Below are 144,179 nucleotides of genomic sequence, written 5' to 3'. Positions count from 1 at the left end.
AATTCGTCTTAAAATAACGAATGGCGTTGTGCACCATGGTTTTGGACACTTTTAGAGCAGATGCTATCTGTCTGCATGTCCCTCCATCACGATGCATTTGCACTATAATCTTCCTCGTACTGACGTCACAAGATTTATTTCTTCCCATTATTAACAATGATATTTTTATTCGGCAAACTGTGTAATAACTAAGCGTTAATAACTCTATTGATATTTAAAAATATAACCAACCTGGGGCCTAATTACGTGATTCGATTCGATCGAGTATTTGCTCGTGAAAAAGATTTCGACACGATAAAAAAGCGGCATGACGAGATTCGATCGAAATCGTTGATCGAATGTTTCGAGAGTAACCGGTAATCGAACTATGAAAACCTATGTGTACTATAGGGAATATGATGAAGGTAGATGTAAAAAAGGTGTTTTTTGAAAGCAAGAACCAAAAAAAAAACTAAATTATGAATGAAAAATGTAAATATTTGTGGAATTTGTTGAACAATACATTCAATAATAATTTCGGAATGAAGTTGTGCTATGGAAATAAGAAAATTATTAATTCTTGCAAAATCTTATTGACATTGTTGTAACGGATTGCTGATACATCTACCTTAATAATCCTCTCTCAAAATAAATGAGAGAGAGTTTGGTGGATGTTGTGCATTAGCCTCTCTGAGAGAATATTTCCTTTGGTAAACAACGGGGGATGAAATGTTTAAAATGTACTTCCCTTATACAATAAAGTCTATTAATATTAATTTTTTTTTCTTTTTTCCAGAAATGATTATTTTTTAACGACTGTAAAAGTAATTTTTGGTTAATGATTGCATGCATTTTAATTCTAAATTTATCACAATTTCTCAAAACGACTGCAAAGGACTTTTCCCAATTTCTCTTGTTATATTGTCTAAAAAATGCTGCCAATTATTTACTAACATCGTTTTTCTTCTATAAAACGACAACAAACAACAATTTTTACATTTTAAACAAAAAGACAATAAGGAAATCTTTCATTTTATTTGTTTACGATAGGTAATTTGGCCTCGAGAAATTACTCGCAAATTTATGCTCAATTTCTCGATAATTTTACTCGATAACGAATGTTGTCATCCCAACTTTGAGTACTCAGGTCGAAACAACTCGATATCGAATCACATAATTAGGCCCCTGATTAAATAATATAGCGAAATTATCGACTGTCCTTAATTTGGTGCACGATCAATTTTCTAAACAAAATGAAGAAGTACGTGACAATTGCAAAGTAACGGTACAATCAGTGTGACCAATGTGGAATGTTAAAGCTTAGGAGTAGAGCGATTAAAAACAGTGGAAACACTTTGCGTTTTTCCATAACAAAAACTAAAGAAACGTGAAATATTTTTTTCTGCCATGCTGTCCCTAATTATTTGCACGTAGCTGTAAGTGTTAACATGTTTAGCCAGCCTTGAAAACATTGGCTTTATTTACTAGTTTTGTGCTTATGTGGAATCTTGGGCTTACTAGGCGTTTACACCAGGCAATTTGTCTTCAAATACAACTCTGATTTACAGCCGTCCATAATTTTTCACAAACAGTCGGGTTAACAAATTTTTGACATTTTTGTAAAAATAATAATTGAAATGTAGTGAAAACAAAAGAACATGAACGAAAACAAAATATTTGAACGGAAAACAAAATGAAATCGACGATTTTCGTTCATAATTTTACAACTGTTTTTGCAGTTGTGTGGACGCCTACGTCACACAGGCAAGTTTTGGGTTTTTGACAATCAATACATCTACTCAACTGTCCTGTCATGTGCAAACGAAGGGTTAGCCCTTTATAAAGATAAAACGATTGTAATACCCAATTTGTACTTTTTTAGAATTTTCATTATTATATGTTTTTTCTTTAATAAAATATACAATTTAAACAAATGTGTAAGTTCATCGTCTTATTAAACTTACGATACAGCTTTTTAATCTATATATACACACTACCTCCAATGTCTCTATTGACTCAGTACTTCCAATGTCTCTACTGACTCACTACCTCCAATGTCTATACTGACTCACTACCTCCAATGTCAACAGCAACTACTGATTTCTACTGACATACTAGTTCCAACGTCACTACTGACTTTCGAATTACACGTTCATACAAAATGTCTATAGGAAATTACATGAGTTGTCTACAGTTTGTCAGTAGTACTGTTGACAATGTCAGTAGTAAGTCAGTATAGATTCACTATTGACATTTCCTACAGGGATGTAATAAACAGGTCCGTATCCACATACATACATATATGTATGTATATGAAAAATGTATTGATGTTATTATAAATATTAAATGCAATTTCTTCTTTGTCTCACAGCATATTTCCATTCACCTTTTTGGATTCAATTATAACATTTCCAATTATAATATGTATTGGGTTTTAATTTACTAAAAAGCACTATTACTTTAAGAAAACACAAAACACTGATTTATTTATTGACTTTACCGAATAGAGCGACCCACTCTGAAATATAGTCCAGAAAAAAACTGCAAAAATAAATCAAACTGCCTTTCTCGCAAAAACGACCAAACAGAACAACAAATAATAACCCATCACATATTTTCTTTTTCTCTTCGCTTTGGCTGTGAGTTACAAAAAAAACTGCTGAATAGTAAATACCAACAACAACACAGAACGAAACACTAGCGTTTGGCCGCATACACACCGCCAAAGCAAAAACAGGTTTTTCACCCTCTCGTCGTCGCTTCTGCGTCTTCTATTGCACCATACAAACAGCTCTTTATTATAATACAAGTGAGAGCCCTGTTGTTACGCTCTTTGACAAAAAAACCCTCTCTCCACCCATAAAACAATATGTTCTAACATAAAATATATGTTGGTACCCAAACAAATAAAATTGAGATATGTTATAAAATGTTGCAAACAAATATTTATTTGGATCCAAACAAATTATGTTTGGATCCAAGCATATGTTTGTTTTCAACCAGTCCCAAACAAATATTTGTTTGGATCCAAACATATTTCTAACATATATTTTTCTGCGTGTGTGGACTTACTCCGGAAAAAATCTGAGATGAGTCCTCACACTACACTTTTCCAAAAGTTTGTGCTCGTATGTGAGGTACACGAAGAACGGGACTGATTTAATCCGTATCCGAACCTGATACATGACTGGATGAAATGATACGATGTGCTAATTTTGGACCAATCAGAAACTCCCTGCGAGAGTTATATTGCGGATTTGCCATTTTAATTGGTGGTACCCATTTTAAAGGGGCCGCAAGGACAATCTGCTGAAAAACAAGTACGAAGGTATCAGTCAGCTGTGCCGCCTGAGATGTACCCTCAGCCTCGGACCTATAGAAAAGAGTCAAACACAATACTTCTCACATCTGTAGGGTTTTTTTTTACGTTTTTGGACCAATTTCTCAAGAAGTATGGATTTGTTCCCGAAAAAATTGTACCATCTTAACTCTTTCCAAACTTTGTGTGGGAGGTACCCGAAAAAGTGTGTCCTATGTAGTCAAGTTGGTGCCGGGAGGATTTTTTCGCAAGAGCGTTTTGCAAAAAAATTCAAAACAATCAGAAACGAGCTATCAAAGTGCACTTTTCCAAGGACAATCTGCTGAAAAAAATCAAAACGATCTGAGAGAAGTTCTTAAACTTTACTTAATTACTTAGTTGGCTCATTACAGAACATTTATTCCATAGACCGAACTAAGAAAAGATCTCCATTCACTCTTTGGTAGAATTTTCGGACTTCATTCTGGCTCCTGTACATCTCGATTTTTTCACACTCCCGCTTTTCCATTTCTCTCTTTTTCTTGCGGAAAAGACGTTTCTCTTCTCTCCTTTTCTCCCGATATCTCTCTCGTGCGCTACGTGTTGCTACTGATTGTAAAGTAGCTCTATATGCCGCATTTTTCTCTTCGGTAGCAGCACGACACTCCTGGTCTGTTGTGTTTGCAGCCTATCGATGTCCAACTTCCGCGTTGTGTATGTTCGTGCTTTATTTGCAACGTTTAGACGGGTACGTACTTTTGCTGCAACAAGGTAGTGGTCCGAATCAATGTTTGTGCCTCGGAACATGATCAATTTGATTACTTGTTCTTTGATCTGGAGACAGCCAAGTGCCCTTATGAAACTTTACTTATTCCAAATTTTGTATTGGAGGTACCCGAAGGAGTAATAGCCTTGGGTACTAATGTTTTTTGGATCGTAGATATCATATTTCTTATTAAACCTTCGGCGGTCATTTAGGGCGTCTTTTTGGTCTCCTTATTCAAAATCGTTTAGAAACTCCAGTGTTGACAGTCTTTGTTTGGGAATACCCTTAAAAGGCGCGAACTCCGCATTGCAGAGATATTCATTCCGTTTGTAACATTTCGAAGTATTCGTCTAAGTCGATATAACTATTTCTGTCCGTCCGTCTGTTGAAATTAAGATACAGAAGTTTCTATTAATTGTAGTATGTTTGGTATTGAAAATGGGCTACATACGTTTTGATATAGCCCCCACAGAACCTCCTGATTTCGGTATTTTTAAGGTTCTAGCCACATTATGTTACCACAATGACTGAAATTTGGTATTCTTTAGGGATACAAAACTTTCCCCAAAAAAGTTTTCAGTATAGGTCCACGTGTTGATATAGCTCCCATAGAACGGAACCCAGAAATTTATCAGCAAAAATTTACGTGTTAATATAGCCCCATAGAATGGCACCTCCCTCATTTCTTTGTTTTGAAGGTTTTACCCACATTATCTTACCACAATGACTGAAATTTGGTATTTGGTCTTCTTTAGGACTAGAACGGTATCTACAGATTTTCTGTATTTTGAAGATTTCAGCCCAAATTATCTTACCAAAATTCCTGAAATTTGGTATTTGGTCTTATTTTGGGATACACACTTTTCCCCAGAAATTTGTCAGTATAGGTCCACGTTGTCATATAGCTCTCCATCGAACTCTGCCCGATTTTCGGTATTTTCAAATTCGTCTTCGTTCATGATATACAACATTCTTGCGCAGAATTGTAGCAAAACAAACTTATCCTATGTTTTTCTGTTCAACTTTATAAAATACAGCCTTGTAATCGTCAAATCTTTATAAACATAGTGCCTGAGTGCCAATATTCGATTCCAAGATCAGATAACATCAAACTTTCCAGCGGTGGCAAAACCACCCTCAGCGTAATGTAGAGCTGAATTTTTCTAAGTATTTCAGTCATGTAAAACTAGGAAGTACTGTTGATTATGATTTAGTTTCAAACATCAATCGCTAATCGCGTTTTTTTTTATAGATGGATCCCTTTGTTATTTTCTATTTGCAAGTCAATAAGTTTAAATATACACACTTGTTCCTGACCTCTTCCGTTAACATTTAGTTCAAAGTTCAAAATCAGCTACTACGTCAAGTGACTGAGTGTGACTCATGTTCATTTATATGTGTGTAAGTATTTGTGTACATTGTATAATAGAAAACATAAAAATTATATAGCTTAACTCGTAAATTAAATAAATATATATTTATATGTGTCGTTAGGATGTGTGTGTGGATGTTACAAAATTAGCCCATAAAATATACCAAGGACATCTTGACAAAAAAGCAAAAAACAGAAAAAACGATGTGAAAAAATAATAGAATGGAAATTGTGCTGCTACCATAACTCAATTAAAGGAAATGTCCTTAAACAAATACTACATACATACATATGTTTGTATGTAAGTACATACAAACATACAACCAACTTAACGTCTATGTGTTTTTGTTTTTAAATAACGGCCAAAACAAACCATTGCTATTTTTGTAATGCAGTTGTCATTACCATAGAACAGAAGGATGTGCAAAGTTGCATGTGTGTATTTCTTTTTTGAAGCGTCAAACAAAAGTGGCGACTGACCATGAAAATGTTCGAACTTGTATTTTTTTCGTCTCTGTCGGACGGATTTGTTTTTTATTTTAAATATCAATATGAATGTCGTTAGCAGATTTTTGCACTTCTTTCGGCTTGAGAATTAAAAATAAAATCCCGAAAATTGTCGTTCTTAAATCTTAATCATTTTTATGTGGGTAAGTACATTGTAATATGTTATAATATGACAATTCACGAAACCCCCTCTACTAAATATTTTCCAAGTAGTCACAATGGACAACCCTAACATACACATTTATGTCTGTAAGTATGTATTGTCCACGTGTTACCAATAATTATTGCAGCAGAATTTTTATTTATAATTATAAACGTAGCTTTGCCAAATGTACGTACATCCACACATACATACATATGTATGTAACAACAAAGGAAGAAATTTCAATGAACACATGCCAGGTGGAAAGGAAAGACTAGTCCAGCAACAGGATGTATGTATATAAGTGTAAACTTAAAACTTATAATTTATATTTAAAATAATGTTCGACATCTGGTAGGGAAGAGAGTCGAACTTGGTTATTTAGCATTTATTGGTTCAATGAAGAGAAGAACCCAAGGAAGGGGTTCTATGCGATGACGTGATTTCATGTCAGATCCGATATTTGCATTAGCAATTGAACCCATGCAAAGGAAGCCGTGAAAGATCCGATCTTTTCATCAGCATTTGAACTCATTCCATCGATCCACTGTGGTTCCGCCCGTGGACAAAAATCCAAAAATTTAAGACTACAAATTTGATTACAATTGGAAGAAATATTCTCTAAACACATTAAATTTTTAATATCCAATATTATTTTTGCCAATTTACAGCGGTAATATTTCAAGTCCAAGAAGTTAAGACTTGTATGCGGTGCCTTAAAAACGAAAAATAGATCCGCAAAGCATTGGTAGCTTATGAGTGAAATTATAAAAAATTTAAGAGGTAAATTTACAACTTCCAAAATGAAACTTATAGTTGATGGCATTGACTATGTTTTTACGAAGAAACATATTGAAAATTCGTTTTCTAACTTCCTTAAAAATAAATTCTTTGTAAATGTCCATATTTTTTTTGAATACAGGGGAAAGTCTCTATTTTACGATAAAACATGATCCAGCTGCCCCCAGCTGCCACCCTGTAAGTTATTCCCCTTATACCAAAATTCCGAAAATCGGGAGGTACGTATATATGGGAGCTATACCTAAACGTCGACCTATATTGAACATTTTTTTCAAGGAGGTATGTTGTTCCCTCAGAGCTCAAAATACCGAATATAGGGAGGTACGTTTATATGGGAGCTATACCTGAACGTGGACCTATATTGAACATTTTTGCACGGAGGTATGGTGTTCCCTCCGAAGTCAAAATACAAAATTACAGCCAACTCGGTTAGTAAATTTGGCTAAAATTGTCAAAATACCGAATATCGGGAGGTACGTTTATATGGGACCTATATCTCAGAACACCTAATGCAAGATTATAGTCAAATCGATTGGAAGAATTCGCTTAAATCGTCAAAATATAAAATATCGGTCGGTACCTTTATATGGAGGCTACACCCAAATGTGGACCTACATTCATTAAAATTGTTTTTCTCTCTTTTGGTCTCGTTATAAAACTATGTTTAAAATTTCGAGGCCGTAGCTCGATTATAACTATTTTTGGCACTTCTTTCCATACGAGTGGGACCACTGTGCTATCCAATAAATATGATGTTTGTGTTCTTTATTTACACACCTTTATTTATTCTTTTCAATAGGCTTGATGTTGTCGGAGACTCAAAATCACGACCAAAGTTGTTAAAACTCTCGTCGTAACGACTTCTAAACAATTGGTGTTGTACCTACATAGCTCGAAACGTCGTTCAGACACTGCAATAAAAAGGAAGTCCCAATCATCGAGCTAAAAATAGAATCGGACTGCACTCTTTGGTATTATAAACGTTCCCTTGTCTGATCGAAATCTCACTTCTCGAAATTTGAACAAAAAGTCCGAAAAGAAAAGGAACAAGAATCTGAAAAGAAAGAAGTGACGTCTTTTGGAAGGAAAATGTTATAACTTAAAAATAAATTAATAACGCATAAATTATATTTTCCTGAAAAAGCCTCTTCTCTCCTTTTGTTACATTTGATTCTCTAGAGATTGCTAAAAAGCAAGTCGAATTGTAGATCCACACTTAGCGATATCATTTCTTCGCGAAATAAAAGGATATAAATTTTCAAAATTTTGTTATAAAATTGAAAATAATTCACTAACAAGAAATTCATGAAGGAGTGCAATTGGAGTCCATGTCGAAATCTGAACACATTTAAATACAGCAGTTTTTATTTTCCAAACAAGACATGAAAATTTCATGCCAAAGCATTGGTGAAAATGACATGTCAATGCATTGGTTAAAATGACATGTCAAAGCATTGTTGAAAATGACATGTCAATGCATTGGTTAAAACGGCACGCATAGGATCCAACATGAATGTCATCTTTGATAAAAAGATGACATGCCAGATCATTTGCACCCATGATTAAATGGCATTCTTGGCATCGAACATTTTGCTGGGAAACCACTATATAATGGTTTTGGTAATATAATACTAATAGAGACTTTAGGGTGCAGAAATAGGCCTACTAAAAACTCAATGATGCCGATAATCCTCAATGGTCCGAACGATAGACTGCTATAAGGATAATCGATTTTCACCCTTGATCGATCAACTTCTATTTATTTTATGAAGAATGCATTTTTTTTATAAGCCTTCGAAGAAGCATAATCGATTGTCAAGTAGATATATTGGATGACAGCCAATAAAATAGGCAGACGCCAGCAGCTCAGTGGATACAAGATCAACTTTATTTAAATATATAAAGGAGAGGTACCTGATATAACCCTCACCAACATGTATGACTCTGATATAAAACTTGGAAGGTATCTGAATGGCGTTCCATCTGGAATCACAGGATGATACTCTTACAGATCTCTGTACTTGGAAATCTCTGTAATAGGAAATCTCAACCGGTTAGCTTCGTAAAACAGCTATGAAATCGTATAATAAAACCAATAAAACGAATCTCATGGAGCAATGTGCCACTGGTGTACACAGAAAAAATACTTCAAGAACTTTAACATATTTTCGCTTGTGATGTAGCTTTTTATACCCTCCACCATAGTATGGAGGGTATATTAAGTTTGTTTTTTCCGTTTGTAACGCATTGAAATACTCATTTGCGACCCTATAAAGTATATATATTCTTGATCAGGGTAAAATTCTAAGTCGATCTGAGCACGTCCGTCCGTCCGTCCGTCCGTCCGTCTGTGGTAATCACTCTAGCATCCACAAAAATAGAGATAGGACGCTGAAATTTTGGGAAAATGCGTCTTTTGTTTGCAGGCAGGTCAAGTTCGATGATGGGCTATATCGGTCCACGTTTTGGTATAGCCCCCATATAACGGTACCCCCCGATTTACGGTATTTTGACGTTTTTAGCTACATTTTCAGACCGATTTGGCTATAATTTGACATTTAGGGTTCTTAAGTGTCAACAAACATACATAACAAAACTTGTGGACATAGGTCCACGTTTTGGTATAGCCCCCATATTGCGGTATTTTGACGTTTTTAGCTACATTATCAGACCGATGTAGCTATAATTTGACATTTAGGGTTCTTAAGTGTTAATAAACTTATAAATTAGAAGTTGTGGACAGAGGTCCACGTTTTGGTATAGCCCCCATATAACGGTACCCCCCGAATTGCGGTATTTTTAAGTTTTTAGCTACATTTTCAGACCGATGTAGTTATAATTTGACATTTGGGGTTCCTAAAAGTCAATAAAGTTATATAACAAAACTTGTGGACATAGGTCCACGTTTTGGTATAGCCCCCATATAACGGTACCCCCCGATTTACGGTATTTTGACGTTTTTAGCTACATTTTCAGACCGATATAGTTATAATTTGACATTTAGGGTTCTTAAGTGTAACTAAACTTATATAACAAAAGTTGTGGACCTAGGTCCAAGTTTTGGTATAGCCCCCATATAACGGTACCCCCGATTTACGGCATTTTGACGTTTTTATCTACATTTTCAGACCGATTTAGCTATCAATTGACATTTAGGGTTCTTAAATGTCAATAAACTTATATAACTAGTGGACATAGGTCCATGTTTTGGAATAGCCCCCATATAACGTTACCGCCCGATTTCACGTATTTTGAGAATTTTACCAACAAGTTTTAACCGAATTATCTGTAATTTGAAAATTTGACATTTGAAATTCTTAGTGGTCACCACAACTCTCCACCAAAAATAGTCAAGAAAGCCCCAATATAACGGTACCTCCCGATTTTCAGTAATTTGATGATTTTAGCTACAATATTAAACCGAACTAGCAGTAATTTGACATTTGAAGTTCTTAGTGGTCACAACATCTCTCCATCAAAAATTGTCAACATAGGTCCATGTTCGGATATAGCTCCCATGTAACGGTACCTCCCAATTTTCAGTAATTTGGCAATTTTAGCTACAATTTTTAACAGAACTAAGTGTAATTTGACATTTGAAGGTTGTAGTGGTCACCACACATCTGCATCAACAATTTTCAACATAGCCCCAATATAACGATACTTCCCTATTTTCGGTACTTGGAGGATTTTACTTAAAATGTTTAACCGAACGTAGGCCCATGTTTTTGTATAGCCCCAAAACAAACCTCCCGATTTTCCGTACCTTAGCTTTATTTTTTGGACGAACTTTCTGTAATTTGAAATTTAAAAGTCAACAAAAATTCTGCAACAAAAATTGTTCATTTAAGTTCATATTTTCGTATAGCCCAGATACCTCCGAACTAGCTGTTAATGACATTTGAAGTTCCCACGTTATGTACCGATTTTCGATATTTTGAGGATTCTAGCTAAATTTTTTAACCGAATTAGGAGTTATTTGACATTAAAGGCTCCCATCAAAAACTGTCAACATAGGCCCATGTTTTATTATAACCCCTATATAACAGTACCTCCCAATTTCTAGCCCACCAAAAATTGTCAACAGTTAGATATAGGCACCATAAAAAAGGGCCTCCCGAATGAAGCATTTTATGTACATTATCTGACATTTTAACGTACTCACTTAAAGTTGGGGACAGGAATGAATATTTTATGGTGGAGGGTATGAAAAGTTCGGCCCGGCCGAACTTAATGCTTTTTTACTTGTTCATACTGTACAGGTACCTCACATTAGATACATGTGAAGTTTCTTATATCCATCCGAAAGCCACTATTGTTTAAAAAAATCTGTAATATTTCATGTGATGCAAAATCACTTTCATATTTTTGCCTGTATTTCCTCTCTTATTTTGTAAATGATCTCAACTTAGTTCTCTTTTCTTTTGAATCAGCGTCCAGCAAAGAGGGGCACACGTGCCCGTGATAAGAATAACAAGAGAACAAACACCATTCAGTCTTCATTCAGAAGTCAATGTAGAAGGTTCTGCTGTCGCTTGTTTCAATGATTTTTAATTTTAGCAATGCATTAACGCACATGCTGTCCGTGGGGAGAGCGAGAGAGAGGCGTATGCGTGAGACCGCAAACAATGCGTGCCGATACCTGTTTTGAATGGTCTCATCGTCTCACTATCACATTGAGACTTTATCAACAAACCACACACACACAACTACAGCTGTCGCAACAATTGTTGTTAGTTAACTGACAAACCGACAAACCAAACAACTACAGTGCGTTTGGTGTCGAAAAAACAAAGTGATTGGCTGTACGATATAGTTCGCATCTACAATTTAGTAATTTCTCTAATATAAAGGCAACATTTGATATTTCAACCTAATGCTGATAGACTCAACATGTATGTACATATGGTTCATATTGTTCTGCTATGCTCACAAGACGATAGCAACTACAGTGAAAATCTTAAGATGAAATAGTAAATTACAAAATAATACGAAATAAAATCAATAATTAAAAAAGAAACAAAATTTGTCTCTGGTTTGGGGTTGGTGGTGTGTGGTGGTGTTTGTTAGTCAATAAAAACAAAACAACAACTCCCCAAAATTGTTTTTTAATCTCCTAGAAGAAACCAGTATTTTTTTGCTTTATGAAAGGCGTTCTTGAAATACAGAAATTTGAACCTTGGCAAGACTTTATGAACAATATTCCTAAAATACAGTATTTTTTTCTGTGCACCTTTGCCATGATAGATTTTTATATAGCATCAACAAAATCTGCTTTGGTGAAGGCGCACCAGTGGCGAACCTGTCCTATAACACCCTACTGATTGGGATGCCTGCAAGGATAATTTCAGTAAGTACAAGAGTGAAATAAAGAAAGCTTAGCGGAAGTCTTAATTCAGTTTTTGTGTGCCTATACAGAGAGGTAATGAAACGACCATGTTTTACAAGATACCATCTAAGGATCCCAAATCCATAATCCATTAATGACATGACGAAAAATAGGATTACACTGTGCAACATTTTTGAGGTGATCTTGTGCAAACACTTCGAACTGTGGATTTTTTGAAAGTACAGACCCAAACGACAAGACTCCCTATTTGGGTTTTGTTGTGTCAGATCCAGCTCGTATTTTATGGCCCCATCTAAATATGGTTAAATATTGAGTTTTTAAAGAAATTCGGGGCCATATCTCTGAAACCAATGCGAATCTTCTTCTGACATCTGAAGCAAATTTGTAGATAAAGACAAGAATAAAATATTTGGAGAACTAATAAACTCGAAAAACTACATTTATTGCCCCAAATTTCAAAATATATGCAAAAATTCCACAATTTTTATACATTTCGCACCGTATCTCCAAAACCGTTAATTTTTTCTGAATATTTTCTTTTGAAAAAATATTCCCTGGAATGTAGTACACAACTCTTCAGAACACGTCATTGTTCTAAAATGCCTCTATCCCGTTGTTTTCAGTACATTTTTCAACGACGATTTAATAAAAATGTCAATAATGTAGTGAAATCCGAAATGCGAGAATAAACTGTTGGTGTGAACTGTGTTTGAAATACGTGTTGTAAAAGATATGATGCAAAATACCGCTGAAACAACATGAAGTAAGCATTTTAGAGTTTCAGAATGTTCTAAAGAATTGTTGAGAACTTTATTTGGAAGATTTTTGCAAAAGGTTACTTGGTTCAACTCCCAATAGTTTAGCCGATACTGACCAGAATTTTAGCAATTATGTACAATTTTCTATATTTTATAGATTTTGATGCCCTAGATGGAGTTTTTCTTATGTGGTTTCTTCAAAAGATAAATTCAACTGGTTTAGGGCTACAATATTGCTAAAAACAGCAAGGCCAAATTCCTATTCGTTCCTGAGATAATGGCCTGATAAATGCAAAAAAGGGTAGATTTAGCCTGGTTTAGATGAGGCCATAAAATCCGAACTGGATCTGACAGGACAAAACCCAACTAGGGTTTTTGTAGTCTAAATATGTACTTTCAAAAAATTGATACTAGAAGTTGTTTGCATTTTTAGTGTTGCATAGTGTTATCAATTCGCGCTGATAACTAAAATTTTTGCGTGTTTCGACCAGCGGAAAAGTAAGGTGGTGACATATGCTGATGATGTTGTAGTGCTGATAAATGGCAAATTTGTTACCAACCCTGGGTTGGGCCCATGACAATGTTCTTGGAGTCAACGCGAAGAAGACGGCTTGGAAGAAGACGGAACTCTTAAAAAATATGATTGATCCAACAATATTCGAAGAACAAAATATGTATGTGAAGAACTTTTCCACATAACGGACTTCAGGCATTTTGAACTAAAAATTGTAGGCTTAGGTCCATGTTTTATTACAACCCCCATATAGGTATCCATTTATAGCTGGTATATACATCTCACGAACTTAACTGTAAATTGGCTTCGGGTTCTCTATGTATAGGAAACATCTGCATCAAAAGTTCTTGATATAGACAATACTTTGGTGCCGTCTCCAAACTTTGTGAGTTTCATGTTTCTTTAAACGTTTTCGGTTATGTAATCGTTATTCGTTCAGTCGATCTATATTATTATCGCAAATATCTGCTATGTTCATTTCTACAAAGCGTCTTATCCTGGATTATTCACAATAATCCCCCAGGACATATCTTACATTTTCTACTGATTCATTCCGAGTGTTGCGTGCCAGTTTGGCGTCAAATTGGCATATACACTCTATTTTCATCCATAGTTAAATGAAATATTACCAGTTTTACAACACTAAACCAACAACAAAAAACACGAAACACACGCGCACACATAGGAAAAGGAATCAAACAGTATCGCGTGATATATTAATCTACAGTTAAATTCAAACTCAAAACAATGCCGCTTATAAACGCCAAAAATAATATCGAAAACTGCCTGAATGCCACTTAACACAAAAGCAGATACATTTGTCAGCTAGGCATTACGCCGATACACATTACTCCTCTTTAAGCTATTTTTATAGTCGCCAGTAACAAGTAATGGTTGAAGTTTAAAATAGGTGAATAGTGAAAAACGTTTACCTTGAGAAATCATGATATTAAAGTAAGACAATAATTTTTTTTTAAGTTATGAGTACGTTTAGACTAGAGTTTAGAGTTTATTCTTGCGATAAGAACTTTATCTTTATCTCGAATTATTTGACAGATGTTTTAGTTGGAGTTGTGCCAAAGGAACTATATGGAACTACATAGTTCACTTCGCAGTTCCAATGGTCCACATTTTTTCTTTGAACAAACTGCGTATACTTAATATCACACGTTATATTTCATGATGATACTCATACGTTTTGGAACTAGTACAGGGAACTAGGAACTAGATAACCCAACTCTAGTTTTAATACTATTTACGTCAAACAATGCACCACTATACCATCTATAAGAGTTGTCTTCCGAAACGATGAACCTTTCAACTCGTAGTACCTAAATGTGTACGATTCAACGATTTCACTATGTTGCCAGCAGCAAAGACTCTGAGTCTTCAATCCCACGGCGGCGGGTTCTTCGACACCGGATTGACTCGTAACCACACTAAATCAACCTTCCGGCCATCGCTTGCTACCTCAGTGTACATATGCGTGTATTAGTATCGTTTTTCTATGCCGGGAGCAGCAAATCGCGAAATGCCTGCTCAGGATTCTTTTGGTCCATGCCGGGACGGAGGAAAACCCTGGACCAATGTGGATGTGCTCGTTTTCTCATATCCATCACATACAAACCAAGCTCAACTGCTGGTCGAATACGCGAAGTTATGCCAAATTTCCCAGCAGAGGCGGAGGGTCTAACAAATTACCGTGATGAGTTTCGTCAAGTCAATCCTAATGACCTCGGAGTTAGCTAGCCGACACTGGAAGTTAATAGATTGGTCGGTGAGCTGGATCATCTGAATAGTTGCAACTAGAGTTGGGTAATCTAGTTCCTAGTTCCTTATACTAGTTCCGAAACGTATGAGTAGCATCATAAATTGTAACGTGTGATATTAAGTATACGCAGTTTGTTCATAGTAAAAATGTCGGCCATTGGAACTGCGAAGATAACTAGATAGTTCCATATAGTTCCTTTGGCACAACTCTAGTTGCAACATTGCAAAATCTCCAACTCTGGAAAAAAGTAAAATAGGACCTCAGTCACGTTGGCGACGTTAGCTAACTGATCCTAAGAAGAAATGGGTAGGGTGTTCCCGTTACAGAAGCCAGGTAAGAAGAGGAATTGTGAATCGCACAGGCCGATTTCTTTTTTGTCGCCCGTAGCAAAGGCTCTTGAGGCTTTATTCCTCCCCAGCGTTAGAAATAACTATCCAGTTGCCGATGAGCATAGGTTCCAGAGCACAGCGCTGTCGAGAACTCAATCAGAACAAGCCGCACAGTAGGACAGTGTTGGTGGCGCTCAACTTATCGCAAGTCTTTGACACTGTCAGGCACTCCACGCTGTTTGAGGACATCAAGCAGACTCTGGCCACGTTTGAAACGTTGGATAATCAATTATATGTGTGGATGTGCAAATCTGGAACAAGTAGTCGAAGACCCGTGGTGTGAAGCAGGGAGTTCCCCAAGGTGGTGTGATATCTCCTGAACTGTTAAACCTCTATCTTTCCTGTATTCCACTCCCTCCAGACGAAGTTGCGATTGTTATATATGTGGATGAATGTTCGATATTGGGGTTGGGTACCGGGACGGATGTGATTAGTGAAAAGCTAAACTCCTATCCTACTACCATTTTCCGCGCAAAGAATATGCAAATATCCGCCACTAAGTCTAAGGCCACTCTGTTCAACACATGGACAGAGCGCTTTCGAGAACTCAATCGGAACAAGTCGTACGGTAGGACAGTGTTGGTTATCGCAAGTCTTTGATACCGTCAAGCACTCCACGCTGTTTGATAACATCGAGCAGACTCTGGCCAAGTTTGAAACTTTGGAAGTGCAATTCTGGAACAAGAAGTCGAAGCCCCGTGGTGTGAATCAGGGAGTTCCCCAAGGTGGGGTTATATCTCCTGAACTGTTTACCTCTATCTTTCCAGTATTCCACTTCCTCCAGACGACGTTGACATTGTTACGTATGCGGATGATTGTTCGATGTCATTTGTGAAAACCTAAACTCCTATCCTACCAGCTTTTTCCGTGCAAGTATTATGCAAATATTCGCTACTAAGTATACGACCACTCAGTTTACCACAAGATCAGCACAGAGTTGAACGTCCAAATTCCGACCAATAAATGCCAAGATCCTAGGGTTAACATTCGAAAGCTTGTTAAGGTCGACCACGTATGCCAAAGCTATCTGCAACAAGCTAAGATATAGGAACAATTTCCTCAAATATTGACCATTTATAACCCTATAGGTCGGTTTGTGATAAACTATGGAATAGTAATCATACCTGTCAGAACGCCGCACTGAAAACTTCAACAGGCTGCATCCTCATATCATCAGTGGATCATCTGCATGAGGAGTCGAAGATTCTTCCAGTACGGCAACACAATGGCATGATTTCGTTGCTGTTCTTGATTGAGTGTTATCGTAAGAGTCATCCCAATCATTGTATGTCGGACAGGACTATCCCATCCACGCATGTCAGCGGGTATCTTCATGATCTAGAAAGAGAGGTCCAATGAGAGAGAACCATATCAAGCATACATATGCAGCCGCTATATGATGCCATAACAACTATCACGTGAATGCGGAGTACATCCCCCATTTTTCGCAACCGTCTCAATTTCTATAGGGAAAGGATTGATTGCAAAACATCTGCCTGCCATGCAAGCCTTGCCAAACCTACCCAACTAACTCCAGTGGCTTTGTGCTTATTACCAATCTAAGCAGCCAAATTTCTAAACTTGGAGATAGAGGCAGAACCGGATTATAACAACAACCTGTGATCCGTTACCTGCCGTTCATTACCACAGTACAACCCCATCAATACATGTCACATTAACGCATTCCCACTGATGGCGTTTGACCTATCCAAAGCCTTTGATACCATCCACCACTCCACTCTATTTGAGGATGTCGATCTGACACGTTGTATAAACAATTACATGTGTGGCCGTGGAATTTAGAAATAAGACTTCAAAGATTCGTATAACTAAGCAGGGAGTTACCAGGCTCTGGTATGGCTATCTTTGAGTATTCGGATCGACGTCAGTTCCACTTGCTGAACACATTTTCTAAATGTTAAGCACCAATTTAGACGATTTTATAGTTGTCTTCCAACTTCGTTGATAATCTATGTCGATTATCCTTGATAACTATTCTCTGGGTAAGGATTGACAACATAGTGCAAAACATCTGCCATGCTGAACAACATTTCTTCTTCTCAATTGTAATCTACTCCACCCTTTTTGTTGATTTACTCGTATGTCGAACTTCAGATAGGTTAAGATTAAGTTTGTCTCACGCGGAGACCCAGGTCCGTTGTTTTCATTTTGAATAGATTTGAAGATTCCATTGTTATTGCTGGTTGAATTGAGGGTGAAGATGAAGAAATTACCGGCATATTGTTGCGTTGTTGCTCGACGGTTTATTATTATTTATTGCTTTTACGCCAAATCGTGGGCGCATAGTGCCAATACAAAATTATTCTCCGTCATCTCAAGCGCGATGGGGAGGTCCAGTAAGCGTAAAGATCCTGATAGCGATGCCGGCGGTAGCAAAGCTACTGGTAGGGCCACCCTTGCCGGTAAGGTTGAAGGTGAACGCTGAAGCTAAGAACAATCCACAACGTGAGAAGTCAACGGTGCAGTATGTAACATTAATATAGTTCAACTTCGGCGGATGAACAAACCACACTATTGTAAACCAGCGTCTGTCTCGAAGCGAGCGGCTTTACGAGAAATGCTGTGCCTTTTAAGCTAGATCCAAGATGGCAGCCCCATCAAAAAGGCTAAGAGCCTTGGGTTGACAACCTACTGCTCCTAAAACACAATTTGTCACTGAAACCAATAGAAAATTAAAAATGAATCGAAATTTGGCAACGACCCTCGAGGGTTTATAAAGGAATAGAAAGAAAGGAAAGAGTAGATGCTCAGCCCTCACTATATCTTCTGCATCTCCACATAATCTACAGGAATTGACGCCACTGTCATCTTACCTTGAAGTGGGTGATCTAACCCAACAGTGACCCGTAATAAGCCCCACAGTGATCTTCATCGCTCACTTATCGAGTTAGAGAAGAGAAATGGTTCTACGTTAAGAGATCGAAGGTCAGCTTATTTTGGATATACCCCATGCAGGTTCTATAAGTTATTTACAGTGTGCTTTCTCAAGGTAGATATGACAAAGTTTACAGATGTAGTAGTACACTGTTGAACTAATAGATTCATCAGTTTGTTAATCGATTGCCTTGTGGCCACCCCGAGCTAGTTCATCAGCTAATCTATTTCTCATTATAGTACTATGTTTTGGAACCAATCAACGTTTTCTGTAATCAATGATAGCTCGCGTGTTTATGGCCGATGTCTTTAGATCCTTAAAGGCCACCTAACTATCACGAATTCTGTGAGACTGGTTTCAAGTCCTCTAACCAACTCTGCTGCTTCCCTGGTAGAAATAATCTCTGCTTGAAAGACACTACATTTAACGTTAACTTTAAATGAGTGTTTGAATAATGAATTATAGCTATAGACACCGACGTTACTGCCTTTTTCCATCTTGGATCTGTGTATATTGCCAGACCTTACAAAGAGAGTTATATTCGGCCCATATGTCCCTGCTTGGAATTATTACTGAGGATGAGTCGAATTTGAAAGAGGTGGGCATAAAATCGCTTGTGGAACTACTATCGCCCGATTCAAGGTGGCTATTAATTAAGTTTAAGACTATCGCATATCCAGGCTATGAGATACGCCACTTTCCTGTCTCTCGTATAGTCACGTTCAAAGCAGTCTGAAGGATGTTTTTGATTGCTTTGGTGATCAGAATTGATGCAGTTCTTTGCTCAATTGATAGTTTAGACAGGAGTGTTTGCGACCTGACCAGTCCACCATAGGTTAAGATGGATGGGAACCATGGTAATATATAACCAGTGTGCGACATGTGGTCTGAGTCCCCAGCTATTTCCAATGGAGTCCGCAACTCGATATTCCTTTTCCATGTCAAGTGATGGTCTAGGGGAACACCGCCTATTCTGATCCTCTCCTAACCATTTTCCGGATGGATGGATTTAAGCTTTACATTATTGAAAGCCCCCTATATCGAGAAAGGTCGCCAAAGTAAAGTTTGATTTTTTGTATGTTCTTCTCGACGTGCCCAACTATCTCATGTAAATAGATTTCTATCGCATTACCCTGTATGTAAGCGCTCTAATGCTCTAATTTCAAGATCTAATACTCTTTCCATTGTCTTCAACAGAAAGGAAGAAAGACTAATTTGTCTATAGTTGATGAGATCGACTCCTAATCTCATCACAGAAAATGTGAACGAAACAAAGAAAGCGAGAATAAACAGGCCGCGGAGATGACATTAACGGTCCCACGACTGAATGGGAATTCATTTTATTTATAATAAAATAAAAATAGGTAAAAAAACTTTTTAAGTTAAACGGTTTTATGTTAAACATACATTGCAATGTTTAAGATAAATGTACTAAAAACCAAAAAATAATAAAATAGATACAGTCGTGGGAATTATAAACATATGCATAGACTAGACTAAAATAAAACCGTGGGGCACGTCAATTGTCTACAATCGTTGATTAAAATGTTTGTTTTGTAATGTTACACTATAATTAGGCAGTTGTTCAACCGACAACGATGGAAGTGTGATAAATAGGGCTAGAATGTGGAAACAAGCTAGAAAGCTCGATTATAAGCGAGTTTTAAGGTTTCATAGTGGTGAGCGAGTAGTACTTTGTCGATTAAAGACAGACTACGAGCAGTGAAACGCTTCCTCGCCAGGCAGCAGTGTGAATGTCCAACGATAAACTAGTTGAAACATCTCTTTTATTTACATGGAGTGTATAACTATTGGAATTTCCATGAGCAAGAAAATAGTAAGTAGTTTCCTCAGCTTCTGCGGGCCAACTGCCTAACGACGAATTAAACGATTCTTCTATCGCACATTAAGTCGATAGTTTGTAGACAATTGACGTGCCCCACGGTTTTATTTTAGTCTAGTCTATGCATATGTTTATAATTCCCACGACTGTATCTATTTTATTATTTTTTGGTTTTTAGTACATTTATCTTAAACATTGCAATGTATGTTTAACATAAAACCGTTTAACTTAAAAAGTTTTTTTACCTATTTTTATTTTCTAGTTTTTAGTTTTTATTTCGCATTCTGTTTAATTCATTTAGTGCTTCATTATTGCAAGGTTTCTTGCCCGTTAGTTTATTGCAGTCCAACTCCTCTATACGTAGTCCCTGCAAAGATCTTACTCTACTAAGAGCCACGTAGGCTTGACCTTCTTCAAACAGTTTCGCACCTAAGTATACGACTGCGTGATCCACAGTGCTGCCCTGCATTTTATGTATTGTAGAAGCCCATGATAGTATTAAAGGCAACATTCTTCTTTCAGCCGTCCCGTAATTGTACTTAGCTGGAAACTGTATGGCTTTCGGGTGTATAAGATGTACTGTATAGTGCACTGTATTCTTCTTGTCAAACCCTTTTATTTGATACCCATATTGGTGGGATTGATAAAAAATTGTTATCAGCCATTTGGTAGCGGCGGCCATCTTAGATTTCAATTTTGCATAGTAAATTGTATTCTACTTGTTGAGACCTTTCATTTGATACCCATTTTGAAGGGATTGATAAAACCTAAGTTATCCGCCATTTTGTAGAGGCCGCCTTCTTAGATTTTAATTTTATATAGTACATTGTATTCTACTGGTTGAGCACTTTCATTTGACACCCATATTGATGGGATTGATAAAACCTACGTTATCCGCCATTTTGTAGCGGCCGCCATCTTGGATTTCAATTTTTTATAGTATATTGTTGTTGAGCTTGTTGAGCCCTTTCATTTGATACCCATATTGATGGGATTGATAAAACCTACGTTATCCGCCATTTTGTAGCGGCCGCCATCTTGAATTTATAATGATAATGAATAAATATAATTGTATTGTCACCAAAATCCAAAGTGTATACAAAATTTCAGATTAATCGGTTGACAGGAAGAGGGTGAAATTTTAATTACTAAATTTGACCCAAGAATAAATAATAAAACAAACGGGGTGAGCTAAATAAAACCATTTAAAAACGTACAGTTTGTATACAAAACTGAATATACTCCCGGCCTTAAAAGATTCTAATCTTCTAAAAGTTAGGTAAGGTCGGTCAATGACGGATTTCTTGCTTCAATACATATCTATCTAACGCATTCTTTCAATTTCGCTCTGGACATGTAGGTCACCTTTGCTTACCTCTTTCCATAGAGAACAGGCATGTATGAAAAACACAGACGGGGCATACAATCTCCGTAAATGAGTCATGTCATCTAGTTCTTATGATATCAACATGACAATTTGATACAATATAAAGCAGTCAAAAAGGATAACTTAAAAATCATGTTTCTGCGTTAGGAATGTATTTATTTATTTTATTTATTATAGCTGCTTGACTTTGATCGCCTCAGCCAAGTCAACATTAAATTTTCCACAGAATAAATTTATTTCTTTATAAAGATATATTATATTATGTTTAACATCCCGTTTGCACCAGGCGATAAAAAGGACGACCCACTTAATTTAGTTGGACAAATTGATATGACAAAAGTATTCCCTTGCTCCTTGGGAAATGTTCATAATCTACGAATTTATGCCGGTGTAATTTTGTTTCAATATGACACATCCATATATACACAAATTTTATTTGTAATCACATAAGGCTTTGTATGACTCAACATCATTCATCTCAACAAATACAAAAAATATATAAAAAAAAATTTCATAAATTTAAAAGCAATTTTTTTTTGAAACTTAGTTTTCCTTAAATTAAAATCCTTTTAGTTCAAGTGTTGACCTTGAAAGTTTTAACAAACAATAACTACAACAAACGAACATGAATATTTTGCTGGTGCGTATGTGTGTGTGTTGTAATGTCTATATCCTTTGGCCCCATTTATGTGTCGCCGGTCTCCAAAAACAAAAGTTGAAAAATAATGAATGTTTGTCGGCTAGAATGTCTGTGCGTGCTTTTGTATAAATCTTTTTCGTGCAGTAAATGTTTCATTTTTTGGCAACCACTCTTCGCGTCAGGAAAGAAAAAAAAAATACGAAAAATGTTTCCATTAACAGGAAATACGCACACACATACACACACATCTAGAAAACAACTGCTTTACTAAACGTTAGTTTACCAATACCGTGGCTATGAGAACAAAAGTTGACAATTTTGACAGTTTTCTAGCGTGCTAGAGTGACTGCCTTACATGAAGATATATACCTTAATGCGAGAGTCATAATATTTATTTCGCATAGATCAAGTTCGAACTGATATAGTCCATAGGTGAACTCCTTTTGGTACATCGCCTAAAAACCTCAACAAATTTTTCCCCCTTTATTGTCGTGGTCGATAATGTGAAAAACAATTTAAAGCTTTGGATCAATCATGTCTTTTGGGCATTAAGATCACTTCAACAATACAAGATGTTCAAGAATGTGTATGGTCACATCAACATAAAATATAGTTAAGAGATCGTTTTTCGATATCATGGTGAACAAATAATTTTGGTGAGTTTTGTTTCTTTTGATTTTTCCATTGCCGTAGACCCACCTTTATATACGAGTATACTAAAAGTATTGACTCGACGAGCTGAGTTGTTGTAGGATATCATAAACCTGTTCTGCATCTATCTTCATTTCTAGGAATGGTGCTGCTTCGATGAACTGTAACCACAAAGCTACTGGAGTTAGTTGAGAAGATTTGGCAGGGCAGTTGAAAAGTTGCAATATGTCGTGCGGGCCTTTGCCGCGTGCTGGGCAATAGTTTTGTTCGGTATAATCAGTCCTTGCCCTATATGAATTTAGACCGCTGCACCATCCCTAGTGTAGTTAAGCATCACAAGCTCCTCAGCTGCGATAGATGGGGGAGTTACCCCGAGGACCGTGTTCCCACGATAACTGATTATGGCATCTGCGACTGCATCTGGGTGAATGCTATTCAAACTTGTTTGATAGGCTTGTCGATCTATGGATTCTCTCTTGTAACATTGGATTATGAAGATCCCTCGTCATATGACCATATAGTGATTAGGATGGTGACCCGGGCAAGTACTGCAACACGAGCTTGTCATTGTGTTGCTGTATTGGAAGAATCTTTGTCTCCTCATGTAGATGGGGAGACACCCTGTTGGAGTTCTCAGGGTGGTATTCTGACAGTTTTGAAAATGTCTATCGGCAACTGGATAGCTATTTCTGGGGAGGAGTAGAGCCACCAGAGTCTTTGCTTTGTCCCGCCCCATTTTACAGACTTCGGGAATGATGCGGGTGGTTAGCGACAGGTTGCGAACTTTAGTGAGATACTCAACTCTCGGCTCATCCTGTTGGTTTAGCATTGCCATGGAGATTCCACCAGTGCCCAAGGCTTTATGTGATTGTGGTGGGTGATCCTCGGCAGGAAGAGATCTAATGTGACGTAGTACTCTTCTCTTCGTACTGACACTGCCGATATGCTCGTAAAAATGTGGATTAAAATAACTTGCGCACCTCGTCTGATCAGTCAGCGTAATGTCGTCAAACGTGAATAAGGTCCTAGCTTCCTTCTTTCCAAAGTTCGAGAGTGTAATTGACCAGCAGGTGATTATGTCTCGGAACGTGTTCAGAGGTGATAATATCAGGCGGCTGCTGATGGAGAGTTCTGCTCTAGACGATTCGTCGGGGACACGATGTGTTCGGCGTCAGCTGTTGATGCTCGGGAACACGGTGAGTTCGGCTGTTGATGTTCGGGAACAGGTTATTCGGCTGTGGATGATCGCGAAACACGATAGATTCGGCGTTCGGCTGTTGATGCTCGGCAACACGATGTATTCGATCTTCGGGAACACGATAGGTTCGGCGTTCGGCTGTTAATGTTCGGGGAAACGATGGGTTCGGTTGTTGATGCTCATGGACACGATGGGATCGGGTGGTTTCTAACTGCGGAACTGCTGACCCGAAGGCCCTGTGGAAAGCTGTCTCGAAAGCCTTGTGTATGTATTAGCCACCACAACTCAAAAAGTATTCCCAACTATTATAGCGTTGGGGATACTTTTTGAGTTGAGGTGTAATTCGGCGGATTTAGTCTTTGGTTCCAACCTGTGTAGCTAACTCCCTGCATTTTCAACCATTTCTGAAATACTTCAGTGACCTGGAGTATGAAGTAAATGAGAATTATTAGTCGTAAGCACTGACGACGGTTGTTAAAAAGGTTATTGGATGGCTGGTTTGTATGGTAAAGGTAGTTGTTTAATGTACTTGATCCTTTTGTCAGCAATTCTACCTCGTCAATTCCACACCTGACTGCTACCCCCACACATTCCATGTACGGATCCTCAGTACGTTGTAGCCATCACAACGCTGTAAGCTGCAGCTGTTGTTGAGCTTGATTTCCTGCCCCGCCGTGATCATAATAATCTTCCGACTCATAAAATCCACTATTTCTTTAATCTTATCTCGGAGTCCATTGCAATTAAATTGCAAAAATGAAGAATTTTCAGGGATTGGAACAGCAACGGTCGGTGTTAAGTGCTGCGTGTCCGGCTGCTGTTGTAAGGTACTGCAGGGGAGTCTCGTGTTCTGACACCGACGACTCTCTGGGGCTGTGTTCACGCAGCATGGAAAATTTAATTTTCAAGATACATGTGTTATTTTACTAAGATCCATTGAAAAAATATTTTTAAAAACCTGAGTTAAGTCGTTTTTCCAAGGAGAAACTACAAATAAAACACAGTAAAAATACGCATATCCTCTCGCTTAAATTAACTTTGAAACACTGTAAGTTTAATCTCTAATTAAATAGGATGTATGAAAATATTTATGAATTTTCCACAACATTGCCAAAAATTGTGTGTGACGCATTTTCCAATTTTGTTTTTTTTTCTACTCCTTCAACATTTCTGTCTGTCTGTCTCCATTAAATGGGTTTTGTTTATTTGTTTGTTAGTTTGCTTTAATTATGCCTTCCAAGGGATTGGTTATTAGAAACGTTATTAGGGCAGAGACAGAATTATTTACGTGATATACATATGTATGTATGGGTGTTTGTATTACATGGACCTCCAACACCAACAACAGGTCAAGTAATAACTTCAAGATGCGTGTTATTCATAAATATGTATATTTTTCATTTGTTACTCATGGATTTCAAGGTAAGAATTATTATATGTATATACATACATATGTACATTTAGGGAGGAAATAGCTTGTAAAAACTTAGAGGCAATTATAAATAGTTATTAAAATGAATACTTACAGCTTGAAGTTTTTTCTTTAATGTTACCCAAAGATGGACTAAAATACGAAATTATTTAGTAATAGTCGACAATATAAAGTACATAAATACATTAGGGCGATCAGAATTTTTTTTTTCAATCTCCAACACCCTATTTTTTTCATTTTGATCCAAAACCTATATCTTTATAGATAAAAATCAAATGTCGTTCGTTGGTAATTGCATCAGTTGAGAACGGCTGGACCGATTCGGATATTTTTTTTTTGAAATGTTAGTCATAGACCAACTAAGATTTTTACAAAAAAAAAAAAAAAAAAAAATTACGAAGCCCACTTTTACGACCACTTTTTCAATTTCATTTTTTCTACAAATGTTATGACTTCTTATATTTGTCTCCAAAATACTCCATAAATTTGAATCATTTTTGGATAGTTATATAGCATACATTCTCGAACAATGTGTGATTTGTGCTTGGGGTCATTATCTTGATAAAATTGGAATGTTGTCCGAAGCACTCATACAACCCCCATAGAATAACAGATCCTCCTCCGTGTTTTACAGTTATAATTGTGTGTTTAGAGTCCAAGGCCGTATTTGCCCTACACCATACCATACTTGGTCCATCTGACTCAAACAGGTTAAATTTGCTTTAATCTGCAAATATTACAGTCTTCCAAAACTTAAATTTTTTTTCCTGTTCCTGAACGACCTTTTTATACGAAGATCATTTTTTAGTATTAACATTTTCATTGATTTACTCTTAGCAATCGCAGTTTTAATAAAACAAACTGAAGTGGATACTTTTAACTGTGACTCACTGTGTATGAAATTTTATGGCGATCTGTTAACATTAACCCGTGCCACCTGAGCGATCTTTGTTTCCATATCAATTTGTGTAGGGCCAAAGGTGCATTTTCACGAAAATTCTCTAAAGGCCATTCGAATATTTAAGAAAATGTAACTAAAAACATGAAAATACAAAAAATCTGGTGAAGAAGTTTTTGGCTACAAATTTGTTCTGAAATGTAGCTAAAACAACTTCAAAATACCTAAAATCGAGCTGATCCGGTATGTTTGGGCTATACGATAACGTGAACCGATATAATTCATTTTCGGACTTGATTTAAGTTCAGACCAAAGACAAAAATTCCGCGCTCTATCTCAATTCATTTGTTAATGGTACTAAATTTGATATTGAGTGTACAAATGGAGTTAGAATTCGTAAATTTGGTATTAGGATAACAATTAGTGTTAGGAGTGAAGATAAGGAACAGGTTTTGGAAATTCGTACTTACGTATACGAAAAGTACTAAATGGGGAACGGATATACATAGCTGGAAATGAAAATCGCTTTTAGGATATGGTGTGGATATAAGGATGTAATGTTTGGAACATATACCTACACGCAAAAAAAAAACTATTTTTCGCTATTGCTGGAACAACAATATCTATGTTTGTTCCAAAAATTCATTTGTTTTGTTCAAGCAATGCAATTGCAAATCCAAAAATACCATCGTTTGCTCCAAACATACAAAATAAAAACAACTTGCGAAATTCCTCAATATTGTAAAAATCATTGACAATACTTATGATAGGAACTATCATAATCTAGAATTTAAAAAAAAAAACTATTGTCACCCCAAAAACCTGTTACTGAAATTTTTTATTTGATCGTATATAATTCTCGTATACACTTTTCGCATACAGTATGCAAAGTTCATATTCGTACACCCCTAAAAAATGAATAAAACCGTTATTAATTCCATATTTTATGTGCAAATATGAAATAATTGATAGGAATTACCATAACGAAGAAAGATTTAGGAATATCAAAACAAATTTTTAATTTATTCCGTCATTTAGGTATAGATGGCGCCTGTGTGGGTGGCAAAATTCGTATTCGTACACCTATAAGCACTATATATTTGGAGTTTTTAAGGATTTTCAAAGCAAAATACCGCAAATTTTTGTTTTAGTCTTCTTTTTGAATGCCTCTACTAAAGAAATATTTAAAAATAACGGTAATTTTATTAAAAATTTCGCATGAATAAAAAGTCGGAGGAATATTTAAAATCCTTAAGAAAACTGTGCTAGATATGATTAGCTATTGCAATTTATTCCCGAATTTTTGACGAAAATAGGTAATAGCAGTCCTTCTGTAACAATATTCGAGGTTTAATATGAAAATAAATGTTGTCAGCGTTTGGAAATGCAAAGAAACATAATGCGGGCTTAGGTAAAGTAAACACATTTTTGGTTTTTACTTGGTAAAAATCGCAAGTTTCGTTTTATATTTGACATAAAATGTATTGAAGTTTTAGAATGCGGTTTCGAAAATCATTTTATGTCAAGAAATATCGGAAATTACGAAGAATAAAACAATTTAAGGAAGAAAATTTTCTCAGAAATAATGCATTTCTTCAAAAGGTTACCCCACGCTCTTTCCTGGACAATTTACTTCATTCTTTTGACATTTTTGTACTCATTTTAGATCCTTTGGTAAAAAAATATAATTTTCAAGAAGTAAAAAAACATTATTTTCGCAATTCGGCAGACATAACCCTCGCTCATTGTAAACGTAGAATTTTAGTCGTACGCAGACAGTATGAAAACTTGTACAGTTTCATTTTTCTTCATAATTTCTCACAGTTTTCGGCATAAAATGATTTACGAAACCGTATTCTAATACTTCAACACATTTTATGTCAAATATAAAACGAAACTTGCGATTTTTACCAAGTAAAAACCAAAAATAAGTTTAATTTACCTAAGCCCGCATTACGTTTCTTTGCATTTCCAAACGATGACAACATTTATTTTCATATTAGACCTCGAATATTGTCACAGAAGGACTGCTATTAGCTATTTTCGTGAAAAATTCGGGAATAAATTGCTATAGCTAATCATATCTAGCACATTTTTCTTAAGGATTTTAAATATAGCAGAGGCATTCAAATAGAAGACTAAAACAAAAATTTGCGGTATTTTGCTTTGAAAATCCTTAAAAACTCCAAATATATAGTGCTTATAGGTGTACGAATACGAATTTTGCTACCCACACAGGCGCCATATATACCTAAATGACGGAATAAATTAAAACTTTGTTTTGTTATTCCTAAATCTTTCTTCGTTATGGCAATTCCTTTCAAATATTTCATTATTTGCACATAAAATATGGAATTAATAACGATTTTATTCATTTTTTAGGGGTGTACGAATATGAACTTTGCATACTGTAACTTTGTTATAAATGTTACGTATAATATTATGAGCATTGACAAACACTACACATTACCAGGTTTTGTCAGGTCTAACTAAAAAGACAACAAATTGAATGAAGAGTCATAACTACTTCATTGCGCTCATCTTCCAAACACCTACACCAACATAAGGAATACAACAAATATGAAAAGGGACCACAAATTTCGACCAAAAACACTTCTCAGATTGTGGTGCAACTCAACTATCAAAACACATGATAGAAGAAACAAATGAGAAAGAAGAAACAAATAAAAACAAGAAGCTCATGGTGTACACACCCAAAAAAAACGAAGATAAAATAAAAAAACTCATAAAAACAAAATTCACCAAAAGTGTTTTTTTACCACGGCATCGAATACCGAGAGAAGAGAATTCAATTGTCGAAGAAAAGAGAATAATATTGTCCAGCAGATAAAAACTATTGTTGGATATGACAAAAACAATTGTAGTAATTAACAAAAACGATTGTTGGACTCACAATTCTACATGCGGAGTCTAACAATATCTGTACAATACATATTTTGCTCTTCGAATATTGTTGGATCAATCATATTTTTTCTCTGCGTGTATTTGTACGAAATCTACTAAATTTGGTACTGACTAAAAGGATAAAGCTGAAATTTCGAATTTTTGTATTATGGTCTGTGCCGGTGATAAGGTAAGGAGTTTTTTGAAAATTTGTATGGATTTGTTGTGGGCTGAGTTATTGAGGTGGTATTGGAATTTCCTACTATAAGGCTATGAAAAGTAATAAATGGTACTAACGCAACAACGTACAGGTTGTATTTATTAACCGAAATATGGGAAGATAATTTTTTAGATTTGGATATAGCTTCTATATATTTTTCGGTCTATATCATGTATTTGATGCACTAAACACGCTATGCAATGAAATTTGGAATGTGTGACGGAATTTGGTCTAAAACTAAATTTGCCAAACTATATTGAAATCTGTTCAGATTTGGAAATATGTTCACTCGATTTGAGGTATTTGATCTCACAAACACGCAAATCCATATATGGTAAAACCCAATAATGTTTTACTATCGATGAATCCGAGTTTCACCCATTCAGAATTCGCGAACTATTAACATATTCGAAATAGTATGACTGAAATTCTTTAAAATGAAGTGTTTTAAGAGGGATCCCATAATGTCGAACATTCAAATTAATTTTCGTGGAAGCTGTGTTGGCATCAATGTCGAAAAATGGGTAAAAATGGGTTGAAGCCAACATGTTTTTTTATATTCGCTTCCGAATTGTAGCTTAACGTTACATTATAAAGACCTATGTCCAAAGAAAGGCTCAAAGAATACTCCACTGGCAACATGGTATGATTTTTCGATATATCCACTGCATCCACCAAAAATTGATGCTGACAAGTTGAAGCCGGAATTTCGGGGTTTGTTCCGGACGTGCAACAAGATTATATTCAAAACTCATACTAGGATTATAGAACTCGTGATTTTACGTCGTTTAACGTGAGATAGTGTGCTACGTACAGCATCTTAGTAATTGAAGTTTAAAGGCCAAAATGTGATGCGTGAATTTTCTTAAAAAAAAAAACTATTTTTTGCGTGTAAAATTTACAAGTGTCATTCAGTTTCCTTTGACCCCGCTTGAATTTAGTTTTTTTGTACGCTACGGATCTAATGAGCCCTTCCGCGCTCGAGTCCATCCACTAAAACGGTGGATATAGATACCTCAAAAATAGGAAAATCTGCAAAAATATATTTTGACAAATCCGTGTACTAAACCGCTATTTATTTCAGAACAATTTTACATATATGGAATCCTTTATGCGCGATTATAATGTTTGCCAACAGGGTGTGTCATAAATTACAGAGATACGTGAGTAATATGCGTAGATTGAGATTGATTCGCTGTATCCAAAATCTAGAAATCTAATTTTCTAATCAATCCAAAAAATATATTTGGAACTATATTTCAACAATAAGTATTTTCTCTTTTGTTCTTGCTATAATATGCTATTTATATAACCAATCTCCAATTTGGTTTCATATATTTCTATGCATTGTCTAGATTCTGTAGATATTTTTAATTTATTTTTTAGAGGTTTGTACGGAATCTGGGGCAGTATAAATTGGATTTTTTAATATTTTTTGATTTTTCGCGAAAATAAAAATAAATTTAGTACGAATGGATATGGAATGCTGTTAGAGATTTATGCATACATTTTCTCATAAAAACAAATAAGACATTTTAAATAAAAGCTTTGTTCCAGAACTAAATTTTTTTACAATTTTTACCACTTTTACACATTTTACCCGAAAAAAATGTAAAATGTTCACTTCTCTTTAAACAAAATTGGCGCTAAATGACGCTCTCTTTAAACAATTTTTACACGACAAATTTGAGCGTGTAAAATATACTAACATGATTGCCGTCTTCTGATTGACTGGTAGACCGACTTTGACATTTGTTCCAGTTTTTTAACGATTTTTCCGTTTCCGTACTTTTTGAATAAAGTTGTATGTCGTCACCATAAATGCCGGAAGACGTAACCCACAAAAATAAAACTTTATAGGAGAAGAAAAAACGTTATAAAATGAAAACGGTGTTATAAAATATCGACAATTTTTAGTATCGTGTTTTAAGACAGAGAAGAAATATATTTTTGGAAAAAAAATAATTTTTTTCCAGAATGTTAGAAGTTGTGTGGGTTACGTCTTTTGGTATTGTATTTTTCTGAAATGCTAAAAGACGTAACCCAATTTATTGAGTATGCATGTAAATAAACTGTGGGTTTACGGATGGGGCTGTGCTAGGGGGGTGAACCGGACTGGGTCTTTATATAATGGAACCGGAAACGGAAATCTCCTTCCGTCTGCCGGATCATAACACGATCCTGCAGGCGGAACTCCGGGCGATAACAGAGTGTCTGCTTTGGTTTGATACTCACACAAGGCCTACCACTGTAAATATCCTTACGGATAGCAAAGCAGCCATTAGAGCTATATCAACCAAGACAGTGAAATCTAGAACTGTCTTGGAATGTATTAAATCTATAAATAATTACTACCAACACGGTAAGGTAAACATTATATGGGTACCAGGGCATACCGGGATTAAGGGTAATGAAATAGCAAACTCCTTGGCAAAACAAGCCAAGGAGCAACCCACGGTAAGTCTAGAAAACGCTAAGCCGTTTAAAGCTACGCGACTAGAACTAAAGACATGGGCAAAAAATGCACATATATCCCTCTGGAGTAGTGAAGAGAAGGGAAAAAACACAAAAATCCTATGGGGAAACCCAGACGAGGACAAAACAAAAGATTTACTTTTACTAACTAAAAAATATATTAGTAGACTGACAGAAATCCTTACAGGTCACCTAGGTCTAAAAGCGCACCTGCACAAAATAGGTTGTGCAGAAAACAGTGAATGCAGAGCATGCGGAGAGGATGACGAAACGTTGGAACATTACCTCTGCCATTGTCAAGCCTTCACAAATCTGAGAACCCAGTTACTAGGGAATGACATTATACCAGGACTCGACCAAATTAGGACAATCGAGTTCAAAAAGATCAGAGACTATGTAAATAGGACAGAGATCCTAGACTAAGTCAAAAAAGATAATCTTCCATAACCCAAAATAAGAGCGCACAACTGGCCTACTTATGGCTTAAGTGTATGTCCACATGGGCATGTGGTGATCTAGCATCACCCCTCTTATCAACCTAACCTAACCTACACGTTTTCGGGCGAACGTCTCATAAGACTTGTCACGTACATCAGTTTTTGTTGCCACTTGTCTTCAAAATAACCACTTACTTTTGTCCATTTACTTTATATTGTTTCACGTTTTTTGTTGTTCTTGGGAGGTTTATTCAAATCAGGGCACTTCAATCACTTTTTTATTAAAATTTTCGACATTTTACCAAACCTGGATTTTGGCTATGACATGCGTATAAGGGGAGATATCAAAAATTCCCATAAATCTGAATTTTGGTGCAAAGAGTTATACGGGTTACAAGAACCGCCTAAAGTAAAAGTTGTAGATTTAAAAATTAGCAACAAGAATGATCTTTATAATTTTTAAAACGGAATCACCATTCATGAGATATCGTCATCTGAGAGTCAAATTAAACATATGGAGAAATAAGCCGCATAAGAGAACCGGTTAAAATAACCTCTCCATGAGATAGGTATTTTTTTAAGCTTTCAAACGACACCCACTTTGTAGTAATAGGTTCAGTAGAACCGGGTCTAACACGGTTTATTAATCAGGACTTTCGGGTTAAATAACCGGATAACCGTATCCGCCCAAAGGAAATTATACGTTTCCGTAATCAGCTCAATATACCCTCCCTCTGGCATTATAATTGCTACAAAACTCAAGGACTAAGTTGTTTGTACTGCTGTATTATTTTCAAATAATGTGGGTTACGCCTTTTGTGTTTTATGAATATTACAGTATGCTGTTACATCTTTTGGCATTTCTTAAACAGGATCGTTATTCTTAAACGTAGACGCTTGAAATTTTGCCAGAACATGTATTTTAGCTTAATGTATCAGATTCCACCAAAAAACGAAATTCGATTTTCATGTCGGTTACGTCTTCCGGCATTTATGGTGACGATGTGTATCTCATTTTTAACAGTTTGCGCTTTTACTACTTTTACCATTAAAAAAGTACGGGAACACACATAATGTTTCTTTATGTGAAAATAAAAATCGCTCTATCTTTTGAGCGCATCGGCCGATTTTGTGAACGCGAACGAATTTGAAACCAAAGTTTTTTCCTTAACATCTATAGCAAAATTGCAGAAGAAATTTGGTTTTTACCAAGGCGAATTTAACAAGGTGATCCAAAAGGCGAATTCGGTCGAATTCAGGCCGTAGTCTTAATTTTCTGTCAAAACTTTTTGCGTGCAATATAAACAAAAGGGAGAAGAGAACGGTAAAATATGCATCGCGAAGTTAAAATAAAGTTAAGATAAAGAGAAGAAGTTAAGATTTTTGATTAAAAATATGTTTTGACATCAAATGAAGACATCAGTTGGTATGGGTAAAAACCATGGTGCAAGAAAGAAGGTGGTACAATAATAGCAACTGATATCTTCATTTGCTGTCAGAACATATTTTTAATCAAATATAAATAACAAATATTTCTCTTTTATAAAGATCATCTGTGTACAACATGTTTATTAAAGCTTCGCGAAGACTGTTTTAGCGCTTTCTTCTACCTTTCGTGGATATTTCACGCAAAAATTTTTGACAGCAAATGAAGACTACGACCTGAATTCGCCGTAATTCGGCTTTTGTATCACCTTATTAAATTCGCCTTGGTTTTTACTATATATTAAACATTCATCATTTTAATAAATTTGAAAAAAAATATGACGTAATTTGGCCTAGAAGAAATTTCGCCAGATTATATTGAAATCGTGGTGATGTAGGGTATCAACAGTCGTCCCCGCCCTGTTCGTATGATTGTTATTATATCTCTGTAATAAATAATAATCATAAGACTGGGGTTCCAATGTTAAGGTATTTCAAGTATTAAGCAAAAAACCACAAGTTAATACAGTAAGGACACGCGTGCTCAGTAGCGAGGGAATCTGTACTACAATGACTGGTGGGCTCAGTAACTATCCAAAGGAGTGATTCCCAATAAGAAATCAAGTTCCAACATTGGACTATGTCGGCCCATTCCTTCTCCACAGATGTCCAACACTTTTGCGCTTAAATCAAGTTTTCGGCCACTTCTCGATCGTGTTGAAATTTCAGTAGCGTGTGCTCTCAGTATATTTTTAGGGGAAACTAGAAGTTTCTGATATATGGGTCAGGGCCATTCCCTTATACACCTTCCACACAAAAGTGTAGTAAAGTTCATGTTTTTACTACAGGCAGGGATGGTCCGCTTGAGATTTTTTAGGGTTTCGATTGTCAAAAAGATGTAAACGCACCTTTATAAAACGTATAAAAAGTAGTAAAAGTCGTAAACTTTTAAAAAGTTCTGATATTCAAACACGATCGACTTGAAATGGCGGAAAATATATATTTAAATTCTAAGCTACCAAATTGGATTTGATTCCCTATAAAAATAAACAGAAGCTTTGTCAGAAATGGTCAGCGGCGGTTGTAACATGACATGAGCTGTTGATATCCAAACATCCCCACCGAGACTTTTCGTTGCGTTATTCTACAACTAACTATAAATTAGTTGAAAAGTCATCTAGAAATCCGCGTTGCTGGTCCGTGGTATTGAGTTTTAATTACAACTTATTATGGACTTTATGCTTAACAATTCAAAAATACAACGTTTCTTTGGGTTCAAATTTATCAACATATTTTGTCTGTAAACTTTCTTTTCTCTTACGGACATTGTTGGATTTTTCCGCCCATTGATGCTGTTTAGGTCTTACTATTGTCCATCTCCCTTATCTTTATCCTAAAGCGATCTAATAATAAAATTTAAAAAATGTAAACGTTGATAACTTGGAAACGAGTTGAGTTTTTTTTAACAATTCAAAAGACAATTTTGTAGGCTGAAAAGTTGTCTTTAAGATAGCATACAAAAATATCCCGTTTACCGTACCATTATACTAAAATTTTACTGGAAAACAAAAATGGAAATTTTAAAATGAGCATTGAAAATGATGCACCTCTATAATCGATTAATAATTTCCAAAATTTTCGCTTTTTATACCATTTTAGTAAGCAGAATGCTGGAATAATTGGTTCCCTATCGTTATCAGTAGAAATGTCATTGATACCGATAGAAAAAAATTATGTTCCTGACGTATGTTTGGCATGATTGTAATGAATGTCCCTTTGGAGGAAATTTGGCTAGAATTTTGTAGTTTTTGAAGTTATTTTCCAAAAAAATACTATGAAAAATCATTAAGGGTTATATCCAGAGTACGTACAAACAATCTAGTGATATGTGGAAAATCCGGTATTAGCCAGGCTTGCCCTATGTTATACTAGTCTTTAACGGCGTTGCCCTGATAGGGAACCAATTATTTCACCATTCTGATTACTAAAATGGCATAAAACGAAAATTTTGTAAATTATTAATCGATTATTGTGGTGCATCATTTTTAATGCTCATTTTAAAAATGCCCATTTTTATACCCTCAGCATTTATGGGTATATACACTTTCATACGGGCGAAATGTGCTGCATCGAAATAATGGTTTTACACCCCAAGTATGTTGGGACGAAATGTGTTTCAGACAATTTGGAGTTGATTAAGTAATATCCGTCCTTCCGTCTGTCTCTCTGTCTGGCTGGCTGGAGCGCACGATAACTCTCGAACGGATCAACCGATTCGGTCCAAAATTTGCCTTTCGTAATATTTTGCCCAAACTAAGTTTAAGTTCGAAGATGGGTTATATCGGTCCACTCTTTCCGGTACCTCCCCCACAAATGTTCGAAAATGTTCGGAAAATTTGTGCGCACGATAACTCTTGAAGGGAGTAATCGATTTGGCCCATACTATGTACATCGTGAAATTTCTACCAGACTAAGGTGAGGTTCCAATATGGACTGAATCGGTCCACTCCTTCGGGTACCTCCCACACAAAATTTCGGAAAAGTTCAGTTTAGGACCTGCTCTCGAATCGCTTTGATTTTTGTTGTTACAACTTGTATTCACCGTCCCCCATACGACGGTACAAGTTTCATCAGGGGCAAGAAAATAGCCTGAAAGGTCAAAATACCCTATGACACCGTATGTAGTGGTTGGAGCGCAAGATAAATCTCGGATCTGCCAATTCGGTCCAAAATTGGGCCTCCGTAATATTTTGTACAAACATAGTTTAAGTTCGAAGATAAACCATATCGGTCCACTCCTTCAGGTACCTCCCTCACAAAAGTTCAAAAACGTTCGGAAAAATTGTGCGCACGATAACTCTTGAAGGGAGTGACGGATGTAATCCATACTCTGCACATCCTAATATATCTATCAGATATATATCAGGTTCGAATATGGACTATATTTGTCTACTCATTTGGGTACCTCACACGCAAAATTTCGGATAAGTTCACTTTAAGACCTGCTCTCGAATCACTTTGATTTGCATTCGCTACTTCCATTACGACGGTAAAAGTTTTTTCAGAGACAAGTCCACATTTCTTGGGAAAACCCTATGTTGCCATATGTGGCGGCCTCGATAACTCTCGAACTGTTCTACCGATTTGGTCCAACATTTGGTGGTCATATTTTATCCAAACTTAGTTTCATGGGGCAATACCGGTCCACAACTTCCGATACTTCTCCCCAATATTTAAAAAATGTCACTAAAACGCTAGGACGATATCACTTGAATGGGGCAACCAATTTGGTCGAAACTTTGGATCTCCTAATATTTTGTCAAAATTTAGTTTAACTTCTAAAATGGCCCATATCGATTCTCCCTAAGGGTACCTCGCCCACAAAAGTTCAACATTTGTGTCTTAGTGCAGTTAATTCCTAATCCACATGTTTTTCGACAAGTTCAAATGTTCAAAAAGGGCCACAAAATTCTGAAGGGACCCTAAATACATTCGATCTGTCCGTATATGAAAGTTTCACTTCACATTGGCTGAGGGTATATCTGTGTCGGCAAAGCCGACTGACACTTTTTTACTTGTTTGTTTTCCGGTAAAATTTTAGTATAACGGCACTATAAACGGAATATTTTTGTATGCCACCTTAAAGACAACTTTTCAGTCTACAATTGCTGATAATCTCAACTCGTTACAAAGTTATAATTTTTTACATTTTTTATTTCAGGTTGCATAATTTTCACATTTTCTGAAAATTTCATAAAATTTTGCCCAGTAGTAGGCGTGGTCATCAGTTTTCAAAATATAACATATTTAAAAAAGCGAGTTGTATTTTGGCTCCAAATATGTATGTACCTAAGGTCGGAGACATAACCCCATTGTCTCCCAATATTAAAGCATGTAACGTTTAAAAGAAAGTCGTGGAAAGGTGCCCCACCTCATCTGAAATTCATAAAGTACACATTGCCATGGCAAACCTTAAGCATTTCCCGCAAATTTCATGGAAATCGGTTCAGTAATTTTGGTGATATAGCATACATATTTAAAAAAAGTAGCCTTTAGACCCAAAAGAAGTACCTAGATTCTAGATTGATTTGTAAATTTTCAAACCGATAAAAAGTGCACGTTTTCAAGTCTTTGGGGTCCAAATAAATACGTAAGGTCGGACACAAAACCACAATTTTCTCGCAAATTAATTTTCAAACCGGTACATTCGTAATTCATGTATTAATAACATTTTTAAAAAATTGGATAAAGGGGTGGTACCCCGCTCCTTCCGAAATTCAACTGGAAAAAATTGAATTTGAACATTTTAAAAAGTGGGATTGGTCAAATTCTCTTTGTATAAAAACCTAACTTGGGTTATGACAAACATTAAAACAAAAAGAATTATCCAAATCAGTCCAGCCGTTCTCAAGTGATGCCATTACTAGACTGCGGAATCCTATGCAAATGCATATATGGTTAGGATTGTCGTAGAGAAAATCTGATTAGACAGAAACTCGTTTTATTACAAAATAAAACGAATTAGGCCCAGAAAATTTTGCATATTTTGCATATTTTACATATCGTGCATATTTTGACATATTTTTACATATTTGCATAAACTGAGCATATGCAAAACCATATGCAAAAATATATTCAAGGATTTGTGGTCTAAATATCCCACCGAAATGGCTGAAATTTGGCATTAAGTCTTCGTTAGGGGTATGCTTTACAACTGATATCTGCCCGCATAGGTCCACGTCTTCATATAGTCCCCATAGAACGCTACCTACCGATATTCGGTATTTTGAAAATTGTATCCTCAATATCCCACCGAAATGACTGAAAATTGGTATTTAGTCTTCGTTGGGGGTATAAAATATTCCACCTGAAATTTGTCGGCATAGGTCTACGTCTTCATATAGCCCCCATAGAATGGTACCTCCCGATTTTCGGTATTTTGAAGGTTGTGGCCTCAATATCTCACCGAAATGACTGAAATTTGGCATTTTGTCTTCGTTGTGGGTATAAAACTTTCCACCTGAAATTTGTCGGTATAGGTCCACGTCTTCATATAGACCCCATAGAACGGTACCTCCCGATTTTCGGTATTTTGAAGGTTGTGGCCTCAATATCTCACCGAAATGACTGAAATTTGACATTTTGTCTTCGTTGTGGGTATAAAACTTTTCACCTGAAATTTGTTGGCATAGGTCCACGTCTTCATATAGCCCCCATAGAACGGTACCTCCGGATTTCTGGTATTTTGAAGGTTATGCCCTCAATATCCCTCCGAAATGGCTAAACTTTGGTATTAAGTCTTCGATGGGGGTATAAAACTTTCCACCTGAAATTTATCGGTATAGGTCCACGTCTTCATGTAGCCCCCATAGAATGGTACCTCCCGATTTTCGGTATTTTGAAGGTTGTGGCCTCAATATCTCACCGAAATGACTGAAATTTGGCATTTTGTCTTCGTTGTGGGTATAAAACTTTTCACCGGAAATTTGTTGGCATAGGTCCACGTCTTCATATAGCCCCCATAGAACGGTACCTCCGGATTTCTGGTATTTTGAAGGTTGTGCCCTCAATATCCCTCCGAAATGGCTGAAACTCGGTATTAAGTCTTCGTTGGGGGTATACAACTTTCCACCTGAAATTTATTGGTATAGGTCTACGTCTTCATATAGCCCCCATAGAATGGTACCGCCCGATTTTCGGTATTTTGAAGTTTGTGGCCTCAATATCCCACCGAAATGACTGAAATTTGGCATTTTGTCTTCGTTGTGGGTATAAAACTTTCCACCTAACATTTGTCGGTTTAGGTTCAGGCCTTCATATAGCCCCCACAGAACGATACCTCCCGATTTTCGGTATTCTGAAGGTGGTGGCTGTGGTTATACATTTCTCTATTTTATTGACTTGTCTGAAGAGAATTTTAAACAGAAAAATTGACACACAGACATTTTTGTACCTATTTTTGAAATATTTGTTGCATAAGAAAATATGTAAAATGCATAAATTTTACATATGCAAAAATTTATGCATTTTGCATAATTTTGCATATGTCATATGTTTCGATTGCAATGTAATCAGAAGCCAAAAATATGCCCAGACCCAAAATTTGACATGAATCGGACCAAAAATAGGGGTTGCATAAAATTCCGCTGTCTAGCCATTACCAATGAACGACATTTGATTTTTATTTATAAAGATATAGCGTTTTTAAAGAAATAAGGTAATGGGGGAGTACCCCGCCGAAATTCAACAAAATACGTAGCCTATTTTCACCGGGTGCCATTGCTGTACATTCCCTGACAATTTCAGGAAAATCAGTTCAGTAGTTTTTGTAGAAAAGATTAAAATTGAAAAAAGTGGGCGTAAAAGTAGGCGCGGTCAAATTTTCTTTGCATTAAAACCTACGGCTATGACGAACATTTCAAAAAAGAATTATCCAAATCGGTCCTGCGGTTCTCAACTGATGCCATTACCAACGAACGACATTTCATTTTTATTTATATAGATTATTGGTTGGTCTGATCCCTTTTATTTGTGTTTAAATTCCCGGCGCTTTGTTGTGAGAGCTAAACATTTGTCCCCGCTAAACCGAATACCGTAGTATTTTTTTTTTCAAAATATAGCGTAACATGTGTACAAACATACATATGTATGTATGTATGTACATATCTACATGGCTAATATACCCAACTACACCTGTTTACACTCGTTTGCATCCAAATGATGTATTCGAACATGAAATAAGTGTGTGGAAATACATACATATAGATATGCATACATACATAAGTAGGTGTAATACATATGTAAGTACATTTTGCGGATATTTTCATTTCAAAATCATGGATACAGAAAGAATTATGTTTTACAACACCAACAAGAATAATTGCAAAGAAAACAACAACGGATTATAGTCTCGCAGTACGAAGAATAAAAAACAACAACATGAATTTATCAGCAAACTGTTGTTATTGTTACTGTTGTTATGGTTGTCAAGTCTTTTGAAATGAAAGTCGAAAACACGTGTAGTGCAAATTTGTTATTGCTTTTTTATAGCAAATAACTTCAACTTCAGTACTCGAAAGAATTTCTCTCAGAGAGCACGTGCATGTCCCACGGTTGTATCTCATCGGTTTCCACAAAAACAACCCCCAAGAAAATTATTGAATTGGCTACGCATTCTCGAAAAGGAGAGGATGATTCGCCAACACAAGCTATGACTTTTCGAATAAAAACATAAAGCATTCACTGCAACCGATATCCGCCAACATAATTTCACACATATCTTTTACAGTCAAACATTGGGGTCATAACTGACATAATCAGTTGAAAAAGCTGCAATCAAATAAAGTACGGGAACAGGTCACTTATTTAAATTTCCTATCCACAATAACTTCTACTGTTCTAGAAATGTTAAATGCCTTGTTCAGGAAAACTGACTCTTCGAACGGTTCTACTTTCGTTTTCCTAGATAATATATGTATATAATTCCGTCTTTTCCGGGTTATCGTTTAGACCTCAAGGAGTGGTCATTTATGAGCTATGTTAAGAGCCGGGCCTTTCTACAAAGGAAATTTGGATTCTTCCCCTTCGAAGCATTATAACGTTTGTATAGAGAAAGCGGCCAAAAATATTTAGTGTGTAAAAATCAAGCCAATGCGCCGGTTACAGCTTTGTGCTGCTGCGAAGAGTGTTTTAAGAAACCACGAGCGTGACATTCTCTCCCCCTTTCCCCTCTGGGAGGGGGTATACGGTAAGAATTGTTTTATGCTGTTAATACAAGATGACATAAACAAAGGTCCCGATTATCTTATGATGCAAATATAGGCATGGGAAACAAAACAATCTCCAAAACAACAAAAAATCCAACCAATTTAGCGGATTAAAAAATTAAAAATTTTTGTCTGAAAATTGGTAAAAATTTTTTATATAGATCTTATAGCGTTCTTCCTGGAAGGCACGTACCGCCAACGTAAGACTAATTTGGAAGAATATTTCTTCATCTCGCCATTGATGCCAATTATGCTAATGTACGTGGTCAGAAAACAGAGTTATACGCTAATATATCCATAGAAACCCTATTCTAGGGCAGCTTTAGTCTGCGACCCAGCATTTATAGTCTGGCTCTATATGACAGCTGATTTTAATACTGAATAATCTTAAACCCATGACCTAATTTGGAAAATGATTCCCGAGGTGGGCATTGGTGGGCATCATGACTAAAACCTTAGGTCAAATTTAAGTATATGATCGAATTGGCATTACAAAATACACTAAGAAAATATGCAGCTAACTAGAATTCCACAACACGCTAAAACACTATTTTTTAATGAAAATTAAGCTATTACCTACTCCTTCAAAATCTACTATAATATTTTGCGATATTATTTTGCTAAAAAATATTAGTCAAATGTTCCGACTTTTAAAGCTATTCATAAGAAGATCGCGTGCGAATGAAACAAAAACTAAAATATTTTTAAAAAGGTCCATGTCATAGCTGTCACAGTTGCCAGATATTGTACCAAAATTTTGACATTCATTTTTTTTATTTTGGCCAATGGGTGGATTTACTGTGCGTCGTCTGCATAACAGACCTATTCAAGTCCTTCGTCGGTTTGTGTCCTTTATAAACTATTTATGGTAGTAACCCACTCTAAAGGTCTCTTATTTTTACGTCGTGTAGAGCTTAGCTCAATCATCTTTTTCTTTACATTATCCAGTTCCTTAGGGTTACGTCAACCTGAAACTTGTCTAAGAATTAGATCAGCGTATACATTTTCTTTACGAAGGTTCTCTCTATGTGCTATACTTCCTCAGGTAATGCGGTTGTTTGCATTTGAGCATTTCGTTTGGAATTGTCGCTCTTTTTCATGGTGTCGACCGTCTGTTCTATTGTCTTGAATATAAATGTGGTTAAACTTATCGGGCAATAAATTTTTGGTATTGCATAACTTGCCGTGTTTGGGAATAAAGACTACCCTTGCCTCTTGCTATGAGGGTATATGCAAATTTCAAGCAAGCATTGGACGAAATATAGTTCACTTCCCTTTGAAGTAGGGCCGGGAAAAACTGTTCAGGTCCCGCTGCTTTGTATTGTGAGGAACTCATGATGGCTAGTTTGACCATCGATTTTTGGTGCTTCTTCTGATGCGTAAACAGTATCTGCCGATGATAAGGGCTCGATACATACGGTCCATTGTGAGTCGCGTCACTTGTTAAAAACAACAATCACATGAAAAATGTGTAAGTGATGTCAAGTTTGGGTGCCACCGTGGTGCAATGGTATGCACGTCCGCCTTGCACGCAGAAAGTCGGGGGTTCGATTCCCCGGCCATGCAACATCAAACATTTTTCAACGGTGGCAAAATACCCCTCAGTAATGTTGGCGACATTTCCTGAGTATTTCAGCCTTGAAAAACTTCTCCATTAGTGGTGCCTTAAGACACGCCGCACAGTGGAAAAAAATACCGATCTAGCGCGCCAAAAGTCAAAAAAATCACATACGCAAATTTAAAAACTATTATTGCAGTATTAATCTAAGATGTCCACAGAATGCAACGGCTTTTAAAATAATTTATTTTGCATCAGTCTAAGCGGAATAACGGTCCATTTTGGGTTGACATTTTTTGAACTAGTTTTCATAATATAGTTTAGTAGTAAATTTATGATCGTCGCATGTACTCTTCCTACAAAGTAATTTTAAAGCTTTACTGAATTTAACATTTCGTGAAGCAGGTGATTTAAAAAATGTTGAATATAAGATGTTATTTATTGCAACTCGGATTTTACAGTTAAAACATGTGACATCCGATTTTTTTCCAAATTGTGCACTTTGTTCAAGCTATTACTAAGGAGTGTCGAGGGATGGCGCGTAGATTTTTTATTTTATTTTTAGTACACATAGTTCTTAACCAATTTGTAAAACTTTAGCTGCAACAAACTGCAACATTTTATTTTATTACTATTTTTATTAATAGTATTTTTTATGTAAAGACGCTGAAATTAGGGCGGTAACTTTCTATGGGGGCCATATCAATGCGTGTACCTGTGACGAAAATTCTCCGTCGGAATATTTTATACCACCAACGAAGACTAAATGTTAACGTTCAGCTATTTCGGTTGGATAATGTGGCTAAAACCTCAAAAATTAATGAAATCGGTGGTACCGGTCTATGGGGGCTAAATGAAAATGTGGACCTATACCGAAAATGTTTATAGGAGTGTATGCATAACCCCCACGGAGACTAAATACCAAATCCTAGCCGTTTCGGTTGGATAATGTGGTAGAAATCTTTAAAATATCGAAAATCGATGGGTATTATTCTATGGTAAAAATACAAATTTACCAAATATATTAATAAATGAAGTAAAATTGTCAATTTATAGTTGTTCATATCGAATTTATGGGCAAACATGCAATAAAACATAGATTTGTACTTTTGGCGTGCTAAATCGGTACTTTTTTCCACTGTGCGCCGTTCGGACTCGGCGATAAACAGTAGGTCCCATATCATTGAGCTAAATATGAATCGGGGTGTACTCATTGATATGAGAGGAGTCTCCCTTGTCCCGTATGGGATGTTGTGGAACAATGTTTTTTTTTTGTGATGTCAAGTTTGTTCCTGATGTTTCATGTGGTAGTTGTAACGGCGTACTCAACGGACCATATGTGCCGAGGCCTATACTGTGTAAGCCGTAGTGCTCGACGGGGAAGTGCGTTTTCGTCAGAAGGCTTAAAGGTTTTGCACATACCGTACATTGAGTGCCGCGGTACAACAACCACATGAAAACATCAAGAACGAGATGTGTGTGAGTTAGCATTGCTACAAACGAGCTTCTTGGGAGTCGCTGATTTTATTTGCACTCGCTAATGTGTGGCTCGCTAATGAGCTCCTGGCTGTTCTTTTAGACATCTTCTACCCCACCGATCCTTGCCCTTCTAATTTTGAGAGTAAAGGATTTCGTCCTGCTTCACTAACTTCAATTTTCACTTTTTCACGGAGTTGCTATGCTGCTGACTACCTCCCTGAGAGCTACAGTGTTCGCATGCGGGCCCAATTGGTACATTAGGAGAACCCCTTGGAGCTCAGAGTTGATTATTTTTAGTGGTCCTCGCCCTTGAAGGATGTGGTTCAACAATTTGCCGTTCACTATCTTCTCGATGGCTTGCTTGTGATCTTTGTGTAGCCTACCAGACCTTATACTGGTGTCGATTACCGCATAACACTGTAGCTGTAGCCCTGTAGTGTTTTTTGGCTACTTTGGCATAAACAGATGGCGGTTCCGGTCCTGTCTCCGCGTCAACTTTCTCTTCTAAAGCTCCTTTGCGTTTTGTCGAAGTTTCTTAGGACATTTGAAGGTGGAAAATCCTTTTTCTTCTTGAAATGTTTAGCAGTGTTCTATTTTTCAGGAGATCTTATCCTCTTTGCCACTTTTGAAGAAGTGAATGAAGTATTACTCCTTACTCCTGTCATTCTTTACGTAATCGCACCTGGATCTTCTTTAACTTTCATCGTTGAGCCCCTGACCACAGCACATTTTTCGTTGTTTGATCTACCATCATCTGGACATCGTATGGTGTTTATTTTTATTTTTTATTTTCCTAGTCTCTGATGGTTGGTTTAACCATCTCTAAGCTTCCTTGTCTCTGTGTGATTGTACCTTGGACCACAGATGCTAAGGCACCTACATCTGTGGAAATGTTTGCTCACGATCGATTGATGTGACGAGGTGTGACCCGGCAGAACACCCACCATAGTATGGAGGGTATATTAAGATTGTTTTTCTGTTTGTAACACATCGAACTAGGCATTTGCGACCATATAAAGTATATATATTCTAGATCAGGATAAAATTCTAGGACGATCTGGTCTTGTCCGTCTGACTGTATTTTTTCCATAGGCAAGTTTCAAGTTCGAAAAATGCGCTATATAGGTGCACGTTTTGTTTTAGCCCCCATATAGCGGTACTACCCGATTTAAGGTAGTTTGTGGATTATGGCTATATTTTTTGACCAAACTAGCTGAAATTTGACATTTGATATTTCCAATGGCAAAGAAATTTCTCCACTAAAAATTGTCAAGATAGGTCCACGTTTTGATATAGCCCCCTTATAACGGTAATAATAATAATAATTGTTCCACAAACATCCCATATTGGACAAGGGAGACTTCTCTCATATCAATGAGTGCACCCCGATTCATATTAGCTCAATAATATGGGACCTACTGTTTATTGCCGAGTCCGAACGGCGTGTCCTAAGACGCCACTTGTAGAGAAGTTTTACAAGGCTGAAATACTCAGGAAATGTCGCCAACATCACTGATATTGCCTGGCCTGGAAATCGAACCCACGACGGCGGGTATGCATACCATTGCACCACGGTGGCACCCTTATAACGGTACCTGTCGATTTAGGGTATTTTGAGGCTTTTGGCTACATTTTCTGACAGAATTAGCTGAAATTTGACATTTGATGTTCTCAATGACCAAACAGCTTCTTAACTAAAAATTACCTAGAATGGTCCACGTTTTGGTATATCCCCCTATAACGGTACCTCCCGATTTCAGGTATTTAGGGGATTTTAGCTAAATTGTTTGACAAAACTAGCTGTAATTTGACATTTAAGGTTGTCAGAAACTTATCCATCAAAAATCGTTAACGTAGGTCCATGTTTTAATATAGCCCCCATATAACGGTACCTCCAATTTTCGGTATATTGAGGATTCCAGCTACAATGGTATATCCTCCCTATAAAGGTACCAACAGAATAAAGAATTTTTTACATAAATTTGTTACCTAATTTAGGCATTTGTGGTATCCATGGTCGAACAATTTTTGCATCTAACAGGAAGCTAATTACTCGATTTTAGTTCAGAATATTTTATGGTGGAGGGTATAAAAAGTTCGGCTCGACCGAACTTAATGTTTTTATCTTGTTCTTTTTAGTCTTCTGCCAGAAATAATGTAAGCGAGGAAGTCAGGCGCTTATGTGCGGAAGCATTTAATATTTTAATTTCAATAGGCCTGTTCGATAACTTCGCAAGTAAAAAGAACTTGTAAGTTCTTGCAACTACTTGCAAGTACTTCTCATTTCTCTTTAACTGAAGTGGTTTGTTGTCGAACATAATTTTGTAAAAGTTTGTACAAACTTTGGAGTTATCGAACAGACCTAATGTACGTGTAGGTAGAGTAGGTAGATCGAAATATGGAAAAGAAGCAAATCCTTAAAGTCCCGCCACTGGATAGCTCATCGGATGTAGATTGTAGCTTATGGTCCTTCGCATGATCAAATAATAAAATGGCGTAAAACGCCAGCGTCTTGGTTTCAATCTGTCAAATTCGTTGTTATTGTGAATTAATTGTATGAAACAGCTTAAACATTGTTTCTTGATGTTGTTGTCTTGTTGTACTACTTATGTGACCTGTTAAATAGATCTTAGTCCTTCTTATTGATTGGAAATGCTGTTATTTTGGCATATGTATGCGGACACCGCATTTAAACGGTTAATAGGGGGCCTGCTGACGTGCAATGCAAATTCTCTCGCTCTCTTGCAAAACCCCCAAAAATACCGGCTATATTCACAATATTCATTCGAATAAGACACGTGTACACAGCAACGGGAAGGAAAACAAAACAACAATGACAACACATGAGTGTTGTAATTTAAGGGTGCAAATGTTTGCTCTCATTTAAATGCTTAAGTTCTCTTTTGCAACAGGGGGAGAATCTGGAAGAGATTAGAAAAGAAACTTTGCTATAATTTCAAAATCAAAAAGGGAAGACGGCTGATTTGAGTTTTTATGGTATCAAAGAACAAACACACACACACACACCGATACGAGCAATTTGCACTGACAGGCAAAGAGCAAAATAAAAAGCCGCCCCATTATTGTTCAGCGTGTAAAAGTATGAAAACAGCCGCAATGGGCAATTGCAACAACAAAAAGTCACGAGACAGAACAGGAAAACAACTTTGAGAACAACAGAGAAAGCAAAGCCCTTACTCGCCGCATACATGCTCAACCTGAAACGCATGCAGAAACCTAAAAAAGCAGAAAAAGAGTCGTAGTGCAACATCTGCTCCTTGGCCAAACATCAGTACAACGCCAGTCAGTATCCGAAGAAGAACAACGAACCAGAAGAAGAATAACAAAAAATAGTTGCAGACGTTCAAAACGTGAAACAACCAAAAAGGCAAAAATCTCTATTTTTTGTTAAAAAAAAGGAACAGAATTTTGAATAAAGTATACAGAGAAAAAATATCAAAACATCCAAAAGAAAACTTCAATTCGACAACGTCCTTCCTAAATTTTAACTAAACTCCTCATACAACTCAGCTATAAGAAATCCGTAGGAAAAACTAAACGCATATTGGATAAAAATTTCAAATCAAGTATCTAATTGAAAATAAAATTCGAATCAAATCGTAATGCAATTTTCAGCGTAGAACGCAGTGAACTTGAAAAAATAAAAAACTAAAAAAAATAAATTTTTAGTATATATCTGTTGCAAAAAAAAAACATACAACAAAAAAAGAAAAACCATATGTGTGACATCGGCATCTGTAATCTAAACTGAACGCACTGAATCCCCCTATAGTTTGTTGGGATACCCCACACATTTTCATTTGTCTCGTTTCGTTAGCCTGCCACGGACAGCAAATTTTCAAAAACCCATAAGACATTTGGCTCCATTCAAGTTAAGGGTGTGAGTCTGCTCGCACGCCCGCTCGCCCGCCCTCTCTACCGTCTGTCTATCTGTTTGTATATGTGTGTTTGCGTGTATGTTTCTTTTGGTTTTATGTGAAAATGGTGCTGAAATAAAATTATTATACTCATCATACAGCTAAGCCAAGTTATCTTCAAAAAATATATATTACCTTAAATCAAGGACATACTCGTGAAAATCATCATACGCTCCCAAGTAGAGTTGTCGATGGTAAACCTAAAAGCTAACCAAGAAACAACACCACTTAACAACAACAACAACAACTGCAAAAACAACTAATCTAAAGCAAAGCTGAGTCACGCAGTGTTCAGCAACAAAAACAACAATAGCAAAAGTGAAAACTGTTCAGAAAAAAAGCCTCATAAACCATTAAGGCAACCAACCAACCAACACATTCAATACCGAAACACGCGACTTTAAACATCACATTACTCGACTCGCTCGCTCGATAGCTCACTTGTCGTCCTAAAGCCGAAGAAGAACTACAGTTGTGTTTTGTGAAAACAATATAATAATAAAAAAGGAAAACTAATCCAAAAGACCAGAAGAAAGAAGCAGCAACCAACAATCAATCTTTTTTTGGGTCAGGCCAATTGGAGGTGCTCCGGGGGGAGTTGAAGCACACACTGCAATTTTCCTTGTCATAACTTCGACTTCGAATACAACGAAAGGAACAAACAAACAAAAACAGCAACAACAAATACTTAAAGTAGGCAACATTACAGCCTCCCGTCATCTCCAAACATTGTAACGGCCGCCCTTTCAAACAACAAAAACATCAACAGAGTATTTGGATTTTTGTTTTCAAAAATTAATTTCTTATAAGCAAAACCAAACCAATTTGTTTTTAAACAAACCGAAAAAAGAAAATCTGTGATTAAAAAAAAAACAAACAAACAAAATAAAATATATTTTTTAATACTGCACCCTTTACCCAAATTTTCGCCATACATTTTGTGCACTTTTTTGATAACAACAACAAAACTACTACAACTACTTAATTAAAAAAAAAAAAACAAATCGTAAAAAATAATTTAAATTAATTATTAAACAAAAACCATTCAAATAAATAAAAAACCAACAACTGCTATCGCAAAAACAACAACTGCAAGAAGGAGGAGAACAACTACACATTGACATCAGCATCACAACTGACAACAGCAACCAAAGACATCCCAATTTTTTTCCTCTCACTCGTGGCATTCTCAGCCAAAAGTTTATTTGTAAGTATTGTTGTCTTTGTAATCTTTGAGCAGCGCTCGTCCATCGTTCTTCCTTTTATTCCTCATCAACTCACCTGTGTATTTAGAAGATTTGCTTTTTTTTATTTCTGTTGTTATTTGCCATTGTAAAAATTCCTTCGGATTTCATTTCAAAGGCAACCCAGCAAAATAAAGTGAATGTTTGGTGTTAATATTTTTTTGCTACGATTTTAGATGTTTACTATTTCTAAAACAAGTGTTTTCGATAAAATACGTGTATTATACTGCGCGACGCTAAAAAATACAAGGTAATAACAATATTAGATACGTGTATCGGCGTTTTTATAGTATACATCAAAATATTTGAGTTAATACACCAAATCTGTAAATCTTATCTAAACGCCAAGAATTTCTAAAAGTTAAAAACAAGTAAGTTTATGCAAAATTTTCCCACAAAACATAATTTTTGGAGGGATGGCTTCACAATAAATGTCATCAAGCAGGAGTTACTCCAACATTGTTTAGTTTATTTGGACCACGCCAAATCGTGCATATGAGGACCCATATCGTCGGTGTCATGCTTAAGTGTTCCATATGCCATTTGCCTGATTCGAGAAAAATTGAAGTTAATGTTTGAGTCTATACAGTCTAAAAGTGGTGCAAACATTCAATACTTTAAGAGCACAATTCCAATTAACTAAACTCAAAGAATATATCAGAAGTTGATTTTAGTCAGATATCTGTTATAGTCTAGAAGTTATGGCCAATTTATATAATTGCAAAAAGTTGCTGATTATACCCTCAGCATTTATGCTAACAAGGGTATATACAATTTCATACGGGCAAAATGTGCCTCATCGAAATAATGGTTTTAGACCCCAAGTATGTTTGGACAAAATGTGTTTCAGACAATTTGGAGTCGTCTGTCTGGCTGGTGCGCACGATAACTCTCGAACGGATGAACCGATTTGGTTCAAAATTTGGCTTTCGTAATATTTTGTCCAAACTTAGTTCACGTTTGAAGATCGGGTATATCGGCCCACTCCTTTCGGGACCTCCCCCACAAAAGTTCGGAAATGTTCGGAAAATTTGTGCGCACTATAACTCTGGAAGGGAATAACCGATTGGGTCCATACTTTGCACATCGTGATATTTCTCCCAGACTTAGATGAGGTTCTAGTGTGGACTCAATCGGTCCACTCCCTCGGGTACCTCCCACACAAAATTTCGAAAAAGTTCAGTTTAGGGCCTGTTCTCGAATCTCTTTGATTTTGTTATAGCAACTTGTATTCACTGCTCCGCTTACAACGGAACATGTCTCATAAGGGGCAAGTCCATACTTCCTGAGAAAATAGCCTGAAAGATTTAAAAAACAAGTAAAAAAGTATCAGTCGGCTTTGCCGACAGAGATATACCCTCAGCCTGTGTATATTGAAAAATTTTTTTTCCCAAAATACGTATGTTTGAACCGACAAAAATGTTGATTAGGATTAAAGATCAATAGTTTTGCGGAGGAGATACTAAAAGGAATGGATCGACATTGACCGTTATGGAAGTGGCTTTCCTGCCACAACATATGCTCAAGAAGTATGGACTTGCCCCTAAAAACTTTTACCATCGTAATTGAGACAGCGAATGCAAGTTGCTTCAACAAAAGTCAAAGTGATTCGATATCAGGTCTTAAAGTGAACTTATCCGAAATTTTGTGTGGGAGGTACCGGATGGAGTGGACAAATATAGTCCATATTTCAATCTGATCTATATCTGGTAGATATATTAGGATGTGTAAAGTATAGACCAATTCGGCCACTCCTTCAAGAGTTACCGTACGAACAATTTTTCCGAACATTTTTGAACTTTTGTGGGGAGGTACCTGAAGGCGTGGACCGACATGGCTTATCTTCAAACTTAAACTATGTTTGGACAAAATGTTACTAAGGCCAAATTTTGGACCGAATCGGCAGATCCGCTCGAGAGTTATCTTGCGCTCTAACCACTACACACGGTGTCGTAGGGGTTTTTTGCACATTTCAGGCTATTTTCTCAGGAAGTATGGACTTGCCCCTGGTGAAACTTGTACCGTCGTATGTGGGGCAGTGAATATAAGTTGCTACAACAAAAATCAAAGCGATTCGAGAGCAGGCCCTAAACTGAACTTTTCCGAAATTTTGTGTGGGAGGTACCCGAAGGAGTGGACCGATTGAGTCCATGTTGAAACTTTATCTAAGTCTGGTACACATTTCACGATGTGAAAGTATGGACCAAATCGGTTACTCCCTTCAAGAGTTATCGTGCGCACAAATTTTCCGAACATTTTCGAACTTTTGTGGGGGAGGTACCCGAAGGAGTAGACCGATATGTCCCATCTTCGAACTTAAACTAAGTTTGGACAAAATATTACGGTAGCCAAATTTTGGATCAAATCGGCTCATCCGTTTGAGAGTTATCGTGCGCACCAGCCAGCCAGACAGACGGATAGACAGACAGACGGACGGACATTGCTAAATCGACTCCAAATTGTCTGAAACACATTTCGTCCAAACATACTTGGGGTCTAAAACCATTATTTCGATGAGGCACAGTTTGCCCGTATGAAAGTGTATATACCCTTTCTAGCCTAAAGGCTGAGGGTATAAAAACGGAAAAAAACGGAGTGACCGATTTGGTCCATACTTTACACATCCTAATATATCTACCAGATATAGATCGAATATGGACTATGTTTGTCCACTCCTTTGGGTACCTATCACACAAAATTACGGATAAGTTCACTTTAAGACCAGTCTCGAATCACTTAAATTTTTTTGAGCAACTTGCATTCGCTGCGTCAATTACGACGGTAAAAGTTTTTAGGGGCAAGTCCATACTTTTTGAGAAAACTGCCCGAAAGATGTAAAAAAACCCCTATGGTACCATATGTAGTGGCTGGAGAGCACGATAACTCTCGAACTAACCGATTTGGTCCAAAATTTGGCCTTCCTGATATTTTGTCATACTTTCAGTTCAAAGATAGGCAATACCGGTCCACAACATCCGGTAGTTTCCCCGAATATTTAAAAAATGTTATTTAAATGGTATGCACGATATCTATTGAACAAATTTGGTCCAAAATTGGGATCTCCTAATATTTCGTCCAAATTTAGTTTAACTTCTAAAATTTAGGTACCTTAGGGTACCTTCTTCACAAAAGTTCAACAGTTTAAGGTCTGTTCGAAGATCCCTTGGAAATGTATTATGTTTTCCGTGGACAATTCCATGCTTCCTGGCATACTGGTCCATTAGTTATACGATGACCCACTGAAATGACTGGCGGGCGCGATATCTATCGAAAAGATAAGATTCACTTCCATAATGGACTATGTCGGTCCATTCCTCTGCAACACTTTTGAACTTTAATCCTCATCCATATTTTCGTCGGCATGTTCAAAGGTCCAAAAAAGGCCACAAAATAATGAAAATATCATAAATACATTTGATCTGACCGTAGATGAAAGTTTCAATTCACTTAGGCTGAGGTTATATCTCTGTCGGCAAAGCCGACTGATACTTTTTTACTTGTTTGATCCATGGGTTCTTTTTTTTTTTGTTTTTGGCAGATTGCTTCGCATGGAACACGTTATGTCACATTTTACCAAGCCAACTTTTTGTCAATTATGTACCACCTCCCTTACGTAAAGTTCTACTGCGAACCGGAAATTCAGGGGGTTAATGAAACATATATTTGAAAAAGAAATTCATTAGATACCATTTTTACAGTGTTTTATTTAACTTGCTTTGTTGTCCGTTTAGTTCAAATCTAGTAACTCATTTTAATACAGTTGCAACTGACCAACCGAACTGATTTGGATGACAATACATGAATATGAAACCAAAACCAATATGGGTCCATTTTTTCCTATAGCTCTTATATAGCGGTTCCGCCCGCTTTCAAGTGTTTTGAGGATTTTGTCTTCATTTTTTGTCCAATTGGCTGTAACTCGGAATTGAGAGTTACCAATTGTACAGAAACTCTCTGAACCAAAAATTATGGACATGGGCCAGATTTTTGTACAGTCCCCATATAACAGTACCACTAGATTTCAGGCAATTTGAAGTTTTTATCTACATTTTCGGCCTAAATTGACTGTAATTTGGTTATGATTAAAAATAAAAAATAATGAAAAAAATTAGGTTTCAGTGTTTTATTTATAAATGCAATCTAGAAAATAATTTGTCGCTTAGCAAAAATAAGTTTATTCTTCCTCATGATGGAATCTCTCAAATAAAACGCTTGCCTTTTAATTTTGCCACCATTTTTAATTTAAATGCAAGCGTTTTATTTGAGAGATTCCATCATGAGGAAGAACCCCCAAAACATGGTTTTTGAACAGCATCTTCAGACAACAAAAATCGTTGACTACGCCTTTTTTCATGATGTGCTGGAATCAAATGAAGTCATTGGATCCCCAGTCAGGGCTGTACGACGGATGAACCAGCAATTATACGTTTTGTCCTATCAACCAGGCGCTGGTTCGATGTGTGAGAGCCCTCATTGTCATGATGCGGAATGATTTGCCTTCTCTAGTTCGTTTTTCGAACTTCTCAGGAGACCTCATGCAAACAAATTATTGTGTACTACTCAGAATTAACCGTCATATAATTGTCAGGCCGTATAGTCGCCACACGGTCAGTTTTTCTGAAGAAACAGGCAACCTTTTGCTTCGAAGTGTTTCTTACATGAACAACTTTCGTTTGATTTGGCTCGAATTCGAAGACCCAAACGGCCGATTCCTGCTTTATTTCAAGCTCCTAAACATAGATCCTAGATTCGTCTGTGACGATCTTATAAACGTCGTTTGAAGCACCGCGATCGATTTTATGCTCAATTTCTTTGAACCGATTAACAGGATCCTTTTTTTGAATATTGAATTTAAATATTGTGAGCTGTATCTTGATTTCAGCTGAAGGATATCGCTATATTGATTTATTTGTACGTTGATCAAGAATATTTCAAAGTTACAAATGGAATCAAGTTATGGAATAATTCAAATTACAAATGGAATAATTCGAATTACAATTGAAATATTTCGAATTGCAAATGCATCTTAAACAGCATCTGAAAAAGGCGTAGATAGATAAAAAATATGTATGTATGTAAATCGGTTATTAATGCTTACACGAAATACCAGCCACGGGCCAGCAACCGGGTCAACTAATTTTTTTTTATAAAATTTAATCTTGTTTTACTTTCTCAGTTCATGAACAAAAAGGACATGAAAAGAACTGAGCTAGAAGGACAAGTTATTAGACTATTTAAATGAAAACATGTCATCTCAAAATTATGAGCCAATATTTCCAAACAGAGGTATAAAGTTATTTTGTCAATCATTGTTGGGTGTCAATCAAAAAATTCATCATGACCTAACTCAGATATTTCAGCTATGTAATCCTTTGGGGTTCTTAATATTGTCAATATGGGCTTTCATTCGGAAAGAGAATTTTCCACCCCAGACATTCCTTGACTTCCATTTTGTGGCACAGGGTATTCAGTACGATTTCGAATAGAGACCAAAATGTATTTAATAAAATACAAGGATGACTTTTCATACAAACAATATTAGAAGTCCAGTGGACCTTTTGTTTGCAACAATTTAAAGTGTCAATCGGATGAACAAAACAGGGATGAATAGAGTAGACTTCAGAGGATAATAAATATCCTGTGAATTGTCCTATAACATAGTATAATAATACCGTTAGTATGTATGTTTTCTTCTAGCATTCTTTTAAAATAAATAATGACTTTTGAAAACAATATTGGTGTGCCGAATTTAATGTTATATTTCTATAACGTAGGAAAAAAATTGCCCGGAGTCGAGATATTTTTTTCGACTCAGACTCCGACTCCAGCAAAATTGCTCGGCTCCGACTCCCAAACCCTGGAAATGACTCGCCTTGTCGATTCACTGATCCTGCTCATTCTGACAGTTATCATTTACTCATGATCCTCTTCCATCCATACTCTGAGTAAATGACATCACACTACGGAATGACATTTCATTGAACTACGTCAATATTGGTAACAACAATAAAGAAGAAAATCAGAACATTTTTAAATGGTTATTCACATCCATTTAAGTGTGATATTTCAATTTAATCGAACTAAACCCAAACTATGATCAAAGATAACGAACTACATGTCGAAGGATATCGATATGATATCCATATACATACCTAAACTATAAGTTACCTATGAAGAATTTGCAAATCAGTACATCACCACTTGCATACTATACTGGGAAATTTGGCTTATTTTTTATAATACCATAAAGATAACAAACACACTGAAGGGGGAGAAAGTGGCGGAATAATGCAGCCAACACATGTTCATGTCAATAATAATGCAGAGCGAGTGTAAATGATGGCATTGTTTTTGTTTTCCTAGAGTAGACTTGTTATTGGGATTTATTATAATTGTGTGCACTTGATAGCCATGGTACAACTGTTGTGGATAAGTGCAGATGCCTCTCTTTGTGGGATACATGTGCATATAATCTCTTGTTGACCATCAAAATGCGGATTCGAAGAATCCTATTTCTTACAAAAGAGATTAACGGAGATCAGTTTATTACATGTGCCTTTAGAAAACTGGTAAATTAGTCGCTTTACAAATTTATATAACTAGAAGTTGGAGAATAATTAAACGAAAACATTTCTTTGAAACACAATGAGATTTAAATTTAGAATTTATATCATTTTAAATGAATGATGCTTATTGAGGCGTTATCTGGAGAATAGCGAATTTTTAAAAAAATTCTTAAAATATTAAACTTTTTTGAAATTAACTAGAATTGTAATTATAGCTGGTATAGAATTTATTTCATTGCGTTAATGTTGCCAAAACCTGTTTGGAAATCCTAAGGGGGTTAGACGTTAAAAAGACAGGTGTGATTGTTATCGCTTCGTTGGCACAATACTTTCCCAAAATATTCTCTTTTCATGGTCAAATATTGTTTTAGTGTATAATGTAATGTTTTCAATGTAGCATTACATTTTCCTTATCCACTAAGATTTGCGAATTAAAAACATTGTTTATTTGATAGAAAACAGCAACAATTATACATTTGAAAAGCCAAAAAAAGAACATCTGCAAAATTTGAATATGTAGATGCGTCCCGCGACGTCCCGCATTCTTCGCAGGAGAAAGTATTGACATTTGGTGGATCGACATCTTTATGTACTCTAATACAATAAGACGTAGCTATTAAAAATGCCAGCGCTTCAAAGAATGGACAAAATGTGAATAATGGTTTTAGACCCCAATTATGTTTGGACGAAATCCGTTTCAGACAAGTTGGGGTTGATTTAGCCATGTCCGCCCGTCTGTCTGGTTGGAGCGCAGGATAACTCTCGAACCGATCAACCGATTCGGTCCAAAATTTGGCTTTCGTAATATTCTGTCCATACTTAGTTTAAGTTCGAAGATGGGTTATATTGGTCCACTCCTTCCCTTACCTCCCCCACATAAGTTCGAAAATGTTCGGAAAATTTGTGCACACGATAACTCTAGAAGGGAGTAACCTATTTGGTCCATACTTTGCACATTGGGAAATTTCTAGCAGACTTAGATGAGGTTCCAATATGGTTTCAAGCGGTCCACTCCTTCTGGTACTTCCCCCACATAAGTTCGAAAGTGTTCGGAAAATTTGTGTGCACGATAACTCTAGAAGGGAGTAACCTATTTGGTCCATACTTTGCACATTGGGAAATTTCAGTCCACTCCTTCGGTTACCTCCCACACAAAATTTCGGAAAAGTTCTGTTTAGGACCTGCTCTCGAATCGCTTTGATTTTTGCTGTAAGAACTTATATTCACTGGTCCCCATACGACGGTACAAGTTTCATCAGGGACAAGCCCATACTTCTTGAGAAAATAGCCTGAAAGGTGCAAAAACTGCCTGACACCATGTGTAATGGTTGGAGCGCAAGATAACTCTCGAACAGATCAGCCGATTCGGTACAAAATTTGGCTTTCGTAATATTTTGTCCAAACATAGTTTAAGTTCGAGGATAAGCCATATCGGCCCACTCCTTCAGATACCTCCCGCACAAAAGTTAAAAAATGTTCGGAAAATTTGTGCGCACCATAACTCTCGAAGGGACTGACCGATTTGGTCCATACTTTACACATCCAAAAATATCTACCAGACATAGATCAGTTTCGAATATGGACTTTATTTATCCACTGTTTCGGGCACCTATCACACAAAATTTCAGATAAGTTCACTTTAAGGCCGAATCACTATGATTTTTCCGAATCACTATGATTTTTGTTGAAGCAACTTGCATTCGCTGCCTCAATTACGACGGTAGAGCAAGTCTATATTTATTGAGAAAACCTCCCGAAAGTGGTAAAAAACGCCTATGGCACCATATTTAGTAACTGGAGAGCACAATAACTCTCGAACTGATCAACCGGTTTGGTCCAAAATTTGGATTTAGTCATATTTTGTCCAAACTTAGTTTCAGTTCGAATATGTGCAATACCGGTCCACATTTTTTTGCATCAACTTGTAGTCGCTGCTACCATTACGATGGTTCATGTTTTTTTAGAGGCAAGTCCATACTTCCTGAGAAAATGGCCCGAAAGCTCTATAAAAACCTGCTGGCACCAACTAAAATAGCTAATGAGTACGATAACTTACACACATCGTAAAATTTCCTCCAAATGTACATCATGTTTCCAGAAGATCGGATAACACTTTCCGGTACTGCCCTCACAGAAGTTAAACGTTTTCACTTAAATACAGTTTTAGAGCTGTTCCAAGATTTTTGGGAAACTTTTATCAAAGGTAATCCTTGTGATTCTGATTACAACAATATTATTTTTTGTTAGAAAACATACTGAAACTAAGGAAACCAAAAAATCAGATCCACATATTGGAAGGTGTGGGCGTAAAGATCAAAGACATAAATACAACAAGATAAGACATTTCTTTTGCTATCATTCTTCAGTGAATGGCTTTTGAATTTAACATAATGTTATGTTACGATATGGTGATATAACATTTTTTTCTTTTATACATTTTTACGTATTTAACCGAATTTACCGATCCAATTGACATGGAATTATTCTTGAATAGATCCTTGAATATATAAATTTCGTTTCTGATACCATTACATGAAATGTTCCTCCTTGGTTGCGATTTTGAATTAACTGCAACCTGTTAAGGTTAATGTTTCTATACATAGTTTCTAATTGTTCCACAAACATCCCATACGGGACAAGGGAGACTTCTCTCATATCATTGAGTTCACCCCGATTCATATTAGCTCAATGATATGGGACCTACTGCTTATCGCCGAGTCCGAACGGCGTGTCTACGACACCACTTGTAGAGAAGTTTTACAAGGCTGAAATACTCAGAAAATGTCGCCAACATTACTGAGGGGTATTTTGCCACCGTTGAAAAATGTTTTGATGTTGCCTGGCCGAAACTATACATAGTTTCGTAAACATTTTTTTGTTGCATGCATTTTGTCAGGTCTTTATTACTTTATGTCTTTGTAAAGATATCTTTAAGAAATGTTTTATAAATTTACCGTAGTACACAAAGTAAGCTATTTTATTTTCCTCGGGTACAAAATTTTAGTCAAATTTCGAGTTTAGTGGACTAGAATTTTTAAGGAACAACACGGAACAATGTTCTGTTTTCACGGAAAGATGCCTGATAATGCCCTCTTTTAGCCCATATATACTTTTTACTTCCATTTAACACATTATTAATTTATTGATATTTCACAGTTAAAAATGCGTGGTTTTATCCATACCGTTTCCCATATTATATATATTTTTAAATTAATGAGTTTTAATATGAGTTTTATGAAAACCTATTTCCCGAATTTGACCTACATATTTTAATTCACCGGAAAGCTTCACCGAAAAGTTACAGCATTTTGGGCAGGAAAAAACGTTTCTCTTGTATTAAGAGAAACGACACCCCAAATCCAAGTTGAAGATCAAGAGCTCTAGATAGAGTCAGGGTTTAAAATGCTAACGCCATATTAGCAGAAGCACCGAATATTTGCAGCTTTGTCTGCTAAAATTTCTTCGAAATATGTTTAGCATCAATGAACAACGGCAGCATGTAGCAACAAATTTCACAAAAATATTGCTTGCGATGCTGATGCTATTTGATATTGTTGCTGTAATAAAGAAGCATCGGACACACATACTCATATTTTGCAGCACACATGATCAACACATCAGAAAAGTGAATAAGCAACAAAGTTTCAACGGCTTAGCCATGTTTTCAGCAAACAATTGTTTTGAGATCAGGGTTACCAGTGTAATGCATTAAAAATCACGATATAATTAATTCCACTTTTTCGTTCAAAAGACATGTGAATTTTTGGTGAAGTCGTTCAAAATTTTTTTATTTTTAAACAATAATAATTAGTATTCTTTAGGTTCTACCATATAATGGGGGCATTTTGACATTAAATAACACCTTTTTTATTACTGCGTTGGCAACCCTAGTCACTAGAGTTGTGCCAAAGGAACTATATGGAACTATCTCGTTCACTTCGCAGTTCCAATGGCCCACCTTTTTTCTTTGAACAAACTGCGTATACTTACTATCACACGTTATATTTAATGATGTTACTCATACGCTTTGGAACTAGTACCAGGAACTAGGAACTAGATGGCCCAACTCTACTAGTCACTAAACACGCTCGGCTGCTAATTCTCTGCGACGATTGGTCAGCCGACTGCTATATATGGTAACATGGGGCGCCTTCGCCACTGGGGCGGCTACGCCAGTGCCGATTTTCTCGCAAACTACAAGTGCTAGAAAAAGACCGTTAAGGGCAAAATTGTGAGTTTAATGAAGATCTATCATCTCCCAAAAGTTGGCAGTTGAGTCATAGGTATGATAGCGGAGGCACGCTGTTTTGTGTTTTCAGGGTATTGAGAAAAATAATTATGGCAGGTATGTTTTGCGATATCTTCTTTACCTTTTGTGATATCAAAAACATATTTTGTACCGTTAGAAGGCAACTACTGAAGAATATAAATCCCAATAATTCGCATGAAAAAAGCAATTACAAATGCCAATATATTAATATTATGAAGTATGTAAGGGGTGGGGCGCCTACGCCATGATAGGGCTATGGTGGATTAATGTTAGAAATTTGTAATGTTTAACTTAAATTTTTATGTTATAGATATACCACACTGTAGTGTGAAGTTAAAATCAAATATTATCCTAAACATATCTTGTTTTAGTAGTATTATGATTTTTGTACCTATATTCAATGTAACTAGTTCAAATAAGCAATAGAATCTGGTTCTTTTTGTAAATTTTATAATCATTTTTGATTATTCAATAGAAAACATGTTCCTTTTTTGCATAATGTTGATATTTAAGAAAGAAGTATGGTAAATTACAGTTTTGGAGTTCGTTGGAAAATGTTCAATGTCGATGGCGAATCTGCCCCATGGGTGGGGAGGCTTCGCCACTTTTTAGACATTTAGTAAATTCTCAAAAATAATATTTTAAAAACAAAATTATAAACATTTATATATCAATGCTGATAGTCAAGATATGCTTATATTTTTACCAAAAATAATATTTGGAAAAACTTTAACGGTGTCGATATGAGAACATTTTGAACAAAAACGTGGCGAAGGCGCCCCATCTTACCATATGTAGCGTGGTTGTCGATTATGCCTAACGAAAAAAAGATTAGGCGTAAAAAACGAAATAAGCAACAATGTACGAAAATAAATATGCGTTCGGTTGCTTATTTAGCCGTGTGTGAATATTGTGTAGCAGTTGAAGTGTTCAGCTAATGCTAATGTTTTTAGATGCTGACTTTTAAACCCTGGATAGAGTACTTCTTTGTGCAGGATTTAATGGATAATTATGCTAACTGAAAGCAGACTACACCAATTTTAAAACTCTTCAGTCACTTTACTGCGAGGAGTGAAATCCCTTTTCTAAAGTTTAAGCATATCCCAAACATCTGCAATACACGCTGGAACTCTCGTGCCATACTACCTCTTCTAGTGTTTATTATGATGCCTAAAACCTGGATCAGGTTGCTTAAAATCTGTTCATTCATATCTTACTCATGGGTTGATCATTGGTTGAGTAGTCAATTGTTCCGCTCTGAAGATTTTGAAGAACTCTCCATCTGTGACTAACTAGCCAAAAGTACTCAAATGCTTGAGGATCCACTGGAAAAATTATGAATCTCCAATCAGCATTGTTCAAAGAAACAAGCACTATTCATTTTAAAGATAGCTTCACATAGTTCTGCTCTTTTTGAATGAACTAGTTCGTTTATGCACCGAAACGCTAATCCACTCTTTAGACGAGTTTCAGATAGACCGGCCCTTGAGGCACTGGATAAACCACATGCTAAGGAATAGATGGATAAGCTGTGGGCTACATAACGTAATAAAAAGGGACAATGTTGATTAGGGGACGCCACAGGGGGAGGGGGATATTATTACCTCTTCTCTGGGTCACTACCATAAATAGTCTATTAAGGACCTTAACCGACGAAAGATTTGAAGCCGTCTGGTATGCAGAGGACGTTATAATACTTCTTAGGGGAAATAATCAAAATCTACTACAACTGGACTAGACCGAGAGGTCTAAATGTTAACCCGAAAAAATATCTATGTATTTTCACTAGGAAAACGAAAGTAGAAGCTTTCGAAGAACCCGTTGTCCTATTAAAGGCAATATACATTTCTCCAACAGTTAAGTACCTGGAAGTGATCTTGGATAGGAAACTGAAGTGGAAAGAAAAGGACTAATAAAGCCCACAGATGTTTGTCGACCTGTAGGAAAATGGGGGTTCAATCTTAGGATGATACATTGTGTATACAGAAGCGTAATTAGATCAATTCTAACATGCGCATCTGTGATACGGTGGACAGCTACGGACAAGAAATGTAATGTGTAAATATTACAAAAAGTCCAAAGAATGTGCTGCTTAAGTATTAGTGGGGCAATAAAGACTACATAAACTAGGGCTTTAGAGACAATTTGACAATTTTGCTTTTACACCCAATAGAAATTCAGGTAAGGTATGATGCAGTCATCGCAACTATAAGACGTAAGTCGATGAGCGAGTGGATCGGAAGAGACCACCAAACATACCACCAAAACATATTACGGGTTACAACGGGTGAGTAAATAGATGATATTGCTTCAGGTATACGGACGGTCTGATCCTCCAGGCCGAAATGCGAGCGATTACAGAGTATTTGAACTGGTTTAAATGGTGACCCCCATTTGTAATGCCCAATTAAAGCCATTTTTCATGATTTTTTTCCAAGAAAACTATGAAACTTTTTTATTAGATGTTGGTTTCATCTGAAAGAACACATCTTTATCTCCTTTTTGAATTTTTCTGGTTGAAAGATATTACGTAGTTTTGTGGCAATTGGACGTCTACCAAACCCTGTTTTTATTAAAGCGTTTTGCGGTGCCAACTCTAGCTCGAAAACTAATGAACCGATCGTCATATATTTTTGTATGTTTATTAAGAACATAAAGATCTAGTCCTTCATCGATCGATTTTTTAAAAAATATTAGGTTTAAAATATTACGTTTTGGTAGAACTAACAAGTAAAAAAGTATATATGGTAACATGGGGTGCCTTCGCCACGTTTTTGTTCAAAATGTTCTCATACCGACACCGTTAAAGTTTTTTCAAATATTATTTTTGGTACAAATATTAGCGTATCTTGACTATAAGTTTTGATATATAAGTGGTTATAATTTTGTTTTCAAAATATTATTTTTGAGAATTTACAAAATGTTCAAAAAGTGGCGAAGCCTCCCCACCCAAGGGGCAGCTTCGCCATCAATATTGAACATTTTCCAACGGACTCTAAAACTGTAATTTACCACACTTTTTCCTTAAATATCAAAATTATACGAAAAAGGAACATGTTTTCTATTGAATAATCAAAAATGATTCTAAAATTCACAAATAGTAACCGATTCTAGCGGTTAATTGAAAAAGGTTCATTCAATTTAGGTAAAAAATCACAATATAACCAAAACAAGAAACGTTTATGATACAATTTGATTTTAACTTCACATTATAGTGTGGTATATCTATGGCATAAAGAATTGAAGTTAAACATGACAAATTTCTGACATTAACCCACCACACCCCTATCATGGCGTAGGCGCCCCACCCCCAACATATCTCATAATATGAATATATTGACATTTGCTATTGTTTTTTTCATGCAAATTATTGGGATTTCTATTCTTCAGTAGTTATCTTCTAACGGTATGAAATATGTTTTTGATATCACAAAAGATAAAGAAGATATCACAAAATATATCAAAACACAAAACCGCGTGCGTCCGCTATCATACTTATGACACAACTGCCAACTTTTGAGAGATGATAGATCTTCATTAAACTCACAATTTTGCCTTTAACGGATTTTTTCTAGCACTTGTATTTTGCGAGAAAATCGGCGATGGCATGTTACCATATTGAATCTTTCATCTACGGAGAGATCGAATGTATTTAGGGTCTCTTCAGAATTTAGTGGCCCTTTTCGGACATTTGAACTTGCCGACAAAAATGTGGATTAGGATTGAAGTATAAAAGTGTTGCGGAAGAGGTACTTGAAGGAATGGACCGACATAGTATATTATAGAAGTGAATCTTATTTTGGGGGTCATATCTTTTCGATAGATATTGCGCCCACTAGTCATTTCAGTGGCTCATCGTATAATTTTTGGACCAGTATGCCAGCAGGCATGGACTTGTCCACGGAAAACATAATATCGCTGTTAACAGGACCACAACGAATAATATCGGTACACATTTCCAAAGGATCTTCGAAAAGATCCTAAACTGCACTTAGACACAAATTTTGAACTTTTGTGGAGGAGGTGCCCTAAGAGAAGACCGATTTTAGAATTAAACTAAATTTAGATAAAATATTAGGAGATCCAAAGTTTGGACCAAATTGGTTGCCCCCTTCAAGGGATATCGTGCATACCATTTTAATGACATTTTTTAACTATTGGGGGGAAGTACCGGAAGTTGTGCACCAGTATTGGCCATCTTGGAATTGAAACTAAGTTTGGACAAAATATGACTAAGGCCAAATTTTGGACCAAATTGGTTGATCAGTTCGAAAATTATCGTGCTCTCCAGCCACTACATATATTTTTATAGGGAGTTTTTACACCTTTCGTGCTGTTGTCTCAAGAAGTATGGACTTGCCCCTGAAAAAAACTTTTAACGTCATAATTGAGGCATCGAATGCAAGTTGCTTCAACAAAAATCAAACTGATTCGAGAGCAGGTCTTAAAGTGAAATTTTGTGTGGGAGGTACCCAAAGGAGTGGACAAATATAGTCCATATTCAAATATCTGGTCCATATATTAGGATGTGTAAAGTATGGACCAAATCGGTCACTCCCTTCAAGAGTTATCGTGCGCACAATGTTTTCGAACATTTTTGAACTTTTGTGGAGTAGGTACATAAACGAGTGGACCGAAATGGCTTCTCTTCGAACTTAAACTATGTTTGGACAAAATATTACGAAAGCCAAATTGTGGACCGAATCGGCAGATCCGTTCGAGAGTTATCTTGAGCTCCAACCACTACATACGGTGACATAGGGTTTTTTTGCAACTTTCAGGCTATTTTCTCAGGTAGTATGGACTTGCCTCTGATGAAACTTGTACCGTAGTATGGGGGGCAGTGAATACAAGTTGCTTATTTCCCTTATAAGTGCATATAAATGATGTGTTTTTTTAGAACCGCCACATCTCAAGAATGGTTCCTTGTAGAGAATTTTCTGTCTACAATATTTGCTCTACTCACTTTTTGATTAGACCCACCGTTTCCGAGAAAAAATACGAAAACCTAAAAAAGCCTAAATTTTGATCTTTGACCCCGAAAAACTGTTTTTGCACACATGGGATTGATGGGGACTTTTAGGTCATTGCTTTTAATATCAAACCGTAGCCCACCACAAATTTTGACTGGTCTAATGAATGTAAGCAAATTGATTTCAAAGAATATTTCGATATCGAAAGCGGTAGTTGGGCCCCTGTTTATATCATCGGTTCCTTGGCGGAGGTGAGTGAGACAGATATCAACGTACATCGAATTATGCTTTGTTATTGTGATGACAAATGAGATGTTTTTTGTCACCCAATCGGAAAGACACAGAAACAATTGAATAACATTAAGTTTGAAAGCAACCAAGTTACATTTATAGAGAATCCTGTCTTAGGTGAAATCCAAAACCTCGAACAAGAAATACATACTGTCCCACTCCTTTCGAATGATTCGATGTCCAAGTCATTGATTAATAAAAATTCCCCTTGTTCCAATTAATGTATTTTGATAATTATGTAAATAATTGGATACTTTCCCATCCAATTAATTCTTGCCCGGAAATAGTTTTATGAGGCAATATTCCTCTTTTTTTGCACATTGTTGCTTATCTACATTGAATGAGGCATTTTGATGTTATCCGGAATTTGCCCAAACCGAAAACATGATCAAACCATTTAGATTAGCCAACCATCAACCTACTGATGTAATGTTATGTCAACTAACACCGAGCACATTTTAGTCCACTTGTTTGTGGGTGGGTGGTTTTTGCCAGCAGCAGTGAAACTTTAGAAATGTCAATTTGTGTTTTAATCAAACTACCCCTCCCAGCTCGCCACCTCCCCATGCAAGCTATGTATGTGCATGTCATTAAATAGGAAAATAATTAATTTGAGTAATGCCACTGAGAAATGGTTAACAAGCATTCGTTCACATTGACATTGACCATGCCTGTTTTTGGTTTTTTGTTTTCTATAATTAATATTGGAAATTCTGAATTGTTCAATCTCTATTGATTGAATCTATCACAAGTTTAGTAAGGGTCTTTTAAGGTCTTCCCATGATCTGTGATATACAATTAATGTTTAACATTGAGGACAAGGCAATGATATATGGACATACATATGTTTGTATGTACATTGTACATACATACATATGTAAATAAATGTATATACATGTCATCTGATTTAACACAACTAGGACAGTTCACTAACCATATGGTAAACTATACCATACTAATAGAAATGAATCACCACCACAGCAAATATGAGGTAGTAGTGGAAAATCTTCATGCAAAAATACAAAGAAATAAATAACGTAAATTAATTACAATTACTTTTTTACGACTTTTCAACGCATTTTTTAACACGTCTGCGCCTGTGTCAACGTACTTTCTTATGTGGCTTCTACAGGACATATGTTCCTAAAACCGATTGCACAGTTGACTTGACATCGCCTTGGTTCTCACTACTCCACCTGCCACGTTCCTTAGCTCTCCATTTACGTTTTTGGCTTTTTTAGATCCCTCTTGTGTGTTTAACCCCCGGTTGTTTTGTTTGGTAATATCCTCCTCACCGATTCCTGCTCTTCGAATTTTGTTGTAGACTGTATTGAAAATGTAGTACGTCCTGCCCTTTGTCACCGGCTAATAGAGATCGTCTCACCACAAGGAGAGTGTCGTCCTCTTTCTCTTCCTTCCCATCTCATCTCTTCTCACAAAGCCTAGTTTTTTTTGGTTTAGTTTAGAGACTTTGTTCTTTAAGGCCCAAGTTTCTTGGATTAATCCGATATGTATATTACCTTTATTGATTTTCTATTTTGCTTTTCAAAATAGTCAGGCTTAATCCCATAGTCGTTATTTTAATATTTTATTAAAACAACTTTAATTTATTACATTTATTAAAACAATTTTAATTGTAGTACCAAAATGTTCTCCATCAGGGTTTCTGTTGCCGTTTAACTCCGATGCCAAGTGATTCAGAATAATTTTTTCCTGGTGAAAACTCTGTAACTTTTGAAAGCATAGTGATATTTTCATAATTTTTTGTTCGACAGATAACACAGGTGTACATGCATCATAAACGACCAAGTTCGGTCTACATCATTTTCAATTGTAATTCAGAAAATAGCATTTGTAATTCAGAAATTCAATTTGAAATTCAGATATTTTATTTTAAATTCAGAAATTACATTTATATTTCAGAAATTCTATTTGAAATTCAGATATTTTATTTGAAATTCAGATATTCCATTTGAAATTCAGATATTCCATGTCAAATTCCGAATATATCATTTGAATTTCAGAATTTCTATTTGAAATTTAGAAATTTCATTTGAAATTCAGACATTTCATTTGAAATTCAGAATATTTCAATTGAAATTCAGAAAATTGTATTCAGCACTTCGCATTATTTTACCTATGTTAGGGCCACTCTTCGAGCCTAGCTTACAAAAATAGGAAACATTTGTGCTATTATCAATAAAAAGACAACTTACCACTGCAAACTATAACAAAAGTAACTGAAAGTAGGATAAAAAGAATGAGTGTCCGGATTATTGAGGGAAGAAAATTGCCGTGTGTCCGGATTACAGAGTCAACAGTGTACATATTTTAAGTGTCCGGATTACCGCGTTGTCGGGATTAACGAGTGTCCGGATTATCGAGACTGGAAGAGGACACTCTCGAGCATCTTTCTGTGAATGCCAAACCTTGTTCCATATTTTTCCCTAAAAGTTCTACTCCACTAAATTTGGGATGTCACTAAAATTTAGTACCTGAGGAAAAATAAAATAGCTCATTATGGGTAAACGCAGCGATAATTTAGTGAAACGCAACAATCCTACCTACCTAACAACAAAAATACAATGTTGTTCGCGGAAAACTAAAGGTTTGTAGTGGTAGGTGATCATATTACTCTAATCCATAAGAGCAGCGTAGTATAACCATCCACCTCCCCCTATCTGCCAGTGGGGACAGTGGAACCCTCAGGAACAGGTATTAAAACTCAAGTTTCCTTAGTCTATATTTACATTAGGCGATTTTCCTTGCGGCAATTGTGAGTTTGTAGGTGAGAGAGGGTGCTGAGAGGCAAAGGGTTACCATATGCCTCATCCCTCTCTCCATCTAACTGACAATTGCCGCAAGGAAAATTGCATAATATAAATATGGACTTACTTTTGACTTGTAAATACATAGACAAAAAAATAATGTATTTTAGGAATAGTGTTCATAAAGGTTTGCCAAGGTTGAAATTTCTGCATTTCATGAAAGCCTTTAGTACTTTACATATAAATACGACCTCCTCCTAATATTTCAAAATTCCCTTTACACAATAACAAATTGTACCAAATCCTGTACCATATAGTACAATTCGTATATTTATGGTACATATTTCCTACATCTGACGTTATTACCAAATAACAATAGTAATCTTAATTCTAAATCTCACGAATCCAGGTCTATTCGTTAGTCCAATTCAAAATTGCACCATGCATTGAACCATCTTCGTACCCCTAAGACTACCAAATTTGGTACCATTTAGTACTTTTCGCACCCATAACCAAAACTTTTCAAAATTACCTCAATCCTACAATTCAACAGGTATTTTAATTCCAAATTTGAGGATTGCCGCTGCATCAGGTCACAGAAATACAAATTGTACCAAATTTAGTACTTTTCGTACCCATAAGTACAAATTTTCAAAACTACCTCAGTGCTAAGTGTAAACAATAAGCTTAATTCCGAATTTCAGGATTCCAGATATATCTTCAGATTTGGTACCATTTCGTACCCATAAGTACAAATTTTCAAAACTTCCTCAGTGCTATGTTCAAACAATAAGCATAATTCCGAATTTCAGGATTCCAGATATATCCGATCACTCAAATCCAAATTTGGTACCATTTAGTACTATTCGTATTCAAAGTACGAATTTCTAAACCTACCTCTATCAACACTCCAACAGCACTTTTAATTCCGAATTTCACGATTCCTAATGTATCCTATCACTGACCAAAAACTGCCAAAAATTGTTGAACAGTGTGGTCCCGTTGTGTGGGGTCTAAACCAAAACATTGACCTATGTTAACAATTTTTGGTACGAATGATTCATATCTTCCAAGAGGTCGAAATACCAAATTTCAGCCAAAGTACGAATTTCTAAACCTACCTCTATCAACACTCCAACAGCACTTTTAATTCCGAATTTCACGATTCCTAATGTATCCTATCACTGAAATCCAAATTGTACCAAATTTAGTACCAATTAATATTTTTCTTACCCATAACTAAAAATTTCCAAAACTTTATCAATCCAAACTCCAATAGTAATCTTAATTCCATATTTCAATATTCCAGCTCTATCCGATCACTTAAATTCGTATTGTACCAAATTTGTTACCATTTAGTACTTTTCGTACCCAAAAGTACGAATTTCCAAAATACCTCTATCCTACACTCCGACAGTAATCCTAATTCTAAATTTCAGGATTCCACCTCCATCCGTTCACCCAAATCCAAATTGTACCTTATTTGGTACTATTTAGTACCTTTCATACCCATAAGTACGAATTTTGAAAACTACCTCCATATCTCAAACCTACACTCCAACAGTAATAGTAATTTCAAATTTCAGAATTCCAACTTTATTGGTTCGCCCAAATTCAAAATGTACCAAGTTTAGTACCATTTAGTACTATTCGTAAACCACCTCCTTATATCAACTCATCTTCCAAACCTTGATTTTCATTCCAAATTTCAAGATTTTAGTTCTATCCGTTCACGTAATACCAAATGGTACTAAATTTAGTAATTTTTAGTAGTTTTCGTACACTTATAGTTCGAATTTCCAAAAACCCTTTGGTACACCTTTCTAACTCTCCATCAGTGAACCTCATTCCAAATTTCAGAATTCTAGCTCTTCGCGTTTGCCTAATACAAAGGGTACCATATTTAGTACCTTTTAGTACTTTTCGTACCGTTCTAGTTCGAATTTTCAAAAATCCAGCCTTATCTGACACCTTCGGACCAAGAGTGACCCTCACCCAAAATTTCAAGATTCTAGCTTTAGCCGTTTAGTCTGGGAGTTGATTATCAGTCAGCCAGTCATCATTACTCAACCCTTTCTAAGTATAGATTATTGTAATTTACCGTTTCTTCTAATGATTTTCACTGTAGTTGTTATCGTCTTGTTAGCATAGCAGAACAATATGAACCATATGTACATACATGTTGAGTCTATCAGCACTAGGTTGAGATTTTAGATGTTGCCTTTATATTAAAGAAATTAAAAAAAATGTAGATGCGAACTATATCGTACAGGCAATCACTTTGTTTTTTTCGACATCAAACGCACTGTAGTTGTTTGGTTTGTCAGTTAACTAACAACAATTGTTGCGACAGTGGTAGTTTAGCGTAAAGCGTGTGTTGTTGTGGTTTGTTGATATAGTATCAATGTGATAGTGATACGATGAGACCATTCAAAAGAAAACGAGAACAAAATTGAGAGCATTTAGCAAAAAAGAGAGGAAATATGAGAGCAAATAATGGGAATGTAGGGAAAAATAGGAAAGTGATTTTGCATCTCTTGAAAATCTTACATATTTTTGAAAAAGTTATGGCTTTCGGATGGATATAATATCCCGGTTACACTTCACCCGATTAACCCAATGGATTTGGGTTTCAAATGTCAATTCCATAGCGCAAACGTCAAATAAATCCTCATGAAGTGGGTTAACCCGGCAAACAACTCTAATGTAACCGTACTCACAGTGCATTAATACTACCCGGGTTTTTAAACCAAGCTAGCTGTTTGAGCTATAAGCCGACTGAGTAGTCTATAAAATCGTGTACTTATTTTAGATGAGTAGTAGTTTGGTCCATCAGTTTTTCCTTTCATAGATTTCATTGGGTGCCACCGTGGTGCAATGGTATGCACACCCGCCTTGCACGCTGAAGGTCGTGGGTTCGATTCCCCGGCCAGTCAACATCAAAATTTTCAACGGTGCACAATGGTCCCAAATCCAAATTTTCTGGCCAAAACTATTTCAAGGTCCATTTGTTATTGAAATTAATAATTATTTTTAATAAATGTGTACAAACAGCAATTCTTACGTTTTATCGACCAAAATGACCAAAAACTGCCAAAAATTGTTGAACAGTGTGGTCCCGTTGTGTGGGGTCTAAACCAAAACATTGACCTATGTTAACAATTTTTGGTACGAATGATTCATATCTTCCAAGAGGTCGAAATACCAAATTTCAGCCGAATCGGTCATAAAGTGTCGCTAAAATACACAAAATATCTAAAATCGGACGGTACTTTTATGTGGGGGCTATGACAAAAAATGGACCTATTTTCAAAAAACTTACACATACTTGTTTTCTACACTCTGAAACCCTTAAATACGAATTTTAAGAAAAATCGGTTGATAGATGTGGGTATTAGAGTTGGGTAATCTAGTTCCTAGTTCCTTGTACTAGTTCCAAAACGTATGATTAACAGCATGAAATGTAACGTGCGATGTTAAGTATACGCAGTTTGTTCAAAGAAAAAATGTGGGCCATTGGAACTGCGAAGTGAACGAGATAGTTCCATATAGTTCCTTTGGCACAACTCTAGTGGGTATTACCGTTCTATTTCAATTGGATACTACGTACAGTCACAACAGGTATTTACAAAAAATTCTCCCATCTTAAAATAGAAAAATCCACTTTATTTTAACTGTGGCAAATTTGAGCAAGAATTTATTTCTCAATTTATTAGTTCAGACCCCCAGCTATCTTCCAAAATCAATTTGGAGGTGGACAAACTTGGACATTTTTTTTTTAAGTTTAAATATATTTTAAAAATATTTGTAAACAAGTAAGAACAGACTATAGTCGGACGGGGCCGACCATGTGATACCCTATACCACTAAACGCGTCTTCTTGGGATAAAGTTATAAGATGTGCATTAGAAATTTTACCAATTTTCACACAAAAGTTTTGATCAATTTAACCCGCTAAATATTATCCGATCATACCGTTGACTTGCACGCTACTTCTTCATCTCAAACCAAAACTACGTTTAAAATTTCGCGCCGATCGGACTATTATTGCGACCTACAGAGCGGCTACAAAATCGAGCAAAAATTTTGTTTTTGGTCCATTTCATCCCTTTAACATTTCACGATCATCGCCAAAAACTAATCAGTTCTATTCTGGTCCAAACCCGACCTCCATACTAAATTTCGTGACAATCGGTCCATAATTGCGGCCTCTAGCTTGATTACAATTTTTAATGGACGGACAGACGGACGGACGGACGGACGGACACACATCGCTAAATCGCTTTATCTCGTCGAGATATGAAGTTTGGTATACCACATGAGGGGTCTACGACGAATATTTCGCGGCGTTACATGAATTTTTGGGAAAACAAACTTATTATACCCTTTTCCACATTGTGGTATAGGGTATAAAAATAATTTTTAATATATATATATAAAAATTGATTTTTTACGCTAATTTTACAAATTTCATCGCCCTTTTTGTAAATATTATGAAAGTACTCATTAACAGCTTCCCGATTCATAATAACTTTGGTCTCACTTCTGTATATTTATGCAGGACGCAATACAACAAAAATTGTATATTTTACGCTACAAAGTCCGTTTTATTTTTACATAAAAAAGTGTCAACTTTGGTACTGCGCCAATCAACGAATACTAACGTTATTTACAAAAACTAATTATTTTCAGATGACTTGAGGTGTTTTTTATTATTCTGTGCAAAAAAAGTTCAAATTTCGAAACTTCAAAAATAGGGTTTTGGCCAAAAATTTCCTGATTGAAACCTATGTGCGGTGACAAAATACCCCTCAGTAATGTTGGCGGCATTTCCTGAGTATTTCAGCCATGTAAAACTTCTCTACAAAGTGGTGTCTTAAGACACGCCGTTCGGACTCGGCGATAAACAGTAGGTCCCATATCATTGAGCTAATATGAATCGGGGTGCACTCATTGATATGAGAGAAGTCTCCCTTGTCCCGTATGGGATGTTTGTGGAACAATTATATTATATATATATATATAGATTTCATACATTTTGGGTTTGATGATCTAATTGTGTTTTAATTGTCATTGTTAATAGCTACTTCACAATCTCGCATTTAAGACATGTGTCATTCAGCACATGTATTCTACACTAAAAGTTTTATTTTTTATTTATTTTTGCCAAAAGAAAAGTCATTGTACCTAAACTCAGAAAGTTGCAACATTTAGAAAGCCATTAAAGTATTTAGGAGGACGCCAGACGGGCGAACGTAGTCCTGATTTTAATGATCTACCATCTTCACAACGCATCTTCGTAATCCTCCCCCGTTCTATTGTTTCAATGTTTTTTTTTTTTTGCTTTTTTTTGGATATGGAAGTAAATTGCCCAATTGGTTTTATTGATGTTGTTAGGTTACTATGACGTTACTTAGTAATACCCCCCAACTAATGCTGCTGGCATGTCAACCCCAAGTTCCAGTGGCAAAGAAGTAAACAAAAAAGTTCAAATGTTTGGTGTCGGTAAAACGAATATCTATGTCAAATTCTCTTTGAAAGACAAAAAAACCAAACCAACAAAATTAGAAGGACAGAACAATGTGAAAAAGAACTCAAATGAAAATAGAAAGAAACAACCGCAATGTAATCACACAATAAAATGTGTCAATAGTATCCAATTTGCAGGAAACCTTTCGTTTACATACATTTGTGCACCACATACATACATACTTTTTTAGTGGTTTATCACCAACATATAAAATAAAAGCAGGACCGTAGATAAGAGGGAAACTTTTGGTAAGAAATTTGTAAAATTCTTCTGGGCAGATGTTGTTGTTTCTTAACGACTTTGGCACATTGCCTACGCCAATGCCTTGACGTGTTTGGTTGGAATTTCAACTTGAAATTTTCATTTTATGTTCTATTCTACTTCAGATTTGTTTTAACAAAATTCTACTGGTGAATAATAGGATTTTCTTTAATTGATATTATGTTCGGATTATGGAGAGAAATGTATAATATTCGAGGGCTATTTCGCCATCGATGAGACAAACTCTCCTTTTGAATATTTATAAGGACTAATATTTATTTCCCCTTGTCCCTTCTGGGATGTTTCTGGAACAATTATAATACTCTACTTTGTGTTTATAGTGTCCAAGCCCGCTTTTCATATTTTTCGTAATGCTTTTCATTGATATCGGACGAAGATACATTTTTCCTTCAGTTAAGGCATAAAATTGTTACGTATGTAACTGGTGGATTTAAGTTAATTTAGATGGTTTTCCTTTAATTTGTTTAATTTAACTTGCAGCTTAAATTGTAATTAAGCAATTACTATATTTAAATCAGTTTTACAACAACAACTACTGTATCCAATTTTCTACAGTAATACAGATATCGTTTAGTCAATATTTCCCATGTTTATTTTTGCAATTGTTTTTGTCGTCTTCTTTACCATATTTGTTTGGATCATTCAGTTTTAGCTTATTCTTCTACATTGTGACGTCCCTCTTTATTATCCATTCTGCTCTCTCGTATTTGATGCCTCCATTCAATTTGTTGCTTACATTCATCCGTCTGTCTGTATGTACCTGTACGTGCATCCTCGATTGAGGATTCTATAATAGTTTATGCTTCAGCGAGCAAGTATAAATGCGGGAGAATAGCAGATGGGTGAGTGAGTTGTAAATCATAACGCGAACTCATACCTAGCGGCTATACTCGCAACCAGATAGATCACATATGCGTGAGTAGAAGATGGAGCAGCTCTCTGCCAGTCGTCAGAAACAAAAGAGGTGCTGTTACCAATAAGACCACACCTGGGGGACATCACATCAACATATCACCAGGTTGCGGAATAAACTTTGGGCGTAGTGCAAAAACATAGAAAAATTTGGATATCAGACAACATTTCAGATTCAGTTGAACAACAACAAACAAAATCACAATCAATCCCACGGCGACGGGTTCTTCGATGCCGGATTGACCTGGAGCCAAACAACATCCGTGTTCCGGCCAGCGGCTGCCACCTCAGTGTGCACATATTAGTATTTGTATCGTTTTTCTGTGGTGGAAGCAGCATATGCTGGATTTTTTTTTTGCTGCTTGCCGGGACGGTGGAAAATTAGGAATCAATATATTTATGCTCGTTTTGTTACATCCGCATCTTCACCAAAACCAAACATTGGTGAGAAGCAATAGATATCGGGAGTGGGTGCATCTATGGGTTTGTTCTGAACTTGTCTATGCGAGGTACTACGACAGGGGCTATGTTGCTGCATGCAGCGTGATCACAGCACCCGTGATTCGTCGTCAGATTACACGACTCCCCCGCAGTCCCCACAACAGCATCCCCACACGCAGCATTTAATACCAGTCGTTGCTGTTCCAATCCCTAAAAACGCACCCTTTTTGTAATTTAATTGTAATGGTCACCTAGGTAAGAGCTATAAAATAGTGGATTTTATGAGTCGGAAGAATATCATGATCGCTACAGTGCAGGAAACCAAGCTCAATAAAACTGCAGCTTACACTGTTGTCATGGTTACAACGTACTGAGTAAGGATCATATCAAAAGTGGAAGTGGGGAACTAACTTTCCGATTGCACCAGTCTTTTCAATAAAGAACTATCTCGCTTGAGCCTGGTCCTAGTGAGCCGTTATATGGAACGTATGGGGTGCCGTGACATAACTCCCAACGGACATAACTCGCAAAACGATTTTGGGAGCTATGTCCGACCCACTCAGCGGACATAAGTCCCAATGGCAGTTATGTCCGTTTATAAAATTTAAGTGATTTTTATTTAAATACAATTTTTATTTCAAATGTATAAGAAAAAAAAATTAAAAATTAACTTTAAGTTCATATGCATTTTTTATTTCATAAAATAATTTATAATTGATTTAAAATTTTTAAGAAAATTAAATACAAAATAAGTAGTAGCCATCTCAAATCAACCTATATTCAAAATTTGCCTTCAAACCTAAACGAAAAATGCTGCCTACAGGAAAATAAAAAGTTTTTGTTAAAATTCGCAGATACTTTCTGAAAAAAGATAAGCGATAAAGGCGAAAATATTTTTCAAAAAATAGCGCGATTTTTTACAAAAATATTTTAACAATTTAAGAAAATAAAAAGTTTTTGTAAAAATATTCAAATACTTTCAGAAAAACGAAAAGCGCCGCAGGCAAAAATATTAAAAAAATCGCCCGATTTTTTACAAAAATATTTTCTTAATTTAGGAAGATAAAAAGTTTTTGTAAAAATATTCGTATTCAAAAATATTTTCAAAATTTAAGGAGATAAAAAGTGTTTGTACAAATATTCAAATACTTTCTGAAAAACGAAAATATTTTTGAATAAATAGCGCGTTTTTCTTAACAAATATTTTTACAATTTAAAACTTCTCCTAACTGCTACTTACATAATTTCGGACATAATTTCGTATTTAACTAATTTTATGAAATCAGGAGGATTTTGTGGATACTTCGGTATTGGTATAATTCCGCTTACATTCTAACTTATACTCTAAAATTTAAAAAAATGTATAACTATAAATTTCAAAATTAAGCAAAGAAATAATTTATAAATTAAGAAAAATCGTTGGGTGTTATGTCCGCTTTTGCTTCACGGACATAAATCCCAACGAATTTTGGGATTTATGTCCGCAAAGCGCAGCGGACATAACGCCCAAAATCATTTTGGGAGTTATGTCCGTGGGAGTTATGTCCGGGCACCAACGTATGGGTGTATCAGACCGGTGTGGAACTGCCGAGGTAGAGTGTACACGTATATACGTATACATCTTTCCGATACAAAGCTGTGCTAATCATCATTGCTGCAGCCGCTCGCTATATATCTGCTCGTCGAATACCCGAAATGAGACCAAATTCCCCAGCAAACACGCCGGGGTTAGCAAATGGGCGTGATGACTTTCGTCGAGTCAACCCCAGTGACCCCAGAGTCAAGGAGCTGGCACTGCAAGCTAACAGGTTGGTCGGTAAGAATAAGAGGAACAAGCGGCTATATAAACTGAACAGTTACAACTTTGGAGCCGGAATAAGTGAATTGTGGGCAACGGATGTTGTTGCGAATACCATCAGGAATGCTAAATCAGCCAAAGGCGTGGGCCCTTTTGGGATCTCCAAGGTAATGCTGAAGCAGATGGAAGTGGCGGGAGTGGAGTATCTCACTAAAGTTCTCAACATGTCGCTTGCCACCCTCATTGTTCCCGAAGTCTGGAAAATGGGCAGGGTGGTCCCGCTACTGAAGCAAGGATGCCAGCAAAAGTAAATCGAACACGACGATTTCGCTTTTGTCGGCCTTAACAAAGACCCTTGAGGCCTTAGTCTCCCCAGCGTCAGTAATAGCTATCCAGCTGCCGATCATCAGCATGGATTCCCTAAGCCACACAGCACGACAACAGCACTGCACGCCATTTCCGCATATATTTATCAAGGACTCAATCAGAGACCGCCGTGTGATAGAACAGTGATGGTGGAGCTTGACTTATCAAAAGCCTTTGATTCTGTCAGGCATGCCACACTGTTTGAGGACATTGAGCAGACAACTCTCCGGCCAAACTTGAAACGTTGGATAATCAATTATATGTGTGGACGCCAGTCGAACGTGGAATTCAGGAACAAAAACTCCAAACCCCGTAGAGTGATACAGGTGGTTCCCCAAAGTAGGGTGATATGTCCGAAACTGTTAAACCTCCATCTCTGCTTTGTTCCATTCCCTCTAAGCGGCATTGAAATTGTACCGTATGCTGGTAATTGTTAGATCATTGGCATCAGGTACCATCGCTGATGACAATTGTGAAAGGCTGAGTTCCTTTTTTACTGGTCTTACCAAATTTTTTCCACACGATGAATATACAAATTTCCGCCACTATATACACGGCCACTCTGTTCACCACATGGACTGGAGATGTGAGTACTAGGTTTATGACTTTTTTACAACCTCATATCCCTGTATCATAGCGTGATGAGTTTTGACATAAGATTACATAAAATCTTAATTATAAGGTGATTCTGTGAAAAAACCTCACGCACAAAATGATTTTAAAATTTGAATTTATAAAAATTATGGACAACTTTTTGAAGTCACTGAAAACAGATATATAATTGAAAAAAAACTTTGGAGCCACATGAGATAATTAAAATGACATAAAATTTATTTCTCACTATTTTTCTTCAATTCTGAGAATCGTAAAAATGTCGTAAACGCTTTTATTCAAAAATATAATTTTTTAACAAAAAACAAAAAAATTAAAATTTTTTCAAAGTGACTTTTTTCGCGACTTTTTTAATATTTGAATGAAATAAACGTTATTATAGTTACTAGTAGGCTTATATTTATTCATTTGTGCACCAAAAAATAATTTTTTGAAAAAAAAAATTTAATTTCATATATTTTTTCAAAAAATTGATTTTTTAAAATCGATTTGTGCGTGAACTTTTTTTATATTTCAATGGAATAAACGATAGCATAGTGATTAATAGGCAAAAGTTCATTCATCCCTGCTACAGGAAATCATTTTTGAGGAAAAATTTCAAAAAGTCATAACCCTAATGAGCTTAGGACCTCTAGAGGTTTCTGAAACACTGTCTGAACATGAAGTTCTCCCTCCCAGACACGTGGAGCTTGCCGCATTTGAGGGAGGATTTGGCAGGTATATGTGATCTCCTGGGAGAATTAAATTTCTTTCGGTTCATTCTTTTTTTTTTTTTTTTTTTGGTGCCAAATTTGTCAGGAATTCTTCTTTGCTTGCGAGCAAAAGGAAGAGCTTAGAGAGCCTGGCACTCAACAACGTCTAAGCACGAGCGTAAACTTCTTGGAAGACTGTGAGCGCCACCGTTGACATATGTATATGGGCTCATCCGCTGCCATCCCTACTGCCTTGTCCGCCATAACAACGCAGATATCTGTAGACTCTAATCCTCAAGTACTTGGAGTTGGCTCTTACAGTTATTTTGGTATTGCTACAGGTCTATTTCAGTCATCTCATAATCTCGTCTATCTGTGGCCATGATTTTATAAAATCAAAAAGAGAAATTCAGGCGTACTTCGTATCACACCGATACATTATATTTGTGGCTTTTATCGTTCGCGATTAGAGAAAATACACGCTCATATTTGTAATCATCCCTGTGCTGAGACGATTTCAAATTAATAGATGGTTCTCTAATCAAACTTGCTATAAATGTTTAAAGTAATTCTGTGGAATAGAAAATTTCGAAACCTAATTTAATAATAGCCTCCCAATGTAATGCCATTAGACCACATTCTTAATGGATCAAGCTGAGCGCATCTCACCATCTATCCATTCGTTAAGTTAACGAAATCATGTTCTATCAATTTCTTAGTATGGAAAATAAAATTCTGTCTAAAGTTAAAATTCAATGAAAGACGGTAATGCAGTTTTGATGTAAATTTGATTAGGTTTTCATTAACATTGACACCAGCCACACTATTAGACTGTCTGTCAGCCTCGTGACTCGTCTTGGCAAAAAGCCTAACAACGCACATTAACAAGGATCAGGAGGGAGGGAGAAAGGCATACTAACGAAATACATTAACAGAACCAGCCTGTTGCTTTTAATTTACAAATTTTATACTTACATACATACACATATACATACATAAATGTAGACATTGGGTACGACAAATCGTTGTTGTCACAGACCGAAAAGTTATCTGTGAATATTGAACGCCCTTTAACACCCATTCAGTACGCCTACACACAAACACCCACACTAAGAGACACACCAATAAAAGATGCGTAAAATATTCGTTGGGTGAGTCAAAAGTTAGGCTAGTGAAGAGAAGAGAACGTTTCATATTTTAACAAACATTTTCAATAACGGTTTGTTAAAGTTTCAATGTCCAGGTGACGCACGCAATATTTTTGTATGTGTTGCATGTTCACTGAACGTTACAGTTGCAATTACATGCCATTGTAAAGGACATAAGGGCATTCGTAGAGTTGTAGTTGTAATTATTCGGATTGTGTGGTTGTGGGCCGGAAGTGTAAATAACAATTCAACCATGTCATTGATATTATTAAAATAATTAATTGAGAAGCAATTTACATTTTAAGTCAACATACTAAATATTAAAAAAAAAATAACGGAAATCAATCCAATCTATCCATTGACGAAACTTAAAAAGAACCCTGGGAGGTGCACAGTGGTTCAGATTCGTTTTTCCTGGTCAAAACTCTGTAGATTTTGAACGGATAGAGATATTTTCATAATTCTAAAAATTTGTTCGACACATTAAAAGCCACCTGCTCTCCGAAGCATTAAAGACACCATATTCGGTCTAGCGGTTGCAGAGGAATTCAAGGTCAAAGTTAAAAATTTATTTTTTTCATATTTTGCATCAAAATATGAGTGTTTTTGAGTTTTTTATATGTTCTAACTGGTTAAAAAGGTCAAACCCCAATAGACAAACCATAAAAAAAAATTTTAATTTTTTTGGTGTTTTCATAAAACTCTTATATAAACTCATACAAAAAAATCTATTTGTGTGAAAAAGCTATAATTTATATGAGAAACGGTATGAAAACAAGTAAAAAAGTATCAGTCAGCTTTGCCGACAGATATATACCCTCAGCCTGTGCAAATTGAAACACTTTTTTCACAAAAAACGTATGTATTTAGGGGGATTCAAAATTGAACCGACAGAAATTTTGATTAGGATTAAAGTTCAAAAATTTTGAGGAAAAGGTACTTAAAGGAATGGACCAACATAGACCATGGGGGTGCCGTAGGGGGTTTTTGCACCCTTCGGGCTGTTTTCTCAAGAAGTATGGACTTGCCCCTGAAACAACTTTTACCATCGTAATTGAGGCAGTGAATGTAAATTGCTTCAACAAAAATCAAAGTGATTCAATAGCAGGTCTTAAAGTGAACTTATCCAAAACTTTGTGTGGGAGGTACGGGATGGAGTGGACAAGTATAGTCCAAATTCGAACCTGATCTATATCTGGTAGATATTATGAGAATGTGTATAGTATGGACCAAACCGGTCACTCCCATCAAGAGTTATCGTGCGCACAATTTTTTCGAATATTTTTGAACTTTTGTGGGGTAGGTACCTGAAGGAGTGGACCGATATGGCTTATCTACGAACTTAAAGTAAGTTTGGAAACAATACTCGTATTACGAAGGCCATATTTTGGCCGGAATCGGCATTTCCGTTCGAGAATTATCTTGCGCTTCCACCCACAAACATGGTGTCATAGGGTTTGTTTTTCAACTTTCAGGCTATTTTTTCAGGAAGTATGGACTTGCCCCTGAATACACGATGTTACAACAAAAACCAAGGCGATTCGAGAGCAGGTCCTAAACTGAACTTTTCCGAAATTTTGTGTGGGAGGTACTCGAAGGATTTTACCGATTGAGTCCATATTGGAACCTCATCTAAGTCTGGTAGAAATTTCATAATGCGCAAAGTATGGACCAAATCGGTTACTCCCTTCAAGAGTTATCGTACGCACAAATGTTCCGAACATTTTCGAACTTTTGTGGGGGAGGTACCGGAAGGAGTGGACCGATATAATCCATCTTTGGACTTGAATTAAGTTTGGACAAAATATTACGAAAGCCAAATTTTGGACTGAATCGGCAGATCCGTTCGAGAGTTATCTTGCGCTCCAACCCCTACAAGAGTTATCGTGCGCACAAGTTTTGCGACCATTTTTGAACATTTGTGGGGGGGAGGAGGTACCTGAGGGAGTGGACCTATATGGCCCATCTTCGAACTTAAATCGAATATGGACAAAATATTTCGATACCCAAAATTTGAACCGAATCGATTGATCCGTTCGAGAGTTATCGTGCGCACCAGCCTGCCAGACAGACAGACGGACGGACATTGCTAGATCGACTCAAAATTGTCTGAAACGGATATCGTACAAACATACTTGGGGTCTAAAACCATTTTTTCGATGAGGCACATTTTTGGTCGTATCAAAGTGTAAATACCCTCTTTAGCCTAAAGGCTGAAGGTATAAAAACACACATTTTTACCCGTGTAATTTAAAAAAGTGTTAAAAGGACGGAACTGGACTGGTAAAAAAAGTATATATGGGCTGAAAGAGGACACTCTAGGGCATCATTCTGTGAAAATGGAACTGTTTCCTAAAAGTTTTAATCCTAGGAAAAATAAAATAGCTCACTTCATGTAAACGCTACGGTAATTTACTAAAACGATTCTTAAAGACAATAATCCTACCTGCCTAACAAAAAACCAATGAACAGATTATCTGTTATAGTTTCTGAGAAATAGCTGTTTCTTTCTCCATAAATTTGCAAAAATTACGTATTTTCCATAATTGGGAAACATTTTTCGTTTTAGCAGCACGTCACGCTCACACATTCCAATATTTTGATCTAATTTTTTGCTTTCCTTAGTTTCAATATGTTTGCTATCGAATCCAATATAGAAATTAACAATCGGTGACAACAAAAAATGGAAGTTTTGGCCAGGAAAATCGATAATTCTGAACCACTGTGCGCAGCCACTTCTTGTGTAGATAAAGAAATTTAGAATTTGGATCCTGGTCTACGGGTGCTTCAGAGACATTCTGAAGTATATCCTTCATAATCCAAAGTTAATCGAATTCTTAGGTATTCTTTCCCAGTATGATCGGTGGCAAACTTTATGACAAGTCCGTCGTTCTTTGGAAAGGAATTTAGAATTCTACAACCCTCCATTCGAAGATGGAGACTCTGCTTTCAGAATCCAGTCCAGCTGCATAAAAGGTTGAGGTATATTTACTGAAGTTTCCATCCCACACGAGATCGCAGCAACAGAATTTAGATTGTTTGGGACCATCAGTCACACAGAATTGGTATCATTTTTCGGTTAAGACGAGCAAGGTTGTTGCGAAGAACTGGGCTTAACACTAACATAGCTTGCCTTCGCAGATGTTCAAGCTTACTGCGAAGATCCACAGACTGAAGGGATTTTAGTCTCTTTAGTGGTGTTCTTCTAACTATCTTTCATCGTCACCGAGGTACACAAAACAGAGCGATTGTGACATTGTCGACTTCTTTAATGTGGGCTGTTTTTTCTCGGAAGACCTCATCCTCTTCTTGGGCACCGATTGTTGTTGTAGCAGCATAGAAACCGGCCAGTGTCTGACAACCCAGCATCAAACCTATGCTGATGCTGGGTTGTCAGACACTGGCCGAAACTCTATGGTTTCGGGTCAATCCGGTACTAAAGAAGTCGCTGTCGTGGGATTGCCCTCACTGGACTAATGACCACTGGTCGTGTTTTCGCTTCATTCGGCTTCTTCACTGTCTTTTGCGACCATTGAAGTTGTCAATGCTGTCACAGACTCCTTATTGTTCTTTCGCGATCACACCTTTGTGTCTCGCACTGTCTCACCTACATCACCCTGGCATGGAGTTTGGAAAGTGGGACAGTTGTTGAGCTAAGTCAAACCGTCTCAGAGCTTTTTGTGCGCAGCCTTCGCTTTTTTCGGCTTCTTCACTGCATTTTTGGAAGACTGTTATTTAGTCACATTGCGTTGATAGGTGGTCTGATGATCCCAATCTCCAAAGGAGCGAGAGCGTCACATTCAGATACCTTTTTGAGGTGGAGGGTTAACCAATGGTCTTAACACCTTCTCCACTTCCCAGGTTGCGGTTGTGACATAACCTTCGTAACCGTCCTGCCTCTAGAATAGCAGATTCCCACAGTCGCCACCTCGATAGGGGTCTCAACAGTGGTCACTCCTACACTTAATGTGAGAATATCGCTGATAGGAAGTTCTTTTGTAGTAAGATGCGAATAGTTCCATTCGAACTTCCTCACCACCTTCTTATCAGCTGAAATTCGCATTCAGTGATGTATTTGGACCCTTTTTGATGAATGTATAACAGCCCTTCTATATGATTTGTTGTATATTGCATCTTTTGCTTTGACATCTTTGGAGGTCGGGGTACCATCAAACCATCCTTCTAACTTACCAACTTCCTCCTCCAATGATTTCTACCTAAGACGCAAGGAGAATTTCTCCTCGATGATGTTGAGGGGAACCCTGGTCTATATGCTTATACTGTCATTTATGTCCTCGTGCTGTATTTATAATTAGTTTTTGCGGTATACAGGAGCTTGAACTGCAGCCAATAGTAGTTTTCGTAATAGTCGTTCTTGTTGTAGCAACGCACATATGTTCGTTTGTGCATTATTTCAGTTATCAGGTTATGGTTCTTCTGTATCCAGACTCAAGAATTTTGCAACCTGAACTGGTTGCGTCCATAAAGAAACCGGGGAGTAGGGTTAGCTGTGCAGCTAAACAAATGCAATGTGTCGTGTGGTCCCAATCCACATGCCGGGCACTCGTGTTTGCCTTGACAGCTGGTGTTCTTCTGCTGCGATGGAAGGGGGGTGATCCTTAAGTACGGCATTCACAATGTATCTCTGTACTGCCTGTGCAGCCATGTCAGTGTGAATACTATCCAAGCCTGCCTGATAGGCTCGTTGGTCGTTTCATGAAGATCTCCCCTGACTTGTCTGGGTTGGGGAGTATGTCCATTACATCGTGACAGGGATGCTCACTGCGATAACACCCAAGCATGTATTGCATCGACAACATAATGTTGTGCTGACGCACCGGTAAAACCTTCGTCAACTCATGAAGATGATCCACTGGTATCATGAAGAAGCACCCTGTTGCAGGGCGGTATTCTGGCAGGTTTGAATATTCTTCCACAGCGTAGCACTAACATTTTCATACCACGCTGAAGCCACATGGCTTACCACAGACCGGCCTATCGCATTCTAAGAGGCCAGCGACTTGAGGACCTTGTTCCTACTTCTGATCGTATCGCAAGTAGCTGTGGCTTGCGCGGACGACTTAAACATGCTATCGAACGTTACACCCAATATTTTGGGGTAGTTAGTGGTCTGAATCAGTACACCATCGACCAATATGTTCAGTGGAAGTCACATTTCAGCCGTCCAAGTGGTGAACAGTGTGGCAGTGGATTTAGCGGCGGATATTTTGATATTCCTCAGATGGAAGAACTGCACTAGGTCAGCTATGTACACATTTACTCTACGACACATGTCATTGACGATAGGACCTGACGCCAAGATCGTACAATCATCTGCATACATTACGATCTCTATGCCGTTTGGAGGGTGTGGAATTTCAGAGAGGTAGGAGTTAAACAGTTCCGGAGATATCACCCCTCATCTTTGAACACCCTGTTAAACTCTACGGGGTTTGGACTTGTTGTCTCTGAATTCCACAAACGACTTTCGTCCGCACCTATAGTTGATCACCCAACGTTTCAAACACGGTTGAAGAGTAGTTTTCTCTATATTCTTAAACAGCTTGACATGGTTGCCAGTATCGAAGGCCTTCGATAGGTCAAGAGCCACCATGTCTGTTCGGTCGCACGGACTGTTCTTGTTCAGTCCTCTACTGATATGTGTGGATGTGGCTTCTAATGCTGTTGTAGTACTATGCATTTTCCGAAATCCATGTTGATGTTGGGGCAACTGGAAAACAGCTTCTCATTGTGGTGAGGAGTAGTGCCTCTAGAATCTTTGCTACTGGCGACAGATGTGAAATTGGCCTGTACGATTCGCCTCTGCTGGCATCCTTGCCAGGTTTCAGTTGCGGGACCACCTTGCCAACTTTCCAGACTTCTGGGATAGGTTGAGGACACTTCTTAAATACTCAACTCCGGATTCATCCAGTTGCTTAAGCATAACCATCGATATTCGGTGTGGGCCCAACGCCTCGGACGATTTCACGTTTCGGATGGAATCTGCAACATCGCCCATCGTTAATTATGGTGGTACCTCCTCGGTTGGGAGGGCTCTTCTTATACGGCGTAGCACACTCCTCTTCGCCCTATCACTCTCGGGGTGCTCTATGAACTGACCGTTAAAATAACACACACTCCTTTTTGGGTCAATTACTATCACGACGTTCTGTCATCCTTCTTTTCCGGATTCGAGAGTGATTTGACCGTTGCCCACAATTTACTTAATCCAATACCAATGTAGCATTGCTTCAGATGGTCTAGCCACTTTTTTCCGCTTCTGATCGCCTACTAACCTGTTGACTTCAAGAGTTAGCTCTTTAACTCTGGGATCTTCAGGATTCGTACGATGAAACTCATCATGCCCATTTGCTAGCCCCGTCGCCTCTGCTGGGAAATTTGGTCTTCTTTCGTGTATTCGATCAGCAGGTATGTAGCAAGCGGCTGCTGCAGTGATGATATCCCGGAAATTTCTCTCAGCTACCCGAGGGTTTGGGGGAATGGGCAGCTCTCAGAAGCGGTGATTTGTAAAATCTCTGAACGCATGCCAATCAGCTTTGCCATGGTTCAGGAGGTTATGAAATCGGGTGGTCTATTTACGGGGACGATGATATGGAGGATACGTCATTTATCAGACCTGGTGCCACAGTGGTGATATCTGGCGAGCTCTGGCAATCTCCTCTTATCCTCGTGGGAGCGTCTTCATTCACCTTGCAAAACATGGAACCATCAATTTGCTCGGCCAGCGCTGTGCCCCTCTGGTCATTATCTAGATCGGAATGCCAAAGCTCATGATGGGCGGTTATTGCCCTCTAAAAGCGAACTCATACCGGGCATATAACGCCGGAAACAGCTATTCATCGGCGGTATGTACACATTAGGCAGCTCTACCTCGGCAGTACCATACTTTACTGCTGCCCCCATACATTCCATGCATGGGTCACTAGAGTCAAGGTCAAGCGAGATAGGTCTGTACTGGATAGACTGTTGTATAAGGAAGGCAAGTGCTCCTCCGCTTATTGTGCGATCCTTCCTCAGCAATCACAACGTTTCAAGCTACAGGTGATGATGTGTTTCCGACTCATAAAGTCCACAATTGCGCTGACTTTATTGCGGAGACCGTTGCTATTGAATCGCACGAATGATGCATTTCCGGCCCGTTGAACAACAACTTGTGGTGTTAGATGCTGCGTTTGTTGTTGATGGGGAGACTGCGAGGGCGTCTAGTATTCCGTATTAGTAAACGGAACAGTTCTTTTCTGGCCCAGGATGACTCTATCCCGGTAGGGACCAAAAGATCTCGGAGCAGGCATTCCGGGATAAATTGCCACTCCTATAGTGAAAAAATGCATGAACACAAACACATAAACGGATAAATCGATTCGGTTCAAATTTTGGCTTTCGTAATATTTTGCCCAAACTTAGTTTAAGTTCGAAGATGGGATATATCGGTCCACTCCTTCCGGTACCTCTCCCACAAAAGTTCGAAAATTTTCGGAAAATTTGTGCGCACAATAACTAATGAGGGAGTAACGGATTTGGTCCATACTTTGCCCATCATAAAATGTGTACCAGACTTAAATAAGGTTTCAATATGGTCTCAATCGGTAGACGCCATCGGGTACCTCCCACACAAAATTTCGGAAAAGTTCAGTTTAGGGCCATCTCTCGAATCGCCTTGATTTTTGTTTTAGCAACTTTTATTCACTGTCCCCCATACGAAGGTACAAGTTTCATCAGGGGCAAGTCCATACTTCCTGAGAAAATAGCGTGAAAGTTGCAAAAAACCCCCTATGACACCGTGAGAGGTGGTTGGAGCGCAAGATAACTCTCGAAGGGATCTGCCGATTCAGTTCAAAATTTGGCCTTAGTAATATTTTGTCCAAACATAGTTTAAGTTCGAAGATAAGCCAAATCGGTCCACTCCTTCAGGTACCTCCCCCACAAAAGTTCAAAAATGCTCGGAAAATTTGTTCGTACGGTAACTCTTGAAGACAGTGGCCGAATTGGTCCATACTTTACACATCCTAATATATTTACTAGATATAGACCAGGTTCAAATATGGACTATATTTGTTCACTCCATCCGGTACCTCCCACACAAAATTTCGGATAAGTTCACTTTAAGATCTGCTATCGAATCACTTTGATTTTTGTTGAAGCAACTTGCATTCGCTGCCTCAATTACGATGGTAAAAGTATTTTCAGGGGCAAGTCCATACTTCTTGAGCAAACAGCCCGAAGGTTGGAAACCCCCTATGGCACCATATGTAGTGGCTGGAGATCCACTTCCATAATGGTCAATGTAGATCCATTCCATTTAGTATCTCCTCCACAAAACTTTTGATCTTTAATCCTAATCATCGTTTTTGTCAGTTCAAACGCCCAAAATTTTTAAAAACCCCTAAATACATACGTTTTTTTGGGAAAAATTTTTTATACCCTCAGCCTTTAGGCTAGAAAGGGTATATACACTTTCATACGGGCAAAATGTGCCTCATCGAAATAATGGTTTTAGACCCCAAGTATGTTTGGACGAAATGTGTTTCAGACAATTTGGAGTTGATTTAGCAATGTCCGTCCGTCTGTCTGTCCGTCTGTCTGGCTGGCTGGTGCGCACGATAACTCTCGGACGGATGAACCGATTCGGTTCAAATTTTGGCTTTCGTAATATTTTGCCCAAACTTAGTTTAAGTTCGAAGATGGGCTATATCGGTCCACTCCTTTCGGTACCTCCCCCACAAAAGTTCCAAAATCTTCGGAAAATTTGTGGGCACGATAACTTTTGAAGGGAGCAACCGATTTGGTCCATACTTTGCACATCGTGAAATTTCTACCAGACTTAGATAAGGTTCCAATATGGACTCAATCGGCCCACTCCTTCGGGTACCTCCCACACAAAATTTCGGACAAGTTCAGTTTAGGACCTGCTCTCGAATCGCTTTGATTTTTGTTGCAACAACTTGTATTCACTTCCCCCCATACTATGGTACAAGTTTCATCAGGGGCAAGTCCATACTTCCAGAGAAAATGGCCGGAAAGGTGCAAAAAGCCCCTATGACACCTTGTGTAGTGGTTGGATCACAAGATAACTCTCGAACGGATCTGTAGATTCGGTCCAAAATTTGGCCTTCGTAATATTTTATCCAAACATAGTTTAAATTCGAAGATGGGCTATATCGGTCCACTCCTTCAGCTACCTCCCCCACAAAACTTCAGAAATGTTCGGAAAAATTTTGTGCACGATAACTCTTGAAGGGAGTGACCGATGTAATCCATACTTTGCACATCCTAATATATCTACCAGATATAGATCAGGTTCGAATATGGACTAAATTTGTCTACTCCTTCTGGTACATCTCACACAAAATTTCGGATAAGTTCACTTAAAGACCTGCTCTCGAATCACTTTGATTTTTGTTGAAGCGATTTGCATTCGCTACCTCCATTACGACGGTAAAAGTTTTTTCAGGGGCAAGTCCATATTTCTTGCAAAAACAGCCCGAAAAGTGTAAAAACCCCCTATGTCACCATATGTGGCGGTCGGAGAACACGATAACTCTCGAACTGTTCAACCGATTTGGTCCAACATTTGGCCTTCGCCATATTATATCCAAACTTAGTCACATGGGCAATGCCGGTCCACAACTTTCGGTACTTCTCCCCAATATTTAAAAAATATCACTTTGGATCTCCTAATATTTTATCAACATTTAGTTTAACTTCTAAAATGGCCCATATCGGTCCTTCCTAAGAGTACCTGCCCTACAAAAGTTCAACATTTGTGTCTTAGTGCAGTTAGTTCCTATTCCACATTGTTGTCGGCAAGTTCAAATGTCCAAAAAGGGCCAAATTCTGAAGAGACCTGAAATACATTCGATCTGTCCGGAGGTAAAAGATTCGCTTCACATTGGCTGAGGGTATATATCTGTCGGCAAAGCCGACTGACACTTTTTTACTTGTTTCAATATACACAGGCTGAGGATATATCTCTGTCGGCAAAGCCGACTGATACCGTTTTACTTGTTTTAATAAAAGTTCGTATATCCATGCTTTTGTGGAGGGACTAAGTTCGACAGTGGCGTAGCCTCTTTACCAAAGCAGGGACTTGGCAACTAAAGGCGGAGATACATAAACGGATGACTTTTTTCCGAATTCATTCCTGATAGAAGAATAAAAGGCAAAGAACAACCTAGTTTGCCACGTAAGTTCTTTATTCTTTTACCAGAAATGGCCTTAGTAAGAAAGCAGGCAGATTACTTATGTATGTCCGTCTTATGTTTTTAACTTATTGAGGCGCCCAGGTATATAGCCCCTTCAAATACAATTGGTACCCCACTGCAAATCTTGTAAAACACCGATAGGCACATGTTTATTTACACACCGACGTTAGGTGATCTCAAGTAACTTTTAATAGGCATACAATTGGTTTCAACCGCATTGCGGCTTACAATCTCCGACCCTTCTTGCAACTGTATACAGAACCATATTAAGATACATAATTAATTAGCACACAACAACACTGCCTAATATGTTGCGGGTGTGGACAGCAATTATTGTTTATCCATTCGTACTACTAAACATATATTGATTGAAAAATTTCACAAAAAATGTGGTTGGACTTCTTCTCAAATTACTCTTATTATTATATTTTTTATTATGGCGAGTTTTATATAATAACTATAATCAACGTGGCTCACACTCGCTTCGTATTATTTATTTTGTTTTGTTTTCATTTATTCTAAGATTCTGTGCCATTTAATTATAATTTCATCAAATTACCAAAACTCTTAATAAGGCAACGCCTTAAAATTCTGGCCCTGAGCCAAAGGTCAAATACATGCAAACAAACAGTATACAATGCAAAGTGGGGGGACAAAGAGAGTGAAAATACGAGAGCGCGCGTTTCAACTATTTCAACTAAATTTAGTTATTGCATCATTGTGCTGTGGTTGCTGCCGACCGACTTCTTATTTGCACAAATTAAAGTTTTCCACTTCCAGCAGCAGTCAAGTCGTTAAGATGGACTAACATACATATGTATGTGCGTTACTTCACCACCATCACCGCTCTCCATTTTGAAAACAAAAGAAACAAAAACGCTTAAATATTTTGCATGTTTTCCCAGCTTATCTGCATATTTTTGTTGCCATCACTATTACTCAGTCAGTGGTCGGCCAAAGTCGTCATCTCCAATGTCCAATAGCTAAAAAGCTATCTCCTTCTCATGGATAGTGAGGAGGTATCGTTAACGCCAACAATGATTTGTTGTCGTAGATGTGCCATCATTGTAACGACGAATATTATGGAAGACATTCAAGGCCACCACCGTTGTGATTGTGAAACGCAGTGATTTCATTTTTAGATGGAAAGAAAGATTGAAATGTAACGTCGTTACAGTCAGTTTTCCAGCAGCAAGTCAGTCAGCCAAACAACCAGCCAGCCAACACAACGACTACCACAACAAACAAATTGGAAAGTAATAATATTGTATATATTCTATACATTTATATAATCTATGTATACTTAGCAAAAGTACATATGTCCAGCATCACGTCCAACTGTAGAGACCTATCATTTGCATTGATTTTCCACACAAATGTTTCATTTCCATAAGTATTTGTTATTTTATTTATATTCTGATCTTCTGTCTTTTACTTTTATGCTTCTATAATGCATCTCAATTTCATTTCAATGACCTTGAAAGGTCCTTTCTTATTGAGCAATGAAATAAATGGAGGAAACGTAAATGGTGCACCGTAGAGGATGATGAAAATCTTTTTAATTTAGAAAATATCCTTTCTAAACGCAGACGATTTTAATAAAAACAGCTTGGCAAACACAATTGCGGAGGAACAAAGTAAAGTACAGCGGCTTAATGAGGCTTTAAATTGGCGAAAGCTGTTTAAGATTTTAAATGGTGGCTCAAGTGCACAACAACAGTAATGTGATTAACAATGTATTGGCAGTGGACAACAGTTGAGGGTGTCAGAGGCGGTTAAATTTATTGTTTAAAATTTATATTTTTAGAAAAAGGCCTAAACCAAATAGACCAATGATTCAAACTGATAAGGGGTAGTTTACACTATATGTAAATGTCATATGACATGAAATTTTCCATCATTATATAGTCGCTAATATGTGCAATATTGGGAATTTTCCTTACTCCATTTACTTTGTGCGTCCACACCAGCAAAAATGTAATAAAATTACCTCTCCACATTGCCTGCGTGGGTAGAGATGGGGCTGGATTCTTGTTCTATGAAAATTTGAAATGAAAAATATTTCCTTTATAATTTGTTTCATTTAACAGTTTTCTCCTTTATAAAAGTTTTCATTTCACATTTTCATAGAAACAGAATTGAGCCCATGGAATGTTTTTTTTTTTTCGTGTCATATGACATTTACATATAGTGTAAACTACCCCTAAGTTTGCTGTCAACATTTTTTATTCTGATTTGAAATTCAAAGAAACTCAACTGAAAATAGTGTAAAAGTTACTAAGATTATTGCCAGAAATAGACTTATTGTCCGACCTGGTTGAGAATGATCTATACATAATCAACCATTATGAAGTCACTTGTAAGTTCAGGGTGTGGGTGCATGACATAAACGGGTTTCGAATAAATAGTTGGTATTTTGAATCGAATGTATCACTTTGGGAAAACGTTGACGATTATTTTATGAATATCACAATTGAAGAGAATTAGTGAATAAGCCCTTTTTATGATTGAGATGGGAAAGTAATAAACACAGCCTACGCCTACCAGTAGGCATTAAGTAGCCGTACAGATAGTCCTTGAAAGGACCAAAAAGCAAAAGGAAGGATAAGCCAACACACATTACAAGACGCTGCTTATTTTTATAAGCTCAAGTTGTCGTCCTGCAAAGCAGCAAAGGTGTGCCAGCAGCTTTCCGCTGAAGGCATTGAAATCCCAATCGGCCAGGAATCCATAATAGCTCATTTATAAATTGAATTCGTCTCAAAAACATACGGCAAATTACAAATTTATTGTTTAATACTGAAAATGTTAGCACATTATGCTACCAATGCCAATTAATGAGCAAATAAATAGACATCGTAAATATTAGTCTTGGTTGATTAAAATAAACTTTTTATACCCTACACCACTATGTGGGGAGGGTATTATAAGATGGTTTTGGCCAAAAAGTTTGTAACGCATCGAAATAATGGTCGTAGACCCATCTTCTATTATATAAAACTCAAATGACGTTCGTACGTGAATCAAAAACTCGATCAATTTACCACCGATTTGCTTCGCTTCGTTTGTCTTAAAATGTTCGTATTTATCCAAGGAAGGATCTGACGTATTTTATTTTTGAGATCTCGCGAAAAATACGCGAATATTTCCAAAAATATATTTTGAAGAAAGATTGTCAGAGAAAATTGTCTCAAAATGTTCCTATCTATCCAAGGAAGGATCTAACGTATTTTATTTGTGAGATATAGCGAAATATCCGCGAAAATTTGCAAAAATATTTTTTGAAGAAAGATTGTCAGAGAAAATTGTCTCAAAATGTTTGTATATCCAAGGAAGGAACTGACGTATTTTATTTTTGGAATATCGCGAAAAATACGCGAAAATTTGCAAAAATATATTTTGAAGAAAGATTATTAGGGAATATTGCCTCAAAATGTTCGCATTTATCCAAGGAAGGATCTGACGTATTTTATTTTTGAGATAGGGCGAAAAAACCGCGAAAATTTGCAAACATATATTTTGAAGAAATATTGTCAGAGAATATTGTCTCAAAAATTTCGTACTTATCCAAAGAAGGATCTGACGTATTTTATTTTTGAGATGTCGCGAAAAATCCGGGAAGATTTACAAAAATATATTTTGAGGAAAGATTGTCAGAGAATATTGTCTCAAAACGTTCGTATTTATCCAAGGAAGGATCTGACTTATTTTATTTTTGAGATATTTGATGTATGTCCACGCTATGTATGTCCAATTTCATTGAAGTTTGGAATGTGGTTTAGAAATATATTTGCCAAATTATATTAAATCAGTTGAGATTTGAATAAAGCTCCCACATATGTGGCGCTAAGCGCCAAAACGGACTAACCCACATGACAAACAAAAAATCAAACAGGCTATAAAGATCTAACCCGAACCTATTGGAATAACTACTAAAAAATTCCATATTGCATTGAATAACGCTAGATTTTACTTCCTTCTAAAATAAGACAATATGGTTTTTTTTTTTAATGTATTGCAAAAGGTTCCAGTTACATCTTTATAGACAGTTTGATTTTTTTTTGGGCATGTGGGTTAGGTCGTTTTCGCGATGAGCGCCTCACATATTTTCGATATTGAAATCGGTTAATATTTGGATATAGCTCACGAACATATTTTCGCCAGATTTCACGTATTTGATGCAATAAACGCGATATGTATGTCCAATTTCATTGAAATTTGGATTGTGTGACGGAATTTGGTGTAGAAATAAGTATACCAAATTATATTGAAATCGGTTTAGATTTGAATATAGCTCCCATATATGTATATTAACATGCTATATAAATATGCCCAATTTCTTTGAAATTTGGACCGTGTGACGGAGTTTGATCTACAAATAAATTTGCTAAATTTTGTTAAACTCGGTTAAGACATTGCTCTCTTATATATTATCAGCCGATTTTATATATTTGAGGCACCAAACACGCTATACAAATTTATTAGGCAATATATAATGAAATCCAGTCAGATTTAGTTATAGCTCCCCAACATATTTTCGTCCGATGTCATGCATTTGATGTATCAAACACGCTATGTATGTCCAATTATGATTGAAAAATTAGATTGAAATCTGTCAAGATTTGTAAAATATGTGCAGAACTATTGTGAAATCAGTTCAGATTTCAGTTTGTTCTTTTATTAAAAAATATCACACGTGTATACATAAGGAATAATAATAAAATATTGAATTTCTGATTCGTTATTTAAGAGGCGATTTTGATGTCAGTAAAAGTCTTCATTATAGATCGCGTGTACTTATAGTCAGAAAGAAATTAACTGAGGCTACATTTACTAAATACCACATACTAAATGCCACATACCACATAAGAGTATAATTTGTAAATGTGACCTACGTAAGAGTACCTATTTTAAGAGGAGCGTTACCTCCTACACCATACAAAAGTACCATGTTATGCTCCATACATAGCACTGAACGGGTAGGAAATGTCTCCATCCTACATTTATGCATTGTAACATTAAAAAAAGGAAAGTTACCATTTCTTTATAATGTACCTTATTCGGGGTAGCGAAGCGCACCGGGTTCAGCTAGTACTTATATATATCAAAATGAATGTCTCGGCTATGTGTGTCCGTCCGTCCGTCTGTCCGTCTGTCCATCTAAATCTTGTAATCACGCTACAGGTCGCAATTTTGATCGGATCGTCACGTAATTTTGGGTGTTGATGGGGGTCCCGGAGGGGAAGAAGCATATTGATTTTGGTGATGGTCGGATAATATTTAGGGGTCGGAATGGGCAAAAACTTATGTGGATAAAAAGACAACGTTTTTTTCCAAAGCGAATATCTCAGCTTCTATATGGGGTATACCAAAAGCAAAACCTGACAATGAAAGTAGAAAATGTCACCTTTCTACCGATGTAAAGTAGGTTCTCGTGGGTGATATCACAATAGTCGCAAATTAAACCAAAATTTTCATTTTTGAGATTTTAATAATAATGACGGATATCACACCTTTGGTTGGGGACCTTCTAAAAGCAAAGACTGACTAAGAAAGTAGAAAATCACATCTTTGAAATTATGCAAAGTAGGTTGGCGTAGGTAGTCAAATAATAGAGATATCGCAATAGTCGTTAATGCATCCCTTTTTTCCACTTTTTCTTCAATCACACTACACGTCGGAATTTTGACCGGATCATCACGAAATTTTCTCACAGAGATAGAAGCCTATTGATGTTGGTGATGTCGACAGTAGTGAAATATAAAATTAAATATTAATTATTTTGGTTCAGTTCGCCTTAAGTCATTTGGTATTAAAGGCAGATAGGTGAAAATTTTCGTATCTCCATAAAAGAAATGTTTTCGAGTGAAAAGATTATTCACAGAATTAGTGGTGTAGGGTATCACATAGTCGTCCCCGTACCGGCTATAGCCTTTTCTCACTTGTTATATCATAGAAAATTTAACTTCTTCGCCTTTTTTACAAATTTTGAAATTTTAAATTATTTTTGTTGTAGAAATTCACCGATGCATCTACCTTGTTTCTTGTGCCAGCTTGGAAATTTTTGTATTTTCTAGCAACATGTTGCAAAAAACAGAGTTGTATACAAAGATTTATGCCGGATTTAAAACAAATCCACTCAATACGAGGATTTACTTTGTATGGTAAATCTCGTAGATTATCGGCGGATTTATCCTGATAATGCGCTAAATCGGGCAAATGAGGTCATATCTAAATGGCCTATTAAGCTATCAACAAGAAAACTGCTAGGGCGAAGGAGTCTTGAAAATCAGGCCTTGGTCTTCAGGAATGAGTCAATAGAAATTAAGTTGGCTGCGATCAAATAGGAAAATGAAAAAGTCCAAACAATCGCAGACGGTCTGCAAAATGTGTTAGATGAGTTCAAGCTAGGGGATCAATTGTGTAGATTGTTGTCCATAGAACGAATGTGGATACCGGCAAATAGACTGCAGCAAATGTTCTATTCTCACACCGAAGTTCAGCATTTTGTGCACTAAGAGGAGTGAGAACACTTTTATAATGTTAAATTAGATCTCAAACATATGCTGAGGACGCTGGAACCCTCGAACCATTCTAGCTCTTCTTGCGTTTATTCTAATGCCTGAAACCGGGAACAGGTTGCGTAAAATCTGTTCATTCATTTCTTACTCATGAACTGATCACTGGTTCAGTAGACAATTGTTACGTTTTAAAGAAGTATCTGTAGTTCTGAATGAATATCTAAACGCTCTCAAATGCTTGAATATCCAATCAGCATTGCCCGAGGCAACCAGTGTCATGAGCGTTCGACCGAGTTTTTCAAAACCTATACAACATCAGATCTCTTCTTGCCGAGGTCCAACCACCACAATTTACAATGGATGATGTTGCGAATGTTAGGCAGCAGGAGCAGATGGCCTACCAGCCGAGCTGTTTAAAACCGGAGGCGACACGCTGATAAGGTGTATGCATCAGCTAGTTAGCTCCATCTGGCAGGAAGAACGCGTACCCGACGATTGGAGCCTGAGCATACCGTGTCCAGCCTTCGACAGCCCGCTACGTTCAAAGGTATTCCAAGCCATGTCTGAATTTGGTATCCCCGCAAAGCTCATTCGGCTTTGTAAAATAACTCTTACTGACACAAGATCTTCAGTTAAAATAGGAAAGAACCTCTCCGAAGAGTTTTGTACCAAAAGAGGTTTCAGGCAATGAGATAGCCTTTCGTGTGATCTTTTCAGCATTCTGCTAGAAAATGTTATACGAGAGGCAAACGTCAAAAGAAGTGGCACAATCTACACCAATAGCCACATGTTACTTGCTTATGCTGACGATATATACATAACGGGACGATCAGTAAAAGAAGTCACAGATACCTTTATGAAGGTCGAAGGAGAATCTGCTAAAGTTGGTCTGGCGGTAAACGGCGAGAAGACCAAGCTGATGTTGTCGACGCGCAATGCGTCCATTGAGATCGGACCAACTGTTGAAGTTGGTTCCTATAATTTGGAGGTAGTAAAAGACTTCGTATACCTCGGCACCGCCGTAAACACAACAAGCGGCATCAGTTGTGAAATAACAAGTAAAAAAGTGTCAGTCGGCTTTGCCGACAGATATATACCCTCAGCCAATGTGAAGTTAAATTTTCACCTATGGACAGATCGAATGTATTTAAGGTCTCTTCAGAATTGTGTGGCCCTTTTTGGACATTTGAACTTGCCGACAAAAATTTGGATTAGGAACTAACTGCACTAAGACACAAATGTTGAACTTTTGTAGGGCAGGTACCTTTAGGGAGGAACGATATGGGGCATTTTAGAAGTTAAACTAAATTGTGATAAAATATTAGGAGATTCAAAGTTTGGACCAAATTGGTTGCCCCATTCAAGTGATATCATCCTAGCATTTTAGTAAAATTTTTTAAATATTGGGGAGAAGTACCGGAAGTTGTGGACCGGTATTGCTCATGAAACTAAGTTTGGATATAATATGACGAAGACCAAATGTTGGACCAAATCGGTTGAACAGTTCGAGAGTTATCGTGCTCTCCGACCGCGACATATGGTGACATAGGGGTTTTTTCCACCTTTCCGGCTGTTTTCCCAAGAAATATGGACTTGCCCCTGAAAAAACGTTTATTGTCGTAATGGAGGTAGCGAATGCAAATCGCTTCAACAAAAATCAAAGTGATTCGAGAGCAGGTCTTAAAGTGAACTTATCCGAAATTTTGTGTGAGAGGTACCAGAAGGAGTAGACAAATATAGTCCATATTCGAACCTGATCTATATCTGGTAGATATATTAGGATTACATCGGTCACACCCTTCAAGAGTTACCGTACGAACAATTTTTCCGAACATTTTTCAACTTTTGTGGGGGAGGTTCCTGAAGCAGTGGACCGATATGGCTTATCTTCGAACTTAAACTATGTTTGGCAAAATATTACTAAGACCAAATTTTGGACCCAATCGGCAGATCCGTTCGAGACTTATCTTGCGCTCCAACCACCTCACACGGAGTCGTAGGGGTTTTGTGCAACTTTTAGGCTATTTTCTCAGGAAGTATGGACTTGCCCCTGATGAAACTTGTACCGTCATATGGGGGGCAGTGAATACAAGTTGCTAAAACAGAGCAGGTCCTGAACTGAACTTATCCGAAATTTTGTGTGGGAGGTACCCAAAGGCGTGGACCAACTGAGTCCATATTGGAAACTCATCTATGTTTGGTAGAAATTTCACGATGCGCAAAGTATGGACCAAATCGGTCACTCCCTTCAAGAGTTATCGTGCGCACAAACTTTCCGAACATTTTCGAACTTTTGTGGGGGAGGTACCGGAAGGAGTGGACCGATGTAGCTCATCTTCGAACTTAAACTAAGTTTGGGCAAACTATTACGAAAGCCAAAATTTTAACCGAATCGGTTCATCCGTTCGAGAGTTATCGTGCGCTCCAGCCAGCAGGACAGACAGACAGACAGACGGACGGACATGGCTAGATCGACTCCAAATTGTCTGAAACACATTTCGTCCAAACATACTTGGGGTCTAAAACCATTATTTCGATGAGGCACATTTTCATCGTATCAAAGTGTATATACCCTCCTTAGCCTAAAGGCTGAGGGTATAAAAAGAAGAATTGTTTTGGCCAACAGATGCTACTTTGGCTTAAGTAAGCACTTTAAAAACAAAGCCACAACTCGTCAAACAAAAATAACGCTTTACAAAACACTGATACTACCCGTGTTGATGTATGGTTCCGAAGCCTGGGTACTTGCGCAAGCAGATAGGGTAGTGCTTGGCGTGTTTGAAAGAAAAATTCTCCGAAAGATCTACTGACAAATCTGCGTTAAGGGTGAATATTGACGTCGCATGAATCAAGAGATGTATCAGCTGTACAACGACATCAGTATATATAAACGTATCGAGATGCAGCGATTGCGTTGGCTAGGCCATATCACAAGAATTGACAGGCCAAAGAATAGATGGTGCAAACAAGTGGATGAAGAGATGCGCGGTATTCCAGAAAGCGAAGCGCTAATTGGAGATCTTTTCTTAGTTCGGTCTATGGAACAAATGTTCTGTAATGGGCCAGCTAAGTAAGTACTCGTAAGTAAGATGTTGCGAATGGAATCAGGAATTCTAAATCATTCAAAGCGTTTGGACTTGATGGTATCTCCATGGTAATGCTGAAACATCTGGATGTGCCGGGAGTGAAGTATCCCACTGAAGTTCTCAAACTATAGCTAGCTACCCACATCGATCCTGAAGTCTGGAAAAAGGACAGGGTGGTCCCGCTGCTTCGGGCAGGCAAGAATGCCAGCAAAGGTGAATCGTACAGACCGATTTCGCTTGTGTTGCCCGTAGAAAAGACCCAACTTCAGAAATAGCAATCCACTTGCCGATCATCAACATGGTTTCCGTAAGCAGGACAGCAGTGCTATTATTAGTCGACGGCAGTGGTGAGCAGATGGTAGCAGAATTTTGGCCAGAAACTATCCCAAAATTCTAGGGGTCACATTCGACAGCATGTTCATGTTGTCCGCGCATGTCACAGCTATCTGTGACAAGCTGAGATGTAAGAACAAGGTCCTCAAGTCACTAGCCTGCAGCACTTGGGGTGCAGATAAAGAAACCTTGTTGACCACATATAACGCGATAGGCCAGTCTGTAGTAAGCTACGCCAGTATGGTCCGCGAATATAAGTGCAGAGCGATGAACAAATATGCAAACCTGTCAGAATGTCGCAACGACTGCAACTCATGCCTTCAGTGGGCCATCTACTTGAGGAGACAAAGATTCTTCCAGTAAAGCAACACAATGGCTTATTTTCGTTGCGGTACTTGCTCGGGTGTTACCGTTAGAGCCATTCTAATCACAATATACTGGATACGCCAGGAGAGATCTTCATGATCTAGAAAGAGATGTCCAACGTTGAAAGTAAGCCTATCAAGCAGGTTTAAATAGCATTCACACGGATGCAATCGCAGATACCATAAATAACTATCGTGTGAATGTGGTCCTCTGAGAACATCCCCCATCTATCGAAGCTGAGGAACGTTAGCAGCCACGTCAAACCAGAATATTTTTAACTCAACTACGCTCGGGAAACTGACAATCCAAACTGGCTGATATGACCAAGATATATAACTGACATTTGTATCAACCTAAAAAAATGCCAAAATCGAACATACGTAGCTCACGAAATGTGAAAAAAACGGGTTTTATCAGACCTCGTATGTGGTTCTGAAGCTTGTACTGAATCATATACAAATCTATTCACCGTAATTAAAAAAATAGATAAAAAAAAACAATAAACATGTAACATTTTGTGCGCTGGGATTTTTTATCGTAATCTTATAGGTAAGATTTTATCTCATCTTAAATAAAAACTCATTAAAATATGATGCATATATATGAGATTTTTTTTAAATTTATCACCCTTATAAGGACCAATCCAATTGATAATATAAAAGAAAGTGTTTACAAAATGAAATTGATTAGCTACGGACGGATTTTTTTAAATGTTTGAATACAACAAATTATGGACTGATATAAACCCATAAAAATGTAAAATTCTGCAGTCCAACAATGAAACGCCAACAACATTAAATAATAGTAATAAATATGGAAATCAGTTTAATAATTATTACTTCATCTTTTTTTATATAATTTGGTATTCGTAAAGTAATTCAGCTTAAATCTCTAATTGTGTTCTTCTTCTTTCATTTTCAGAAATGGAAATCATTCCTGAAGGCAGACACTTCCGTTTGGTGCAAGAATCAGAGCTTCCCGAAATATTGGAGTATTTAGAACGCTTTCTGCCGGAATCACTAAAGGTAATTTTTTGTTTGTTTTCTTTTGTTCGTTTTTTGTTTTCATTTAGTCGAAGTTTTTAATGTGTCCAAATGGCGATATGGAAACAGTTTTACCAAGTGAAAATAAAGTTGGTAACTACTTTCATTGTTGCCACACACATCGTTTATATAAAACTAGCTACCAAAACAGTGTAATTAACATTAACCCTAATGTTAACAAAATTCGTTTTTTTTTTTAATAAAATTATCATTAACTTTATTTATGAAAATATCGCTGGTGTATGCAATGCACGAACTATTTATTAACAAGGCTATAGAATTGATATTCGAAATTGGAAGCACAACTAGCAAAAGATCGATATTTCGAAAATTGCTTTCACATCCAAATTTGTTTAAAAAGTATACGAACGGTAAAATTATGGATACGTCTTAAACACTGACTGAATCAAAGTATCAGACAATAAGATCCCAGCATATATGCTAATATGTTGTATTTTGCTCGATCAAATTTATCGTTTGCTAGTTTATTTTCTCCTTTTTTCTTAAAGTTACAAAAAATTGCAGATTCTTGCTGACGTGGAATATTTCTGAATTACTTGCCTATATCAGTTACGTTTTTGTATGGATTTAAATTCCCTCGCGCTAATAATAAACTTTGTACTCTCTATAACCTCCTTAATATAATTTGTTTCTTCATATAACAAACATACATACAAACATACATATTTATATAGTTATGCTTGTGTGTACTTGTTGAAGTCTGGGAATGTAAATATTTTTCAATCATGCAATGAAAACGCAATGTGCGGAAGAATATGATTAATTCGAATACTTTTTGGCTTTTGATATTTGCCAAAAAAGTTCTATAATTATTCTTTTATTTTGTTTGAGTTTTTTTCTTCCATTGTGGATTTGTGCGTGAACACATTGAAAGAATGAAAGGTGTAAAGAAAAGTCAAGCCCGCCCAAAATAGAACTCAAACCAAATGTCGAAAATTAATAACGACACACAACAAATGGTCTTATGATATTTTTCTCATACTTGAACTTGAATATACGAGTACATACATATTAAATATACACACCTATAGAATTTTATGCAGGGTTGTTGCTCTTAATGGGAATAATTTAATAGTGTATTTTAAACCTTAACGGCTATTAAAAATTTTGCTACATGATGTTACATAAAGTAGCAAAAATTGTAAAAGTTGTGAACTGCTCTCTCTGCTACCATCGACCATGACATTCAACTCTGTTCTCACCTTTGCTGTCAATGTGGTTGCCGTAGATTTAGGGGCGGATATTTGCATATTCCTCGCATGAAAAAAATGTGATAAGATCAGTACAGCTTTTCACATATGGCATAAGGGAAGGTACCCAACGCCAAGATCGTACAATCATCCGCATTCGTTAAGATCTCAATGTCGTCTGGAGGGGGCGGAATATAAGAGAGGTAGAGGTTAAATAGTTCCGGAGATATCACCCCACCTTGGGAGAGTTCCTGTTGCCCTCAACGCGGCTTGGACTTCTTGTTCCTGATTTCCACGTACGACTGGCGTCCACACATTTAATTGATTATCTAACATTTCAAACTTGGCCGGAGTGGTTTGTAAGCCTCTAGAGGCAACGTGGATTTTTAAAGAATTTTTGTAAGCGTCTAGAGGCAACGTGAATTTTTAAAGAATTTTTGTAAGCCTTTAGAGGCAACGTGGATTTTCAAAAGAATTTTTGTAACCTCTAGAGGCAAAGTGGATTTTTTAAAGAATTTTGGAAGCCTATAAAGGCAACGTGTTTTTTAAAAAATTTTTGTAAGCCTCTAGAAGCCTGTGGAGGCAACGTGGAGTTTTTAAAGAATTTTCGTAAGCATCTAGTGGCAACGTCGATTTTCTAAAGAATTTTTGTAAGCCTCTAGAAGCCTCTGGGGCACAGTGGATTTTTTAAAGAGGCTTATAGAGGCAACGTTGATTTTCTAAAGATTTTTGCTAAGATTCTAGAAGCCCCTTTAGGCAAAGTGGATTTTCTAAATAATGTATGTAAACCTCTAGAATGCTTTAGAGGCAACGTTAATTTTTTTAAGAATTTTTCTAAGCTTCTAGAAGCCTCTGGAGGCAAAGTGGATTTTCTAAAGAATTTTTCTAAGCTTCTAGAAACGTCTGGAGGCAAAGTGGATATTCTAAAGAATTTTTGTAAGCTTCTAGAAACGTCCGGAGGCAAAGTGGATATTCTAAAGAACTTTTGTAAGTCTCTAGAAGGCCGCAATGTGGATTTTTTAAAGAATTTTTTAAGTTTTTAGAGGCGTCTTGAGGCAAAGTGGATTTTCTAAAGAATTTTTCCTGGAGATTTTTTAAGAATTTTTAAAGAATTTTTGAAAGCCTCTAGAGGCACGTCGATTTTCTAAAGAATTTTTTTAAGCTTCTAGAAGCCTCTGGGGCAAATTGGATTTTTAAAGAATTTTTATAAACCTCTGACACAACGTAGATTTTTTAAAGATTTTTTTGTAAGCCTCTAGAGGCAGCGTCGATTTTCTAAAGAATTTTTTAAGCTTCTAGAAGCCTCTGGAGCAAAGTGGATTTTCTAAAGAATTTTTGTAAGCCTTTAGAAACCTCTAGAGGCAACGTGGATTTTTTAAACAATTTTTGTAAGCCTCTAGGAGCAACGTGTATTTTCAAAGAATTTTTGTAAGCCTCTAGAGGCAACGTCGATTTTCTAACGAATTTTTCTAAGCTTCTAGAAGCCTCTGGAGGCAAAGTGGGTTTTCTAAAGAATTTGTGTGAGCCTCTAGAGGCAACGTCGATTTTCTAAAGAATTCTTGTAAACCTCTAGAGGTAACGTCGATTTTCTAAAGAATTGTTTAAGCTTCTAGAAGCCTCTGGAGGCAAAGTGGATTTTCTAAAGAATTTTTGTAAGCCTCTGGAAGCCTCTAGAGGCAACATGGATTTTTAAAGAATTTTTAAAGCCTATAGAGGCCTCTGGAATCAACGTTGATTTTTTAAAGATTTTTTGTAAGCTTCTAGAAGCCTTTGGAGTCAACGTGGATTTTGTAAAGAATTCTTGTAAGCCTCTAGAGGCCTCTGGATTCAAAGTGGATTTTTAAAAGAATTAATGTAAGCATCTAGAAGGCCGCAACGATGATTAATATTAAAGAATTTTTGTAAGCCTCTAGTGGCAACGTCGATTTTCTAAAGTATTTTTCTAAGTTTCTAGAAGACTCTGGAGGCAAAGTGGGTTTTCTAAAGAATTTTTGTAAGCCTCTTGAGGCAACGTGGATTTTTATAGAATTTGTGTAAGCCTCTAGAGTCCTCTGGAATCAACGTTGATTTTTTAAAGATTTTTTGTAAGCTTCTAGAAGCCTTTGGAGGCAACGTGGATTTTGTAAATAATTCTTGTAAGCCTTTAGAGGCCTCTGGATTCAAAGTGGATTTTTTAAAGAAATAATGTAAGCATCTAGAAGGCCGCAACGTGGATTTTTTTAAAGAATTTTTGTAAGCCTCTAGTGGCAACGTCGATTTTCTAAAGAAATTTTCTAAGCTTCTAGAAGCCTCTGGAGGCAACGTCGATTTTCTAAAGAATTTTTCTAAGCTTCTAGAAGCCTCTGGAGGCAAAGTGGATTTTCTAAAGAATTTTTGTAAGCCTCCAAAATTTCTGGAGGCAACGTGGATTTCTTAAAGAATTTTTCTAAGCCTCAGGAGGCAACGTCGATTTTCTAAAGAATTTTTCTAAACTTCTAGAAGCCTCTGGAGGCAACGTGGATTTTTTAGGAATTTTTGTAAGCCCCTAGAAGCCTTTGGAGGCAACGTGTATTTTTTAAGTACTTTTTGTAAGCCTCTACAGGCAATGACGATTTTCTAAAGAATTTTCCTAAGTCTCTTGAAGCTGGGTGGATTTTTAAAATTGTTCTATGCCTCTCGAGGCAACGTGGATTTTTTTAAAGAATTTTTCTAAGCCTCTGCAGGCAACGTCGATTTTCTAAAGAATTTTTCTAAGCTTCTAGAAACCTCAGGAGGCAACGTCGATTTTCTAAAGAATTTTTCTTAGCTTCTAGAAGCCTCTGAAGGCAACGTGGATTTGTTTGTTACAATTTTTGTATGTCTCTAGAGGCAACGTGGATTTTTTAAAGATTTTTCGCCTCCGAAAACAACGTGTATTTTTAAAGAAGTTTTGTAAGCTTCCACAATACTCTGGAGACGATGTGTATATCTTAGGCAGCAAAGTGGATTTTTAAGCCTCTACTAGATCCTGCAAGGGATGTGGATATTTTAAAGATATTTTGTAAACCTGTAGAGGCTTCTATATTCTATAAGCAATATATGTCTTTAAGAATTTTTCTAAGTCTCTACAAGTTTTTGCAGGGGATGTGGATATTTTATAGATTTTTTAGTAAACTTTAAGCATCCAGAACCTCTGAAAGATACGTTGAATGTTATAAACTTTTTCTAAGTCACTACGACCTCTGGAGGGTATATTTTAAAATTTTTTTGTAAACCTGTGGAAGCAACTTGAGACAACGTCGATTTTTTAAGAATTTCCGCCAGAATAGTCAGTAATAACTCTGCCACATTCTGAAACATAGCCGTTATACCATCCGGTTCCGGTGACTTGTAAAACTTTTAATCGCCAATGTTGTCTTGAGAGATTAACTAGTCTGTCTATTAGTTGTTCATCCTCTAAAGTTTGGGGTTTGTTGTGAGTTTTTGTAGACAAGAAACCGTTATAATCCGCGTAACCTGGGAAGAGAACTTCTAATCGCAGATCGAGTCTATATTCTAGAGGTAGCACAGGAAGCAAATTTCCGTGTGCTTAAAATCACATTCAGCGTAAAACTTCTGGGACAACTTAGTACATCATATATTTTTTCGTAATATTTAAAGAAAAGTAAGAAAATCTGATAGATTTTAGTTACGATGATCTTTGACCCCACGGCACATTATTTACTTCTGAAAATATTATCCTCATTCGGAATACTTGAGTACGTGGCGATTGTCTAGTTAATTATGTATGTACGTTTGTATCGATTGCACTTGCATTTTCATTCATCCATCAATCAACATCAAATTGGTGTTCACATTGAATGCTTCTAAAATTATAAAACTGTTCATGCTTTTGTCCGAAATATGACCGTAAAACCATCACTACCGTTTATTATGACTGATGAGGTCTCTAATTCAGGCAATAAATTGTCATGTTTATAAACAGGCGAATAACTAGGCCTACACCAGACCAATCATAACGTGCTATTATTAAATTTTCATTACGTCTATTTGGTTATTGTTTGGTAAATTACGATTCGTGAACAATGTCCTTCAACGAAATTGTTTTGGTCGTGTATGAGAGGGGTGGAGGAGTGGGTGAGTGTGTCAGAGTAATTCCATTGACAAAATGGAAATGTCGCAGGTCAATTTGTTACAATGTATGAGGGATGTTGAACATGACATCGAACAAAATTGGCATAGATTGTAAGTTGCCAACAACTCAAGAGGCAAGTAGGGCATAACATATTGCGGTAATTTTTTATTAGAATCGGGAATTGTGACCCGGGTGCCATAATAATAAATTATGTTGGAGACAAAGTTTTGATGGGAAGTTTCTTATTAAAAGCGCAGGAAATTAGTTAAAATTTGTTACATGCTTGACAATAGCACAAATGGTACCTAAGTTTAATAGTTGTCACAAAAATTAACGTGCAAGGGGCTTGCATCGCCTACCTCATATAATTAATTTCCCTGAATGTAACACAAATTTATTTACAACGTTTCTATGGTCATGATTGCTGTTTAATTTCACGACAAAAACAAGTGACCAATAATAATACGAAGAAAAAAAAACGTTGACAACAATCTGCACATTTTAATTATTTCGTTTTCCTTCTTCATTTTTTGTTTTTGCTGTTTTCTATTTAACGAGGTGAGGTATATTTTTATTATTAATTGCTCAAACGTGACAATAACACGTTTTAGACAACTATTTACCAATGAGATTGGACGCAAAGGACAAGTGGTTATGCGCCACATCACAGCAATGCCACATGCTGCTGCAGAAGAATTTATTCGATGCATGACAAATAAGGTCTGTCCGGAACACAAGCGGTGCACTTTGAATGAGTTTCATAAACGAAAACGTTTATGTAATTTAAGTGTGGTTATGAGAATCCGTTATTCGTTTACGTTTCAAGCTAACCAATTACTTATGCGAAAGAATGTTTCTTTTATATGTCTTAGGCGTTCTCAAAAATAATATGATCTGTATCGGAACGGCAAGAGGTCTTATTCAGTTATTTGAATTTTCACAAAAAGTCAATTTTTCAAGTCATATATTTGAATAAAATAGTAACGGGATTAGATTCCTCACACTTTGCATCACTTAAAAAGAAAAACCGAAAAAACTGAACCGATTCCTACCAAATTTTGCAGATGTATTTTTATGCTCATTATAAACATCGGAACGAAAGTTAAAAGATCCAGCCGCTTCCAGCTACTTGTTGCCTTAAAAACCAGCCATTGAAATGGTAAGACTTACCAATGTTCTTTACGATTAAATCGCAAAACTATGAAAGAAAAGTACTTAAACAGTTGGTGACACTGTTACAATCGGTAGGATTTAGCGACATATTTATTTTGGTCGCTAAATTACCGAAAAACTTTCATTATTTAGCGAAATTATAATTGTTTCAATTTTATCGATTTTTGCCGGTAACTCAAAAAATGAGTTAGGAAATCGCACTACAGAATCTGACATACCATGTTACAGCCATAACATTTGGACTATGCGTGTACAACCTTCAAACTAGGTAAAATCTGTAGATATTGATCAATTTTTGCGTGGAGGTTTTCTACCCACTCAGAATCCGAAATGCCAAGTTACAGTCACTTCAGTAGTCCAATCCTTTAAAATAATGTGGCTAAACCTTCAAAATACCGAAAATCGGGATGTGGTGTTCTCTGGAAGGTATATCAAAACGTGGACCTATACCGACACATTTCTGGGGGGAAATTTTGTATCCCGAAGAAGACTAAATACCAAATTTCAGACACTTCGGTGTGATAATGAGGTTAAAACCTCCAAAATACCGTTCTATTCTATTTTTCTGGGAGGTAGTATATCAAAACGTGTACCTATACCGACAAATTTCTGGGAGAAAGTTTTGTAGTCCCACACAAGTCTTAATACCAATTTCCAACCATTTCGGTGTGATATTTAGGCTAAAACCTTCAAAATACAGAAAATTGGGATGTATCGTTCTATGGGGGTACACCAAAACGTGGACCGATACCGACCAATTTCTGGAGAAAGTTTTGTAGCCTCGAAAAAGACTACATACCAAATTTCAGCCACTTCGGTGTGATAATAATGCTAAAACCTTCGAAAACCCAAAAATCGTGATGTACCGTTCTATGGGTGGCATATCAAAACAGAAAATTACAGAAAATTGGGATGTATCGTTCTATGGGGGTACACCAAAACGTGGACCGATACCGACAAATTTCTAGGGGAAAGTTTTGTAGCCCCGAAAAAGAATTAATACCAAATTTCTGCCACTTCGGTGAGATAATAAGGCTAATACCTTCAAAATACCGAAAGTAGGGATGTACATTTCAGCCATTTTGGTAGGATAACTTTTAAAATACCGAAAATCGGAATATAACGTCCTATGGGGGCTATATCATAATGTGGATAAACATTTTTTGGTAGAACTGTTTCTTAGCCTCTGGTAATACAAAATACCAAATTACAACCGATTCGGTGGTCGATTGGGACTAATACATTCAAAATATCTTAAAGTGACCGGTACTATATGTGGGCGTTATATGGGGTGGCTATACCAAAACATGGACCTATACAAAAAAATTTTTGGTATAATTGTTTTTCAGCCTCTGGAGACACAAAATACCAAATTACAACCAATTCGGTGGACAAATGGCACAAATATCCTAAAATTCCTTAAAACGACGACGCGCCACTTTGTATGGTGGCTATACCTAAACGTGGACATACATAGCCCGCTTTTAATACCAAAAGTCGGACACTAGAGTGATTTCCACAGACAGACGGACGGACATGGCTAAATCCATGCAGAATTGCACGCTGATCAAGAATTTATAGTTTGTGGGGTCTAAAATGAATATTTCGAGTAGTTACAAACAGAATGACGAACTTAATACAACCCCCCCCCCCCCCCCCCCATCTTGTGGTGAAGGTTACAAAAAACCGAAGAATTTTCGTTCGAGTTGTTCCCATTGGGCTTTCGATTACACATGTGACTTTAATAGGCTAATTTTGTATAGAGTCATTTCTAACATGGAATTACTCCACTAAACACACGGTGCTCTTGAAACAATTTTAAATGGAAGGTGCTTACACCTCGGAACTTTTTGCGGATTCTGAATATACAATGTTTATAGATGAGAACAATCAAAAAACAAAAAAATCGCCGGAGCGCTTTTTAAATAAATCGCGATTTAAGTTGACATTTTTAGGGGTTGTTTAGGTTTTCGCGATTTTGCTTAGAAACCACATTTCCTATCAAAATGGGACTAAAACAAATATTGTAGATATGAAAATTCTCTACAAGATTGACCTTTATGATATTCTCGTCGGTTTTACTGTTTTTGAGATATAGAAGTTCAAATTGGGACAATTCAAATTCAAGTCAATTCTGTATCGCCCCCTTATAAAACAATGTCATGACTGCAAATTCCCAACTTAAACTTATATATCTAAAAAAATCTTACAACTAAGGATAAGTTACTTAAGCCAGTCTTGTAGAGAATTTTCACAGCTTTAAGATTTTCTCAGGTCACATGTCGATACGACTTACCGTATTCAAGCAAATTCGCGAAACCCTAACAAAAAAAAACTAAAAATGTAAACTGAGCTTCCTTATCTCAAAAATGGTACAAGCTGGGAACAAATGATAAAGTCAATCCTCTAGAGAATTTTGACAGCTACAACATTTTCTTTAGCTCCATTTCGATTGGACTTGCGGTTTTCAAGCAAAATCGTAAAAACCTAAAAAACACCTAAAAATGTGAATTTTGACCGCGATTTATTTAAAAATCCCTATAGCGATTTTTTCTTGTTTTTGGATTTTTCTCATCTATGAACACTGCTGATTCAGAATTCACAAAAACTTTTTCTGTGTAAGCGGTTTTCATCAAAAGTTAGTTAAGGCGCACCCTACATGACATTGTTTTATAAGGGGGCGATACAGTCAGTGCATTGTCCCAAGTTGAACTTCTATATCTCAAAAATGGTAAAAGCTACGAAAATACCGTAAAGGTCGATCTTGTAGAAATTTTTCATAGCTACAATATTTGTTTTAGTCCCACTTTGTTAGGAAATGCGGTTGCTAAGCAAAATCGCGAAAACCTAAACAACCCCTAAAAATGTCAACTTAAATCGCGATTTATTTAAAAAGCGCTCCGGCGATTTTTTTTGTTTTTTGATTGTTCTCATCAATGAACATTGTAGTTTCAGAATCCGCAAAAACTTCCGAGGTGTAAGCACCTTCCATTTAAAATTGTTTCAAGAGCACCGTGAACACTCTCCGATTTTGTTGGATTTTTTTTAAATATAGGAATAATTGCGCTCTTCAAAGAAACATATAGCATAGGGGGAACAGACCTTGTTACCCCGGTTATTTTAGCCGGTTCGGCTGAATGTGTGTGTATATTTCTCTTATATGTTCATATAAATTATGCGTTTTTTACAACCGCTATATCTCAAAAATGTTTCCTTCTAGGAAAAAAATATAAAGACGACACTTGTAGATAATTTGTAGGTCTACAATATTTACTCTAGGCACTCTTTGATTAGAAGCACCGTTTTCAAAAAAAAAAATTGACCGTTGACCCCGAATAACTTCTTTTGCACACATGGAATCGATGGGGACTTTTTGGATATTGCATCTTATGGCAAACCCTAGCTCTCCACCAAAATTCAGCTGTGTGGGAAGTTTTGCTATTTCAATGTCTATTTTGACTGGACTAATGACATGGAACTATGTATTCTCTTTTAGTTTTCCAACGTTTCATTAGTTTCCATTTCTTGGCGAAGATCCTGAAAATAACATATATGAAGAAGTTTGCGAAAGTTACTAAACACATCTTAACTATCTTCTCCAGAGACAAATGACTGTAAATTTTTTTCAAGAATCATTATCTCTCTACTCTTCGTGATATCTCTTTGTCATATTTTGAAAATGTCGATACTTTCCAATGCAGTCCTTACTGTTACTATACTCATACTCATGTACGTCAAGAACTTGTACTTGAACTGAACCAGGGAATATTAGTACAATAACACTTTTCGTTTCATTAATATTACGATAGTAGGTGGGAAATTTTATGTGGAAATATTAGAGTTAGTAACACAAATGTACAATACTGAAATATTTCTTCTAGTTTAAACTTTTGCTATGCGGTTCTATTTTTCAATAGCTGATGCCGGCCAAATAATTTTTGATATCAGAAATAAGTAAGAACGGTTTTAAGTTCGGCCGGGCCAAACGTTTTAGACCCACCTGAATTCCACGTACGACTGGCGTCCACACATATTATTGATTATCCAACGTTTCAAACTTGGCCTGAGGGTAGTCTGGTCAATGTCCTCAAACAGCGTGAAGTGTTCGACAGCATCAAAGGATTTTGATAAGTCGAGCGCCGCCATCACTGTTCTATTACACGGCTTACTCTGATTAAGTCCTCGACTAATTTGTGTGGAAATGGTGTGCAGCACCATCCAGCTGTTTCAGCATTACCATGGAGATTCACCAGGGCCCAATGGTTGGATGATGTAGCGTTCCTGATGGTATTCGCAACATCATCCACTGTAACATGCAGTGGTTCATCCCCGGCCGGAAGAGATCTAATGCGACGTAGAACTCTACTCTTCGACAAACTGTCGATTGAAATAACTTGGGCACAATTTTGGATCAGTCAGTATAACGACGCCAATCGTGACTGAGGTCCTATCTTCTTTCTTTTCTGGGTTCGAGAGTGACTTAACCGTTGCCCACGATTCACTTTTTCCGCCTCCAATGTTGCAACTCTTCAGATGATTTAACCACTTGTTCCGCTTTATCTAACCTATCAACCTGTTAACCTCCAGTGTCAGCTTCCTGACTCTGCGATCACTGGGTTTGTCACGACGAAGCTCATCATGCTCATTAGTTAATCCCGTCGCCGCTGCTGGGAAGTTTGGCTTCACTTCGGGTATTCGCCCAGCAGGTATATAGCGAGCGGCTGCAGCAGTGATGATGTCTCAGAAGGGTGGGGCAGATATCTGAAGCGGTGATTGGTAAACTCTCTGATTGTCCAATTAGCTTTTCCATGATTGATGAAAGTGCGGCGTTCAGAGGTGATGAAATCGGACGATCTGCTGATGGAGCCAATTATGGGAAGATGGTCTGACCCTGGCAAACGGCGGGTTGTCATGTTACCATGTGACATGGTGATGTTGCTTGTCGTGAAAGATATAAGACTTGACACTTTTATAAAGGAAATGTTGTCAAAATTTCAGAAATAACAGACTCTTGCAGATTCTGGAACATAGCATTGATTTCAAATAAAAAATTTAATTTTTTAGAAATATATAATTTTAAAGTGATTTGTGTGTGACATTTTTCAATATTTAAATGTATAAATGTTATATTAATTGACGGTATGTTGTTCCTATATTCAAAGACATAAATACAACAAGATAAGACATTTTGTTTGCTATCATTCTTCAGTGAATGGCTTTTGAATTTAACATAATGTTATATCACGATATGGTGATATAACATTTTTTTCTTTTATATATACATTTTTACGTATTTAACCGAATTTACCGATCCAATTGACATAGAATTATTCTTGAATAGATCCTTGAATTCATAAATTTCGTTTCTGATACCATTACATGAAATGTTCCTCCTTGGTTGCGATTTTGAATTAACTGCAACCTGTTAAGGGCAATGTTTCTATACAAAGTTTCGTAAACATTTTTTTGTTGCATGCATTTTGTCATGTCTTAGTTGTATTTATGTCTTTGCTATATTATGCAAAGCAACTGTCACAATTTTTTGTGCCCATATGTACAGAAAGAAGTACAGCAAAATTTTATTTTTCATTCGTTTTCTGTTATTTTCGTTTGTTGATGCATTAAGATTTTGGTATGGTTCACACCATGTGTACAAAATTCAGATTTGTAAAAAGTGACAGTCGTTATGTATAAAACATACCGTGTGGGTCTTCCTGCTACAGGAAAAACAAATTTTGGGAAAAAAAAGTACAAAAGTCAACACCTGCTTTAGCCATTAAACAGAGGGTATTATAATTTTATTTTTTTATTTTTCTGCAGATTTATAATTTTTTTTAAATTCCTCCTCGTTCCATCAGCCTTTTGAATTAGTAATCTATTAAAGCCTAATGTTTTCTTATTAGTTATTCATACCAATTCACCCTAATATACATACCAATGCATATATTCATTGACTTACCTGCTGTATCACATCTGTCAAAAACATTCGTCTTCGGTGTTATTGTTGAACAAATATTTGTGCAAGGGCTTTTGGGAAGAGTGGAAAAAGGAGGCATCAATCGAATAATGATAATGAAATATATGGTTTCTCAATACATACACAATACTGCAACAGTAACAACAACAACTAAACAACCATTAACAGATGATGTTGACATTCTTCATGTTTATTAAAAGGGCTAAATGTAATGAAAACGATGAAACAATGATGGGAATATTTGTTTCATCTATCCAATTGACAGAAATGCAATTGTGGTTATGTCTATTTGTGTAGATGAAAAAAACGTGCGAATGCATGAGGGTTCACTTAATCTATATAGAGAATTTTTATATAAATAATTCAAATAAATTTAAATAAATTTACTCAACAAATTAACCGAATAACCACTTATATGTGTTTCACGGAATAGACCATGCCATAGGTATATGGTGTTGTATGAGTTATTAAAGTTTTGTTTTTCGTTAAACATACGTCACCTAGAATACATACATGAGTGACGCACAAAATACATACGTGCATTAAACATTGTATCAAGGAGCATTGGCATGAAAAACCGCTTCGAAAATATTGTGGTCGACTGACTAACCAGTGGTAATGAAAAACACATTTTTGTGTAGATTATTAATAGTTTTCCAGGTCCATTTAAGGACACATGGATTTACCCAGTGGATTATCATTTGAGGTATTTATAGCCTGTGTCACTAAGACGATTCGAATACATATTCGTTCGCACTACTACCAAACTTCTGTTTTTTTTGAAAAATATTCCGTTCATTTTTGTTTTCCAACAAACAAACATTTTCTACAACAACAGGAGTTCGGTAGTAATTCGATCGAATTTGAATTCGAATCGCCTTAGAGAAACATACAATTAGTATAGGACACCATATTCGAATTTTGTCCCCATCGAAAATGAGGTTAACACAGCAGTAGGCCGACGAATAAAAAGGCAAGTCATGGCAACCAGCCCACCGGTTGGCATTATACGTCAAGGGGAACGAATACCAAATTAGCATGATGAGCATCGTCATACCAACCCTGTGACCCCATAGAGAGGGAACTGTCAATGGAAGTAAACAGGTTTGGTTGGTGAGCATAAGTGGAACAAGTGGTTTAAACATCAGAAGAATTTCAACATTGGAGGCGGAATAAGTGAATTGTAGGCAACGGTTAAGTCACTCTCGAACCCTGGAAAGATCGAAGATAGAACCTCAATCACGTTTGACGACGTTACGTTGACTAATCCGAAGAAGTAAGCAATTTATTTCAATCGACAGTTTGACGAGCACCCCTGGAGTGACAGTTCAGAGAGAATAGTACTCGTTGCCTTACATCTCTTCCTGCCGAGGATGAACCAACATAATTTACAATGGATGATGTTGCGAATGTCATGAATGAAACAAAAACGTTGGATCCTAATGGAATCTCCATTGAAATGCTGAAACACTTGTATGTGCTGGGAGTCGAGTATCTCACTAATGTTCTCAACCTGTCGCTAGCGACCCATACCATTCCCAAAGTCTAGAAAATGGGCAGGGTGGTCACGCTACCAACAAAGGATGCCAGAAAAGGTGAATCGTACATACCGATATCGCTTTTTTGCCAATAGCATAGACTCCTGACTGCGTTGAGATCATAACATATGCGGGTGATTGTACGATCTTGGCGTTATTTTCTTTTGTGAACGGTTGAATTTGACCGATCTTACCACCTTTTCCCACGCGAGGAATATTCAAATATCCGCAACTAAATCTACAGCCACTCTGTTCACCACATGGAAGGCAGAGGTGAAAATTGAGTTAAATGTCATGTTCGATGGTAGCATAATTGCGACAACATATTACCCCAAAATCCTAAGAGTCACATTCGACATCATGTTCACGTCATCCGCCCATGCCACAGCTATTTGAGACACGCTGAGATGAAGGAACAAGGTTCATAAGTCTCTAGCCGGCAGAACCTGGAGTACAGATAAAGAAACCTTGTTGACCACATATAACGCCATATGTCAGTCTAAACTAATATGACGCCAGTATGGTGCACTGCAATAGAAAAATATTCAAACCTAGCAGAACGCCTTCCTGGGAACTGCAACAGAGTGCCTCCTCACGTCTTCAGTGGACCAACTACATGAGGAGACAAAGATTCTTCCAGTGCTGCAACACAATGGCATGCTTCCGTTGCAGTACTTGCTCGGGTGTTACCGTGAGAGCCATCCTAATCAAGATATGGTGGATAGGACACACTCACCCAGGTATGTCAGCAGAGATCTTCAAAATCTAGAAAGAGAGGTCCAACGTTATAAGAACCCCTAGATTAAGGAGCATATCAAGCAGGTTTGAATAGCATTTTACTCATATGCAGTCGCAGATGCTATAAACAACAAGCGTCAGCTGCCACGACAAACCAGAGTAGTTTTAGCTCAATTGCTCTGGGGCAAGGATAGATGACACCGTGCAAAACATCTGCTCAGCATGCGGCACAGGTTCGCACGACACACTGAACATTTTCAACTGCCCTGCCAAACCTACTCAATTAACTTCAGTATATCTGTGGTTACATCCCATCGAATCAGCTACATTTCTAGAACTGTAGATAGACCCAGAGCCAGATTAAACAGAAAAACGATCTTAAAAACATATAAAATACTGTTACAAGAACACATACGACAGTGTCAATTTCTTCGCAGCGGGTTGATGTTCCTCAGACGTCCTCATTCTCTTCACAACCACAGATCGTGATTTTGAATTTTCTGACTGAGAACTAGCGAACTTTGAAGTGTTTTAAACACAGGCCCATTATTGCTTCGTCTGTTCGCATTTGCACCTAAGTCGGATGGTTTCTCTCTGCCCATCAACTGTCTCAGCTGCTTTGGGGTTTAAGAATTGTGGCAGATGAGGGAGGAACCCAGCGAAACTTGTCCAGATAGTTTGGGTGCAGGCTTCGCCTGTTATGGCCTCTTCTCAGTCCTCTTAGAAGACTATGACTTAGTCGTTAATCATTAACATACCGGCTGCAGTGTATAACTGTTCTTCGATACAATTTCCTGTCCAATGCTTCTTTAGCTTTGGTATGTCAGAGATATGGACAAATCATCCTTCTTTTTGATGGATAATTCTCCCTTGCCAATTTCCTCCTACAACGCTTTCTGTCTAAGAAGTAATGGGTTGTCGATTCGTGATGCTATCTTTCCGGAAACTTTGGGTGACTTTCTCCTCAACGAGATTGAGGAGCAATGTCATTTAATAAGTCCAGTTCCTGGATGTGATGCCCGTCCAATAATACAGTCCGTTTCTTTGCAACATAAGAGCTTGAGCTGGAGACAGTAGTGAGGGAATGAAAACTGATGGTGCCAAGGCATCAACACCTACATCAGTCAATGAGTTTTTTTTTTTTTTTTTTGGTTTCTTTAGTGAAATTTCGTATATCCATTTTATTGAGGCGCGACTGGGGAAATGAAGTCGACTGGTGCATAGCCTCCATGCCACGACAAGGACTTAACAACAACTAAACGTTGAAGCGTGGTATATAGAAGCACCCTTTTTTCAGAAAGGGTCTAAAGCAGCACCCCTTCTTTCAGAATGGGTCTAAAGAAGCAACCTCTCTTTCAGAAAGGGTCTATAGATGCGCCCTTTCTTTGAGAATGGGTCTATAGATGCGCCCTTTCTTTAAGTAAGGGCCTATATAAGCACCATTTCTTTAAGTAATGGCCAATATAAGCACCCTTTCTTTCAGAAAGGGATTATATAAGCACCCTTTGTTTCAGAAAGGGTCTATAGAAGCACCATTTCCTTCCTAAAGGGTCTATAGAAGCACCCTTTCTTTCCGAAAGGGTCTATAGAATCACCCTTTCTTTCAGAAACGGCCTATAATGTCCTGACAAATCCACCATAGACCATATCTCCACCTGTCAAATTCTGAAAAAGACTTACAAAATTCTAATCGCTTCTAACCACCTTTTGGTATTAGAAGGTTATGACAATGGAGAATAGTACCTTATATTAGAACTAGATGAGCGGAAAGTAATCTACTTAACCTTTGCATATATGTATGTATGTATACCACAATTATTGTGCAAATAAATCCAACTTTGTATGTCTTAATTATAAATTCAATTACAATTAGATTTCACTTCTATGCCGCCGAAATGTTTATACGATTCAACAAATAACTGATATTTAAATATCTTGGAATGTAAATATGCATATTTGTATACAGACAAGCGTATGCAAATGAAAGAGAAATTAGAAAATGTATGCAAACATTTTATATAAATAATTTCGCTTAGTCATTCCGTTTGGCAATTCGAGCAACACATACCGCCGTTCATAACCTTCCCGCAATTCCGCATTTCTTGTCATACTGCCAACGACTATACCAGCTCGACATGGCCAAAGCTATAAGCAACAATCATGTCTTGTATAACGGTGTGCTTTGCTTTGCTTATCCTTTAAACCTCTATTGATTTCCTTTTGGATTACGAAATGTTGCCGGCATTTTAAAATGCCAAACACACACAGACAGAGAGAGAACTACAAATACACACGCCCATATACAACTCACAAATCCATGTGATTGATTTATATCCCTTGGAGTAGCAAACGCGGTGAGTTGCTACTATTTCTTATTTGAAGAAACTTTTTATATTTGAAAAGTTCGTAGAAAAGTTCATTCATTGTATTTTACACTTTCCCCACTAACCTAACTGTGGTTATAACAAAACAGAAAAAACGGAAAGGATGTAGCACGCCACTCCATAAAAACTGGATATGAAATACAGCCTTTTCGAATGATATCTAGCGATTTCACTGCAATATAAATGTTTATAAAAGCACTTTTTTTGTATCTATATGAATGTGAGTGGTGGTAGGTGCCATAGTTAGCCAGGTAGGAATTAAGATATTTCTATGCTGACAAAATTCTGAACTACTCAGGAAAATCAACAAGTTGAAATTTGTATATGTAACTGCGGTGGAAATAATAGTAGATTTAAGGATGCACAACCATCAATAGTCACTGCTTCACTCGGTAGGCATGGTCCAATACATTTATTGCTTGTTAAATTGGGGATTGAGATAAAAAGTTTCCGGGATAATGCTATACTGTTGATCGATGGTTAACATTGAAACATAGAGGGATATAACGAAGAAGTGTAGTAGTTAAGCCATGAAAGGTTTTGTGAAAATTTGAAAATGAATGGGATCTATGAAAAGTATAATGGGATCTAAACCTAAAGTGACCCGTGATAAAGCACACAGCGATTTTCATACCAAACTTATCGAGAGAGAGAAGGGATCTAAGTTGAGAGATCAATGGTCAAATTGTTTGGGATGTCTTGGAAGCCATTTGCGGTATGCCTTCTCAATGTAATACTCGCGAAGTTTGTTAATGTAGTAGCACATTGGTAACCTAACTGATTCATCAATTGGCGAATTGATCGACCAAGAGCCACCCCTTTATCTTGGCACGCAGCAGAGATCAACGATATCTCGTATATCAAACAGGGCCTTTCTTCAATTAAGGATAGTTCGCGAATTTTTGGTTTATGAGAGCTTGGGAGCCTTAAGGTCCGTCTGACTATTGACTTATATGGTCACATTAGTCTTACATGACTGGTTTCTAGTCCAATAACCCATTTTTCTTTCCTGATGGCAAGGACATCTGCTTGAAAGAAGCAGAATTTCGAAATAAATGCCCCCGGCGGTGCCTTCCTTCATCTTGGATCCATCTCTACATAATGCCAGACCGTTCAGAGGAGAGTTACCTTCAGACCAAATGCCCCTGCTTATAACAATTGCGGTAAGTAAGATAACCCCGAAAGAGGTGGGCATATAATTGATTACGCAATTCCTGTCGCCGGATTCAAGCTGACTAACTATTAGGTTTAAGACGTTCGTGAAACTCGCCTCGATCCTGACTCTTAGAGTTTAAAACTCGTCCTCGCAGCCTGAAATCCAGAGGTTTCTGATCCATGATTACGTCCGGTAACCAGAACTGACGCAGCCCTTTGCACACATGATAGTTTGGAAAGTATTACCTTATTCCCAAGTGCCTACCACCAGACAAGGAGATTCGTTCGGAGCGTAATATCCGGAATTAGTGAATTATGGTCAACAGTTAATTCATTCTCTAAACCTGGAAAGAATGAAGATAGGACTTCAGATTTAAATTATTCAAAGCCCTTCTCTACATAGAGAAAGGTCGCTAAGGTGAAGTTAGAAATTTCCATATTCTTCTCAACTGCACACCTGAGATCTACTGATCTTTTGGAATCTACTTGTGCTCTAATTTCAAAGATCCAGTAACCTTTTCAACGTTTTTATACACTCTGCCTTTAGGCTAATGAGGGTACACACACTTTCAAACAACCAAAATGTTTCTCATAGAAATAACGGTTATAGGCCCCTATTATGTTGGGGGGGTGGCATAATCCATTTCAGGCAGTTTAAAATCAATTTAGCAATTTCCGTCCGTCTGTCTGTCTGGTTGGAGAGCACGATAACTCTCGAATGGATCATCCAATTCAGTCGAAAATTTGGCCTTCGTAATATTTTATCCAAACTTAGTTTAATGTCGAAGATGGGCTATATCGGTCCACTCCTTCGGGTACCTAACCCACAAAAGTTCGAAACTTTTCTGCATGATAACTCTCTAAGGCAGTAATCGATTTGGTTCATACTTGGGACCATAAATCAGATTCGGATTTTGGCTATATCTATTGGGCACCTCTCATACAAAATTTCGGAAAAGTCCAGGGCCTGCTCGTGAATTGCATTGATTTTTTAGGGGCAAGTCCAAACTTCCCTAGAAAATGGCCCGAAAGCTGTAAAAAGCCCTTGCGACCACCATGTGTAGTGCCTGGTGTGCACGACAACTTTCGCAATAAATAAATAAAGTTCGCAGTTGGTGGTCATCGGTACACTGCTTCCGGTAATTCCCCACAAAAGTTCAAAAATATTCGCTATAGTGTACGAACGATATCTCTTAACCGGAACAACCGATTTGGTCCAAACTTTATTCTATGAGAAGACCTACAGATCTTCATGAGAAGACCTACAGATTTTCATGAGAAGACCTACAGATCTTCATGAGAAGACCTCTAGGTCTTCCATGAGATGACATCCAGGTCTGCCATAAGAACACCACCAAGTCTTCTATGATGACACTAGCAAGTGTTTTATGAGAAAAACTCCAAGTCTTCTAAGAGAAGACCTCCAGGCCTTATAAAAGAAGACCTCAAGGTCTTCTATGAGAAGACCTCCAAGTCCTCTATGAGAAGACCTCCAGGTCTTCTATGAGAAGACCTCCAGGTCTTTTATGAGAAGACCTCCAGGTCTTTTATGAGAAGACCTCCAGGTCTTCTATGAGAAGACCTCCAGGTCTTCTATGAGAAGACATCCAGGTCTTCTATGAGAAGACCTCCAGGTCTTCTATGAGAAGACCTCCAGGTCTTCTATGAGAAGACCTCCAGGTCTTCTATGAGAAAAACTCCAGGTCTTCTATGAGAAGAACTCCAGGTCTTCTATGAGAAGACCTCCAGGTCTTCTATGAGAAGATCTCCAGGTCTTCTTTGATAATATCTCTAGGTCTTCTTTGAGAAGATCACCAGGTTTTCTATGAGAAGATCTCCAGGTTTTCTATGAAAAGACTTTATGGTATTCTATGAGATGACCTCCAAGTCTGCTCTAAGAACACCTCCAAGTCTTCTATGATGACACTAGCAGGTGTTTTATGAGAAAAACTCTTAGTCTTTTATGAGAAGACCTCCAGTAGTGCGAGTCTATAACACATTTCTTGATTTACAGACAAAAATCGGTAAAATTAAAACACAAAATTATGAATGAAAAGTTCAAATAAAAGTTGACTGCTTTTTATTCGTCGCTAACTTACCGAAAAATATCGGTAATTACCGAAATTATAAGCATTTTAATTTTACCGACAATTGCACTACAGGTCTTCTATGAGAAGACCTCCAGGTCTTATAGGGGAAGACCTCCAGGTCTTGTAGGGGAAGACCTCCAGGTCTTATAGGGAAGACATCTAGGTCTTATAGCAGAAGACCTCCAGGTCTTCTAAGAGAAGACCACCAGGTCTTCTATGAGAAGACCACCAGGTCTTCTATGAGAAGACCACCAGGTCTTCTATGAGAAGACCACCAGGTCTTCTATGAGAAGACCACCAGGTCCTCTATGAGAAGACCAATAGGTCTACAATAAGAACACCTCCAAGTCTTCTATGATTACACTAACAGGTGTTTTATAAGAAAAACTCCAAGTCTTTTATGAGAAGACCTCCAGGTCTTCTATGAGAAGACCTCTAGGTCTTCTATGAGAAGACCACAAGGTCTTCTATGAGAAGACCACAAGGTCTTCTATGAGAAGACCTCCAGGTCTTCTATGATGACACTAGCAGGCGTTTTATGAGAAAAACTCCTAGACTTTTATGAAAAGACCTCCAGGTCCTCTATGAGAAGACCTCCAGATCTTCTATGATAAGACCTTCAGGTCTACTATGAAAAGACCACCAGGTCATCTATGAGAAGACCACCACGTCTTCTATGAGAAGACCACCAGGTCTTCTATGTGAAGACCACCGGGTCTTCTATGTGAAGACCACCAGGTCTTCTATGTGAAGACCACCAGGTCTTCTATGTGAAGACCACCGGGTCTTCTATGTGAAGACCACCAGGTCTTCTATGTGAAGACCACCAGGTCTTCTATGAGAGGACCACCAGGTCTTCTATGAGAAGATCTCCAGGTCTACTTCGATTTTAAGATCTCCAGGACTTCGGTTTGAAGACCTCCAGGACTTCCAAGTCTCCTGTGAGAATAACTCCAGACCTTCTAAGAGAACACCTCCAGCTCCTCCATGAGAAGACTTTCAGCTCTTCTAAGAGAAAACCTCTAAGTTTTGTCTTTTTGTTTTTGAAAAATGAGAAGTCCTCCTCCAGTTTTTCTAAGAGAAGACCTCTAGGTCTTCTATGCGAAAAACTCTGGGACTTCCATAATAAGATCTCTTGGTCGTCTATGAGAACGTTATATAGGAAGACCTAGGTATTCTATGAAAGATGTCCAGGTCTTCGATTTGTAGACCTCCAGGACTTATGTGAGAAGATCTACAGATCTTCTTTGAGAAAATGTATAGGTCTTCTTCGTTGAGAAGACCACCAGGTTATGAGAAGACCTTTAGCTCTTCTATAAGAAGACCTCGAGTTCTTCTATAAAAAGAGCTCATTGTCTTCTAAGAGACACTTTCTAGGTCTTCTCTGAAAAGACATCCAGGTGTTCTATGAGAACACATCCAGGTCTTTTATGAAAAGACCTCCGTGCATTCTATGAGAAGACTTCTAGGTTTTCTGTGGTCTCAGTCCCCAACTCTTCCCAATAGAATTCTTGCATGAATATAGAGCTATTAGGCCTCCTTGCACTATTTTCGACATTCCTTTTTTACGTTATTTGGTGTCCAGAATAATCCCGAAGTAATTGGATTCTAAAGAGATCTCAAAGGTAACTCCTCCAAGTATTGGTAGGGTGAATGGTTCGACTTTCCTCTTGCTCGTAAATAGAACCAGCTCCGTCTTTCATGGGTTTACCCCAAGACCATTGTTGTGTTTCCCATTTTTATAGTTTGACCAGAGCACCTTGCATATGTTACGATAGAGTTTGTGGAAAATTCGCACTAATCATGATGACCACGTCGTCATTTTTTATTGCGATGGAGTTGAGTTGAATGATTTGGAATTTTTTCAATGACGGTAAGTCTTGCCAGAAATTGACAAAAATAAAAGTTTTTTCCTATTAGTTAGCATTCTTGAGATATAGCGATCTGAGGGTCACATTATATACCTATGTATATGCAAAAATAAGTAATCAGTTTAATAGCATAGCCCTATTAAGTGAGGCCATCAATATGCTTAATTTCCCTACAAGATGTACTCAAAATATCAGTTCGAAACCGATGTGTCAATTAGTGAAGATATCCCAGAATCATTCTTAAAAATTTGATAAGAGTTGCAGAATTGAATAGGCAACCTCAGCACAATGCACTACATACTACTTGCATAGGCTGCCAACATAGATCACTTTTAGAAGTAACCTTTTGTTGTGAGATTTTATATTAATACAATCAAATAAAATAATTCTATTTCACTATATCTCACCTATAATATAACTACATAATAATAGTATAAAATATATGAAATTCATTTAAAGCCTCCCCATATAAATGTAGTACATACATACATATGCCCATCTCAATAATGCCCTTTTTGAATAACTTTTTTTTACATAAGAAAAACATTTGAAGGATTTATTTGGATTGGGCGAATGAAAGGTTCGTTCGTCTTCACATGTGAAATGGCATAGATTTGTTCGAGGACACTGCAATATGTGGTTTTACACACGCACAAACACAGGTGAACGAAATCAGCAAGCAACAAACAAACAAAACAAAGCAATTTTATGGTGCACTGGATGCGATGAGAGTGAGTTATCGTGCTTTGGTTCTATGTTCCTCAAAAAACAATCATTAGCATTGGAGACGGTATTTTAGGCATGAAGATGATGGCCAAAATGCTAACGAAAGGAATATGCATATTCCACACTAAATACCAGTAATTACGTTTCAAAATGATGGTTTTGAAATACCCATGGATGGTTTTGACATTGACAAGGTCGATCTCGTTTGTACCTTAGATGTGCATACTCGTATAACGTGTGCATCTTGTTTACCATGCGTTGTATGTTACGAAAGAACAACAAGAATGTCCTTTAGCTGCTTACATTATGCGTCATTTTTTGCGAAGTTATCTTGTATTGCCAATTTATTGTAAATGTCAAGTTCAGTTACTGCAGTAATGTTTTCATTCTATGGCGAAACTGTACTTTTGGGAACGAGCAATAAGATAAGTGAAGTTTTGTGTGGCCTGTTTTCGGTACAATCAATATATTATAATGTACACATATGTACATATATTGTGTTAGTTTTCCTTGAACTATGGACGATAGAAAATGTCATTTATAAGTATTGTTTTATTGTGAACTTTTTTCAATGTGATAACTAACTTCCACTTTTTTCCTCGTATGCATGTTTCTTTAAATATATGGTCTGTTCCAGAACCGCAAGAATCTACTAATTTTTACTATTTTTTCCGATAACATAAAGGGAAAAATGTTATCGTAGTAAAAAATAGTAGCTTCTTGCAGGTTATGGAACAGAGCAATAATTTGAAATGGAATTCTGAATGTCTCTTTTGAGCTGAGTCGATCTGGCTATGTGTATCCGTACATCTGTTAGGTTTTGACCATTTTTGAGATAAAGAAGTTCAAATTGAGAGAATGCACCGACTGTATCGCCTCCTCATAAAACAATGCCATGCAAGATGCGCCTTAACTTACTTTAAATGAAAACCGCTTACACCTGTGAAGTTTTGTGCAGACTCTGAAAGAGCAATGTTCATAGGTGAAAAAAATCCATAAAAAAAGAAAAAATCGCGGACGAAAGTTGTTCGCGGAAAAAGCAATTCAAGCGATTTTTTGTTGTTGTTATAGTATTTGAAAAGCTTGTGTGACCCTTTTCTGCTTAATCTGGCTCTAGGTCTATCTGCAATTCTAGAAATGTGGTTGCTTCGACGGGTTGTAACAACATATCTACTGGAGTTAGTTGAGTAGTTTTGGTAGGAGTGCTGGGCAGATGTGTTGCACGTTGTCATCGATCCTTTCCCTGCACCAACCCGAGCGAAGTTGAGCCGAAACTACTCTAATTTGTCGTGGCAGCTGACGCTCCTCAGCTGCGATAGATGGGGGATGTTCTCCGAGGACCGCATTCATACGATAGTTGTTTATGGCATCTGCGACTACATTCGTGTGTAATCTATTTAACGACGCATAGCTTACCACAGAATGACTTTTCGCGTTATATGTGTCAACAAGGTTTCATTATCTGTACAAGTGAAGTTGGCTAGAGACTTGAGGACCTTGTTTCTACTTCTCAGCTAGTTGCAAATAGCTAAGAGACATGCTGTCGATTGTGACCCCTAGAATTTTGAGGTAGTTTGTGGTCGGAGTTCTGCCACCATCGACCATGTCATTCAACTCAGTTCTCACTTCTGCCGTCCATGCGGTGAATAGAGTGGCCGTAGATTTAGTGGCGGATATTTTCATATTCCTCGCGTGTTAGGATCAGTCACATAGAAGTTCAGCCATTTATACATGACATTCGGGAAGGTACCTGACGCGGTGAATAGAGTGGCCGTAGATTTAGTGGTGGATATTTTCATATTCCTGCCGTGGTAGGATCAGTCAGATAGAAGTTCAGCCATTTATAAATGACATTCGGGAAGGTACCTGACGCCAAGATCATACAATCATCAGCATACGTTACGATCTCAATGCCGTCTGAAGGAAGTGGAATACAATATCACCCCACCTTGTGAACTCCCTGTTTTATTCTACGAACCTTGGACTTCTTGTTCCTGAATTCCTGGTACGACTCGTAGTCTGCTCGATGTCCTCAAACAGCATGGAGTGCTTGACAGTATCAAAGGCTCTTGACAAGTCAAGCGCCATCATCACTCTTCTGTCACACGGCTTTCTCTGGTTGAGTCCTCGACAAATATGTGTGGAGATGGCGTACAGCGCTGTTGTGCTGAGTTGCTTACGGAATCCATGCTGATGATCGGCAACTGGGTAGCTATTTCTGACGCTGGGGAGAACTAAAACCTCAAGGGTCTTTGCTACGGGCGACAAAAGCGAATGCGCTCTGTACGATTCACCTTTGCTGGCATCCTGGCTTCAGTAGCGGGCGGGGCTGCCCTGCCCATTTTTCAGATTTCGGGAACGATGTGGGTGGCAAGCGACAGGTTGAGAACTTTAGTGAGATACTCGGCTTCCGGCACATCCAGCTGTTTTAGCATTACCATGGAGATTTCATCAGGGCCGAACGCTTTGGATGATAATAGCGTTCCTGATGACATTCGCAACATCATCCATTGTAAATTGCGGTGGTTCATTCTCGACAGGAAGATATCTAATGCTACGTAATACTCTTCTCTTCGTCTTACCTCTCCCGGGTTGCTCGACAAACTGTCGATCGAAATAACGTGTGCACCTCTTCGGATCAATCAGCGCAAAGTAGCCAAACGTGACTGAGTTACTATTTTCCTTCTTCCCAGGGTTCGAGAGTGACTTAACCTCAAATGTTGCAACTATTCAGATGATTTAAGAATTTGTTCCGCTTATGCTCACTTACCTACCTGTTAACTTCCAGTGTCGGCTGCAGCAATGATGAAACCTCGAAACATCCTTTCTTCTACCCGAACATCAAAAAGGATGGGCAGATCTCTGAAGCGGTTATTAGTGAACTCTCTGAAACTCGGTCAATATGTTTCCCCATGATTGATGCTAGTGCATCGTACAGAGGTGCTGAAGGTGGGCGGTATGCTGATGGAGGCAGTTATGGGGAGATGGTCTAGCGGACATAATTTGAAATTTTGCAATTAAATTGTTTAGAAAAATAAATTTTCGGGCTACGTCGGTGATCGTCATTATGTGATGGGTAGGTGACATTTTTTTTATATGTGGAGGGAGATGACCTGTAATTGGAGAACAACATTCAATCTCCTTTCTTGTGAACGAGACATAGGATATCAAGATTTCAACCAAAGGGAATACGTTCCTCTTGATGGTGCTAACTAGAGTTGGGCAATCTAGTTCCCGGAGTCGATCGATCCTTCTAGTTCCTTTTCTTAAAAGGATCTAGTTCCTTAATATAGCTCCATATATAGCTCGTTCCAAATAGTTCCGAGACCGGAATATTTCAACGAATCTTCATTTTTCATCGTTCTTTTTGTTTCCATTGTTCCAAATAGTTCCGAGACCGAAATGTTTTCAATGGTTTGGTGGCTGAATGACATAAAATTAAATAAATTGCAGCGAAAAAACAGCAATGATGAATGATCGACGTAGGCTTTAAATTGAAGGAACGATAAGAACGAAAGGAACTATATAAATGCAAGAGCCGAATATAGTTCCAATAGTTCCTTGTCCGGAATAGTTCCTTGGAACTAGTTCGTTCCGGAACTACACAACTCTAGTGCTAACTATGTGATGCATACAGCTTATCAGCGTGTTAGTTTATTCATAGATATCAAAAGCTCCCGCTATCTATCTCTGCTACCAGATTACGTTTGACGAAAAGCGTTACTTCTCTTTTCCTTTCTCCCGATTCTTAACCCTAAGAAGGTGGCATACCTTCTTCCCTTCGGTGATACCAAGGTATGGGGTTTTTTTAGCCACTGGTACAATTTTCTGTCAATTGGACCATAAATAAAGCCCGTAGAGCGATTTCGTGAAAATTCGCCTTTGGTCCCATACAACTTACTGTGGAAATGAAGGTCAGTCAGAGAGTACGGTTAACGTTAACCGATCGAAAATGCCATATTTAAGGGTAATCCCCATTATTACAACTTTCCTTTTATTATTTTTTGGATTTAAAGAACAGATTTATAGCTTTCTGGTTATTCTAAAGTTAAACGTCAACATTAAATTTGATGGAGGACATTGGTACCTTTAATGTTTAATGTGAAAATTATATTTTAAAGCCTCCAAAATTCTCTATTTGCCTTTAGCAAAAGGAAAGATATTGTGCCTGTCCGTGTACTCGATAATTAGTAATAATAGCTGTGCCTTTTTATGTGATAATTGGTAATAATTAGTACTAATGTTGCAAATTTTGACAGTTGTATAATGGAAAAGTTGCTGAAAAGAATGTTTCAGCAACATTTAGTAAGTAAAAACACACAAAGGAAAAGTTGCCGAAAAAATATTTCAGTAACATTTAGTAAGTAAAAAGACACCTCTAAAGTTGCTGAAAAAAGTGTTTCAGCAACATTTAGTAAGTATGAAGACAAACCTTTATACAACTGTCAAAATTCGAAACATTTGTAATATTAGGTTTGTCCTCGTACTCACTAAATGTTGCTGAAACACTTTTTTCAGCAACTTTTCCTTTACACAACTGTCAAAAACGAAACATTTGTAATAATTTTTACAAATTATCGACTACGCAGCCCGGCATAATTAAGCATATAATAGGGATATCTTTTTACTTACTAAATGTTTCTGAAACATTTTTTTCAGCAACTTTTCCTTTATACAACTGTCAAAATCTGCAACATTAGTAATAATTATTACTAATTATCACGTAAAAAGACACAGCTATTATGCCTGCTCGTGTATTCGATAATTTTTAAAAATTATTACTAATGATTCTGATTTTGACCGTTATAAAAAGGAAAAGTTGCTGAAAAAGGTGTTTCAGTAACATTTATTAAGTACGAAGATAAACCTTATAATGGCCCTATGCTTTTTTGTCATCCTAAACCTCTCTTTTACAAAATTTCAATATTTCTCTCTCTTCTCTGTTTATTTTCAGTTTCATCAAACAATACGAACGTACCTGAATGATCGTGTTTGGGATTTTAAATTTTATGTATCGAAAGATTGGCCAGAGAAACCCATTATCTTACATTTTCCAGGATGCACGCTAACGGTAACTTATTTACTTATAACTACTCATTTCATTGTCTCATTTTTGTTGTTTTTTATATCCTATTCAGCCCGAAAACAATATATACCGCAGCTTTGGCATATTTTGCCCATCCGAACAAATCCATCATGTCGATCTAATGGAAACCGAAGACATTCTAATCGATTGGACACTACCATTGTACCTGAATTTTACGCACATTGCTATTATGAATCGCCTGGATGATTTCTATAAGAAACGTATGGGTGTTATGGAGAGGCTAGAGGGTGACATTTATGTGTGCAATAAACTGAATACGGACTTGAACTTAGATGAGCTGTCCGACGATGCTGAAATGCGTCCGCTGAAAATCGAAGATGTCGAGCACATACATGATCTCTATCCGGCCAATGAAATTGAATGTGTTGATGTTTTTAATATTTTGATTCGAGTACTGCCCGGTTTGGGTATATTCCGTAAGGATACCAATGAACTGGCGGCATGGATGGTACATTCATATTATGGCGCTATGTTTTCCATGCAAACTCGTCCAAACTATAGAAGATTGGGGTGAGTTGGGATGAATTATGAGAGAATTGCATGATTAAAGAAATGATATCATGATATTGTTTGAAATCGGTTTTGAAATTCATGAACGCACAGAAAAGGAATATAGTTCAAGCGTATTCTGAGAACAAAGTATATTGTAGGAGCAACCACATATTTTGTACTGAATACTAAAAAGATACATAATATATGGTTGCTCCAAAAATACATATTTTTACATATTTAGAATACGCTATTTTATTTCTCAAATTCTAAAACTCTAATAATATTTATCTCCTGTCTTTTTAGTTATGGCATTCGTTTGGCCACAGCTTTAACCAAAAAAGTTATTGAACGAGGCTATAAACCATTTGTTGTGATACGTCCACAAAACGATGCTTCTCGTAATCTGTATACTAAGTTAGGTTTTGAAAAAGTTTTTGAAACGTGCCGAGTCAAAATGACACCGTATCCTATGCATACAAACGGTGGTCCAGAACCCTCAGCTCCTGAATTGCAGCCAGAAGCTGAGAACAAACCCATAGATGAAGGCATTGAAGATATGCTGGCTGAAAAGTGTGATATTAAAGCTGCTGATGAAGCTTCGGGCCAAGACAAAAAGCCCACAACAGCCGATGAGGGTATCGGCGAAGATAAGTAAATCCATAGTTAGGTATTATAACTCTAATGCAAAACAAACAAACAAATCACCAACACACACACACATAGGCAAACACGCTAAAACACACAAATAAAGACAATTTTTTGAATACTTTAACTAAATAAATAAAAAACACACACATTTACACCAACACAAAGGAAGTAAATTCCCAGCAAACCAAATGTCTGATGTCCGACATGTCTGAACAATTTCGGAAACAAAGTCGTTAAGATTTCGTTCCGATTTCTAAACGATTTTTCGGAGAGGAAATAGTTCAGATTTTGTACCGATTTCGTTCCGATTTCGGAACGAATGTCGGAAAGAAATTTCCTTTCCGAATTTCCCAAGGATTTTCTTCAGATTTCGTTACGAAATCGGACCGAAATCGATCCGATGTCGCTCCGACATTTCGTTCCGAAATTATGTCAACCACTTCATACAACTTTCGTTAAGATATCGTTACGATTTCGGATCAGATATCGGACGTATCATCCGAATTTTGTTCCGATTTCGTTACGATGTCGGTACGATTGGTTTGCTGGGTTTTAAAGAAAATAAGGCCGAAATTTTCTATTGCTGAAATAAGAATAATGAGGAAAATAAACAAAGCATGTAGTGATGAATAGAAGAAACAAAAATAATTTATTATTATGATAAAATTATATATAATGAAAAAGAAGAAATAATAACAAGAGGCAACAGGAAAACTATATACAAAAATTAAAAAACAAAAAACAAAACAATAACTATAAAATGCAACAATGCTCTATTAAGTTTATTATTAAAAACAAAGAAAAGAATTGAAGTATTTAACAAAACAAATCTCTCCCCCTATATACAAAAAAAAAACAACAAAAGAAATATGCAAAAAAAACCAAAACCTATAATTAATTACAAACAAAAAATATTGAAATTAAGTAAACCAAAACTAAACACTCTCCAAAACCAAATCCCTCAAATTTTCCCACAAACTAAAGTGAAATTAAAACCAAATCTTAACAACAACAAATAACGAGGAAACCTCAACTATATATCTTTTATGAATATTTTTGTCGCTTTGTGAACTCCTCTCTAAAAAGAGTAAAAACCAAAAAAAAAAAAAAAAAGAAAAAATGTTTTTATTTGTGTTCCACTAAAATTTAAGTTTTCTGTGAAAATTTAGCAAAAAACAAAAATCCTAAAAACAAAGTTTAATTATGAATTCGAAAAGAAAATGTAACTAATCGCTTGCTTACACGAAGTTTTTCGTTGAAATTTTCTTTGGATTGGAAAAACAGAATCTTCTATGTAAAGAATTCGTCTGGTCCGAGGAAACTACATGACAACTTTCGAACCGGAATTGTGTTGGTCCAAACTTTGCGTGCCGTAATATGTCTACGAACCCTTAGATAAAATTCGATGACACAAATATTCAAAAATATTCGCTAAAATGGCACGTGCGATATCTCTTAAATGGAGCAACCAATTTGGCCCAAGCTTTGGATCTTGTAATACTTTGTCCAAACATAGTTTAAGGTCTAGAATGGACCATATTGGTCCACTTCTTAGGGTACCTCCCTCACAAAAGTTTAAAACTTTTCGCAAAATGGTGCGCACGATAACTATCCGATTTGGTCCATACTTTCCAAATCGTAATATTGCTACCTGTAATAGATCAGGTTCGAATATGAACTATATCGATCCACTCCCTCGGGTACCTCCCACACAAAAAGAAAAGTGCAGTTTAAGACATGCTCTCGAATCGCTTCGATTTCGGTACAACTTTTTTGAGCGGAAGTCCAATGAGAAAATGACCCGAAAGCCTAAAAAACTCTAGAGCTACCATATCTAGCGGCTAGATCGCACGCAACTTCCCAACTGTATAGTTCGAAAATGGTACTTATCGGTCAAATCCTTCCGGTACCTCCCCAACTAAATTTAAAAAAATATTAAATTTAAAAAAATATTTGTTTAAGTGTAGTTTAAGGTCTGTTTGAGGATCCTTTGGAAATTTTTACCGACGCTACTCCTAGTGGTCCTATTTACAGCAATATTATTTTTTTTTTTTTTGTGGTCAAGTCGATGCTTCATTCCCGCATAATTTTGATCCAATAGCTCTAAAGTATGTCAACAGATGAAAGTTTCATTTCACACAGCCTGAGGTTGTATCACTGTCGGCAAGGCCGACTACTACTTCTTTACTTGTTCGATAGACAAAAAGCCAAATATTTTGCTAGGTATATATCAGAAAGGTATATCATATATATCACAGTTTAATTCGAACCACTTTTTCACGGTGTCATCAACAATCCTTGCCCTACAGAAATTGAGACGGCTGCATCATCCAGAATGCACTAGTTGAGCCAAAACTACTCTGGTTTGTCATGGCAGTTAATATTCTTCAGCTGCGATAGAAGTCCGTATTTACACGATAGTTGTTTAAGCCATATATGTGATTGCTATTCAAACCTGCTGATCTGGGGTTTTTTTCTTAAAACGTTGAACCTCTTATCGGCAGAATCGTTGTATCCTCATGCAGATGGTCCACTGAAGACATGAGGACGCACCCTGTAACAACTCTCGGGGAGGCATTCTGACAGGTTTGAATATTATTCCATCGCCTTGCACTTATATTTGCGGATCACACTGGCGCCACATAGTTTATCCCAGACCGACCTATCGCGTTATATGTTGTCAACAAGGTTTCTTTATCTGCAGCCCAAATGCTGCTGGCTGGACGTTGCTTCTACATGTCAGCTTGTAGCAAATAGCATTGACATGCGCGAATGAGGTGAACATGCTTTCGAATATGGCCCCTAGAATCTTAGGACATTTGGTGGTCGAAAATCAGCTACCATCGACCATGATATTCAACTCAGTTCTCACCTCTGCGGTCCATGTGATGAACATATTTAGTGGCGTATATTTGCATATTCCTATCGTCGAAAAAGTCAAATAGGAGTTCAGCCTTCACCAAATGATATCAGAGAAAGTATCTGACACCAAGATCATCCACATACGTTACGATCTCAATGCTGTCTGGAGGGAGTGGAATGCAGGAGAGATACAGGTTAAACACTTCCGGAGCTATCACTCCTTCTTATGAAACTTCCTGTTTCACCATACGGAGTTTCAACTTCTGTTCCTGAATTCCATGTACGCTTGGCGTCCACACATATAATTGATTATCCAACGTTTCAAACATGGCTGGAGGGGAGTCTGCTCGATATCCTCAAACAGTGTGGAGTGCTTGACAGTATCAAAGGCTTTCGATAAGTCGAGAGCAACAAATTTTGTTCTATCCAATTTGTTCGGGTTGAGTCCTCGGCTAGTATGTACACAGCAAACTAATCACTATTCGAACGTATCCCGGATGCTACGTCTGAATTCGGATCCGAAATCGTAAAGAAAGTTGATTGAAGTGGTTGACATAATTTGGGAACGAAATGTAGGGGCGAAACCGCATCGAATTCGGCCAGAATTCGAAGAAAAATCCTCGGGAAATTCGGAAAGGAAATTTATCTTCGACATAAAGCTCCGAATCTGAAAGAAATTGATGTCTCCTTACGATAATCGAATAGAAATCGGAACAATATTTTCGGAAAGTGCTTCCGAAATTGTTCAGACGTGTCGGATATCTGACATTTGGTTTTATGATTGCCCAGGAAACCAATCGATCCGAAATCATATCGAAATTGGTACGATTTGCGAAAGCGTAACGAATGTTCTATGGAGTGGTAGAAATAAATTCGGAATAAAATGTAGGAGAATTTCGTATCGAAATAAAAACAAAAACAGCGATATTCGAAGGGAAATTATTTTCGATATTTCGCAGCAAATTTTTTAACGAAATGGGTGAAAAAATCGCTTGCGAAAATCTAATAGAACTCGAAAGGATTTTTTCGGAACGCAATTTCAAAATTGTTCAGACTTGGATATACTAAATGTGGAGATGGCAAGCAACTGCCGTATTGCTGAGCTGCTTACGAATCAAATGCAACTAGATAGCTATCTATCGCGGGGGAGGAGTAAAGCCTCAGGTGTCTTTGCTACGGGGGACAAAAGAGAAATCGCTATGTACGATTCACCTTTACTGGTATCCTTGCCTGAATTCAGTAGCGGGACCTACCTCGCTGTGAGTGGCTAGTAACAGGTTGAGAACTTTGGTGAGATACTCAACTTCCAGCATATCCACCTGTTTTAGCATTACCATAGAGATTCCATCAGGGTCCAACGCTTTGGATGGTTTAGCGTTCCTGATGACCTTCGCAACATCATCCATTGTAAATTGCGGTGGTTCATCCTCGGCAGGAAGAGATGTAATGAAAGTACAGGGGTTCTCGTCAAATTGTCGATTGATTGAATTGTGCACCTCTTCCGATCAGTCAGCGTAACGTAGCCAAACGTGACTGAGATCCTATCTTCCTTGTTTCCAGGATTCGAGAGTGACTTAACCTTTAACCACAATTTACTAATTGCGACTCCAATGTAGCATCTGTTCAGATGATCTAGCCACTTTTTCCGTTTATACTCATCGACCAATCTGTCAACTTTCACAGCCAGCTCACTGAATCTGGGGTCACTGGGGTTGGTACGAAAAAACTCATCATGCTCATTTGCTATTACCGCCGCCTCAGCTGCGAAGTTTGGTCTCACTTCGGGTATTCGACCAGCAGGTATATGGCGAGCGGCTGCAGCAACGTCCTTTCTGCTACTTAACATCAGAAGGTTTGGGCAGTTCTCTGAAGCGGTGATTGTTGAACTCTCTGATTGTTGAACTCCATGATTGATGAAAGTGCGGCGTTCGGAAGTGATGTCGCCGGTTTATATGTTGGTTAGAATCTACGTTAATTCCTCCCTCTTCTGGAGGAAAGAGAAAAAGAGTGAGAATGTCGCATTGATTTTTTTTCAGTGGCTATAGCAAAAAATCTGTTTTGAAAGTGAACTTCGAACAGACTTTCAAGCTGCGAGGTTTTCTACGCTACTCCAACTGCCACTTAATTTTAAGGCGACTTCCTCTACTTGAGTTTTCCAAAGAAATTATGGTATTACGCAGAATACCTCGTCTGTTTTCGCATGATTTCATAGTTTGTGCGGCAAATATTTTCTTGATAACTTATTACTGAGTCCATAATCACTTGGTCAGCATATGTCCCCAAATTAACAATTAACAATTTTGGCGGCAAAGTTCTACAACCACTTCAAACCACCTCGTAGATCCCTTCCTTTGGAATTATCGCAGGAACAAGTCACCCTTGATCTTGTGATTATACCTGTTCCGTCCAGACAACTAATTGGAAGTGATCCTGAGGCACTCGTGCCTTGACCGGCAACGGCACTGTTCAAACACATTTACAACAAACCTCCATCTTACAGGATATCGCTTTGCAAGGGGTGTCCGAGGTTTGGCAATGTTCAATGTAACAACAGTAGTTCCCATTTTTGTGAGAAATGTCTGTGGAGAAAGACAACAGTGTATGGATGGTGGAGTGCCTTGCTCTTCATCCAGATGGTAGTCTTGGCCGATTACCCGGTTTATTAGCTTCCTCAACTGTTCCGGGCTTTGGTATTGATATTAAAAGTGGCTCTTACCAAGCTGTGTGGGAAGTAGCCGATGTGAAGGCAATGAGTAATGCGAGAAAAGCTAACATGATTTCCCATTTATTCCTCATTCAGGATTCTTCAAGAATCCTATCAATAATAAGAAATTCTTTGATTAGCGTTTCCGTCCCTGATTCATGCCCTTCTAAATCAACAAATTCCTTAAATTTCCTAATAATTTCACCAACAAGCTCATGATGTTATGAAATAGTCACCAATTAAAAAAATCATTGATTATGAATCTAATACCCACTTTGATGCTCAGGTGACAGTCGTGAGTGTCTGTTCGCTAAATTATACTCCGATGAACCGATGTATCCCCTAACTTTTGCTGAGCAAGACTCTGTAATGAACTCTCGTTACTTTACAATTTAATTCCACTCTTCTCAGTAGTTTTTTTTAGCAAAACTATCAACCTCACCTATGGTCCAAATTTAAAATAGACGCATCGAGAAACTTCTATTTTACAGATAATATGCAGTGAAGTTACCTACGCAATATATATTTGCAATTTTCGAATTCCTAAAAAGCTAGCATTTGAGTTAACAAATTTTTAAAGTACTTTAATTATTAAAAGAAAAATATTGGAAACTAAAAAGGACACAATCCGCAACTATATGCAAATGTATTGGTTTAGCAACAAAACACCTATTTTTATATTAGCTACATTTCCAAAAAACTAAATTATACTTATTTCAATATTTTTTCAATGAAAAAGAATTACAAAAAAAACAAGTAAGAGCAGGCTATAGTCGGACAGGGCCGACCATGTGATACCCTATACCACTATAGATTTGCAATATCTTTCCTCCATGGATAAATATAACCTGTACATTACAAATTTTACCAATTTTCACACAAAAGTTTTGGTCCATTTAACCCGCTAAATATTATCCGATATTCATGTTGCTTTTCACACGCCTTCTCCATCATAAACTTAACTTTTGTGTAAAATTTCGCGGCGATCGAACTATTATTGCGACCTACAGAGCGGCTACAAAATCGACCAAAAATTTTGTTTTTGGTCCATTTCATCCCTTTAATATTTCACGATCATCGCCAAAAACTAATCAGTTCTATTCTGGTACAACCCCGACCTTCATACTAAATTTCGTGACAATCGGTCCATAATTGCGGCCTGTAGCTTGATTACAAATTTTAATGGACGGACAGACGGACGGACGGACGGACACACATAGCTAAATCGCTTTATCTCGTCGAGATATGAAGTTTGGTATACCACATGAGGGGTCTACGACGAATATTTCGCGGCGTTACATGAATTTTTGGGAAAACAAACTTATTATACCCTTTTCCACATTGTGGTATAGGGTATAAAAACAAATTGAATACTCTAACTATAGTTTTCCTTAAGATATCAAAACAAAAAAAGTCGTGCAAAACAAGCCAACGGCACTAAACACTTTCAAATTTATTTATTATTAATTATATAATCCTTTTTAACTACATTTATACAACAACAAAAGAAAAAAAAAAGAAAAACAAAACACAGGACATTGAAAATGTCTTAGGGTTCAAATTTTTTTCTGTTTATGTTTTTTATTTCCATTTTTTTATATAAAAATTTGAAGCTTTTTGCCCAAATATTTACTATTTATTATTATTATATGACAATTTAAGTACATCTATATATATTTAATAAAAACCAAAAAACAACAACACACAACTATTAAAAACAATGAAATGAACAAAAAAAAAACAAATATTTTTTTAAAAATTAAAAGTCTTCTTCTGCTTTAAGTTTAAAACGATAAAAATTTAAATATTTTTATTAAAAAAAAAACAGCAACAATTAAATGATTCCCAATGATTCCGAACAAACAGAGCAGAACAGATATTTTGAAAATGATCACATGAAAACAAATACCAACAAAAAACAATAACAGAAACGCAAATGCAACGCCAGAAGAATAAAAATCAAAAAACAACTCCAAAGCTGAATAAAATTTATTAAAAACAAAAATAAAAAGGTAAAACAATAAATAAAAAGATAGTACGGAATGAAAACAAAAGAAAACTATGTACTCACGAATGAAAGAAACATCCAATGATATGGAAGAATACCAAGTGAAATGAAAAACATTTAAGAGAAAAGATAATAAACAAAACATTGGTAAAACAAAAAACATAAATTGTCTTTTATTTCAAATATTTTAGGGCTATTACAATTCGATATTTTATTTTAAAGTATCGGCTTTACTGCTCCTTGTACACTTTGACATTTTCTTAGGAAATTTTTCTTTATTTAAAAAGTTGTTATCATCTTACCCCCTACAAAGTAACCAAGCAGTCATTTAACAGAGCTCGCGATCGGCATTTCAACCTATTGGTACATTATCTGAAAATTTTCCTTGGATGAGTATTGAACAAATTTCTTCAATCTGTTGCTAGTTACCGATAGTGCATCTTAAGGGGTGCCCAGTGGAGTCGTAAACTTCAGGCACTATTTCCCACTATGCATGCTATATCCATACACAAAGAAGCTTATATGTTAGAAATATGTTTGGATCCAAACCAATATATGTTTAGGACTGGTTGCAAACAAATATATGTTTGCAACATTTTGTAACATATCTCAATTTTTTTTTGTTTGGGTACCAATATATTTTTTATGGGTTGAGAGAGGATTTTTTTAAAAGAGCGTAACAACACAACTCTCGCTTGTTTTATAATGAAGAGCTGTTTGAATGGTGCAGTAGAACAATGTTCGGCAAAAAGGGGCACACGTGCCCTTGATGAGAATAACAACAGAACAACCATCTCTCAGTCGTCGTTCAGAAGTCAAAGAAGAAGGTTCTGTTGTCGGTTGTTTCAATGATTTTTAATTTTAGCAATGCATTAACGCACACGCTGTTTGTGGAGAGAGCGAGAGAGAGTCGTATGCGTGAGGCCGCAAACAATGCATTTGTATTGGTGCCGATACCTGCAGTAGAAGACGCAGAAGCGAATACGGGTGGGTGAAAACGTTTGTGCGGCCAAATGATTGTGTATCGTTCTTTGTTGCGATTTATTCTTCCAGACATGCGAGACAGGTGAACATGTGGAGACTGTTATGCCTCCCGTGTTAGCTCTTCGGCAATCTCGTTGCCTCCAATGTCACAGTGTCCCGGTACCCAAAAAAAAGTGATTTTATTCATTAGTCTTCCTAGCAGATTTCTACACATGATAACAACATTGAACTAGAAAAAGCAGGGTGCAGGGTGAAGTTGAAAAGCAGAGTGCCGTCTGACTGTCTACAAACACCACTACCGGCTTCTCAGAACCATTTAATGGCTTGTATCTCCGTTTGGAAGACGCTACAGATTTGATTCAACTTATATGATCGCCTAACATCGATCTCCTCTCAAAAAAGTCCGACCCCAGTGCCATTTTCGATCCATCCCACTATAGGCCCAATGGCAGGTTTCTGAGGCAAAAAGTCTATTTTGGATAAAATAGTAACGGGATTTGATTCTTAACACTTTGAGCCACTTAGAAACAAAATCATTTCAACCTGGCAACGCTTCATGACAACATACCGGGCTGTCAAAGATATTGCATGTTACATTGCAAAATTTTATAAAAATCTATCAAACGAAGAACAAATTTGTTTCGCTCGACAATTAAAAACCGCTAACATAATAAACAGCTTTTTTAATGGATAGCCCGTGTAAAGGTATGTAAATTAATATTCTGATTAAGAATTTAAAAAAGTTAGATTTGGTAAGGAATATTTGATGTAGACTTAGTTGTATTTTTTGTGTAGTTTATATGGTTTTTGGAATAGAGCTCTCGGTATTGCGACGTATTGGCGAAACTATATACATATATGTATGTGGTAGAAGGTAATAGTGAGTACTATATGTGTAGAAAATGTTATCCCCGTATGGATCCGTAAACTTATAGAAAAATACTAACAGATAGCGTGACACTTAAAAATTTGGATATTTTTAAGTATTGGGCTGGACTGGGGGTGGGACTTGTCATTATGACACAAGTCGCGAAATTTGATAGTTATCTTAATCGAGTTATACCAATCATTGAAATATTTTATGTTCAAGATCTCTTAATTTATGGGTCGATTCCGTATTGCGAGGCGAGTCGTGTCGTGTCGCCAAATGCAATTTTTCGATTCCGTACTGCAATATTCGTCTGACGCCGTCAAATTTTGTCGCCGTAATGTTCATTTTCCGGCGACAACAAATTAGCAGTCGCCGTACATTTTTACTAACGAATAAAAACGAAAAATTGAAACGTAAGTAAGATTTTCATTTATTTTAAGTGCATTTATTTAATATTATATACGTTTTTGGTGTTTCAGCACTTATAATGGTGAAAATTACTACAAGACAGCAATTTGAAATGCTGGTTGAAAAAATGGAAGCCCATCCAAACGTAGCTCGTGGAGTCAGACTTTTTGGCGAAACTAAAGCCACTTTTGTTGAGGTGTGGAAGGATGTCGCGGAGTAATTAAATAGTTGTGGTCCACCAACCCGTACACCAGATGAATGGCACAGAGTGTGGACTTCCTTCCTTCCTTCCTTCCTTCCTTTGGTTCCATTATGCACGTGTGTTCCGTCAATGCAACCGACAACGCCCGGGAAATTTGTTCTTGAATAAAAATAGTTTTTATTTTGAAACAATCCAATTTGGAAACAATCCAAATTTTACAGTTTTTCCTCTATTAACTCCAGAACTTCACTTAATACCTTTGACAATGTGGGATGAGCCATCCCGAGGTTAAAGTCAAGTCATTGCCGTGGGATTTTTGAAAGCTTCCTTCTGCAAAAAACCTTAAAGCAGCACACACTTTAAGGAGTGGCTGTATTGCTGTTGATCTGTAGGTTTTTTTAAAATCATTTTTAATGACTCTACTATATAAATAACAGCGTCTTTTGGAATCCGAAAATAGGCTTTAAACCTAAAAAATTAACAATTATGTTGATGAATGTTGGAAACTAAACAAACTCACAATACTGATTGCAATTCTAAAGGATTAGATTTATCTCTTAAGTGTCGTCTGATAGATGCTATCATCACTATCATCAAAAAATAGTTCCACTGAGCTTATAATTTTAAAAAACTATAACTTTTGTGTACAACTTGTTCTGATATTTGTTCTAATTTATTGAAATCAAAACAAAAAACGCTCCGCTACGTCACCGATAACTTGTTATCGACGATTATTTTCTATCGCTTTACGTAGTGCATTTTTTAAATTTTGTCACAGAGACGATAGACGACGCGATATGACTCGCCTCGCAATACGGAATCGACCCATTAGAAATTGGGACTACAAAAACCTACTAAATTTAAAAATCTTGACATGTAATTATAAATTATTAAAAAATTGAACGCGTTGAAGCCGTTGTGGTGGAGGAATGAAAAGTTCTCAACTTCACAACAACTCATAGAAAACGAAACCGTGCAATACACACTGCAAACGTTTGGTGGTTGATTCAAACAGCCACCACAGTATATTCCAAGTATGTGGTGTTAGCTTATTGGGTTGTTAAGTAATCAAATGTGTGTGTCTTAATGTCGCTTTCGCAAAAAACATTTTTGAATGTTCCAAGTATGTTGATGCTAGCTTATAGGGTTGTTAACCCTGCAAACATTTTTTTTAATTTTCAATCGCTTAACGATAACACTGGTCAACAGGACTTTTGTTTCAACCGAAGTTGCAGTTGTTTCTAGATGATATTTTCAAATCCGGTCCCCGTTTTTCTCCATCAGCTCTTGTTTTTGAGATATAGCTCAAAATCGGTTTTTACGAGTTTAGCCCAGACTTTCGTTATTTTCGGATACAAACAAATATTTTTTGTGGGTTTTTCGACATTAATATATTAAGGAGATGTTGTACGCTCGATACAAATCGTTTTTGAAATAGTTATGGTGGATTATATCAAAAAAAATATAGAAAATATACGATGGACCTTGTAAAAATTGAATATTTTGAGTACTTTAACCTGTAATTACGTCATCGGGAGAAGTCATATGATCTTCATATGGTACTCCGGATATGCTTAGGGTGTCTACTATATAATCCAGTATTCAAATGTATAATATAAAGTTCATAGCCCCCATGATTCGGCCATAACCTAAAAATCGCCATGAAGACTGCTAAAGGGAAATAATTTACCTGTGATATCATTACCACATAAGCCATTCACTTTTCAATGGCAGTCTTCATGATGATTTTTAGGTTATGGTCGAATCATGGGCGGTATGAACTTTATATTATATATTTGAATACTGGACTATATAGTAGACACCCTAAGCATATCCGCATTGCCATATGAAGATCCTATGACTTCCCCCGATGACGTAATTACAGCTTAAAGTACTCAAAATAAGCAATTTTTACAAGGTCCGTCGTATATTTTCTATATTTTTTTGATATATACTCACCATAACTATTTCAAACACAATTTGTATCGAGCGTACAACATCTCCTTAATATATTAATGTCGAAAAACCCACAAAGAAATATTTGTTTGTATCCGAAAATAACGAAAATCTGGGTTAAACTCGTAAAAACCGATTTTGAGCTATATCTCAAAAACAAGAGCTGATGGAGAAAAACCGGCACCGGATTTGAAAATAACTCGCCGATGTCATCTAGAAGCAACTGCAACTTCGTCTAAAACATTCAACTTTTTCAATTTTGTTGAGCAGTGTAATCTGGGATTCGCGGGGAAGATCAATTCAATCGCGGAAGAGCGCACCTAAAGATCTTCTGCGAATCCCGAGGAAGAATCGCAGATTAATCATTCGGAACATCTTTAGAAGATTAAAATACAAAGTAGAAACAAGTGAGAAAAGGCTATAGTCGGTACGGGGCCGACTATGCGATACCCTACACCACTATCTCTGTGCATAATCTTTTCACTCGAAAACATTTCTTTTAGGGAGATACGAAAGTTTTCACCTATCTGGCTTTTATACCAATTGACTTAAGGCGAACTGAACCAAAATAATTAATTACTATCGACATCACCAACATCAACATGCTTCTATCTCTGTGAGAAAATTTCAAGATGATCCGATCAAAACTCCGACCTGTAGTGTGAATGCAGAAAAAGTGGAAAAAGGGATGTATTACCGACTATAGCGATATATCTATTATT

General features: G+C 37.0%; 1 protein-coding gene across 1 annotated transcript; it reads left to right on the top strand.

Annotated features, from left to right (window-relative positions):
- The first annotated feature begins 48,117 nt into the window (after positions 1-48,117).
- On the top strand, positions 48,118-131,626 carry LOC141394531 (uncharacterized). Its single transcript, XM_073969084.1, has 5 exons — positions 48,118-50,001; positions 102,138-102,241; positions 130,170-130,286; positions 130,354-130,832; positions 131,118-131,626. The coding sequence occupies exons 2-5, from the start codon at positions 102,140-102,142 to the stop codon at positions 131,467-131,469; spliced, it is 1,050 nt and encodes a 349-aa protein (XP_073825185.1). The 5' UTR covers positions 48,118-50,001; positions 102,138-102,139; the 3' UTR covers positions 131,470-131,626.
- The last annotated feature ends 12,553 nt before the right edge of the window (positions 131,627-144,179 follow it).

The sequence above is a fragment of the Musca autumnalis genome, unplaced genomic scaffold (assembly GCF_047663935.1).
Source record: "Musca autumnalis isolate F117 unplaced genomic scaffold, ASM4766393v1 scaffold_2, whole genome shotgun sequence".
NCBI classification, from domain to species: domain Eukaryota; kingdom Metazoa; phylum Arthropoda; class Insecta; order Diptera; family Muscidae; genus Musca; species Musca autumnalis.
This window is presented reverse-complemented; position numbering and strand designations above follow the sequence as displayed.

Excerpts from the sequence above, each read along its gene's own strand:
- LOC141394531 (XM_073969084.1), top strand. The coding sequence starts at position 102,140 with ATGGAAATCATTCCTGAAGGCAGACACTTCCGTTTGGTGCAAGAATCA. Across the intron at positions 102,242-130,169 it reads TTCTGCCGGAATCACTAAAG|TTTCATCAAACAATACGAAC; the intron begins GTAATTTTTTGT and ends GTTTATTTTCAG. Across the intron at positions 130,287-130,353 it reads TTCCAGGATGCACGCTAACG|CCCGAAAACAATATATACCG; the intron begins GTAACTTATTTA and ends TATCCTATTCAG.